This window comes from Crocuta crocuta, unplaced genomic scaffold (assembly GCF_008692635.1).
Source record: "Crocuta crocuta isolate KB4526 unplaced genomic scaffold, BGI_CrCroc_1.0 scaffold25, whole genome shotgun sequence".
NCBI classification, from domain to species: domain Eukaryota; kingdom Metazoa; phylum Chordata; class Mammalia; order Carnivora; family Hyaenidae; genus Crocuta; species Crocuta crocuta.
In genome coordinates, this window is record NW_027532015.1 from 18,966,546 (window position 1) to 19,080,969 (window position 114,424).

The 114,424-nt window shown below is 38.0% G+C and overlaps 1 protein-coding gene across 1 annotated transcript; it reads right to left on the bottom strand.

The window, feature by feature from the left end:
* Positions 1 to 27,553: 27,553 nt before the first annotated feature.
* On the bottom strand, positions 27,554 to 102,364 carry ENPP3 (ectonucleotide pyrophosphatase/phosphodiesterase 3). Its single transcript, XM_077776099.1, has 27 exons — positions 102,259 to 102,364; positions 101,305 to 101,446; positions 99,641 to 99,768; positions 96,228 to 96,303; positions 89,608 to 89,730; positions 87,488 to 87,613; positions 84,931 to 84,991; positions 83,374 to 83,471; positions 76,491 to 76,570; positions 74,892 to 75,011; positions 74,268 to 74,377; positions 72,987 to 73,052; positions 72,169 to 72,241; positions 65,338 to 65,446; positions 64,130 to 64,258; positions 63,041 to 63,072; positions 60,265 to 60,392; positions 54,801 to 54,867; positions 52,096 to 52,183; positions 50,156 to 50,334; positions 48,601 to 48,652; positions 46,890 to 47,044; positions 40,400 to 40,535; positions 37,826 to 37,903; positions 36,699 to 36,831; positions 34,951 to 35,107; positions 27,554 to 27,792 (listed from the first exon to the last, which is right to left on the bottom strand). The coding sequence occupies exons 3-27, from the start codon at positions 99,716 to 99,718 to the stop codon at positions 27,622 to 27,624; spliced, it is 2,625 nt and encodes an 874-aa protein (XP_077632225.1). The 5' UTR covers positions 99,719 to 99,768; positions 101,305 to 101,446; positions 102,259 to 102,364; the 3' UTR covers positions 27,554 to 27,621.
* Between the last annotated feature and the right edge of the window lie 12,060 nt (positions 102,365 to 114,424).

Genomic DNA, 114,424 nt, shown 5'->3' on the forward strand with positions numbered 1-114,424 from the left:
CTGAGTTCAGTACTGTGCGTCACAATTGAAATGAAAGGAAATATTGTTAAGCCAAGGACAATACAAATATGCTGAGGAGGTGCACAGATGCTATTGTATGAGGAACACTGAAAAGAAAAGAGAAAAAAAAACCCACAGGTGTTTGCCCTGAGAGAAAAGAAGATTCAAGGAATACATAATAGTGGCTTCCATCCTACAAAGGATGATGCAAGGTGGGTGGAATTGAGGAATATGGACCTCCTTGGAGTCGGACACACCTTTAAGGCATTATCACATTTAACCTTCATGTTTAGCTTTAAAGTGCCTGATCCCTGGTGGACACAGGCACCTAATGTCTCTCCTGAGGCACAGGAGGGACACTGAAAAGCATCCCTTCTGGATGGCCAGTCCCATCGTCTCAGGCTCTGAATTATTGCTTTTGTCTTATTGTTTGTAAAAGTTCCAAGCAGCTGGGGATGCCTGGGTGGCTCAATTGGTTAAGTGTCCGACTCTTGATTTTGGCTCAGGTCATGATCCCAGAGTTGTGGGATCGAGTCCCACATTGGGCTTCATGCTGGGCATGGGGGCTGCTTAGGACTCTCTCTCTCTCTCTCTCTCGCCACTCCCCCCTAAAAGAAAACCAAAAAACTTCCAAGCAGTTAAGTTCAGTGAAGATTCAGAAAAGAAAAAAGGTATTTGAATTTAGGGGAAGATGGAAGTGGAGAAACCACTCCTGGGATCATAAGTGACTATAAAATCTGGAAGGACACGAAAAACACGACATGAAACGCCACAGCAGCCCAAGCTTACAGAAAAGTATGCTGACACATGGCAGGAGCCTGTGCAGACACAGCCACAGCTGTTCACTGATTTCCTAAATGGGATGTTGGGCCTTTAGGCTGTGGTGTCCAGGGCCATCTGGGTGGCTGAGTTGGTTAATCCAACTCTTGATTTCCACTCAGGTCACGTCACAGTTTGTGAGTTAGAGCCCAGCATCAAGCTCTGTGCTGACAGTGGGGAACCTACTTGGAATTCTCCTCCTCATACTCTCTCTCTCTCTCAGAATAAAAAAGCTTAAAAATTATTTTTAAAAAATGAGATGTCCACTTTGAAAATGAGCAGAACCGGTATGCCTGGATAGCAAAGTCAGTTGGATTTCTGAATCAGGCTTCCAATGTTTCAAGAACCATCATTACCTTCAAATTCATTTTGGTTTATAGAGGCCATCGTTACCAGCTATGTTCACAAAGAAAGGAATCCTTTCAGGGAGATGACAGAAAATATATGAAAAGGGTCTTTGAAAGCTATCACATTTGAAACTGACTTTCAATGAGCTACTGCCAGCTGCAGTGATCGGTTCAAGTAGATTCAATGGTGTTTCTTTATTTTTAGTATTTAATAGTTCACTTTTTCCTCCTATTCTCCAATAATCTAAATATTTTGAACTTTCTGGAAGGAGCATTCTTTTTCCCTGGTAAATGTTCCCAGCAGATTTCTGTACTGCTGAAGTACTGTGGTTGATGGACACATATCTATAAGCATAAATTTAAGAATTATTCAGGAAAACAGACATCCAAAACATCACCTCCACAAAATGGTTGTGTTGTTTTAAATATTACGTTTGGAGGTTTAGGAGCAGAAAGAAGTAGCAGCCTAGTTGACTGCTAGGCTGGGTGAGGGTGGGTGAGGGTCATATCCCCAACATGGCAGACTCTAGTTATAAATTCCATCCAGTATGTCTTTCCACTGCCTCTCAAACCAAAATCAGGTCAATCTTTAGCTCCCCCCAAACTGTTCTGTGCTCAGGTTTACTTTTATTAAATACTTATTATATGCCAAGCATGAAGGTGTGAAAGGGGAAATAAAAGAGAGCCATCTATGTTAATGGATGTTAAAATGGAGTCAGGAGACCATTAAGAAACTGGGCCTCATGGAAGTCTTTACCAGTGGGAATCTTGAACTTTTGAACTGAGCCAAACAGCAATTACTCTGGTTGGAAATCTGCTCCAGACATATGCAATTTGCTATAGTAATGGACTTCTGCTTAGCGACAGCTGTAGCAACCAATTATGTCTAGCTAGGATTAGTTTTTTGTCGCCAACTCCAATAAAAATTACTTGTAAACAGTGGATGCAAGTATTTCCTTTTTGTCTTTAAAAACTACCCTGACTTTTGCTCCCCAATGGAACACTTTTACCCTGAATTGTGATTCTTTGATCCCAAATGAATGTTTTTTGCTTGTCACCTTCTGACAATTTTAGGCTGACAAAGAACATAACAGAATTTAATTTTCACAGTATCCTCTTGAAGTGGGCTCCATTTTTATTCCCATTTTACAAAGGCAGAGACTGAAGCTTAAAAATTCTGTTTAAACAGTTGGCTGGTAGGGTAGGTGGGGACTCAGGCTCAGATTATGTCTAAATTTAAATCGGAATGCCTAAATTTAAATATCTGCATTTAATCCGAAGTGTTCTAATGGACAAGAAAAATCCCAGGGAGGAAAGGAGTTGGTGGAATATGGACTCTCTGGCCACGAGAACCAAAAACACGCCCCTGGCAGAAATAACAGTGAACATTGGGTGTGAGATCAGTTACTCAGGCTGGTTCAGCCATAGCTGTGACCACAGCCTCAGCCTGGAAGAAGAGGTCAAGGCTGGCCATATAAGCACAGAGGAGAGAATCTAATGCTTTATTGTTCTTTTTTATTTTAACTTTTCGAGATTTGTGGGCTTTGGAAATCTGGCAGATAAGCCTGAGGAGAACTGTTGGCAGTGTCCCTGGGAGTTGTTGGCCAGAAGCTTCCAAATCTTCTCATCACCAAGACTTGTCTGTTGGGAGCAGCCCAAAGATAATCTTTCATGCAAGATAATTAGTTTAGCAAAAGGGAGTCATTGTGGTTGAGAGAGCTCACCATTGATTATAAGGTCAAGATAAGGATTGTTCTCTCCTTTTTCCCTCCTGAGATCTTAGATAGCAAAGTATTTTGACCTTGTGCAATAAAGATTCTCTTTTCCATTGAGAATTATGAAGGGGGGAAGGGGAAGGAGGTGGGAAGAAGTCAACATTCTCAGCACTCATGTTTACGCTATCAGCCTTAACCCACAGGCATGTGGCCCGTACCAGTAGAATCAGAAGAAAAACATAACATGTCTAAGACCAGCCATGGCTCTGAAGCATTCAGAACATGCCACGCCAAGGTATGTTGCTTTGGCATATTTATTATTTTAAGTGGAAGGCCCTTGAGAAACAGCAGATGCAGGAAGGGACCCCCTCTTTGTACCTAAAAACATGTCATGAAATATGCCATGAGAAAGACACCATCCCTACACCAGGAAGAGAAGATTCTTATGACCAGAGATGAGTGTACAAGCAAGTTAAATAACTTACTTTCCATTAATTTTTCCCATATATTTTCTAGTCACTGTCACACAATTAATTGTCCTAAGCCCAAACCCTTTTGTCTTATCACATCTCCAAAATTTATCATTATTTTTTAAGCACTATTGTCATTTTTTAAAAGTTTATTTATTTTTGAGAGAGAGAGAGACAGAGACAGAGACAGACAGAGAAAGAACGAGCAGGGGAGGTGCAGAGAGACAGAGAGACACAGAATCCAAAGCTGGCTCGAGGCTCTGAGCTGTCAGCACAGAGACTGATGCAGGGTTCAAACTCACAAATCGTGAAATCATGACCTGAGACAAAGTCAGATGCTTAACTGACTGAGCCACCCAAGTGCCCCGGTCATTCAATATTTTAAAAAATACATAGACTTTGGGACCTAATGGCTTCTTCTGGTCACCAGTTTCCTTTTGAAGACTCACATGTACACAATAAAAATATTAAACAAAACTTGTATGCTTTTCCCTTGTTAATCTACCTTCCGGCAGTTTACTTCTTAGGCTCAGCCACAGAACCTTCTAGGGTGGCCAGAAGTTTCCCCTCCCTGAGAGCCCTCTTGGGACTTAGGAAAATATTTTTCCAAATAACTTAATGACAAAAACTAGCCAAACTGATGAAATGCTTCTTTAAAATATTGTTTTCCTTTTTTGTTCTTACACATTCTATTCACAATCATTGATGAAAATTTAGAAACTATAAAGAAAATAATAAGTAAATTAAAACCACCCAAAATACCAGTATGCAGAGATAATAACCACGAATATTTATATGCAGATTCTCCCACGCTTTTTCTATCTAGGTATAAACATAAATTACGTCTTAAAAAAAGGGATCAAAGTCTACACAGGTTTTTGTAACTTTTTTTTTTCTTATTTTGTTGCTGGATAGATTGCAATACATGAGAACACCATCATTTAATAATCAGTTCAACATTTAGGTAGTTCCTGACTTACCACCCTTACTTTAAACAACAACGCCATCACTCATACATTTTTGAGCATTTGCCAATTATCTGAATATAAACTGGCAAAGCTGAAACCAGCACAATTGTTAAGTTTCCGAGACACTGCCCTCCAGAAATATGGTATCCAACAACAATTTCACTAACAATGTTGGAAAGTGCCATAAAGTCCTTAGCGTAGCAAGCCAACGAGTCCCTAAATGATGCCAGAAGAGGGAAGAAGAGACACATTTACTGCTTTGCCGGGAGGTCTCTCCACTGGGGCTGTTGCGCTTCACTAAGAGAATGCAAACGATTGTCATTCTGTTGCCCCCATCCCAAATTTGTCATGAGACAGCGGCAAAGTTAGACTTTCATCCCAGATCAATGAAGAGTCCTGGGGATCTTCTGAGAAGGCATTGCTGTGGTGCGCAGTGTTGTTCAGAAAACAGGCCAAGAGCCAACATTTGGTGTAGAGGCCTGTCTACAGCAGTTGATAAAAATTGATGCTTCAGAGACGCAGAATTGTTTATTTATTTTTAATTAATTAATTAATTTACTAAGCATTTCAAGCTTTTATTTAATTTCTGGTTAGTTAGCATCATATAGTGTAATATTGGTTTCGGGAGTAGAACTGAGTGATTCATTACTTCTATAAAACACCCAGTGCTCATCCAGAGCCTACCTTAGTACCCATCACCCATTTAACCCTTCCCCCCCAACCACGTCCCCTCCACCAACCCTCAATGTGTTCTTTATAGTTCAAAGTCTCTTATGGTTTGTATCCCTCTCTTTTTTTTTTCCCTTGTGTTCATCTGTTTCTTAAATTCCACATGTGAGTGAAATCATATGATATTTGCCTTTCTCTGACTTATTTCACTTAGCATAATACACTCTAGCTTTATCTACATTGTTGCAATTGGTAAGAATTCACTCTTTTTATGGCTGAGTAATATTCCATTGTGTGTGTGTGTGTGTATATATATATACATATATGTATATACATATATGTATATATATGTATGTATATACAACACATCTTCTTTATGCATTCCCCACTTTATAGCAGCATTATCAACAGTGGCCAAATTATGGAAAGAACTTGTTTATTACTCTAACACTTGTATAGCACTTATTATGTGCTAAGCACTCTACAAGCTTTATAAATCTCAAATTACTTAATTCTTATTACAATCCTGCAATAAGGCAATTAGCACCTTTATCCTCATTTTTACATGGAGGTGAAGTAAGTTGTTGGGATTAGTTCTAGAGTCTGTGTGTCTAACCACACAGCGATGTTGCCCCTCAGGGAGCATCTTTGATCAAACTGAGGCATCCCCAACCACTCCCACATATACAGGATAGTAAATACTCAATTTTCCAGTCAAGCAGAAAACACCATTTAACTGTTATTGGAAAAGTAAAAACAATGAAAATGAAAATTTGCACGCAAAAATACATAATACCTAAAATAACTAAATAAGTTTAGGTACTAACATGTTTTCTGTACCTGATTTAGCCCTGGTTTCAACTGTCATTTGTTCATTTATTTTTTTCCAAGGAAGTTTCAATTTTTTTCTTCAATAAATCATAATTGGACTACTTGAGGCCATATTTTTCCTAAGGTCCATGACATATTTCATCTTATTAAATCTCCCCAAACAACTATTTGGGAAGGTACTGAAGCTTAGAAAGGCTAAGTGATTTATTTGTGGTAACAGAGGCAGGACATGAAAATGTCTTCCAACTATTTCCACATTTCCATCATATCTCCTGGCTTCTGTAACCTTACAATGGGCATTGAAATCAAGCAAAAATGTGTGGAAGTATGCTGATATGTTAACAGATAGGTAATTAGATAGACAAATAAATATCTAGATTCATACATATGCTGTATTTCATGCATATTGAATTCAATCATCTGGTGAATTTATCTCCCAGAACTCAAGATCACCTAATCATTTTATGTACGCATGCATGCACTGATGTATATAATATGTATGTATTTGTTCACCTTTGGTCAGCTTCCTCTTGTTTACCCCACAGAACTGATCATGTTTTTTTTTTCAGTATGGTAAGTGTACTTTGTAATCCCCATCATCCATTTCACCCATTCTTCTACCCACCTTTTCCTCTGGTAACCATCAGTTTGCTCTCTATAGTTAAGGGTCTATATCTTGGTTTGTCTCTCTCTTTTTTTTTTTTTCCCTTTGCTTGTTTGCTTTATTTCTTAAATTCCACATATGAGTGAGATCATATGGTATTTGTCTTTCTCTGAGTTATTTCACTTAGCATTATACTCTCTAGCTCCAACCACATTGTTGCAAATGGCAAGATTTCATTCTTTTTATGGCTTAATAATATTCTATTATATATATATACACAATATGTGTATACATACAATATATATACATACACATACACACACACACACACACACACATACACACACACATACCATATCTTCTTTATCCATTCACCTATCAATGGGCATTTAGGCTGCTTCTATAGTTTGGTTATTGGCTATTTGTAAATGCACTAAACATTGGGATGCATATATCCCCTTGAATTAATGTCTTTATATATTTTTGGTAAATACCCAGTAGTGAGATTGCTGGATCATAGGGTGGTCCCATGTTTAAATTTTTGAGGAACCTCCATACTGTCTTCCACAGTGGCTGCACCAGTTCACATTCCCACCAACAGTGTAAAAGGTTCCTTTTCGCCCACATCCTCACCAGCACTTGCTGCTTCTTGTGTTGTTGATTTTAGACATTCTAACATGTGTGCGATGACCACAGAATTAATTCTTAAGTTTCACACCCCAAGCCCTCTGGCTTCTTTTCTCTCTGCCGTTGACAGAGAAAGTTAAGAACCATTTTTCATTCATTTATTCATATGTCACTCATATGCATGAAACTAGTCTGGAACTGTCCACACAACTTATGAAAGCATCCTCAGTGTCCTTCAGCATAAACACACACACACACACACACACACACACACACACACACACATGCGCACACCTACCTTCTGCAATCATGAATTCTCTCTGGTTTTAAAGCTTACAGATCTGATCTCGAATTCTCCTTTTAGTCATTAAACATTATATTATTTCAAACATACCCAAAGGACCATACTAATCACCTAGGTTTGACAAATGTTAACATTTTAACATTTTACCTATTTTTCTCTTTTATTACAGGAATACAACATTATAAATACCATTGGAGCTCTCATATGCCTCTCCCTGACCTCTTTTCTTTCTCTTCCTCACTGAAGATAACCACTAACATGACTGTATCATATGGAGGTTATGTCTTTTATGATTTATATATGTATTAATTAACACTATTTAATCTTTCATATTTTTAAAATTTCCTTTAAATGGAACACTGAAGTATCATTCTGAAACTTTCTCCATTCATCCACCATTGCTTTTGAAACTTATCTGCAACAATACATGTAGTCAGTTCACTGTAACTGCATTTGTAACTGCTTTAGTAGTGGGCTTCTATATGTACATGTTACCATTTGTTTATACTGCTGCCTCTTTATGAATATGTAGGTTGTTCCTAATTTTTTTTTTAAATTACAAGATCCCATCTCCTGCTTCTTTGTGGAAAATAAGCTTGCAGCACTAACACCGGTACACTCCCCAGGGTTAAGTTATCACTTTGTGTGGGGATATCTCATACTTTTTGCAAATTCAGCTACACATTAAAAGTATGTTTGTCATATTTTATTAAGTGTTACTTAGCAAGGATGTTTTCTGGTTAGTGGGTCCTTATTACTACCTGATATGGGAAAGTTATGCTTTCTTTTCTAAACTTTTCTTTTCACTGGTGTCACCCCATTCTATTGCTTTTCTCCCTTTTTGCTCCTCTTTGTATCTCTTGTCTTTTAAATATCAACATTATCATAGGATTTGTCCTGATCCTTCTCACTCTAATGAATACTTCCTGGGTGATCATTTTCTTAGACATAACTGACCATAGCATGCTGATGACTCACAAATCAGGAGCCCAGAATTCTCTGACCAGAATCTTCTTTAGTTTCAGCTCTGTATATCCAAATACCTCTTGTTTATTTTCACCTGAATGGGCCACTGGCTCTTTAAATTCAGCACTTCCAAAACTTAACTCATTCCTTTCCCTCTGCAATTTTCTCTGTCTTATATTTCTAAGAGACAATGTCATCCACCCAAGTCAGAAAACCTGAAGTCACTCTGTACTCCTCCATTTCCCTTAGATCTTGGCTTCTTGTATCCCACAGAATCAACAACTACCACATTCACTCAGGCCCGCCTTCCTTTTCCTCTACTCAGTCCTCCCCTCCACCCACCTTTTTTTTTTTTTAACCTTTCGAGGTCTTTGCCATCTCTCTTTGATCAATCACAACAGTCCCTTATCTCTGCTCTTATGCTTTTCAATGAGGGTTGCCAGATTTAGTAAATAAAAATATTGAAAGACCAGTTAAATTTGAATTTCAGGTAAACAATACTACTTTAGTGTAAATACTTCCCAAATATTGATGGGAACCTATAATTTATCTGGCAACCCTACAAACACACCTTTAACATTGCCGTCAAAGGGAGCAAAAGAATTTTACCATAATACTGCCAGCTTAAAGTCATCAAATTTCCCCATTGTCCACAAGACTGTCTTTGGACAAATCTTCACCTGGCACGCAAAGCCTTCCATGACCTGGCCACTCTATACTTCTCCAATTTTCCTCACATATCTATCCCCTCATTCACTGTGTTCCCCCCTACACACTAGCCTTTGGTCCTGGAGTGCATGGAGCTCTTCTCTGTCTTAGAATTTGCAGATCCACCTACCCAGACCACTGTTCCCCAGATCTTTGTATAGCTAACTGATTCTCATTCCTCTGAACTTAGCAAACTGTTACTTCTTCAGAGAAGACTTCTCTGAGCATACTATCTATAATAGTTCTGTAAGGCCACAAGTCTAAATGTCTAAACCAAACTGACTCCATGACAGGCTTTAAGTTTCCCCTCTAAACTAGAAGGCCTGAGTTTCGGCTTCCCCGAAACTACCAGGTAGTTACACATTACCCAAGGCAGGAGTAATCACCCTTGCAACACCCAATCAGGAAAGGCCAGCGACCACCCTCCACATTGTTAAGGGAGAGGCCTGGAGATAGAAACTATAGATGGGACCCTGTTACCTAATGTTAAAGTTAACCCGTTAGTCACCAAATAAGACTCTAGGCTCGCTATGTGATTGGTTAAATTTAAAGGTACTTTAATGTTGTAATTGGATCCCGCCAAAAGTAACAAATACTCTAGACAATGTGTATGGTCAAATCCGCTGTCAATGATGTTGTATAATTATGATTGGATCACTGTTCCCATGTCACAACTTCTGTAACTCCCCCGTCACAAACCCCATAAAAACCCTACTCTGCCCTTGTTCGGGGCTCTCAGCATGGATCCATTGCATTGGTGAGGTCTGGGAGCCCGAGTTTAAGCCCATAATAAAGCCCTTTGCCTTTGCATACATGACTCGGACTCCTTGGTGGTCTTGGGATTTTGGGGAGATCGCGATCTGGGCATAACAGTTCCTGGTGACTCTTCATCTAATTCTTGTTTCTTTTCTTGATAACATTCACATAATCTGAGAGTATCTTGCTTATTTGCTCATCACTTTGTTATCAATCTTTTCATCAAAACATAAGTCCTATGAGATCAAAGACTTAACTTGTTCACCACTGTGGTCCCCAAGATTAATATAGTAACTAAAACATAGTTGGTGTCCAATAAATATTTATAGAACAAATGAACAGGTGAATGAGTGAATGAGCAAACAAATAAACAAATGAATGAATAGTTAAGCTTATGAGTTCCCCTTGAGTCCTTGTTTCATGGACCTTATGCTTCATGGCCTATCTTAGTCAGTTTTGGCTGTCATAACACAATACGGTGGTTTAAACAATAGAAATTTATATTCTCATGGTTCTGAAGGCTAGAAGTCCAAGATCAAGGTGCTAGCGTGTTAACTTCTGATAAGGACTCTGGCTTACACATGGTTGCCTTCTTACTGAATCCTCACATAGTAGGGATAGACAGAGTGAGCAAGCTCTCTAATATCTCTTATAAATACCCAATCCATCATAAGGGCCCTACTTCATGACCTCATCTGAATCTAATTATCTCCCAAAGGTTCCATGTCTAAATAACATCACATTGGGGGTGAGGGCTACAATATCTCAGTTTGAGGGAGACATAATTCAGTCCATAACATGCCCCAAATGTATTGCTCTCTTTTCCTTCTAAATGCTCAAATATCACCATCTATACAGAGATTCCAAGTAAAATAGTCACTTCTTCCATTGAAGCTCACCAGCATTCTATGTACTTGTTGTACTTGCTGTAATTAGTTTTTTACATGACTGTCTCCCTCTCTGAGACTGTAAGTTCCTTGAGGGCTGTACCAACACCTCACTGAACCATGTCTGGTATGATGTCTGGTAATATATTCCCAAGGTTTAATATAGTCCAACAAATGTTCATTAACTGCATAGATAATTGGATGAATGAATACTAACATCTAAGAAGACAATATAAAATGACTGGGCTTTGGGTAGCCAATATTTATATTATATAGCTCAGAAAGGCTACTCCTAGAAGATATATTTCTGGACTATTTCAAAGTCTGTTTACAGTTAGCTCTCATGGTATTCATTAACTTGGTTACATGATTTTCAAATCAGCCTATATTAGTTTGCTGGGGCTGCCATACCAAAGTACCACAGACTGGATGGCTTAGACAACAGAAATTTATTCTCTCACAGCTTTGGAGATTAGAAATCCTCGGTAAGGAGTTTGGCTGAGTTGGCTACTTCTGAGGGCTGTGACAGAAGGATCTGTTTCTGACCTTCTCCTTGGCTTATAAATGGCCATCTTCTCTCTGTATCTTCATGTCATCTTCCCTCTGTAAGTGTCTGTGTTCAAATTTTCTCATCTTATAAGGACCCGAATCATATAGGATTAAGGTTTACCCTAATGACCTCATCTTAACTTGATTCCACTTGCAAAGACTCTACTTACAAGCAGAATTACATTCTGAAGTATTGGGGGTTAGAACGTTAACACATAAATTTGGAGAAGAGCACAGTTCAGTCCAGAATGCAATCTCTGTTATGTAAATGAGAAAAGTGGCAGGCAAGGCTGATCGAAGCAGCCACATAACTGCAGGGGAATAAATGAGAATCAGTCACCTGAAACCAACGGACAGAACGTGGTGGGCATGGGGTGAGGAAGGAGTTGCAGAGGGGAATACAGTGAGCAAGCACGCGTGCGCACACACACACACACACACAATGGCTGACCAAAGGGCAGAGTGAACTGCTGTTCATGATAATAAACAGAGTCTGTAGGATAATATTTGGTTATGTTCAGCATAGTCTGTTTAAAGGGACAGGAAAGGCTGGGTACATTTTATAAAGTGATCCTTCAAGTAAGGTTAAGTGGTTCTAAATATAGCTTCTTAAGGTAAACATCCAAACACATGAAAAAATTCATTATTCAGCCCTCCTGTGGCCCCAATGGTTTCGAATAACTCCCATTTGAAAGTGAATTACCATAGATCATATGGTAGAAATGAAAAAACAAAATGTCAAGTTGTTCCCCCAAATGGGTTAAAATACCAGGAATATGCATTCAGGCGAGAAACACTACGTGTAAAATAAGACACATTCTATTGTTTAATTTTTATGTTTGCCCTTACTTTCTCCTTTGCCACCCACCTCCTAGAGCATCCTGGAAGAGTGAATCACCATGTGTTAAGGAAACTCAGGAGTATTGGTTTCTTGGAAGTCTGGCAAGTGACTCATATTTCATAGATTTTGTATTAAACAATTTCATTTGGAAAAAAATCTTCATATTTCCCAAATATACAGTGTGTCTGTTAAAAAATTTAAACATAATAAAATAATTCATAGCTTGTTAAAGCTGGAAAGTGTTATATACTTTTTGTAGCATAAGATATTTTCACTTAATCATCTTCTACACTCATGATTTTAACCATAACTACAATCAATAATTGTATTGGTCGTGGTAATGCTCATTGTTTTGGTGAATACATGACCAAAATCGTGTTTCTGTTCAAACACCACCACTTTGAATATTTTGTTTTGCACAACTCAGCCATATCTTGGCAATCCCACCACCTCTATATTTAAAAATGAGCTGAGTATGAGGACACTTTCTGTTAAATTTCAATCAACAAAAAAAGAGAACTCTGTACATTGGATATTCCCAAATTCTCTCTTCTGCCGATTAGATGGTTTGGTCTTGGTCTGATTTCTTTACATTCCTGAAACGTCCTTGTGGAATTTTTTATTTTAATCAAGTGTCTGGACCGAAATAACAATGGAGCTTACCCATTTAAGGCATCATAAGCCATAAATAAATAAAAAGAGTGCCATTGGAGAACTCTCAAAGGAGTTAATTTCTACTTCTTTAAACAGCCAAGTATATCCACACAAATGAGATAGCATTTATTTTTTGGTATAAAAAGAGGTTTAATGAAATGCTTTGTATAGAGCATTTAGCACAGTACTATTGTATGTAGGAGACTGAGAATAATCAATACACAGAATATGAACTTATACAAGCAGCACTTAGAAGAATATGCATCTGGATATTAGCAGTGATTTGCTCTGCTTGGTCATATTTCAAGTGTTGTTTCTTTTTCCTATCTGTATTTCTCTGTTTATAGAAAGCATTTACAGCTTTGTAACAAGATTCATAAGTGATTAGTTTTTAAGATAATATTTTAAATTCAGTGTGTTTATTTATTCATCTCTTTTTACAGCCAAAATTCCCTTGTTAATTGGATAGTCCAAATTACACGTTTCCACAATGGGTCCCATTTCCCCATTAAGAATTTCACGTGTTTAGGGGCACCTGTTTGGCTCAGTTGGTTGAGCATCCAACTTAGGCTCAGGTCATGATCTCACAGTTTGTGAGTTAGAGCCCTACGTCGGGCTCTGTGTTAACAGCTTGGAGCCTGGAACCTGCCTCAGATTCTGTGTCTCTCTTTCTCTGCCTCTCCCTCACTCACACTCTGTTTCACTCTCAAAAATAAATAAACATTAAAAATATTTTTAAAAAGTTTCATGTGCTTAAATTGTTGTTAGTAACAAACAGATATAATTATAAGGCATAAACAAAAGGAAATACTTCTTGCCTAAAAAAGCAGTCATCCTCTTTGGCTTCCACATGCTAAATTTGGAGGAAAAGATTAACAGCAAATAACCTGATAATCATAACAGCATTTTCCATTAGGATCACTGCCTGGAAGTCTGAGGAACCAGATGTGCCCCCATTCCCCTTCTGTGCAGACTCTGAAGCCAAACTCAGCTTTTTGCCACATCCCCCAAATAAATCCAACACTACAATGTGCTCGTAAGTAATAACCAACTTTACTGTTGATTTCTCGGGGAAATGAGGAAAAGAAATTATGTCACATATCACCCAGAAAAACTTAATGAAAGTTAATCTTCACTGTTTGTCCCCACATTCTCATCCCTCATCAAAAAAAATCTTTAAATTATCTTCACATTTAAAGCCAACCTTTGGCCCGAGTTCTTCAGTTATTAAGAAGAAACCCAGGCAGGTGACCAGCAATGCTGTCCACAGACATCAGCCACCATCACCACCACAGTGAAAAAACAGATCAGTTAATATTTAATGTTAGTCATGTTTGGCCCATGGTGTTTCATGCTCCATCACAAGCAGTTTACCAAAATATTCACCCACAAAAGTAGTGTATGTGTTGGTGGCAGTAATGAAATTCTGCAGCTAAGAGAGTATTATTTTCACCAGGTAGATAAATATGTAATATTGTCATATATCCATAAACACTTATAGATAAATATACAACATGAAATTGACAAGGACTCTTTGACTTTAAGTCCCCTGTATGTCAGAGCCATCTATGTGCCCTCTCAGCACATAGCAGTGGCTTCTGAGGACACATGGAACCTCCCAGTGCAAGTAGTTTTTAAAATAACTTAAAAAAAAATTTCCCCTATACTTTTATATAGTACACTTGAGTGACCTAGATGAATTTTAATTGGAAATACCAAGCAAACCTCTACCTTGCTTCAATAGTCATGGGTCTTGTTGGTATATAAAGTAATCTATAACATAAGAATAAGAAATCTTACCTTGATAGCTGTCACAAATCCAAATTCAAGCTTTTTTCCAACTATTGACGCCATCACTCAGCAACCAGTTAGTAATTGCCTAGTTACTGTTTCCAAGTATGTGGGCTCTGGCTTGTAAAGTCGGAGTGGGAAAAGAGGAAAGCCCAGCCTACAAAGTTTCCATCAAATAAGTCTGAACTCCAGACATGTCTTGAGTCACTCTGACTCTACTTGGTTATTGAAATTATATGGAAACTTTTTCTACTCGTTGGCACCACTAAAACCTCCAGACAACTGGTTTCCAGCCGTATGGTGTGGTGTGCTGTTTTTCCCTAATTGCATCTTGAAATGTAAGACAGTCGAATTCTTCCATTCTCTTCCTTTCCATTTTGAGGTTTCAAAATTCATGCTTGCCTGTTATCTAGGTTATTCTTATTTTAAAATAAAGATGATTGCAATTTTAGATTTTAATGTTGTGCTTCTTCATTGGTATTGCTTCTCAAATCCAAAGTTACCTGGCTTGTCTACGGTGCCTACATTCCATGGTTGTCCCAGAGGTTCCTGATGAATTCAAATACATCTTTCCGGCAGAAGTCTGTGAAGGAGGAGTGTTTGTCCTGGATTTCCCCAGGTCCTCCTTCTGTGGGTCTTTCCTCATTATCAGCAGCCATCTTCCAGGTTTTACCCAGAGCTCTCAGACAACTGTCATCTCTAGAGATCCTAGAAAGAGAGAAAGAAAGAAAGAAAGAAAGAAAGAAAGAAAGAAAGAAAGAAAGAAAGAAAAAGAGAGAAAGAGGAAGAGAGAAAAGAAAGAAGGAGAGAAAGAGAGAGAAAAGAAAGAGAAAAGAAATAAAGAAAGAGAGAAAGAAAGAAAGAGCTGAATGAGTTAATCTCATAGGGATATATACAACTCAAAATAAGGCACAGAGATTTAGGATGAATTTAACAAATCTCTGGTGGGAATAATTAAAACGACAAAGGAGAGCATGTCAGGACATACCTTTCAGAGGGGGAGGGCATCACACTGGGATACGAACAGTACTCTAAATTTTCTGATGCTCACTTGCTGCACCTCTACCTACTCTCAGGATTGCGTAGAAAATGAGGTTGTGTAAATAGAAATAAATAATATTGTGTTAATGCATGTAAAAAAGTGATGAGGTCTGAATAAGGCCAATAGGTTAGTTAACAGTATTATACAATGGCATTTCCTGGTTTTGATATTTCACTATAGTCATGTAAGATGTACCACTGGGAAGCTGGGAGTAGGTTGTACTGTACTCTGTACTGTTTTTTTCAACTTCCTATGAGTCCGTAATTATTTCAAAAATATTTTTTAAAAAGATGGGAAAGGATTTTAGAGTCTTCCTAGAAAGGTACAGTGCACTAAAGAAATAATATTGAAATCTTATATCTCATTTCCAATTATCTTCTACGTCTCAAAGAGCAGTGCTATGCCCTCAATACAACTCATAAGCAAGAAACATCTCCAATTCTCAAAAAATAAACTCTGTTTTTGAAAAAGTTAATGTAATTTTTCTCTTGTGCCTATTTTGAGCACTGTTATTCATCCTGACTTGCCCAAAGGTGGATGAGGGTGAAGCAGGGAAAATTAATATGTTTTTCATTCTTCAGCAAATATCAAATGAAACGCTTGTGTTCTGATATTCAAAACTAGGACTTTGCCCAGAGACATTAACCTTTCACCACAGATTATTATTTGGGGAAATGATTATGTAAATTCCTTGGTCTCCTCTTCAACATATTCAAAAACTGACTTGACTGCCAAAACACGGAGCTTTCAGTGCAGAAGATCCAGAAGCAGAAGAGGGCAATCCAGGGCAAAGTCTGGAGGCTCAATTTTAGCCTCATTGAACTGTGGAAAGAAGGAGAAAAAAGAAAATGGCAGCAATTAGATGTGCATGTCAGGTTTTACATCCCTGGGCTACAGACCAAATGTGGTAGGTTTATGAGGAAATAACTTATGAGGATACAGGGAAGGTAGCCTTGCATTGTGGGCTTGGGGAGGAAGCTGCCTGGAAACAACATAGGGAAATAGGGCATGGTCATGGAGACATGGAGCAGATGGAGACCCATGATTCAGGCATGGATCCTGGTAGTTCATGTGTGGGAAGAAATCCCACATTAGGAGGTAGGATTGGATTTCAAGGCCAGCTGAGTAGAAAAGGTGTGGTGGGAGACTCAGAGGCTGAGATGCCTAAGCCAAATAGATGGACCTTGACTTTGGACTGGTAGGTTTCAACAATGGAGACCAATAGGGCATTTCCATGGCAAGGCAGAGAGGAATTTACCTCTCAGCATAGAAGATGCCAGCCAGAGTACTCTCATGGACAATAGCAGGCCAGGGTTCTCCCCCCATAACACTACCAGGTCACTGTTTTTTCTTTTAAACCTGGACTTCATCCGAGAGAGAAAAAAAAGAAAGAAGTTATATGAGAATGAAATATTTTCATCCTGGAGTGTCTGAACACTACCCAAAATGATTGCTTACATTATAAGCTCATAGTAGGCTGTAACTAGGATGAGACTTGGGTTCAAGTTTCTCCCTGTCAACCAGCAGATGGTGACTTCTCTGCACTTATGAATTCTAGTATAGTTATTTATGAGAGATTTTTTTTTTAGTCTGCTATGTGTCTTATAAACTACAAGTGTACCTGGGAAGCTAAAGAAAATAAAACATTAAAATTGAGCAGAATGTATACTCACATAGATTTAAATATACATCAGGACAAATCATGTTATTGCATCATCACGAGTAAAGTCTCTCTGAGCATAGTTTAGTATAGCTGAAGCTCTTAGCACTTTTCTAATGCAAGTTTAAATTTTCTTTAATGTTTTTTATTTATTTCTGAGAGAGAGAGAGAGAGAGACAACGTGAACAGGGGAGGGTCAGAGAGAGAGGGAGACACAGAATCTGAAGCAGGCTTCAGGCTCTGAGCTAGCTGTCAGCACAGAGCCTGACGCGGGGCTTGAACCCATGAACTGTGTTATCATGACCTGAGCCGAAGTCAGATGCTTAACTGACTGAGCTACCAGGTGCCCCTCTAATGCAAGCTTAAATGAGTCCAGATAGGTTTACTTAATATTTTCTGAGTTGCTTCCCAATCAGACACCCTGGTGGTTGCTGGGATGAAGATGAATGAGATAAGATTTCTACTCACAAATTGCTCACAAGCATATAAAAAAATATTGTGATATAATGAATATATGCACTAAACTTACTTTCAAGAGCAATGGTATCAACAGAAGTTCTTGGAGAAAACAAAGATCCATCAGCAAGCTTTTCACTATGACTCTATCCAGCAGTGTCACTGAATTAATAATGTGTCTAGTAATGGTACCATCCATAGTGGTTCAAAGAATTATATCTTAAAATTTGTGGATGGTTTTGTATTTTCAAAAAAAATGCATTATTTTTCAGCAATCCAATTTTTAAGGCTAGACTAAGTTTTTCCACATTGGGATCTATAATCCCAAGGTTAATTCTCAGAGCAAGTAACAGATTATAATAACAGCAATTTTCCCTTTTCGGAGCATGTTCATGTGTTAGCTCACTTAATCTTTACAACAGGTATTAATCTATCCAGCTTCACCATCAAAAGTGAACCACACAGAATTCCTGCAGTATGATACAAGAGCTCCACCTTTTAACCATTGTGTTATACTTCCGGTTCCCTGTGCTTTCCCTAAAGCACTTGGCGGACCCTTCCATGTAGTACTAGGCTTACAAATCGACTCCACTGCCCCATATTTACAAGTATATTCTTCACAACACTAATATTATATGCATAGCTTATTGGTGCCTTTTGTTTTTAGCTACAAAGCTTTTTTTTTTCTTTTTTAACTTAAAAAAGTCCTGGGAGTCTTTGATATATTAATGTGCACTGTATAGACTTTCAAAGGACATAATAGTGTTTAATGCTTCCCAAACGTATAGACTAATAGGTAATAGAGGAATCCAGGTTTGTTAAATTTCTCCAGAGAAACAAAACTGCTAAAATATTCACGCATGCGTGTGCATGCACACACACACACATCTATATTTATAATAAGATTTATTTTAATAAACTGAGTATGCAGTTATGGAATCTAGAGAATCTAAAATCTACAGGGTGTTCCAGCATAGTGGAAACCCAGCGAGGAGCCAATATGCAATTCAAATCCAAAGAGATAATGTTGCAGATGAAGTCTGAAGATAATCTTCTGGAGAATCCTCTTTTGTTTGGAGAGGTCAAGCTTTCAGCTTGATTGAATGAGGTCCACCCACATTATGGAGGGCAGCGCACTTTTCTCAAAGTCCACTTTTGTAATGCAAATTTAATCCAAAAACATTTTCTCAGAAACATCCAGAATAGATCCATCCAAGTTAACACACACAATGAGACATCATACCTGAAGATCAGGATTCCATAGATATCACCTTAGAAAACACTGCCTTAGTTGGATTGTCAGCTCCTTAAAGGCAAGACCTGAGTTTTGAGATTCTTGTATTCTTCAATATCATCATTAGTTGATAGTAATAGACTGTAATTATGGTAAAATGGAATGAGCACTGAACTTGGAGTTCAAAAACCTGAGGCCAATCCTGGCTTAGCATTCCAGTAACTTTGAGGTCTTGAATAAATAACTCAAATTTCATTCTTACCAGGTTTGTTATGTGAAATGGGAACAATAATAACTGGGTCAAAAGATTGTGGAATTGAATGAGGAGATAATGTGAAAGTGCGTGGTACATTTTATGGATGGAAAAGTTTCATAAAGCAAACAATGATAACTCCATGACCAAAGATTATGTCAAAATATGGCAATGTCAAAGTACATTTCTGAAAATCAAAATGTTTCATTTTATTTTATTTCAGTGTCACCGAAACAGGGTATAGGTTAAACCATAGGAAATTGTCAATGTTTAGCAGATTTGTAGTTACATAAATGGCAATTCATACGGCTTATCCTGATACTATAACATGAATAGAGCAAAAAATGCAGAGTTATAATTCTTGGGGTTATTGCTAACAGACTTGTTATTGCAAACCAGAACTTGATATACCTATTTGTCCACAAGGAGATTTTATTCTGGAACAGGTTGACTCAGAGTACCGATTAAAAACAACAAAAAGAAAAAAAAAACCTGATCACTTTTTTGAGTTGGTTGCCAACTTTGAAAAGTGTATCTATTTTTTTAATTTGTAAGGTGGATCTCAGGAAATGGTTAGAAGTCTGAGAAGACAAGAAATTTTTTCTAACAGTCATTCTGGCTTCTTACAGCTCCCTGAACATACCAGTCATGTGCCTTTATAGCTTCCCCCATGAATCTGCCTGGTTAATACCTCATCTTCAAGTCTGCTCATATCTCTTTAGCAAACTGCCCTCACACCCCTTTTTCCTGATGCTTTTTACCCTGTTTTTCTTTTCCTTCCTTCCTTCCTTCCTTCCTTCCTTTTATGAAAGAGAATAGCACCTATCACTTTCTAACACATATAATTTAATTTTCTTATCTGTTGTATTTATTATTTATTGTTTGTCTGACTTGCTAGAATATAAGCTTCTCAAGGGCAAGGGTCTTTGTCAAGTTTGTTCATTAATTATCCAGGGCGCCTGGAACAGTGCCTGGAACATAGGAACTCAATAAACATTGGTTGAATAAATACATTTAATGAGAAGATTTTGAATAGGCAAGATATGTTGCTGAATGACTAAGAAAAGGTAGTTGGTTCCAGATTCAAAGGGAAAGCAAGAGAAGGTGTTTAGTATCAAAATAATCCATTAAAGACATGATTCTAAATTTCTTATCTTCATTTGTAAAAAAATTTGCTTAAGTGCTTTAAGAGGCTGAAGTTGGAAACTGAAGTGATACTTCATGAAATCTCTGCAGAATAAGCTTATTTTCTGAGATGAGATTCACACAAATCTGGAAAAATCTCATGAATCTACTGCCAGTGCCAGTTGACCCGAGCCACGGTGGTCAATCTGTTTCCGGTTTCTTTTCTTTTTCTTTCCAATATCCCAGAGTAACAGGATTAAGCATGCCATGATTTCTTTTTTTCTCCCTAAATTGCTTATGCAGCCATAACTTATAAAAATATTCTTGAACCTAACTAATGGATAGGGATTGTAATAGAGGCAGGCCAAATATAAAGATCAGGGAGACCACAAACCATGATGGAGGATGCTACTAATGTGACTAACTCATCTTGGCAGGAAATATAGGAGTCAAACCTACAAATCACAGGGCAAAGACCAACCTGACACAATCCACAAATCTGAGTCACTAAGATTGTGCTAAACTCAAGTGAAGCAGTAGCAATTGCCTGGTTAGTTCAAAATGAGTGCTTTCTATATTCCTTAGGAGACTATCATAAACAAATCTCATAAGTATCACATTAAATAGACAAGACACTGTTGTAATCATTAGACAAATTTCTGAATCTCAGGAAATAGGAGAACATTTTTAGGCCTTTATCTCTTAGAGACATAGAACATTATTCCTTGATTGATAAGCCTTAAGAGAGAGACTAGCTGGCCTCTCCAGATTTCTTCTAGACCTATGAGTCTTTAACTTACACATTAATAAATATATTATCATAGGAGAATGGAAATAGTATAGTTCTAAGTACTGGTCCTGCTTTACTAGTCATCAATTAACTGTCTTGATACTGTGGATTTGGGAGTCAAAACTGCATGAATTCTCTGTCACTGGAAGATTGAGGTTTGGTCCTGTCTGGAAGTTTGTTCAAGCGCGAGTCCACTGATTGAGGGAGTGATTGTGGTCTGCCGAGGGTGCTGTGTAAAAAGGAAGTTGTTTCTTCCAACAGCCTTGTTTGTGTTTTCAAAAACTGTTTCAGTTTATGTTCTGTTTCCATTCCCATGCCCAGTCCTCCCAAAGTAAACAGATGACAAGTAGTGGTGGTGGGATAGTGGTGATGCAGGGGTGGGGATGGAGGTGGAGGAAGGAAAGAGATGTCCCCAGGGCAAGAGGATTTTCAAAGAACCCAAATGTAATTTGGAAATGAACTCAAATGCCAAACCAGATGGGATTTATACCAACAAGATCAGCCCAATGTATAAGCATAAAAACAGGCTCCTAGAAGTTCCATTTACTTATGTGAAAACGACCAAACATTGATGGACATTCTTATACTAAACTTCAGCTAAATCAGTGGCTAAAGATGAATCTTTGGCACATCAAAAGGTATACCTCTTTCTTCCATTCATCCCACCCATTCACTTCTACCTGTCCAGAAAACTCATTTATTTCTCAGAATTTCTAGAAGAATAGACTCTGAACTCTCTTAACTCCAATGATGGCACTAAAAACTCTGAAAGGTTAAAAAAAAATAGAAAAGAGTAGGAAAAAGAAACAAATGTGCTGAAAAAATAAACTTCCAGAATTTTAACTAAATCTGGAAAATAAGCCAAAATTCAGAATTTTCCTTCCTTCCAAGTTTACTCCCAAGAACTTAGCTGACCTCACTTGGATTAGAAAGTTCTTTTTCTACAAACAAAATTAATTATAATCCTTGATTCAGTAGTATTGGAATTCATAAAAATCTTCCTTTTATATGCCTGTCTACCAAAATACATAAAAACCATAAAAAGCAGTGATATTTTGTTCTTCTACTTAAAGGCAAGTAATTCTATTGTATTAAATTATAATTTATATAAAAACACTTGCCAAAATTTAGTTGATCACATATTCCTGTCAGCAGAATAAAAGAAAAGAAAATCACATCACCTGAGAAGATATTTCTATTTTCCAAAATAACTATATATATATATATATATAGTGTATGCTTTTGAAAACTGATGTATTTAAAAAGNAACTACATATATAGTATAAAAAATGTAACTATAACTATAAAACTATAGCTATATATACATAGTTTTTGTAGTGTTATAGTGAGTATGTATTACTTTTATGATTCAGAAAGTATAAAGTATTTCCACACTTGGTGAGGGAGAACTATATCTCATTAAATTCAGGTTTTGAATATACCATTTTAGAAATTAAAGTTGTATCAACATTGTACTTATAGTTTTAGAAAATAAAACTACCATATAGATTTTTGCCCACTTCTAGGAATATTCACAAGAGATATTCTTCCAACAAAATTGCATATGCGTAAGGTTATACATTGATGTATATTTGTCATTGTAAAATATTGGGAAATCTAACTGCTTTTAAACATAGAAGATTGATTTAATAAACTATGGTAGTCCACAGGTTTGATAACCTAGATGAGATAGACCAAGTCTTTGAATGACACAATCTACCACAAGAAGGAATAGATTATCTAAATAGATCTATATCTTTTTAAAAATTGACTTAATCATTAATGATCTTCTAAAACATAAAACATCAGGCCTAGATGGTTCGCTGGTAAATTCTACTTAAAGAAGAAATTATACCAATTCTCTACAGTTTTTTTCAGAAGATAGAAGCAGATAGCAAACTTCCTAACTCATTTCATGAGGCTTCCATTACCTTAATACCAAAACCAGAGAAAGACATTATAGGAAAAAAATCTAAAGACCAATATTTCACATGGACATAGATTTAAAACTCCTCAACAATATATTATCAAATTGAATTCAATAATATATCAAAATAGTTGTACTACATGACTAAGTGGGATTTATCTCAGATATGTAAGGCTAGCTAAACATTTGAAAAGCAATTAATGTAATCCATTACACCAAAAGTCTAAAAAAGGAAATATTAATAGTTATATCAATAGATAAATATAAATAGAAAAAAATTAGAATAGAATAGACCAAAAATTTAACAAAATCCAGGACCAGTTCATGATAAATAAGTCTCAGTAAATTAGGAATAGAGAACTTCCTAAACTTGATAAAAAATATCTACCCAAAAACTACCACTAACATCATACTTAATGGTGAGAGACTCAAAACTTTCCCACTAAGGTCAAGCACAAGGCAAGGCTGTTCCCTTTTACTTCTCCTTTTCAACATCATACTGGAAGTTCTAGCTAATGTCATTAGACAGGAAAAAGATATACAAGAGGTACGGATTGGGAAGGAAGAAATAAAGCTGTCTTGTTTCTCAGATGATATGACTGTCTATGTAGAACATCCAAAAGAATCAACAAAAAAACTCTTGGAACTCATAAGTCATTTTAGTAAAGGTTTAAGAAACAAGATAAATTTGTAAAAGTCAATCATTTTGCTTTATGCCTGCAATGAACAAGTGGAATTTGAAATTAAAAACTCAATACCATTTACATTAGCAGCTCCCAAAACGACATACTTAGGTATAAATCTAACAAAATATGTATGAGATCTAAATGAGGAAAACTATAAAAGTAGTAAACAAAACAATTAACTAAATAAATGGAGGTATATCCCATGTTCATGGATAGGAGGATTCACTATTGTCAGTATGTTAGTCCTTCTACTTGATCTATAGATTCAATGCAATCTCAACCAACATTCCAGCAAATTATTTTATGGATATGAACAAACTGATTCTAAATTTATAGAGAGGCAAAAGACCTAGAATAGCCAACATGACATTGAGAGAGAAGAAGAGTTGGAGGATTGACACTAGTTGACATCATGACTTACTATGAAGCTAGAATAATCAAGAGAGTAGTATTGGTGAAAGAGCAAATAGATCAATGGAATAAAATAGAGAGCACAGAAATAGACCCAAATAAATATAGTCAACTGATCTTTGACAAAGGAGCAAAGGCAATACAATGGAGCAAAGATACTCTTTTCAATAAACAGTCCTGGAGCAAGTGCATATTTCCACATGCAGAAAAATGAATGTAGACACAGATCTTACACCCTTAAAAAGGTAACTCAAAATGGATCAGACATATATGTAAAGTGCAAAACTATGAAACTCTTAGAAGATAACATAAGAGAAAATCTAGATGATCTTAAATTTGGTGATGACTTTCTAGATACAACACTGAAAGCACAATCCATAAAGAAGTAATAAGTTATATTTCATTAAAATTAATAACTTCTGCTCTGCAAAAAGACAGGAAAACAAACCACAGACTAGGAGAAAATATTTGTAAAAGATACAGCTGATAAAGGACTGTTACTCAAAGTATACAAGAATTCTTAAAACTCAATAATAAGAAAACAATCTGATCAAAAAATGGGCTGTAGATCTTAATAGACACCTCCCCAAGAACATAGCAAATAAGTATATGAAGTTTCCCCACATCATATATCATTATTTGAATTCGAAAATTTGAATTACACCTATAAATTCAATAATAGTATTGTACCAACATTAAACCTCCCACTGCAGTTGTATGAGTTAATGTCTTTGATCTTAGGAAATATACATTGAAGTTTTGGGCATAAATGTGTGTGATGACTACTATGCAGTCTCAGAAAGTTCAGGGAAAAAATAAAGATGTATATAAATTATATCGTGAGAATATGAACAATTGGTAAAGTTGGGTGAATATACTTTTGTTTAACCTTATTTATTTATTTGTTTAATGTTTATTTATTTTTGAGAGACAGAGTGCAAGTCAAAGAGGGGCAGAGAGACAGGGATACACAGAATCTGAAGCAGGTTCCAAGCTCTGTGCTGTCAGCACAGAGCCCTACCCTGGGCTTCAACTCACAAGCAGTGAGATCATGACCTGAGCCAAAGTCAGTCGCTTAACTGACCAAGCCATCCAGGTGCTCTAACCTTATTTTTGAGAGAGAGAGAGAGAGCACAGTGGAGAAGGGACAGAGAGAGGGGAACAGGATGATCAGAGGTGGGCTCTGAGCTGACAGCAGCAAGCCAAACACGAAGCTCAAACCTATGACTCTTGAGATCATGTCTTGAGCTGAAGTTGGACACTTAATTAACTGAGCCACCGAGGAGCCCCTAAAACCCAGGTGATCTTATCTAATTTTCATGCGATGGTGGGGCAGAGGAACATGACATGGAGAAATTCTGTTTAAATTCAGGGTATTGTTTTTTTTTTATTTTTTATTTTTATTTTTATTTCTTTCTAGGAGAGAGAGAGATAGACAGCGTGAGCAGGGGAGGGTCAGAAAGAGAGGGAGTCACAGACTGAAACAGGCTCCAGGCTCTGAGCTGGCAGTCAGCACAGAGCCCGACGCAGGGCTCGAACCCACGAACCACGAGATCATGACCTAAGCGAAAGTCGGAGCTTAACTGACTAAGCCACCCAGGTGCCCCAGGGTATTAATGTTTTTGCCATGTAGTTGGGGATAGTTTTTAATTCGTGTCTTACATTTTTCACTGCACAATTTTTTAAACAAAATCCTACAAGTGGAGGAAAATATGTTTACAAAACTCCAATGGCACTTAAACTATCATTTCAATTAGTTGTAGTTAGTGATCATACTTCAATTGACCTCCTACTAGAATAGTTTATTAATTTACTTATTTTTTTGAAGCTCATGTCATAGGATATTTCATCATTAGCAAAGCCTCTGTCCCCTAAATGAGCTGGTCTTTATATCTGAAAATAATATAGAACATTGCTAGTCTAGTAATCCAAAGCTCTGACCAATGGCCTTGCTTTTCAAATAAGTATGGGATCTCTTTGATTAATAACTATATTTTGAAAAATTTAAGATAAGGGCGCCTGGGTGGCTCAGTCGGTTAAGCATCCGACTTCAGCTCAGGTCATGATCTCACAGTTTCTGGGTTCGAGCCCTGCGTCAGGCTCTGTGCTGACAGCTAGCTCAGAGCCTGGAGCCTGTTTCAGATTCTGTATCTCCCTCTCTCTCTCTGACCTTCCCCTGCTCATGCTGTCTTTCTCTCTCTCAGGAATAAATAAAAGATTTTTTAAAAAAGAAAAATTAAAGATAAACATATACAGAGTGATTTTTAAAATTTTTTTTATATAATCCCAAAGGTTATAAAATAAAAATTTTATCTCCCTTTTTCTCTTTACTATTAATTCCTATCTCTCCCCACCACAGCTTTATTATGGACATCAGGGGCTGATAGTCTATATCCTATGCGTGGGTTTGTGTTTCTTTATTTTGTTTTGTTCTTGCTGTTTTTTGTTGTTGTTGTTTTTGCAAATAAAGTTTTATTGGAGCCAAATCTTGCTCTCCATGGTGTTTTTTGTTTTGTTTGTTTTTTGTAAATAAAGTTTTCTTGGAATATGGCAACCCCATTTAAAAATATATATATATTATCTATGGAGGGGCCTGGGTGGCTCAGTCAGTTGAGCATCTGACTTCAGCTCAGGTCATGATCTCGTTAATTTGTGAGTTCAAACCCCGTGTCAGGCTCTGTGCTGCCAGTGTGGAGCCTGGAGCCTGCTTCTGATTCTGTCTCCCTCTCTGCCCCTCCCCCACTCGTGCTCGCTCTCTCTCTCTCTCTCTCTCAAAAATAGATATTTAAAAAAATATATTATCTATGACTACTTCCTTGATGTAATGGCAGAGTTGAGTAGTTGTAACAGAGACTACATGGCCTAAAAATTTTATCATCTGGCCCTTTAAATAAAAAGTTTGCTGATCCTTAAAACATGATAGAATGCTAACACATGCTATTCTACCTTGTTCTTTATTTAATAAAGACATACATTCATTATATAGATCTATTTCTTTCTTCATCATATTGGAATGCATTCCACTCATACTGTTTGTTTAAACAAATTCCATAACTGTTCAACCAGTCTTTTAGGTTGTTTCCTAGTCCTTCCTACAGTAAAACACATGTTGGTACAGTTTTTACAAGTGAAATTACTGAATGAGATGATGTGGTTCTTTTAATAAATATTGTCTAATTGTCAAATGTCACATTTCTTGTATAACCTTCACCAAAGTGACGCTTAACTTGCTCTCCTTTCTCTTTAGATAATGCTGGACAGAAAATATTATATAATATTATAATCAAAGATTATAAACAAGATAACAAATATAATACGGTAGGTATACCACAGCACAATATTTGTGCAACAACAACAAAAAGGAACTTTAAAATAATACATTTGTAGACATGAAAAAGAGAGAAGGGAATGATGAAAATTATGTGACATTGCTTTTTAGAGGAGTTAAGGAAAAACAATACACTTTATTTTGTGATTATTTAATAGAAGAAAAATGATTTACATTCTGTCTAAATTCATTTATATATTAGGTTAAACAACAGTTTCAAATGTGGGTAAATATGTCTTTAGTTGCAAAATTTCAGAGACAGGCTGTGCTTTTTCCTGGTAAAAGTCCAGCCCAGTAAGAAGTTCCACATCACGGACCCGGGCAACATGGGCTTTCCATCTCTCTTCAATCCAAACAGCTTCTGGTTTATCGTTCTGTAAACGAGAAACAAAAGACTTTTTCATAGGGCATTATTTTTCAACAGAGGGATCTTTCATTATTTAGAAGTTTTCCTTTTCCTTCTGTTTTTTATTGCCTTAAATCTTAACTTGATATAGCTAATTTTTGTTGTTTACTAAAATAAAAGGAAAACAGAAGTACAAAGTATGTTGTAACAAATATAGACCACCACAAAGTCATAAAGCTTAGCTATTTTAATATATACTTTGGATAAAAAAGAAATAAGATATTACAGATGAAGTTAAAATCCCCAATGTCCTTCTACTCAGACCTACTAATTATTAAGAGTCCATGTTTCTAAACTTTTACTGCACATCAATATACAATATATACCATTGAGTTATGAGTGTTCAAATTTACATAAGTGGTATTATAAGTGGTAATCTATAATTACTTTCTCAATCAGAATTATGTGTGCAGGGGCATCTGGGTGGCTCAATTGACTGAGCCTCTGACTTCAGCTCAGGTAATGATCTCACAGTTCATGAGTTTGAGCCTCATGTCAGACTCTGTGTTGACAGATCAGAGCTTGGAGTCTGCTTCAGATCCTCTGTCTCCCTCTCTTTTCCCCTTCCCTGCTCATGTTCTGTCTCTCTCTCAAAAGAAATAAACATTAAAAATTTTTAAAAAAAGAACGTGTGCAGTCTATCCATAGTGATATATCCAGAGCTAGTTAAATGAGTTGTTTTTAGCTGTGGTTTGTGGTAGCACAGTTTATTTTCTCTTTATTGTCATATTGATAATATTATGTATAATACTGTAATGAATAACTTGGCTCATGACTCCTGTATCCAAGAATATGAGTTTCTAGGATATAAATGGAATTGCTGGATCATAGAGCACATGCAGCTTTAATTTTGTCAGGTATTAAATCTCATGCTCCTCAGATAGTTTATACTTTACACTTGCATTGACAGTGGAAGAGAATACCTACTTCCCCACATCCTTGCCAAATCACGTGTGAAATGGTGTTTTGTTGCTTTGATTTTATTACCCTGAGTGTCATTAGAGTCGAGTTCTTTTCAGATATTTCTTGACCATCTGACTTTTTCTTTCATTTTTTTAAATGTTTATTTATTTTTGAGAGAGAGAGAGACAGNGCTCCAGGCTCTGAGCTGTTAGCACAGAGCGTGACGTGGGGCTCGAACTCAAAACCCACAAGATCATGAGCTGAGCTAAAGTCGGATACTTAACTGACTGAGCCCCCCATAGGCCCCTTGACCATCTAACTTTTAATAGTTTTTTTTACTATATAAAAGTTAGTTCAATCTTTTAAAGCCATGGATTTCTATAAAATTTCTTATTCCATATATATTAATTTTCTGCTATTCATATGGTTTTGCTAATTTCCATTTAGATTTTTTTAAAAGTAAGAAAGTTCAAAGGTTTGTTTAGATGAATGTGTTTTAAAAACTCTCATTTGACTTCAGCATTGTAGTTTGTTATCTTTTTAACATTTTTTTGTTTATTAATTTTTTGAGACAGACAGAGACAGTGCGAGTGAGGGAGAGACAAGAGAGGGAGACAAAGAGAATCCTAAGCAGGCTCTGCACTGTCAGCGCAGAGCCCACATGGGGTTTGAACTCACAAAACCATGAAATCATGACCTGAGCCGAAACCAAGAGTGGGACACTTAACCTACTGAGCCACCCAGGTGCACCTAATTTACTTTTTTTTTTTAAATGTTTTATTTATTTCTAGGAGAGAGAGAGCGAGAGACAGCGTGAGCAGAGGAGGGTCAGAGAGAGAGGGAGTCACAGACTGAAACAGGCTCCCGGCTCTGAGCTGGCAGTCAGCACAGAGCCCGACGCAGGGCTCGACCCCCCAAACCGCGAGATCATGACCTAAGCGAAAGTCGGACACTTAACCGACTAAGCCACCCAGGCGCCCCTACTTTTTTTTTAAATATGCAAGCTGGAAATAGGCAGCTATCACTTGAGCCATGGGAAGTGTAAGAAGAAACTACTTCTTGTTTCTAACCACTAAAGCATTTCTGTGTGTGAGATTCACCATGTGCATTAATTTTTAAAATAAACACACAGTGTACTAATTTGAGCTCATATTTCCAATGAGAATCTAATTGATTCTCTTTTTTTCTGCCTTGAACTATTTCCCATTTCAGCAGCATTCACTATTTTTTTGTCACTTTTTTTCATAAAGTTTTCTCCCACTTGATTTATCATTCTACTCCCTCATGGCTTCTTTGGTATGCATCCAACTAAAGGCTTACTCAACACCTGACTAGGTCTACCCTCTTTTAAAACTGCAATTAAATAAACCTAAAGCAGATCACATTACTCTATGTAGGTAGGGATAATACTCAAGTTCTTTAATACCAGGTAGTTTACCTGCACCAAGCAATCTGAACAGAAGCCAGCAATAGACAACTCTTACTGCGCTAGTGCATTTCAACAGGAGAGAAGCCTTGCACACATACAGTTATTATGAGCTATATTTAAAAACAACTGACCCTTGAACACCACCAGCTTGATCTGTGGGGATTCACATATATGCAGATTTGTTTCAATAAATACAATACAGAGCTGTCATTGTATGTTCTCTTCCTTGTGGTTTTCTTAATAGTCTTTTCTTTTCTCTAGCTTAGTTTATTGTAAGAATACAGTATATAATACATATAATAAAATCTGTGTTAAATCGGTTACTGACGCTAATGTAAGGCTTCCAGTCAATAGTAGGCTAGGAGTAGTTAGATTTGGGAGTGAAAAGTTATATGTGGCTTTTCAACTGTGTGGCGGTTGGCACTCTCAACCCCCATATCGTTCAAGAGTCAACTATGTATGTGTTCGAATTGTTATATAAACAGAAGTATTATATACCCCTAAAATACAATGCTCTTTGTTAGCTTTTTCAGGCAATATCAGTTTCAGTATTTTTCTACCCTAACTACTTCCTATTTTCTCCCCTAAACCACATACAATGTGGCTAGTGCTACCACACTAATGAAACTGCTTTGGCAAAAATAACCCAACTGAATGGATTTTTTTTTTTTTTTTTTTTTACAAACAGTTTACTGTCAAGTTGGTTTCCATACAACACCCAGTGCTCATCCCCACAAGTGCCCTCCTCCATGCCCATCTCCCCTCTCCCCACCCCCCACACCCATCAGTCCTCAGTTTGTTCTCAGCATTCAAGAGTCTCTCATGGTTTGCCTCCCTCCCCCTCCCCCACTATTTCCCCCTTTCTTCTCCCCCACGGTCCTCCTGTTAATTTCCCCCTAATCCCCCTATACATGCAAACATATGGTAGCTGTCCTTCTCTGACTGACTTATTTCGCTTAGCATAACACCCTCAAGGTCCATGAGTGGATTTTTTTTTGACCTTTCACTTAGTTGATCACTATAAGCTTCTAAAATTTCCTTTTTTCTTGCATAGCTCTAAATGATCACCTGTTCAGTGAACACCCTCTGTCTCTTCAACTGATTCTAGCGATTTCCATCCTAGCAGATTGAGATTTCCCTCAATTTGACCTTTGGATCTCTTCTTTCTACTTTCTTTCCTTTGGCAACTTTATTTCACTCCCATGACTTAATAGCAGGTCTCTTTCTACAGTTCTGATTTCTCTTCCAAGTTCCATACCTGTATTTTCCAATATCTGCTAAGCAAGCTCCAATAATGATGGTCACTTGGACTTATGACAACATTCCCTTTTATCTGACAGGAATTTAACAATACAAAGTTGAGGGGAAAAAAGAAAAACTAAAAAAAGGCAGAAAATATGGAAAGAACAAGAGAAGGAAGAAAATACATAAGGCGGTATGAATCTAGTTCCCTAGACCAAGAGTGATGTGGAATCATGAACCTATCATTTCTACAAATGGTGTCAGTGGCTTCAAACCTTTTCCAGTGGTGGAGTGATTAGAGTATTTAAAAGTGCAGTATCCTTACAACTTACCCCTGAAAGCAAGACAACTATTTCATTGGGAGCTTAAAGCATTATTACCTTTTCCAATGCTAGTGTAAATATTGTTGATTTAGACATATTAGGATATAGTTTGTATATGTACTGGTACTCATTGGTTGATTTGATATGTAGAGGATTTTACTTATATATAATTTCACTTTACGTTGACTATAGAATGTAGCTCCAACATAAGATGTGATCTCTTTAAAATGGCCACTATTTGCTTTGCTTACTATTTATTTATTCTTGGAATTTTATATGAAATAACTTATCTAATGCTCACAGCAACTTTATGAGGAAAGGTGAATTTTTTTTATACAATTGAGGAGATTGACATTCAGTTATTTACCCAAAGAAGCCATATCAATAACTGAACACAAGATGTCCAACTCCAAAATCCATGCATTTAAGGTCTATTCTATATTGCTTCTCATACATCCTCTTAGATAATCAACTAGCCTCTCAATTTGAAGACTACACAGAGTGAATTCATCCTTCTCAAAACAACTGATTGTTTTATATATGTCCTAGTCAGTTATGCCTAAAGTTTCAGTTACCTTTCACCCTTTCTCATCCTGTCTCTCACCTCCTTCCTGTCTGACAGCTACATCTTGTTCACAATCTCTCTCAGAGCTTAGTTTAAGTTTGCTTTACACTCATCATATTATGTCTCATAATTGCCTTTATAAATGTCATACCCTTATTACTATATTGCAAATTCCTTAAAATCTTAGATAATGTTCAAATCATTAGTGTTGATGTCTTATTCCACAGAGATGATGTCCTATTAATTTTGAGATCATCTTTACTTTGGATCTCAGAGGTTTTATACCATTTGTTCTTTATCTTGAAGCATAGGTAGAATTTTTAGCGGATGGAAAAGAAGGGCATTCTAGGAGAGAAAAGCATGAGCAGTGATGTTGAGGTAGGGAAACCCAGCCTGTGTCAAGTAGTTTCAAGGACTTCAGTTGGCCCAGAACTTGGGTTTGCAGGTCTAACTGAAGATAAATTGTGAAGAGTCTTAAGTGCGGGCTGGGAGTTTTTTGTTTGCTTGTTTTCATCTTTTATTCTGGGTAGATAAAGTTTTGAGATGAGACAGTATGTCATAATGAAAACCTAAGGTTTAAGGTAAACTGGTAGTGGTATCCAGAGGTGGAGGGAGGACAAGAGACAATGAAGCTACTTAAGATTCATTTTCAGAAGTCCCGATAGGAGGTAATAAGAGCCTAGAACAGGGATATCCAATAGGTTCTTCTATCTAGAACCCCTTATAAAGAACTATTTAATTCTGATTCAGCAGTAGCCTGCACCATCCTGCACTAGTCACCACTGTCAGCCACTGGAAGAATGATGGCTTCCCTTTTTTTGGAAACCTTTCCCCACTCTAAGACTATGGGAGACCCACTGTTTAGCCTCTAACCTGTGCCCTCCATCTTCAGTCACTGAAAGACCATTCAAACATTCAAGTTCAAATCCTATCTTCAAGATCCGGCTAGAATGTTACCTTCCGTACTAGGAAATATTTCTCCTTTGAAATCCTAGAACGATTTTATCTGTCCTTCTTCGTGCCACTTTCCTCTTCCTTCTTCCTTCTTCTATTTTACTAGGTATCTAAGGGGTAGACTATGAGCACTTTTGATAGAATTCATGTCTACTTCATCTGTGTATCTCCCACAATATATTGTATGATGAAGGCAGTTATGTGTTGAACATCTAAAAGAATAGAGATGAGTCCCAATCTGGCCTAGAACCTAAGCTTTTTCCAGTCTCTACTAGCCTATGGGATTTTCCATGTGAAGGACACTTTCCATGTCCTTTAGGCATTCCACAAAGGACATGCCTAAACTTAGCTATCTTATCTACCTGCCAAAATAGTTCTCATTCCTAACTTCCCTCTCTGGTTTTTTCCTAATTACCTACATTTAACATCTCTGATTCATCTTTGAGTCTCCCTTTTTCTTTGGCTCTTGAATTCAACCAGCTACCAAATCTTTCCTCCATTGAAGGTTCTTCTTAATCCTCTCAATTTGTTCAAATCTGCCCATTTTCGGGGCCCAGTCCTACTCCCTCTTCATTTTAGTAACCCTTTATTGATTATTCCAGCCAAATGTGTTTCAAATTTGAAACACTAAATTCTTATAACAGTATTTAGCAATCAATCCTGACTTTGTGACATCTCTTACTTTTATATTTTTAAAATAATTTTTATATTATCTACTGACCCATCTACATGTCTGTATTTCATTTATCCTTATTTATATTTCATTTTTATGTCCTATTTATTTATTTATTTATTTTTAATGTTTTATTTATTTCTGAGAGAGAGAGAGAGAGAGAGAAAGCATGAGCAGGGGAGGGTCAGAGAGAGAGGGAGACACAGAATCTGAAGCAGGCTCCAGGCTCTGAGCTAGCTGTCAGCACAGAGCCCGACACGGGGCTCGAACCCATGAACCGTGAGATCATGACCTGAGCTGAAGTTGGACGCTTAACCAACTGAGTCACCCAGACACCCGTGTGTCCTATTTATATATCAAAGTTATAGATGAACTCTTTGAGGGAAGAGATAATGTATTTCTCCTTGGTGCATTCTAAAAAGTTTCTTTCACAGTGCTGTACACTTAATAAGTACTCAATATATTCGTTGAATGCCGAGTAAGACCAAATTACAAGAATACATATTTTTCTATAAAAATATAGGCAAATTTAAGTAACTAGTTACATACAATTTTCCTTGATCCTTAAAGATTTTAAAGTAGACTAACACACAATGTATAAAAAAAAAGAGTTACTTTAACTCATTGTGTGTATGTAGATGTAATTAATTTCAGACCTCATGTTTCAAGTTGATGGAGTTTTTTTTACATATTCCTTCAGGAAACATTAACTTAGTGCCAACTTGACACAGCACCTTAAGGTTTCTATGTTAAGAATCAAAATATTAATGAGATACCACCCCTTCCCTTCTGAGTGTGAGTAAAATGTATATGAATAAAACACATAAGATATGCATATCTAAACACAACGTAGGCATGTACATATTTAAATTGATATCTATTACAGAAAGATTGATAATCTAAAGAAAAGTTTAAAAAGAGGTAATTTTTAGTACAGCTCTACCCAGGTTGTCGTCAAAGCCACTTTTATAAAAGTCTGGAGGAGATCCGACTAATGATTTTCTCCGGTGCTGAGGACCCTCCAGGAGCATACTCACAGGGCAGCTCTCCACGTTGGTAGGTCGGTGAGGGATAATAAAGGGAAGGACATCCAACCACCCAGGACAGGCATTGGGGGTGTGGCTCTTATTTTTGCAACTGCTCAGCACCACAAAGTAGTGTGTTGGGATGGGAACACTAGTGTTCTTGATGTATCTAAAAACACAATGGAAAAGATTTGATGTTGTTATACATTTGCTTCTAAAACTTATAAATGACATTACATAAATAGTTTAAATGCCAAGGTAAAAATATAGTCCATGAGAGTACATGAATAGAAAGGACAAAAATCTTATCACATATTTTTAGACTTCCATGAACCAGAACAGAAATTTACAGAAGTCCAAACTTGGTCAGTTTAGCATAAATGGAGAATATTAGAATCTAAAGAAAAGCAGACCGTGACGTTATGCCTCCTGTGTTTCCCAGCTGTGTTGACTTTATACGTCACAGAGGCATTTTCCAGGAGAGCAAGAATTGGGACAAAGAAGCCCCAATTCCAACTCTAGCCATGCACTTCCGCTAGATGTTTGGGTGGGTGCCGATCCTCTAACATTCTATGACTTAGTAAGTTTCCTCAACTTGAACCTGGAGGTAATCCTGTGCTGCCCACTTCACCGTGTGGATTTGGGGATAAATCCATACAACTGATAGGACAGTCCTTTAGATAATGAACATGAAAGTGCTTTTAAAAGTTTTGAGAGAGGATTACAGGAAAGCTATTATTATGAGCCCGTTAAAAGAAATATGAGCTTCTATAAGTAAAGATATTACTGTGATTTTAGGATTTCTACATGAACTCAGAGCTAAACTTCGAGGTTTATATTTGGCTTTGCCCTTTACTAGCTATGGAACACAGACAAGATACCTAACCTCTCTATACCCCAGTCCTCCTCTCTAAATAGGGGCTAACAGAATCTAACCTAAGAATGTTTTGTGGACTCAATGAAGTATATATGTATAGAAAAATACTTGGCATGTAGTAAAGCACTATCAAAGGGTTTGTTAGAATCATTAAATGGTGAAATATAGGATTAATAAACACTAAGATAAGAACAAGGCAAATGAAATAGAAAAAGGCCACCCACTGAGTCATCATAAATGTTAATCAGAACCTATAGGTAGAAATTGTTGTGTTACCTAACCCAGGCTTAGACAACACAATTATTTAGTTTGTCTTTCGTACATTTTGATAATAAAGATAAAACTAAAATTCTCTATGCCTGTGTGATGCATGCAAAGGTAGTTCTTAGCAATGTATTATGACCAGGTTTAGTATGAAAATGTACAGGTTAGTAGGACTGCTTTTCTAGGGGAAGCCTATACCCTCTCCTGGAAGGTATTTTTTGAATCACTCATTATTGGGCAATATTGTGAATCATTACTATTTGACATTTTATTTCTTTATTGCTGGACTGCTTCTATATTTATTGATAGTGCAATGAGTCTTCCTTATCTCTTTAACTTTTACAAAATCACATTTTCCCTGTGTTTGTTTAGAAATTTCCAAATAAAAATTTTGCTAAACTTTTCCTGGACATTTTTTCTTTTCCCATTAGTTTAAATGTTTGCCATATAAAAGTTTTGCTATATATTTAGACTGATTGAAGATAGTCAATGATAACAACACTATGTAAATACATTGTGTATTATTTCAAATACGAAGCTTTTATTTAGAGTATTGAGGTTTCCCCTCATGATATCCTACTGCTAAATCAAAAAGTCCATTTGTTTTCAAATTACTTACTCTGTAATTTCATTTGGAGCATCAAAATGACCATCATAATTATAATCAAATATTGGCCCACTAACCACATTTACTCCATTTCTTTCCATGGCATGTTTTACAAGAAGAACACTGTGGAAGTAATCCCACATCTCTAAAAATAACAGAATAAGACGTTAAAAATATCAACCCCTTTTGAACATGGAAATATTTTCTATTATAGATAGATACATTTAAATAACATCAGAGTCTGCTTCAGTAATTGTCCGTGGTAATTAGGTAATTCTGCAAAATAGTCCATGCACCAACATTAAATAAATAGCCACATTGATGATACTTCTTGTTGCTGATGTAGTTGCTGTCATGAAATTACAGTAAAATTTGTTTCCAAATTCCTCCCTTGTGCTGAGTTGCTTTGGGGACAGTGATATTAAATAATGATCAGAACACGCAGACTGCCTTATTGATTATGATTCTAGGGACAAAGCACCAAACACTTACTTACAGTAAGTGCCAGTAAAATTTTGTTTTGGGAATACTCATTTATAGCTAAATTAGGATTAAAAACAAATTATTGAAATTCTAGTCATAAGGCACCCAAAGTTGAAGTAAGTTGAAAAAAAATTATGCCAGAGGTCTTTCCTGTTCCTAAATTTAAAATAGTAGAACATAATGACCCAATATCATGGAGAAATTGTAATAAAAGATGTGTTTAGTTGGAAGTTCACAAAGTCATTTAGGTACTTAAATTAATATAAATGTATACTTACATTTTGTTTTTATAAATAGTTTATTGTCAAATTGGTTTCCAACCACACCCAGTGCTCATCCCAAAAAGAGCCCTCCTCCATGCCCATCTCTCCCCTCTCCCCCGACACCCATCAGCTCTCAGTTTGTTCTCAGCATTCAAGAGTCTCTCATGGTTTGCCTCCCTCTCTCTCCCCCACCATTTCCTTCCTTCTTCTCCCACACATTCCTCCGTTAAGTTCCTCCTAATCCTCCTATACGTGCAAACATATGGTATCTGTTCTTCTCTGCCTGATTTATTTCGCTCAGCATAACACCCTCAAGGTCCATCCATGTTGCTACAAATGGCCAGATTTCATTCTTTCTCATTGCCATGTAGTATTCCATCTATGTATACTTACTTTTAAATGCTTCATACATAGGGACCAAATTACTTGTGATTAAAGCATCATATTGACTATCAGAAGTTCTATTGTTTGCTGCAAAACAAATGAATTTGATTAAATCAAACTAGAATAGAAAATATACCATACTCCATACTAAGCAAACTACAATTACATACTAATGAAAATTCGTTAGCAGTCAAAACATGGGGATACTAAGTATTCTCCAGCAGAGGTTACCAATAATGCAGGCAATTTTATGCATTTGATGCCTGTGGGTTGAATGGTGACCATCAGAAAGATATGTCCAAGACCTAACCCCACTGTACCTGTGAACGTGATATACAGGAAAATTGGGTCTTTACAGATATAATTGAGTTATGGGTCTCAATGAGATTATTCTGGACTTAGAAAGGACTAATATTTTTGTAAAAAGAGAGGGCACTGAGAAGAGGAGAGAGTCAGGGGAGAAGGCAGCGGGAGGATGGAGGCAAATATTAGGAGGAATGAGGCATGTATCAAATGATGCCTGGAGCCCCCCAAAGCTGGAAGAGGTAAAAAAAGAATTCCCCCCAGATTCTCTATTTCAAAGGGAGCCTGGCCCTGCTGACACCTTGATTTAGATTTCTGGTGTCTAGCTCTGCGAAAGAAAACATTTCTCTTGTATAGGTCTGTGGTAATCTGTTACAACAGCCCTAGAAAACAAACACTACACCAGCAAGAATGTATAGTTACTCAATGTGCACAAAATAATAACACTGTTATAAATAACAATTCTAAAGTAAAATTTTCTTAGGTAAGTGAGTTTTAACTCCATGAAGACCGCTAATGACACCACACATGACTGATTCTGAGGACTCATGGATGTGCTGTGTAGCACAGTGAGTGCTGGGCATAGTATGTTCTAGAACCAAACTGCCTGGGTTGGAACCCCAGCTCCATCACCTACCAGCTGAGCCACTAGAGCAAAGTGCTATGACCCTCTGCGTTTCACTTGTCTCATGGCATCTATATCATAGAACTATCCCGAGCGTTAAAAAAGCTGCAGGCCTGTAAATGTTTATTATAATTATAATGCTTTGTGTGTTTAAACATACACTTGGGTGTGTTAACTACTATTTAAATGAAAGGCTAATGAGGGAGCACCAAAGGGCAAGGAAAAACAAGTTGTTGGGTTTTTTCCTTAAAATTTCACTTGCTATTTACAGTCCTCAGAACCCCTAGAAGCCTTTTCTACTTTTTAAACTAAGCCCTGAAAATTGGGATAGCCATCAATATAGCATTATCTCCTTTTTAGAGAAAAGTAAGATTAATTTATAATGGACTTTTTAACAAACAGAATAGTGGAGACATAGCAGAGCTTCATTTCATCGTTAATATTTTTTGAGGCAAGTTATTTAGTTATTAATTTTATTTCCTCGTCAAGTCAAACATTTATATATAAACCAATGCCTTATGGCTCAACAGATACAATATTATATGACAATTTAAAAAATGTATTAATAAAATGTTGCAACTACTTAAGGTTTATCCTATGGTTTGCATGAGTCTGGGAGCTCTGTCTGCAGACATTTTAATAAGATACATCATTTATTTATTTTAATTCTATGTTAGGAATTTAAACTGACATGCTACTTGGTTTCATTAAGCCTTTCTTTCCAACTCTAAGAATCCCTAAATTATAAATCTCTAAATTGGCCTCTTAGGTCATGGTTTCCAGAAAAATGAAGCCGAAGAGCAGAAGTAAACCCATTCCCAGAAGCTGAAATTGTTGAAAATCTCACGAGTGAATTAATAAAAATGACATTTCCTGCTGAATAGGGAAGAGATTTGAGTTTAGAAAAAATGACACGGGTGGGGCATCTCAGTGGCTCAGTCAGTTGAGCATCTGACTTCTGCTCAGGTCATGATCTCACAGTTCATGAGTTTGAACCCCGCATCAGGCTCTCTGCTATCAGCATGGAGCCCTCTTGGGCTCCTCTGTCCCCCGCTCTCTCTGCCCCTCCCCCACTTGTACTCTCTCTTTCTCTTAGAAATAAAAAATAAACATTAAAAAAAAAAAAAAGAAAAAATGACACTGGCTTTTCTATGTTCCCAAGAGAGGAGATGTTTTCTAAAACAAACAAAAAACACAAAGTTCATTCAGCTATTTAATCCATGGCGTGAAACTGTTGGACATGAGCACGCCCCATATGTGACAGGCCAGAATTCCAGCCTGATTTCTTGCCACAGACACAGCTGCATGCTCGGTGCAGGCCTTAGCTGGGGTGGCAGCCAGAAAAAATATTGTTTTAGACGCTTTGCATCCATCTCCAAAGAGTCTTCCGTTTTAAAATTAAACTTAAACCTGACAAACTCTCGGAACATCTGGGCCAGATTCGAGCAGATGGGTGGGTCCCACTGCACAATTTATTAGTCTTTATTATAGCTGTCACACCGTATCAGGTCAGCCCGCAACCACTGGAAGCCTCCTGGGCAGCTGGCTTAGCCCAAGCAGGTCGTTTCCGTGGGGAGCATATGTTTAAGGCACATGCCCACATCCAGCTGATGAGGGCTTTCTAAGTTGTTGCCCTAAAAAAGAGTTATACTAACCAGGCGGATAGAGGAAGCCGTGGGTGATATTCTCGTCTGCTAAATAAAAGGAACATTTTTGGCTTTCAGAAGGAGCAACCCTAACATCAGCCCGCAGACAGTCTGGGACAGTGGGAGGAAGAGGCGATGTGTCTCCCTGTTGAAAGAGAGAAAAAGAAAAAAAAAAGTTACGCCCACAGTTGTGGCTAACCCGTCACCTTATATGGTTTGTAACTTCCCTAGAATGTTTTTCATTTAACCTTTTCCTATTTTCTTAGTGAATCAGGTCTACGCAAGCAATGGAAATGGATGTCTTCAGCAATGTTTTCTTCTGTGGTTCCCTTCTGGTTAGGGAAGGTAACTGGGAGGGTAAATCAAATACATCTTGGAAAGGAATAGTTACAGAATAAAACTCTGAGCTGGGAGTAAAAAAGGAATAATGGGAGCGACTGCTAAAAACCAGAATTCTTTTTAGGATCTCACTTTTAGGTGGTGATATATATTGTGCTTGCAAGTAAATATTGAAAATAAATTTAAAAAAACAATTCATTTTAAAAAATACACATATGAACTAAGGATATTATTCTTTAATCGGGCGACCTGAGATTAATTCAAAGAAGCTATGGCTGTCTGATCTTACTTATTTGGGGATTTATAAGAAATTGTAGCCATGCTTCATTTATCATGAAATATAGGAACAAATTTCTTATCATTGTCTTTGTAGCTCTATGTAAAGACTAATATAATAATTTATGCACTAGCAGGCATCCTATAAATATTCTGCCTAACCCAAGTATTTAAGGTAATACAGTAGTAAATCATCATCATATTTCAATTACGTTGTCATCATGAGTGAGTAAATATTTTGTTATTTAATTCTTTTCAGATTTTGATTCATATGCCCACCACTGCCCACAATGTATATATTTCTTAACAAAAACGTTTTAAATAATTTATTTTTAAAAAGGTTAAGTTAATTTAGGATATCCTTCTATTCACTGCATTATGCTAAAAGCAAAAATCAGCGATGGTGTCTAAAATGTATATGGTAATCATTTTACAATATACAAATCATGTTGTACACTTTAAGCTTATACAATGTTATGCATCAATTATATCTCAATAAAGTAGGAGAAAAAGAAATAAAACGCCTAAGTTTGATTCACAAAGAAAAAGGCAAAAAACACTGCACTACAATCATAGGCAAGAGAGTGTGATTAAGAATAGGCATAGAAGGGGCGTCTGGGTGGCTCAGTCAGTTAAGCGTCCGACTTTCGCTTAGGTCATGATCTAGCGGTTCGTGGGTTCGAGCCCCGCGTCGGGCTCTGTGCTGACTGCCCGCTCAGAGCCTGGAGCCTGTTTCAGATTCTGTGTCTCCCTCTCTCTCTGACCCTCCCCTGCTCACGCTGTCTCTCTCTCTCCTAGAAATAAATAAAAAAAACATTAAAAAAAAAAAGAATAGGCATAGAATAGGTATTGAATAGGTAGAAGATAAAGATGAGGGAAGTCTGGGGAAAGCCAACCAGAGAATGTACCCCCTAACATACTACAATGCTTTGGGTGGCAAACACTAATCCAGAAATTGAGTAGAACTTCTCAACTTGATTGAACACATTTACCTCTGTGTCTCCTCTCTCTGCCCCTCCTCTGTTCATGCTCTCTGTCTCTCTCTCTCAAAATGAATAAATGCTAAAAAAAAAAAAAAGGAAAGAAAGAAAGAAAGAAAGAAAGAAAGAGAAAAGAAAAGCAGAAAGAGTTCTTGGGATATAAAAAGTATGACAACAGAAACAAAATATTCACTAAGAGATATAAGACAAAGTTGCAAATATCTCTCAAAAAGTAGAATTTAAGACAAAAGATAGAAAAAAGATTAAAAAGTCAGTCCATGAAGTCTTATGTCTTATTAATTTGAAGAAAAATTACCTCTAAAATCTAAAGCTAACACATCAAGTAAGTGTATAGATAGACTAAGAATCTTTTAAGATATACAAAGTCTCAAAAATGTTCCTTTCCTTCTTCCTTTCTCAGGAAGTTCCTGAGTGATATAATCCACCAAACCAATAAGTAAACCAAGGAATATGAAGATTTTTATGTTAGAGGCAGTGAATTAGCTCTTACCATTTATTTCACTCTCCTGGTGGCAGACACGGGAAAGCTAAAAACATCCATTTATATTCTTTCAAAAACATACCCTAGCAAACAGTTCTGAATGACCAGATTTCTTCACTCGACATAAAGGGGCGTGTAAAGATGTTGCAGAATGGGAAAATCAACAATATTGATTATCAGCCCCGTAAACAACCAGAATATTGTGAGTTGATGTTTCCTACCACACATCCTTATCACTTTACTCTAAATCATCACATGCTTTGTAAGTTTTTCTTGAAGAAATGTGTAATACATAAATGTAGCCATGGATGCATTTTCTGTAATGTAAGCAAGATGAAATGGCTGTATTCAACAGTTAAAATTATAAACATGTTAAGGAGGGAAGTGTAATGTAATTTTTAATGATTCTTCAGCTGTAAAAGTTGTATTTAAATAATGGGCAGAAATATTTACTATCTTCTCTAAGTAGCATAGACTTTGAGTTGGGGGAGGTGGATCAGAATGGGTTCAGTCAGAAAGTACTAAAAAAAGTACTTTTGCTTATTGAAAATCTTGTTTCTTACATACCAAACTTGAACCCCAAACATAAGTGCCGCAAGACTAGGAAAGACAGGATGTGGCCTCCTGCGTGAAGGTGAGGGTTATGCAATCGGCAGCCCTTTAGAAGGATGGAGGGGAGGCATGGTAAGGTCATTTCTGTGTCCTGGGTTCCTGAGAGAAGACACAGTGGACCGTCCCCCCACCTACACATACAGAACCAGTGTCAGCCCTTCTAGCTTTTCAGAATTCCTTAGAGTTTTTTAAACCAGGGGATAGAGAGGAAAACAATAAATAGAACTCAGACACTCAGATAAAATCTGAACTCCTGAGCTCTCAAAATTCTTCAAGAGAAGATGATGAGCACAGACAGGAAAGCAAAATACTTTCATTTCTAGTCTGGCACGGGGTTACAGCAGATAAAAGTATTTTTATTGAAGTTATAGAATCTTTTTTACCTGTAGGCTGATCAAAAAAGCTAGTTATGTATTTGAATATTGGTTTGTTACCATTTGAACGTACAGAAAGAATATATACTTTTTAAATTATTTTTCTGGTCATATGGCTTTTTTCTACAGGGAAAAATATTCCTTATAGTTAAAAAATTGTTTGCAATGCATAATAATGTTCCTAGTTTTTTAAAGAATCACAAAACATGATTAAGTCATGATTTATAATATTAGGAGTAAGAAACTTTGGAAACAAAAAAAGGTTATTTAAAAAATCCAGTGAGGGGATGCCTGGGTGGCTTAGTTGGTTGAATGCCCAACTCTTGATTTTGGCTCAGGTCATGACCTCACGGTAGTGAGATTGAGCCCCTCCTCCCTGACCCCCCTCAAAAAATAAATCCAATGATAAGTGGATTTTTTAATCTATACACAAATATAGATTAAGAGAGAGAGAAATATTTTTCAAGTGTGCTAGATTTTCTTCTCTGAAAAAGTTCTTTGATTTACTTTAAATTTATAAGGGATACATTCTAAAACATAATCATAGGGGCGCCTGGTTGGCTTAGTCGGTTAAGCGGCCGACTTTCGCTTAGGTCATGATCTCGCGGTTCGTGGGTTCGAGCCCCGTGTTGGGCTCTGTGCTGACTGCCAGCTCAGAGCCTGGAGCCTATTTCAGAGTCTGTGTCTCCCTCTCTCTCTGACCCTCCCCTGCTCACGCTGTCTCTCTCTCTCCTAGAAATAAATAAAAATATTAAAAAAAAATAAAACATAATCATAGTTCTTGCTCTTAATTTCAATTTTTCACCTTGCAACAGAAAAAGCCATTCACCTGGACCTACAGAGCAGGCCCGGAAGCAAAACCCATATATATAGTCTAATAAACCTTAATGGTTTTTGAAACAGTTGTTGTTAGGACCATGATTTCAAATCACAGCTACTTCTCCAGAACTCTTCTGAGATAATAACAACAACAAAAATTAGAAAACCCACCAAAACCACAGAAAAACAAAAGCTCCATAAAACTTAAAGGCACAAGCCAATTGGGCCCATGCTCCAAAAAGTGCTTATTTAAAGTCTGATTTTTTTTTTTTCAAACACAGGGCTGATTTACAACATTTTTATGTGAATCTCAAAACATCCTTGTATGTAATTTTCTTGAACCACAACATACTAACAGAGTAATTTCTGAATTAGAAAGCAGAAAATTGCTAGAATTCCATCCTGTCACATGGAGGGAGAAATATACAAGTAGTTCTGTGGGATCAGTGAAAGGGCAGGAACTTTTCGTAACAATGAAGCTAGTTTTAAAACAATAACAAAAAAGAATTGTACTAAACTCCTGGTCGGAGCCCACTTAAAATCTCTCTGCCTCTGATTTCCGCTAAAGCTCATATAAATTCAGGAATGCGAGACAGCAGGGGAAAGTCTTAAAAACAGAAACATTCCCCTTAACTTCAGAGTCCCTGACACCTGGACTTTTCAAAATAGAAAACTGAATAGTAAGGCTGGCCTTGAATATACTGCCCTTCTCAAAAAGCAAAAACACGTAGGAATTATTTTAAGGAATAAACAACTTCATTTTGTTGTTCCACGGTATGCTGAAGAAAATCACAAACAACATGTTGTGTTTTAGGAGAGTGACTCTGCCACTAACCATACACATGAACTCAGGTAACTGTTGGTAAAATATTTGTCCACATTGGGAAACATCGCTGCTCTCCTACCACTGACCACAATTAAACCATTGTCAGCAGCAGAGCTGCTGTCCAGAACACACAAAGCTTCAATTAATAGTGGGAAAATATGCTTATTTTTCTCCAGAGATCTTGAATGGGAACAGCAGAAAAGTAAATAAACCAATCACTTCCTTCGCATAAATAGAGGTGGAATACCTGTACCCTTCCCTTCGCAAGAACAGTATAGGCTGACATTTGTCATCAGAATCTTTGTATCTAAGATATCAAGACTTTCTTTACAAATCAGCTTCTTGATTATTTATTTACCCTGCTGGTTGAAAGTACTGCATTGTCCAAAAGTCTTTAAAAATAATGGTTGGGAGTAATCTAGTCAATGCATTCATTCATGCAGTAGAGTACATTAGGCAGGACCATCCGTGCCCTGAAGGGCGGTTTTGACTGATTTTTGGCAGACTGATTTTTGCTTTCATTTACATTTCCCTGATTGCTAATGAGGTTCAATTGCTTGGCTCATAGTCTTTGTCCATTTATTAACTAAGAATTTTATCATTCTCTTGTTCTCTTGTTGATGGGAAGAAATTTATTAGCTATTCTAGATCCTGATTACCATTCTGGACACTCATCTCTTGTTTTTGTTTTGTTTTGTTTTTAATGTTTATTTATTTTTGGGACAGAGAGAGACAGAGCACTAGAGGGGAAGGGGCAGAGAGAGAGGGAGACACAGAATCCGAAGTAGGCCGCAGGCTCTGAGCTGAGAGCACAGAGCCCGACACAGGGGTTGAACCCACAAACTGTGAGATCATGACCTGAGCCAAAGTCGGACGCTTAACCGACTGAGCCACCCAGGCGCCCCACTCATCTCTTGTGTCTTATATGCAATGCAAATATACGGTCTCATCCATAACTTTGTCTTTTGTCATGCATTGATGTTAATATGGTCAAATTAATAATTTTTTTTTCTGTTCATGTGTCCTGAGAAATCCTTCTCTATCCCAAAGTTATAAGGATATATATACACAATGGAAAAATACAGATTTGCTGTTCACATCTGGGTCTATAAATCTACCAGCGATTTAGTTTTGTATATGGTGTGAGATAGAGATCCGACATTTTCTTTATTTTGGTAGCCACATGTCCCAGAGTCACTTATCCAAAAGGTGTTTTCCAGACAGTGAAAAAGGAAGAGAATTTAAACAATTGGATTCTCAACTATGACACAGCACACCTATACATATAAGTCTAGCCTGATTTATTAGAATACTGGATCCTTTAGGGAAGGATTACTTTTTATTCACATTGTGTCCCTTGTGCCTACCATAATACACAGCAGATAGTAAGGCATCTGTTAAGCAGTCAAAAAAATATAAATCCCCTTATAATCTAGTTACCATCACCTTGCAGGCACACCCACTGTGTACTTAGGCTATACAAAATAAATGCCGTGCCTCTTTACTTTCTGTTGCTTCTCTTTGAACTACTTCCTACTTGCCTTACCAGTTGGCTTGTAAGCACCTTCTAATTTCTCCAGGCAAAGCTAGTGTGTTCCTCTTCTGCACCCACAGAGCACCTATAAATACCGTTAAGCAATACTTGGGATATTGTCTTATAAGACAAACTGACTTCGGGATCTCTGCTGAAAATCAAAATTCAATTCTTAGAATATTAGAGAACTACACACTTTTTCCCAGCCCTTGGAGATCAGTGGACACAGGAACTTACTGGTTTGGGTACTGTATATGAGCTCCAAAGAGGCATCCTGAGATCTTTCCCAAATCCGCTGACATACTCCCTGTGATAGAGCAGACAGTGCTGCTTGTTCTTCTGCATGACCCTGGGCCTCCCGAATGGCAAATTGAGTTTCTCTGTGGCTGTTACTAAAATGAAAATCACATAAAATTAAAAAAGGTTGTAAAATTAGCAAATGTTTCTATGCATAAAACTATCATTCTCAGGGTGCCTGGGTGGCTTAGTCGGTTGAGTGTCTCTGACTCTTGGTTTCAGCTCAGTTCATGATCTCACTGGTTGTGTGTTTGAGCCCTGCATGGGTGCTCCACGCTGACAGCACAGAGCCTGCTGGGGATTCTCTCTCTCCCTCTCTCTCTCTACTCGTCCCCCACTTGCTCTCTCTCACTCTCTCTCAAAATAAATAAAAACTTTAAAAAGACTACCATTCTCTGGTGGCTTATTAAATGCCAGTTACTCTGATAAATGTTTTACATACTTAACTTCTTAATTCTTACAACTCTGAGGTAAGTGTAATTATTCCACTCTACTTATTACAAACCTAGGGCTTAGATAAGGTATTTAGCGAAGCTGCTAACAGCTCACAGCACATATTTTAAGAGGGACAACCTCAAAACCAAAAGGACATACTTTGTAACAAAGATGACCTATGTTAATAATTATCATTAGAAGATGTTATAATTTTATTTATAAAGAAAAGTATGTCCTAACGCATTTATTTATTCTTATTTGCCTGTTAGCATATTCTAAAAATCCATCGGGGCACCTGGGTGGTTCAGTTGGTTAAAGTGTCCAAGTTGGGCTCAGGTCAAATTGTGGTTTGTGAGTTTGAGCCCTGCGTCAGGCTCTGTGCTGATGGCTCAGAGCCTAGAGCCTGCTTCGAAATCTGTGTGTCCCTCCCTCTCTCTCTGCCTCTCCCCCTCTTCCACTCTGTCTCTCAAAAATAAATAAACATTAAAAAAATTTTTAAAATTAAAAATCAAAATAAAGATCCATCAATTATTGATACTTTAAAAACTTGCAAGGTATTCATGCCATGGAATAACACTCAATTGATTATAAAACGATTATCAACCAACCAAGACATGTACCGAACTCTTACTGTGTGCTAGGCACTATTTTAAATGCACACATAGATTAACTCATTTAACCTTCATAAAAACTCTATAAAGACGGTATTCCCATTTTATAAATGATGGAACAGGCCTAGTGAATCTAACACAAGAATACTGAAAAGATAACAGGTAATAATAATGTTGCTACAGGCCAGCTACTGTTCTAAATTCTTTCCATGGGTTAACTCTTCCAATCCTTACAACTGCATGAGGTGGGTACCATTATTATAGATGAGTAGACCAAAGCACAGAGAGGTTAAGTGATTTGGCCCAGGTTACACAGCCAAGAAGCAGTAGAGGTAGGACTTCACCCCAGGCAGTTTGGGCTGTTCACATCTAAAAGGGAACAGAGGACTGTAGACAAGGCACAACCATTTCAAGGAATTTCTTGTGTTCCTGGAACCATTATAACTACCCAGGCTTGCAACTGATCTTATTAGATCTAGTTTTGTTTTTTCCCCCTCCTATATATTGGCAATACAATCTCTATGTTCAAAAGAACCTTAAAAAAGCAATATTGTGTTTTGTTGGGGCTAAACATCAAAGACTTGACATGTTTTCTACTGACTTACTTTCATCTTGGGAGAGATGTAGCATTTGATTCACAAGTTCTAAAGCAGCATTCTGCAAAACAATGTGGGAAAGGGAGAGAGTAAGTCAAAGTGGTAACACATGTGGTAAAAGGTGATCAGGATTGTTTCCTGATCAAGACTGCAATAATCACAGGAATATTTCACTACTTAACAAAGAAGCCAACCTAACGAGTTTAAATGCCAATTCTGCCACTTACTCAGAAATACAGAGATACTATTACTCCTTAAAATACTTTGTGTGGGAGTTTGCAATGATACAATTGATGATAGGGCAAAGCATTTTGACCACAGCTAGAATGAACTACTAAATTGTTAGAACAACATCCCTGCACTTCTCAGGCTTTACTAGGAGTACAACCCACTGAGGGTCTTGTTAAAATGCAGATTCTGATTAGTAAACCTGAGCTCAGTGGGGCCTGAGATTCTGGATCTCTAACCAGCTTGCAAGTGAGACATATAGATGCTGATCCCGTGACCACACTCTGAATAGCAAAGGGCTTTCTTTACAGAGAAGAATTTGGAAGTTGACAGTCAGGTAGACCAAACATCTATGACCTGGGACAATTTACCTAACTTCTCTGACCCTTCTTTGTTCCTAAAATGTGGACTAAAACACCCACATTGTAATGTTTATTATTATTATTTATTATTATTATTTTAAATGGCAGTTCCATCAAAGTTATCTATAGGTAAGAAACCCACATCCATACTTTGATCTTGGCTGTGGATTGGACTTTTATTGGGAACCTTGACGGGACATTTACCCTTGAAAGCCTCTTTTGGTTGGCATCTATTTATATAGTTATTGATATATGTGGTGTAATGTCATTTTGAGGAGTAGAGAAAGTTAAGTCTTTGCTGACTCCAGGTTATAAGGAATCATTCTTGCGTGAGGTAGCAGGTACTTGTTTAACTCTACAACAACATTTTGAACTTGCCATCAAATGCACCTTGACATTGGTTTTCACTTGAGGGACTCCTGGTAACTGGGCTCCAATTCCATTCTGAAACCCCAACCCCCACCAACGTGCTCTAGCTCTCACAAGGAGAACTTGCATTTTGAGTGCCTGTTCTGACTCCTTGCTTTTTGGGGATGAGAGTGAGGGCTCCTAGCACTAGAATCTTGCCTTACTAAGCGTCTCCTCGGATCTGAAGTCAGGCTCCTGAACTCAGCCAAGTGTCTGATGCACTTGAAAGACCTATAAGAGGTCTTGTAGTTGTAAGAGGGATGGTTTACCAAGGAAATCAAAGAGAGCTCCAAGATTCTACTATTTTGAATGGATAAGGACACTTAGCTCACAAAGGAATTAATGATTTCCAAAGAGTGCTTTCCAATTTACAAACCATAGTCACATACTTAATTTACAATGCATCGCTCATCCCCAGACAAGGTTCAGAGAAACCACATACACTTACTTAGTAAAGAGCCTAACTAGAACATGAGCCCGGTTGTCAGCTACCCTGGCTATAACCCTGGTTATGGAAATTAGTTTGCCCCTTTATATTTTTACGGATATGTAAAGTTATTACTTACATTTTGTAGCTGAGGGCATGAACAATTGAGAGTATCTGTGGGCAGTGGAGTCGTAAAGCCACAAACAGAAAACTTCGACACTTCCTCCGCATGAGATGGCTCATAAAAAGGTACCTTCAGAAGATGGTTTAAACTACCATGGGTGCCATTATTTGGTGCTGGCTGAATGCGTAGAAGATCTGTTTTTAGAAATAAGTTTAAAGCAGTTTTAAATCAAAAGGCAACAGTATCTGTCTAGGAGATGGAAGAGAACAAATTGCCATTAATAAGTTCCATCAAAGGGTGGGGCACCTGGGTGGCTTAATCGATTGAGCCTCTGCTCAGGTCATGATCTTGCAGTTTGTGAGTTTGAGCCCCACATCAGGCTCACTGCTGTCAACCTATCAGCACAGAGCCTGCTTCAGATCCTCTGCTCCCTCTGTCTGTCCCTCCCCAGCTTGCACTCTCCCCTGCCAAAATAGTTAATAAATAGATAAATAAATAGATAAATTCTGCCATAAAACAGTCCTATATTGCATGTGCCATTGGGTTTCCTGACTCTGTGGGTTTCTACCACCTCCTCTTTCTAGAGGATGGGGACAGTTGCTGTAAAAGCTATAGGAATTTTCAGGAACTCTTTCTGCTCCTCCAGAGAAAAATATCATTGCTTAAATGGTCACTTTGTTCTTTAAGCATATCATGGGTTTCTAGCATAAAAGGGTATAGTTTTATCAAAAAACAATTTTGAAGAAGTTAAATAATTTACAATCTTATTTTTAGTATATTTACTTAGTTACACGAAACTTCTCCAAGGACAGATACCTTTAAAAAATAAACTCATAGATTTTGTTTAATATTTAGATAACTTTTCCTATTTTTTATATAACAATATACAAATATTTTATAAACATAGCCAAGTGGCTCCTGCAAAATACCACCAAACAGATCTCTTCCAGAACTGAAATCATACCTAGTTCCTCCTAAGCTTCCCCACAAAGGGCCAGCATCTCTGACCACACACTCAGCTTGGGAACCACGAGTCGAAGTTGTTAAGGCTACAACACATTATTTTTAAATGGATACTCTTTGGTTTCTAAGTCATATTCAATCACCACACACCTTTGGCAAGATTAAGAGTGACAATTGTGGGTATATTTATGTCAGGATTCTAAGGCTCAAGGTGAAATTGCAACTTACCCATTGCCTTGCCTAAATGATTTGTTAATACAATGGTTTGAAGTATGCATGTAGACAGAAAGGTAGGGGAGATCCCTTAAAGCTCTAGTTCTTTAAGGCTTTTTTAAACACTGAATATAGTAATAAGCATCCATCCAAATAGGATTTCTATCATCCTTTTATGCCAGAAGCTTTTTCTCTGTAATTACAAGAAAATACTTGTGCTTTTAGGGGTTCTTTCTCTGCTTTGAGAAGTTGGAAATGTAATTTTATTTATCTAAGTTTTATTTAGTTTTCTTTTTTTTTTTAATATTTTTATTTATTTCTAGGAGAGAGAGAGAGACAGCGTGAGCAGGGGAGGGTCAGAGAGCGAGGGAGTCACAGACTCTGAAACAGGCTCCAGGCTCTGAGCTGGCAGTCAGCACAGAGCCCGACGCGGGGCTCGAACCCACGAACCGCGAGATCATGACCTGAGCGAAAGTCGGACGCTTAACCGACTAAGCCACCCGGGTGCCCCTATTTAGTTTTCAAGTAATAACTAACTGATTGGAAAAGCTGGTCTCCTGAGATCTAATGTTTATCATTACCAGCAATCAGAAACAATAATTTCCTATTTATTATGTCAGAATAATTCTGAATGGTGTGATTTGTTCTTATCTTTTCAATTTTCTGTCTTCTTAGTGCAGAGCAGTCAACTCTGGGATTCAATTTATTACCAATGTCAAAATACATATTTTTAAAACTACATCTATGTGTTGATGTTAAGCTTATATAGATATACTCACCACACATTAGGTTATAGACTTCGATATTTTCAAATGGTTCAATTTCAGTCTTCTCTTTAAAACTGGGCCCATGTGCCAGAAAGATAGCCTACGTGATAAGAGTCCTACTGTTACTAGATGCCATCTAACCTCAACAACAGATGGTGGAACAGACACAATTTCTTTCCGTCACCACTCTCCTAGCTGTGTCTCGGGCTACTGTAAGGATTTCTTTTCAGATTTGAAAATGACTTTTATATCATTTCCGCCTGTGACTGGGATGTCACCAATCCCAATAAAATATAATCTATATTGTGTTTATTTTTTCTAAGTGTACCCACTTCCACAGCACCTTGCATGCCAACAGACCAGGAAAAAATAAGCAACAATGGACAACCAATGTCAGCACAGTTCTACAATATCTACACAGTATGAATTATAAATTCACCATCTAACATCAGGTATTCTTTTGATTATCCTTTCATATCATGGTTCAAATATGTTAATACATGACCAAAAAATGCTGAAGTTTATAACACTAAATTTTTTTCACAGCTTATACTAACCCACTGATTTCTCAAATATATCTTTGAGATATTGAGATATTTCTCAAATATCCCTTTACTTTTAGGAAGCAGAATTCTAAATATTTTTAATTTATATTTAATTAATGTTAACTGAATTGTATTATTCATAACAATATAACTCAGATTGCAAATAACTAGAAGAAAAGTGTCAAACATAATTATTTTTTGGTAACAGGACTAAATTATACATATATCCTTTGTTTTCCCAAGATAATCAGCAAATAAATAGAGACATAGGTTTTATTTCTAGTAATTAACTTAATTATGAAATAGTACTCTATTTGATAGAGAAGAATTCTGTGTCCAGAGACTTTTCAAATGTTTACAAGGAGATACATCACAACAATGTTAAAAGGCAGTATATTCATAAGGAGCCCAACGCATTTTCTTTTTTTGGGAAGGGATGTGTGTGTGTGTGTGTGTGTGTGTGTGTGCGCGCGCGTGTGCGCGTTTATTAATGGAAACAGGTAAGACAATGAGGTTGCCTGTTAGAATGGCTAAAATTAACAAACCAAGAAACAACAGATGTTGGTAAAGATTGGAGAAAGGGGAATACTTTTCCACTGCTAATGAGAATGCAAGCTGGTGCAGTCACTCTGTAGAACAGTATGGAGTTTCCTCAAAAAATTAAAAATAGAGCTACCCTAGGACCCAGCAATTTCACTACTAGGTATTTATCCAAAGAATACAAAAATGCTGAATTGAAGGGGCACGTGCGCGCCAATGTTTATAGCAGCACTATCAACAACAACCAAATTATGGAAAGAGTCCAAATGTCCATTGACTGACAAATGGATAAAGAAGATGTGGTATAATACTGCTTGGCGATGAAAACAAATGAATTCTTGCCATTTGCAACAATGTGGGTGAAACTAAAGAGTATTATGCTAAGCGAAATAAGTCAGTCAGAGAATGACAAATAACATGACTTCACTCACATGAACTTAAGAAGCATAACAGATGAACATAGGGGAAGGAAAGGAAAAATAAGATAAAAACATAGAGGGGAGAAAACCATAAGAGACTCTTAAATACAGAGAACAAACTGAGAGTTGTTAGAGGGGAGGTGGGTAGGGGCATGGGTTAAATGGGTGATGGGCATTGAGGAGGGCACTTGTGGGGTGGGATGAGCACTGGGCGTTGTATCTAAGTGATGAATCACTGGGCTCTACTCCTGAAGCCAAGGCTACACTGTATGTTAACTAACTTGAATTTAAAGAAATAAAATTTTTTAAAGATAACGAGGTTGCAAAAAATCATAAAGTTTACCTATGTGGGAATATCAACTATACTTCTCCCGCGGACCCTTCCAAAGAGTCTTTTCTCTGGGCTTCCGGACACACTCTGCTCCCAGTTTTCTTCTTTCCTCACTGACTATACTTCTAGATGTCTTTGCCAGTGATTCTTTTTCTTTCAACCTCTTCAAGTAGAATTGGTTAGAACTCAGTACTTGGTCTTCCTCTCTATGTATACTCACTTTCTAAGGATCTTATCTAGTTGCATAACTTTTTAATAATTTATATACCTAAAATTCAATTTTTTATTTCTGGGTAGACTCTCTTTAGGTGCCTATACAACATCTCTACTTACATGTCTAATAAATATTTTAAACTTAAAATGCCCAATTGAGCCTTCACTCCTTCTTCTCCAATCACCCACACAGCCTTACATCCTTCCAATAGCCAATGAAGGCTCTGCTGCCCTCAACACATCAGGCACACTCCTACCTTTGGGCCTTTGCACTGGCTTTTTCCTCTATGTGGGACACCTGTTCCCTGAATACTTGAAAGGTTGATTCTTTCACCTTCAGGTCTCTGTTCAAATGTCATCTCAATGAATCTTACCATCTCCACTTCATGTAAAGTTGCATACTGCCCCCAAGGTACTCTGAGCCATGCCCAATTTCCTCTTACTCTGCCTTATCTTTATTTTCCATGGCACTTATCCCCTAATATACCAAATGATATATTTTCGTGTTATGCCAATTGTCTATATCCCTCTGTTAGAATGAAAGCTTCATGAGGGCAGGGATCCTTATCTGTTTTGTTCACAGGTGTATTCAAAGGCCCTGAAGACTGCCTATCACAAAGTAGGTGGTGAATAAATATTTGTTAAAAAAATAATAAAGCAGTCAGTTACCTCCATGCTCTTAAACTCATTGTTATAACCATGGTTGCCTCCTCCACAGGTTGAATATGCTTTACTCCTTTAAAGAAATGATATTACATTGCAATCAATACATTAATATGAGACCTTATTGTAAACTGACTTTTAACAGATTTTTATGCAGCTTCTGCTTTTATATAAATAAATTTTCTGCCAACAACTGCATAAAAATAGTTGTTTTCATTCCAAATTCATAACCATAGACGAACAAGCATAGTGGTAGGAGAGAAGGAAGGAGAATTCCAGAACCTATAAGTAGAATTCAAAAGCCTTTGACTCTTAGACATTGACAAGATAAAAACAAAGGCATAGATTAAAAAATTTTTAATATAACTTCAGGTCAGCTATGTGTCAATAAAAATTAATTAATTGATTTAAAAATGTAAAAAATCGTCTTCAAGCTTACCTGTGTCTTTATACATTAATGTCTGTATGAGTAAGAATAGCTTAACTAATATACTACTTAAGCATTTCAGTGCTTTACAAATAAGTCTTTGAAACTGGGAAAAAATATTGATTCCTATTTTACAGTAGAGATATGTACAGAATTATTGTAGAAGTATAAAGGACATTGAGGGGAAGTTCATTGTAACACTTGGTAAGAAGCAGCCAATATATTCTTATAAATCCAGAATTTATTTTTAACTTTTGGGCTCTTTTTCCATAGACTGTTGTTCTGATATTTGAATGGCTTTTCAAATTTAATTGATTTGTCTTTTACCCATCTTAAAATAGTTTAGTATTTGAATTGAGGAGTTTTAGCAGTTTTACACATGGTTGGTTTTTATACATGAAAACGAAGCGGTGATAAATAATGTAGATTTTTTTTAAACGACAATGTCATACTGGTTCAAATTAGGTCTCTAATGAAAAAAGAGACTCTTATTCCCAAGAGTTGGCCTTAAGAGATTTGTCTCATTTGCTTTCCCACCCCCCACCTCCCACTCCTCAGGGTAAACACACACACATAATGTTTTTGTTTTTATGTTGTAGGCAGGACTTTAATTTAGTGTCCTAAAAAATGAGCTTCTAAAACATTCATTACTGACTCTCAGCTTAAATAAAAACAAATCACAAAATTAAAAATAAATCATAACACTGAGCAGGCTACCCTCAACTGTACCCAATAGAGGGAAGAAAGGAGAGGCTAAGTACTTACAAGCTGGAATAGGGGAAGAAAGGGAGTCCTATTTATAAGGGGTTTAAATTCAATTACCCTAAGGTGCCAGCTCATTACCTTAGTTAATTCCAGTAAAATGTGGGGCATAAGAGTTGTTTAAAAAATATGTGTATCCTTCTTGCATAGGTATTTGCTTCCTTCAAGATTACTGGAAACTAGGGGTGTCTGAGTGGCTCAGTCAGCTGGGTGTCCAACTTCAGCTCAGTTCTTGATCTCCCAGTTCGTGGGTTTGAGGCCCATGTCAGGCTCTGAGCTATCACAGCCTGCTTTGGATTCTGTGTCTCCCTCTCTCTCTGCCCTTCCCCTGATTGTTGTGCGCGCGCGCACACACACACACACACACACACACACACACACAATCTCTGTCAAAAATAAATGAATAAACATTAAAAAAACCCTGGAACTATTTAGGGATAATTCAGTTTTAAATTCTGTATGGGAGGCTAGAGTATTCATTAATGAAAGCACAAAAAGGTTTTTAGAACCAAGTCATTGGTAAAATTCTCTGTAATTTGGCCTTTTATATACCTATTTTCAGAAATATCTTTTTTTGGAATATTTTCAACTCTTAACCCAACTCAATCAGAAAACTTTAGTCAATATTGCAAAGCTTTATTCAGAAGTAAAAGATAAAAATTACTGTTTGAAAAAGCTCTATGTTCTATTCTTCTCAAGTGAAAATGTTACAGATTTGCTCTTCTAACTGCTCATGTTTATGCACTCCAGCCATTAATTCAGCTCTGGAAATTACATATGGAAAAATCGAAGCTGGCATTTGGAAAAGATGAGTTGATTTTATCTGTCATGATTTAGTCCAACTTCCAAGTACCATATGAAATCTTCTGGAACAAATTCTCTTTTATCTTCTCCATGTCTAATTAATAAAGTCAAGATCAAGGCCGGTTTCTCTGCCACAGTTGGGTAATGACACAGATGGGAGATGAGTAAGACTTCTTTCCTGACCACTCCCCACCCCTTACTCTGCCTGTGAAGTATCTTTCACATTTTCCCTTGCTTTCCTACTCTGCCATCATTCTAAGCTAGATCCTTATGACTTCTGGCCTGAACAAAGTTCCTAATTGGTTATCCTGACTCTGAACTTCAGAATCTTCCCATATAACACACACACACACACACGCACACACACCCCTAATCATATTGAACACTGTGAGCTCTTAGAAATGCAAATCCACATAACCACAAAGTCACCTGCAGCCATCTTGTATCTACCAATGGTCTAATTTCTTTCCAGGCAAAGTCACACTTTTTAGTCATGACAGGTAAAGTCCATCACGGGGAGAGGAGCTTCATTTACCTGGTGCTCTAGCGACACAGAACTGGTGCAATCGCCGGCATCTAGGCCTTCTGCCTGCAACCCCCGCCCCCGCCTTGTCCCCAGAGCAGCTGCTGCCCATTGCTCTGGGCAGAGTATTTAGAGAAAGAAGAAAGAAACACCTCTGAGAAGACACAACTGGGCAGTGCTGAAGGGTTGGCAAGAAGAGCATGCCTTCCAGCAAAAGAAAAGTGGTCCACCGCCTCCTGCAGACATGGCTCCCCATCAGGGCTCAGTGAGCTGAGCAAGGGTTACGTTTCCACTGCCTCTCATCTTCTTGGATGAGTGCCTCTGTACAGTGCACAGACTGCGCAACAGCTTGGGGCAGACTGCTGTGTGTGACAACATCTAGCTATCCCATCCTTAATTTTCTTTTTTCTTTTCTTTTTTTTTTTAAATATTTTTATTTATTTCTAGGAGAGAGAGAGAGAGACAGCGTGGGCAGGGGAGGGTCAGAGAGAGAGGGAGTCACAGACTGAAGCAGGCTCCGGGCTCTGAGCGCGGGGCTCGAACCCACGAACTGTGAGATCATGACCTAAGCGAAAGTTGGATGCTTAACCGACTAAGCCACCCAGGCGCCCCCATCCTTAATTTTCAAGGCCCAGAGCAGGAATCACACCTACCAGGAAGCATCCTCTGATGTTCTCTGACATCCAAGGCAAAACTCTGACATCCACACGTGGGGTGTGTAATCACTCTTATTGTTTCCTTGTACCTTGCACTTGATCCCAGTGTGCCCGTCGTTAAGCCTGATTATAATTGTTGTCTTCCTCCCTGCCTGCGCAAAGATCCTGAGGGTGAGGACTGGGTCTATCCCCATTATTAGAAACGTGCCTGGCAAACATTTGTCACTTTCCGATCATAAAATAAAAAGCTATTATTCGTGTTCTCTAAGGGGGCAATTACTTCAGCTGTAGTTTCAAATAATTGGGTTTCCTCAAATTAGCGAAATCCAACACATTTTAGGCAAAATGAGGATGGTGATGATGATGATAGATTATACTAAATGACAAAGTTTGCTATAACTCTAGGAATGGAATATAGTCTAGTTATCAAATATTGGTCATTATAACCAAAGACAACATACTTTACCTACTACCAGAAACGAGGTAGCCTCATGAGTTAAAAATTGGAGGTAGAGTGACTTAATCAGATGAGACTCCTTGGTTGCTCTGGTTAGGGCTATAATCAACATTTCTTTTGATGTTAAGTTAGTTTCCTTTAACATCAAGAGAATAATAAAACCAGGCTAATCTTGTGTTACAGATGATGAAAATGAAGCCCCAAGACATTAATTTGTTTACATTCCTCCAACCCAGGCGTGGAGGCTTGCTGATCTTTTTACATCTCACTGCTAGCTATTAAACATAAAAAGCTCATAATTTGAGACTGGGTGTTATGTAATACCCGTAAGAGCCCTGCCGGCTAGATTCTCCTTCTATAACCCGTAGGGCATGTTATACGATGGATGAGCACTTTCTCATTTTGTACCAGTGGCCTCCTAACTTCTTTGATCTCATACTCTCAACAGTAAATATTTGGAGAATTTACCCACATTTGGACATATATAGTAAAACTTAGTCTTTTTAAATCTTCTGGAGAATGCTATGGTGAGCCACACAGTGAAGCCAAGGACCTTCACAAAGGGTTATGAAATGCCTTATCCCAAGAAGAGAGGCCAGTGCCATCTAGTGGCCAGGTGTGAACATGCACACTCTCTGGCCCTAGCGGTGTATTGCTTGGGGTTCCTGGTTACCTCACAGAACAAACTCTCCCAACTCCCTCATCTTTTTTGTCTTCACTTTGTTACATATATCTTCCAGCCTCTGTAATCCCATTGTCCTTTGTACCCCCCGACATTACGTAGCATGCAAATAAGGCCAGAAAAAAATATGATCCTGATTCCATTTAAAACCACTTAGGCACATGGAAAAAAAAAAACAACAAAACACTGGCTTGAAATACCAAAAAAGGAAACATTAGTTAAACTATCAGAAAGTGTATATCTTTTGGTTTGCTGGCTTATTATCAGTCTTCTTCATTTGACAAGGAAGGCGGGAATCCTGTCTGTACCCAAGTGCCTGGAACAAAGCCTGGCCTACACAATAACAAGCCTCAGTAAAATTTTGTGAAGCCAATGAATTCATTGGTTATCTTGGGATGAAGCAATTCAGAATGGTTTTCATTTTCTCTAAATGCAATTGTAATTTGCTATGCTCAACAATCAAAATGAATTAGAACTAGAAAAAGAGAAATAAATGTTACGCCTAATTGGTTAGCTTGGCCTTAGAGCCACAAATGTGCTCTTTCCTAAAAACCACAAAGATGACAAAGATCTCAAAGACCTATCTAATCAATTACTTACTGCCAACCTGGAAGACAGCTGATATCATCTTTACATCCTGTCAACTGCCTGAAAAAGATCTGAGTGAGGGTTAAGAATGCGCTGGTACTTATGGTTTCTGGAACAGTCAATAAACAGTGCTAACTTTCTTCCTCCTGCGCATCCATATTGAGATGATTAGGACACTAAGAATGGCCCCTAATAACAGGTAGTTCAAATGCAGAAATGCTGGGTAGCATAGAGAAACATAGAGAAAGTCAAGGATTGGGCACCTGGATGGCTCAGTTGGTTGATTGTCTGAATCTTGAATTCAGCTTAGGTCACAGTCTCACAGTTCATGAGATCAAGCCCCAGTTCGGGCTCTGCGCTCTAAGTGTGGAGGCTGCTTGGGATTCTCTTTCCCCTCTCTCTCTGCCAAGTGCACCTCATGCTCGCTCTTTCTCAAGACTTAAAAAATACGTATTGATAAAAAGGAAATATCATTGTTCCAGAAAAATTGCATAAATTAAACACAGTAAAATTAAGGCAATGAAAGATGGTTGTTAAAAGTATTATGAAACAAGTAAATAGGCACACATACCTCACAGCCAGCCACTGCCGATCCACCAAAAGATGAACTTTGTCAATTCTGACATTTTTGGCAAAGTGTAGTCGTTTTGGCAAATCAGGAGTCAAATAGGGTTTGAAATGCTGATCAGGTTTTCGGCACTAAATAATAGATTATTTGTGTAAGTTATAAAATAGTAAGCTAATTCAACAATTTCATTTTCTAAGACAATCAAGCACTTTTTAAAAAGTAAGAAGATTTAAAATTGGTTAATAAAATGAGGCTATTAACCATGTTATCAGTGTGGCCAAACTCCCCAATTATGTTGCTTTTATTGTTGCAACAATACTTAAAATTACAATTAAAATATGATTTAAATTATGATTTGATGTTTGATGTTCTAAGTTTTTATTCCTGCATTTATATTTTTAGCCAGTATAAACCTCTCCTCCTTTTTTGACAGACAATAGAAAGGGTCTAGATTTCAAGTGGCAACTACAACTTTTGAATTTAAATTATGTATGTGTATTATAAACACGTTAGTAAATATCAATAAAGATTTTAAAGCTCGGCTTAATTGCACCAAAATCCTTTTACAGTTGATTCAATTTACGCTTGAAATAACCTACATTCGCTTAATTCTCAAGGCAAAAGGTTTTGAAACCTAGTACAGGCTCCTTGTTTGTGAACAATTCATGGATTTCTGACAAACTGGAGTGAAATTTTGTGTCGTTCATAATTACTGCTGTAATTAAATGGCATATTTTAAAACTGTGTCAAGATGCAACTCAGTCATCTAAAAACAGAAGTGAGGAAGTGAGAAATAGAACTACAAAGGAACTTTTTCTCCCTTGTGACCTTTTTTGAGAAACAAGAGGAAAAAAATACAGGTAAGAATATGGGAAAATAAATTTTTTTCTACTTCTTCATTTTCTTATTTATTTCAAGCTTTGATAATCTCACAAATATTTTAAGACTGTGTCACTATTATTTTGTACTCAATTTATATAAGGAAAAAGACACTATGAAATTGAAAAAAAAAATTTAAAAAGAAGTATGGGCAATAGAGCAAGGAAAGTAATAGAATGAAAAGGGGAAGAGAAATGAGTTATTGCACAGATATGTCAGCCAGTTTTTTTCCTTGCTTATTTTGGTATCTTCACTGGGCTTCTTTTTCTTTTGAATTCATAATTACTCCCTTTTGAAGCCAATATTTTTGTAACATCCAGGCAATACATTGTGGCAGTCATTGGTTATGCAGCTTCTTCAAAGATACAAGGGACTGGAATGTGCCCTTGAGGACCACAGATCATCTGACAAGCCACACTTTCCTAGCTGGTGTATAGCCAGTGTCAATCCAGAGGAAAGTGGAGGCATACTGTCAATTTCTGGAGCAGTACAGGGTTATCCTTTGCATTTGAGAATTTAGGATGAAGACCCTAGAGTTGAGAAGACTTTGGTCATTTTATCTAAGAACAAGGTTGATGCTGTTGTCTGTCATGCACCCAGAATGTTGGTGAACTTACAGAGTCACCCATTCATGTTTGATTATCTCTGTCCAATATAAGCTCAAAATAGGCCTATTGGGAATACTGTACCACCAGAATACTGTGCCACCACATGGAATATTTCCTGGGAATAATGCACTACTCATGAAATGATGGTCCATTTCTTCGGGGTTCTATAAGCTCTAGGCCCAGTCTTTATCTGCGATGCCATTAATGGTTTCCAAAGCTGGTGGTATGCAATCCTCATGCACTACAGGATCATTAGAGATTTTTCCTTCCTCAGCAACAGGGATTCTGCTATATGGCTCATGAGGTGACGGGGAAAAGGACAACATATGTGGTTTTAGAGAGTCCACCTGTTGAAAATTCTGCCCATCCAATCAGCATTACCACACTGCCTGTATGCCCTTCACCAGTAGGGGGAGACATTGCCTACCGTGTTTACTTAAGACCAAAATATCAGAAAGTGTAAGAGAAAAAAGAAGTGATTAACAATCTAAAGAACTGCTGCTCTAATGGTCATTTCTGCATCAGACTTGCAGCGGGTCCCAGGTTACAGTTAACATTCTTCACGTGCTGTTTTCTTACCTTCAATCAGTCCCATTTCATCCTAACAATTTTTACTATAATTGCACACGACCTATATACTTAAATAAACCTGGCTCCACCCCCAAGCACTGATAAACTCACGAATTCCGCATCACAGATAATATACTTGTGGATATACCTTAAATACAGAATTATTGAAACTACATGTAAGAACATTTCAGGTCTCTGTAGGAGCAGTGAATTCCACATTGAAAACCCCAGATTGCTTTAAGCTCCGTATTTGGAATTTGTCCCACTAGTTTACTCACAACCCGGGATGTGGGAACCAATCAAAAGCAGTGGGAATCAGACTTAGAGGATAAAGAGATCATTTTGTGCGCCTGTAGGAAAAGATGTGTAAGAGTTCATGATGCACTATTTTCTTACATTAAGTCACACAAAACATGTGACTGGCAATGCTGCCTGAAGCTCACTGGCATGGCCCTTTTGAATGGAACATCAGCCCACTCGGTAAAATCCAGGAGTCAGGGCCACTGTGGTCACAAACTAATCTCCTCTAGTGGTAGCGACTGCCAATGAAAACACCTAAGATAAAAGCAGCTGCTCTGCAGGTAAAGTAAAACAACAGAGGGTTTAAGAAATAAATTACGAGTGGCTTGGACTCAGAAATGCAGAATATAAATTTCTTCAAATCCAGATTTTAAGGACATTATATTAACTTAGATATATGTATTAAGACACTGTATACTTACACTGAGGTTCCTAACAATTTCTTCAGAATTAACTGTTACGAAAGATAATAAACAAATAAACCACGTTACAAATGTGAACAACTCAGATGTATTTGACACATACATTTATTAATGACTATGATCTGGTAAAATTAATAAGAATTCTTTTAGAATGTATTTATTGGTTTTGAGAGAGAGAGAGAGAGAGAGAGACAGGGGGAGAGAGAGATAGAGAGAGAGAGCATGAGCTGGGAAGGGGCAGAGAATAAGGAGAGAGAAAAATCCCAAGCTCCGGGCTCCATCTCACAAACTATGAGATCATGACCTGAGCCGAGATCAAGAGTCAGACATGTAACAGACTGAGCCACCCAGGTGCCCCTAACTAAGAAATTATCTCAAGCAAAGAATTATTTTAGAATTTAAGCTATAATTAGAATATATTTTAACCTAACAATTAAGTAGAGTATATTCATATTTTAGTCATATTAATGTTTAATTGATTGAACTTTTAATTAATATAACTAGAATGCATTAATATGGAGAGTATATTGCAGTATACATTATTTATTATGAATAGAAGTAAAATATATTTAACCTAACAAATACATGGAAAATATCAATATTTTATTAATAGTAATGTTTTACTTTATTAACATGATTAAGTAGAGTATATTTTTATCTAACAATATTTGATATTACCATAGACTTTATAGACTGATGATATTTTTTTTTTATGTTTTAGTTATTTCTAGGAGAGAGAGAGACAGTGTGAGCAGGGGAGGGTCAGAGAGAGAGGGAGTCACAGACTGAAACAGGCTCCAGGCTCTGAGCTGGCAGTCAGCACAGAGCCCGACGCGGGGCTCGAACCCACAAACCGCGAGATCATGACCTAAGCGAAAGTCGGACGCTTAACCGACTAAGCCACCCAGGCGCCCCTATAGACTGATGATATTTAAACAAGGAAGGAGATTTCTCATTTGCTTCTGTGTGGTCCTTCCCAAGAAGTCAGAAGAGGTCTTGTGGCAACCCCTATTGCCTCAGAATCAGGAAGTTATGGTTACTCACTTTCAATTTTACCCTTTCTTTTCACATGGGTGTCTTCATACTTACAAGTGTAAAAGTCTTGAGGTATATTACGGGCCCTGATACGAGGGGCAGGCCCTTCATACATGTAGAAGTTTATTTGAGAAAAATAATTAGTCATATACTCTATCTTGTCACAGTAAGTCTTATCCATTCCTGAATAAAAAAGAAAAAGAATCCACTGAATGTATACAGATGGTAACAGTTAGTTGTCTTTGATCATGTCACATCAGAGATATTTTATAGCGGCAGATCTCAAGCCAAGTTTCACTGAGAATCTATATACTTTATCCTATTATTTCACTCTAAATGGCAGAACTTGAAAATCCTGGCAGTGGAGGAGAAAGCATATGTTTACCAGAGAAGAATAAACAAGAATTATAAGCAGATCATTTGATAAACATAAATCAATTAGTTTCAAAGAAAAAATCCTCTGTAAAGCTAATTAGACCTTAGGTGTATTATTTAAGTTTATATACGTAGCATGTGCTTAAAAAAAAAAAGATTTGGTAGTTAAAACTCTTCTGTTTGAAGGTTCTTCAGACTACCCTTAAGTTTTTATTTTTATATTTATTTCTAAATTTATTTCATGTTTTATAATTTCTTTTACCAAAACGCACATTAAGATGATTCCCTTTAATTTTAAAACAATAAGTCAATGTGTTAAAAAATTTCTAAATTTTTTTTTTGATTTTAGAAATTTTTAAATAAATTACTCTGTTTCTCATTAACTTGATGTCCTAAAATATGAATAAGAGTTCTGTAGACATGGTCCTTTTCCTCCTCTCTTCTTTGCCTGGTTTCTTAACAGCCTTTGGAGCTTAGCTTGACTAATGTAGAAAGTATCAACCCATCTAGAAAAGGCCTATATCTGCTTTATGTACCTCCACACACCAAATTTAGTAAAGTACTTGACATCAAATAGACACTCAAAAAATATTTGATTGAATGACAACCCAACCATATCTTTGTTAAGTACTATGAATTCCAACTTCACAGAAAAGTAATTAATGGATGGATTTTCAGAATGAATGTTAGAATAATTAAACTAGAAATTTTAGTTTTAGTATTCTATTCTAAATCAGTCTGCCACATAACGTATTATTTACTTATTCAAGAACTTCTAGGTCAAGAAGTATAGACTTTATACTATCACTATCCTTTTTGCATGCTCCTTGAAGTGAGAAGATATAATCAATGATAAAATATGATTTCGAGGGGAAAAAAAAGCATACCATGGTCAGCTAAAAGGATTATATTGACACAATTGTCTAAGTTCCGCTGTTTTAGGCCTTCCATCAACATTCCAAAAGTCTTATCTACCAACTGTAAGGCTTGAATTACCTAAGGAAAAAAATTGGAGTTAAGATTGTCTTCATGAATTAAAATTTAATTAATGAAATCGTTATCTAAGGGAGTGAGTAAAAACTAAACACATTTCCTTCTCTGAATCAGGATTTTGAAATAGGACATTAGAACCCAGCACTGTGATACCACATTTACCAAATACTAACTCCCTAAATTTCTATAAACAAAAAAAATGAAACCAGGTTTTCTACAAAGGAATATAGACTACTGTCCAATTAGTATCTGAGAAAAATGTCAGCCTCAGCAAATATTTAGCTGCAAAGGGTTTCATGATAATACCCAATCCTGGGAGAGGAATCCACAGACAATTCTATAGAAGTCCACATGGTTACCCCCGTGCTGGGGGATCATGCTCTGCCTAACCAGAGTGTTAAAAAGCGTCTACCCTGCAACCTAACAATTCTACTTCTGGGAATTTGTCCTCATAAACACATAGTACAAATGGCGATTTATGCCTAGCATTATTCATCACTTTATTTGTTTATTCATTCATTCATTCATTCATTTATAATTTCAATATAGAATTTCAGTAAATTTCAATATAAAAATAAATATGGTACACATACTTACAAACATTTCAAAATGTATTTTAAAGAACCATGGCATGGGGAACTGCTCATTATACAATGCTAAACATAAAATATTAAAACCAAACTGTATGTACCCATAGGTATTTCATAATCCTCCTTTCATGTCTAAATATATTTAGGACTCCTTAGTAAACACACATGCACATAAAATGAAAAGGAAATGTATCAAGGGACTATTAACAGTGGTTGTCTCTAAATAGTGATTTGGAGTTCATTTTTATTTTATTGCTTATATTCTTTTATGTTTTAAAATTTTCTACATCTTATCAGTATAGTACACTGATCTGACAAGGTTTAAGTGCATAATTTTTTTTAAGTTTATTTACTTTGATGTTTATTTATTTATTTTTTAATATTTTTTATTTATTTCTAGGAGAGAGAGAGAGAGACAGCGTGAGCAGGGGAGGGTCAGAGAGCGAGGGAGTCACAGACTCTGAAACAGGCTCCAGGCTCTGAGCTGGCAGTCAGCACAGAGCCCGACGCGGGGCTCGAACCCACGAACCGCGAGATCATGACCTAAGCGAAAGTTGGACGCTTAACCGACTAAGCCACCCAGGCGCCCCGAAGTTTATTTACTTTGAGAGAGAGAGAGAGAGAGAGAACATGAGCAAGGAAGGGGCAGAGAGAGAGAGGGAGAGAAAGAATCCCAACCGGGAGCTCGATACAGGGCTGGATCTCACAAACTGTAAGAGCATGACCTGAGCCGAGATCAAGAGTCAGATACTAAACTGACTGAGCCACCCAGGTGTCTCTTAAATGAATGACTTTTAATTGACTAACTGTTCTTTCTTTTTTGGTGAATGTAAGAGCAAATGGATTGGGGGGAAATGTATAACCTTTTGTAGTACTATTATAAAAATTATTGCTTTTTTTTCTTTTTTGAGAGAGAATTTGAGGTCTTAAGGTGACCATGCACTCTGGTTTGCGAGCATGAGTCATGGTTCCCGCTCATTGTCATGGCATAATTATGTCCCTTTTCACAGTCACCCCACTCACTCCTCCGAACTACAGAACCTGGCACCTGGCACCATTGGACTGCCCACGGATTTGAAATCATCTGTGCAGATGTCTGCCTCCCCAGAAGAACGTGAGCTCCTGCAGGGAAGGAACCGTGCGACCTAACTCATCACACACTTTCCAAGCACTGAGTTTTTCACACAGTATCCACTCCAAGGATGGTCCATATCACTGAATGTGAAGTGACCAGACGCAGGCCCCTACTCCAGCCCACACAAAGGAAAGAAAAGAAATCCCCATGACAGGCAACAAGTGAGCAGGTTTTTGGGTGGTAAGATAATAAATAGGAATAGAAATGTTTGCAGCTTTGGGGTAAACCAAGTCTGGGTAGGAAACCTTGCTTCTTTCACGTGGAATTGTGAGCCTTTACTTTCACAGTGGATATTGCAGAAACAGTAAAATCAGTCCTGATATAATGAGTTAAACGGTAAGATCCTCAGTAAACAGCTGTTTGGGGGGATCCAAAAGTTCCCTTTTGTAAAATGAAATTTAAGATTGCAGAGGATCCTGCTAGTAGAAGGCTCTATGCAGCATCAACATAATGGGCTTTTCAACAGGCACGACATCCTTCTTACTACTCTACCTCCACATGCTTTCTCAAAAGTGGAGGTCCTCAGTGCTGTAGAATCATTCCACCATGTACATGAGCATTATCAGCAATTAAGTTACTCTGAACTTAATTTCAATTGTCTTTTCTAAATTGAACTTTTCTTTCCATCTAACATGTAATAGTTTGCTTTTCAATAACGAATTAACAGCTGAATCTTGTTAAAGTATTGGACCATTATTTAAGGTTATTCAGAATCCATCAGGACATTCTATGCCTAATTCAACTTCAATACTAGAGAATCATCGAAACAAAGTTGATATCAAGAAGTTTCTGGGGGGCGCCTGCGTGGCTCAGTCGGTTAAGCATCCGACTTTGGCTCAGGTCATGATCTCATAGTTCGTGGGTTCGAGCCCCGCGTCGGGCTCTGTGCTGACAGCCAGCTCAGAGCCTGGAGCCTGCTTCAGATTCTGTGTCTCCCTCTCTCTCTAACCCTCCCCTGTTCACACTGCCTCTCTCTCTCAGAAATAAATAAAACATTTAAAAAAAAAAAAAGAAGTTTCTGGGGTGCCTGGGTGGCTCAGTTGGTGAAGCATCCAACTTTGCCCAGGTCATGATCTTGCAGTTTGTGAGTTCAAGTTTTAAAGAAAACGTAGGTGTGAAAAAAAATAAACATTTTTTTCTGTTTTTGCTTAAAAAAAAATTTTTTTTTGAGAGAGAAAGCATATGTACACAGGACTGCTAGCATGTGAGTGGGGGAGGGGCAGAGGGCAAGGGATAGAGACAATCTTAAGCAGGCTCATCACCCAGCACGGAGTCCAACACAGTCTGATTTCATGACCATGAGATCATGACCTGAGCTGCAATCAATAGTCAGATGCTCAACTGACTGAGCCAAGTGCCCCTAAACACCATTTCAGCTATCAAATTTTTATTTTTATTTTTTTAAATGTTTTTTTTTTAAATTTATTTCTAGGAGAGAGAGAGAGACAGCATGAGCAGGGGAGGGTCAGAGAGAGAGGGAGTCACAGACTGAAACAGGCTCCAGGCTCTGAGCTGGCAGTCAGCACAGAGCCCGACGCGGGGCTCGAACCCACGAACCGCGAGATCATGACCTAAGCGAAAGTCGGACGCTTAACCGACTAAGCCACCCAGGCGCCCCTCAGCTATCAAATTTTTAAAGGTTTCTTAAAATAAAATCTTGTTATACATTAACTCATTATTTATTTTATTTGCCGTTTCAAAATAGTTTCTGGATAAAGGCTTCATTTTTCTTCACCCATAAGAATGCCTAGCACAACATCACACCCACCAGAAACTATTAACAGTAAATCTTAAAGGGATAGCAGAGCAAGAGCAAGAAAGTATTGATGACTGAAAAATCGAGAAGTTAATAAGCTTTCAAAAGAGTGAGTGAGCAAAGTAAAATAGTCTTTTTGCTTTCAAATTATGTCATATTAACTCTGAATTAAGGTATATGATTAAAAATAACAATAATAGTAAAAGCCATAGAGCTTTCCAGGTCCTCTATCCACTTTGCCTCTTCTTCTAGGACATGGTCTTAATCCTTCTTCTATTTTTACTTTTCATTCTCTCTTTAGAACATCTTCATTTCCATGCACCACCTACTTGCTGCCAAGCTGCCTCATCTTCATCTCCTTTGAACTTTCAATCCATATTCAATTGCCTTCTGGGCATCTTCATTGGACACCACAAGCACCTTAACCACAACATGATCTTCTCCAAATTAACTGCCCTCAGTGGCCTCACTGATGTAAATGAAAACGCCTACCAGCTAATGATAGCAATCTGGCAACTCTCCTTAATCTCGTCTCTACCACCCAACTCCACACATGCTGAGTCCATCTCCCAGATGAATCTCAAATGCATCTCCTTCCTTCCATGATGGTTGCCACTACCCTAGTTCAAGGTGCAATTATCTCTTTTCAGGGGATGCTGCAAAGCTAACCCATCTCACCCTGTTTTCCCAGGTTGCCTCAAACCCACTCCTCTTATACAGTAAAACATGCTTAAATACACCCAGATCTGATCATGTCACTTCCTTGATTAAAATGCCTCAGTGCTTCCCTTGCACATTACATGGCCAACAAGGATCTGTATGATTTGGGGCCTGTCTCCTTCTCTAGGCTTCTTTTTAGCCATTGCCCCTGGATCACAGTGCTCCAGACATGAGTGGGACATAATCCTCATGCAGAGATCCAAACAGTACCTGGCATGAAGGAGCACACAAGCGTTAACTGCCCTTACCATCCTTACCATTACCACCTTGTCTATTGTTGGAGGCCGGCTCTGGCAGCTCCAGGGGTCCCTGAAGGATGGACGGTGTCGGCGAGGGAGGGAGTGAGAGAGCCCCGAGATCCTTTCTGATCACCAGGCAGGCATCTCTGTCCTGTCAGTTTTGGTGTCTTTATTTATAAGTCAAATGTTAACATGGCATCAGAAAATGGAATTTTACAGTGGATGGTTCTCTGTGATAAGATGTTTTTGGAAAATGTACAGAAACAGGTTTTACAGAAGNGTCTATTTGTCTAACTATTGGGCCATTTGCCTGTCTGTCCCTTTGTTCATTCTGTGCATTCCTCTACCATGCTCACCTCCTCCCTCAACCAGGCTGTTTGTGACCTTGTTTTCCTTTTTATTATTCAGAGAACTTTCTAACCAGTTCCAGTCCCTGCCTCACCCCAGACTAATTAGGACCTCTTCAATCACTCCTCAGGGTACCCTGATCTTTTCCTTTGCAGCACTTTTCAACATTATACTAGAAATTTATTTGGGGGGCACCTAGGTGACTCAGTAGGTTAAGCGTCCAACCTCGGCTCAGGTCATAATCTCGTGGTTCATGGCATGGGTTCGAGCCCCACATCGGGTTCTATGCTGACAGCTCAGAGCTTGGAGCCTGTTTCAGATTCTGTCTTCCTCTCTCTCTGCCCCTCCCCCACTAGTGCTCTGTCTCTCTGTCTCAAAAATAAATAAAAAACAAGCAAAAAAATTTAAAAAAATTTATTTGGGAGCTAAACTAGAGCATTGACTAGAAGAAGAAGAGAGGGTGCCTAATACTAAGTCAGCTGCAGGGGTCAGACTAATGCAGATTACAGTGTGTCCTCTCAGACAATTAAGTGTGGATAAGAATTAAAACAGAAAAGAAGTGGTGAATGTACTTCAGATAGTTACTATGTCACTCACCCTTAAAATAGCCTGATTAAATGTTAAATTCTGGGATAGACCCAAAGCGGTGTTGGAACATGGAGGACTAATGGGTTAAAAATGGTAGGACTTGAGCAAGGCCTTGTATCAGGAATCATTTTGGTTTAATGGGAAAAAAGAAGGGTATTTCTTTTTTTAATTTTATTTATTTTTCAGAGTGAGACAGAGAATGACAGGATGTGAGCAGGGGAGAGACAGACACAGAATCTGAAACAGGCTCCAGGCTCCAAGCTGTCAGCACAGAGCCAGGCGCGAGCTTGAGCCACGAACTGTGAGATCATGACCTGAGTGGAAGTCGGACACTTAACTGACTGAGCCACCCAGGTGCCCCAGGGCATTTCTGATAAACTGCAAAGTCAGGTTACCAGAATAAATATGCTTGTCTTCCAATGGAAGACAACTGTCAAATAAGTTTCCATGAAGCAGGAAAATGCCTCCATACTCACGGTGGCCTTCCTAGCTTCACATGGTGTCCAGAACAATATAGGCTTCAGTGTACTTCAGAAGAGAGATGACTTTTTTTTTTTAAGTAATATTTAAGATCTTTATTTCTATAGTAAAAATGTAACATAATGGTTTATATAATGGCAAAACTAGTATTTAAAAGTCTACTTCAATTATAATGGAGGCCCAGGAGAGGAAGGACTCTGCTGGGGGCACTAGCATATTAAGTCCAATTATAAGGATCTTATGAATGGAACATAGTGTGTGAACAGAGAGCTGGATAGTTCACAACAGACTTGCAGGTGACTTAGTTTGGAATGAGCTATGTTAACATGTTCATTTGGCATGTAGTATCTAGCCCTGATGTCTCCACTGTATGAAATAACAGTGCTACATCTAAGTTTTCAATGAATGTTTATCAAATGAATCAAGATGTAGTTATAGGGGCGCCTGGGTGGCTTAGTCGGTTAAGCGTCCGACTTTCACTTAGGTCATGATCTCGCGGTTCGTGGGTTCGAGCCCCGCGTCGGGCTCTGTGCTGACTGCCAGCCCAGAGCCTGGAGCCTGTTTCAGAGTATGTGACTCCCTCTCTCTCTGACCCTCCCCTGCTCACACTCTCTCTTTCTCTCTCCTAGAAATAAATAAAACATTAAAAAAAAAGATGTAGTTATAAAACAGGTATATCTTTTAGACTTTTCATGTTTTGTGGTAATTTTTAAATTTTTTAATAAGGTAGATATCCTTTTAGTCTCTTCACTGTTTTAATGTCTTCATGTTCATATCAGATACATTTGTATTCAGTGGGAATTAAAGAATATTTTACTTTGTGGGTTAGGGCTAGATGATTTTACATTTGTTCAATAAAACCAACTTACTCCGGCACTGACTGGCCCACTTTTATGTCCTGCAGAATCAGGCTCTTCCACATAGATGGTATAAAAAGCAGGTCTAGGGGTAAAATTGAAACAGAGAGAGATATTGTCAACTTGGAATAAACCCACAGGTTGGATTTGGGGAATGCGTACGTTTAGAACTTGGTGGCAGTTTCTTTCTTTTTCTCTGGCCTCCTTGTCTTCATCCAGGCCCAGTCATTCCACTTGGCCCAGTGGGAGGTACTCCTAACAGGAAATAAATAAGACCTTCCTGGGTATGAGTGTTGGTCTGACTCACTTATGAAAATCTGCCTTGTTCTCTCTACCAAGACCTCTCTTGGTGCGCCTCGGCCTTCTATATTTCCCCATCTCTGACTTTCCACTCACTCTTTGTTCTGCCATTCTAATTCTTTCTTTAGATGGCTGGTTTCTGATGTACTTTTGACGTGTTGCTCTCTTTCAGGATGCTCTGACTCTGGACTATGGACAGGGCCTTGCTCTGGCACCTCTAGATCCATGAATCCAGCGTCATGATGAAGTGTCAGATCCTCTCTCCATTCTGCCTCAGGTCTATATCAGGTTCTGTGATACTTGCCTCTACTCTCTGGTACTGGCTCTATCTCTATTGCCCCATAGTGCCAATCACATTCTCAAGAGCAAAACCTCGACTCAACTGCTCTCAGGAATAATTCTTGAAAAACTTCTTAAAAAAGAAAATGCCAAGTTTCTTTCAGAAATGCCCATTTAAAATAAAGAAATAATTGCATTGTATGCCCACAAATCTCCCAGCGTGCCATCACGTTTCTGATTCTAGATAATACCTTTCAGCTTTGGGCAGGTCCAGCCACTTTAACAATGTAAAGATCCTCTGTTCATATGAGATACTTCTGAAAAGGAGAGAAAAAATAATTTTCAAAAATTACCCAAATAAAAAATAACTCCATTATATTCCTACTCAGGAAGACAGTTAATATTTTCAGATATCCATTTTGTGGTCATATGTGATCAGAATACTGAAGGAGATTTAATATTACTCAAAGGGAGTCCTGTTCTCAATACTTATACAGAGATATATTTGTGTCAGTATAAATTAAATATATATTGTTTTTGCTCTCGCTCATCCTTCTATCTTTCAATTTTTCCCCCAACTGAAATAAGGACCATTAATTATTCAATTTGTTTATTTTTATTTTATTCGTTTATACAGTTGTGTATGTTTGGCACTTATTGCCACACACTATTTGTTCATTTTAAACAAAATTTATCAGTGGGCAAACCAAAGATGATTTCCTTTCTAAAGATGACATTCTAGTGAAGACAAACAATAAACGAGAGATCTGATACATAAATAAATTCTACTGTGTATCACAAGGTGACAAATACTAGGGATAAAAGAAACACCAGAGCACAGTAAGGTGAGAAATTAGGGTGAGGAGGGGGTTGGAATTTGATACCTCCGTTTGATCCGGCTAAGACAATATTGAGAAAGTAATTTTTGAGCAACAGCCTGAAGGGGTTGAGGGAGCAGGATACACGGGAGGAGTTATCTCAGGCAGAGGGAGCAGCCCACACAAAGGCCCTAAGCAGACAATCTTCGTGTGTTAAGGCCCACCCAGGGGGTCAGCACCAGGTGCAATAATGGAAGAGGAGGTCTGAGAGGCAGCGGGGTGGCAGGGCCCTGCAGACTTTTACTGTGAGCAGAACAGGGAGCCATTGAAGTTTTTGGTGCAAAAGAACGTCATAGTTGGAACTTATTTTTTTAAGTTACCATTCTGGTTGGTAGATCGAGAATAGATGGTGGGAGATAAGAATAGAAGCAGGGAGATGGGGAAAGAGGCAAGTGCCATAATACAGGCAAAAGATGATGGTCACTCCAATCACAGCAGTAATGCTGAAAATAACAGAAGTTCTCAGATCGCATATATTTTGAATCAGAGCCACAAGCATTTACTGACAGACGAGCTGAGTGATTAAGAGAGAGGAACCAATGATGACTTCAGGATTTTTGACCCAAACAACTGGTAAAATAAAATTACTACCAAGGTTAAGACCAAAAACATCCTAATCATGCCTGCCTAGGTGCGATCATACTTCACTATTACCTGTTATAACTCATATATACAGAAGGAAAGGAGGCATTGATAGCCACGTCTGATCCAGGCCAAAAGAAACTACCAGCCTTTAAACCTTGATACATTGCTGTCAGCCAGATCTATAAAAAGATAAAATTTAAGGTAACTACAAGTCAAAAGAATAATCTGTTTGGATAATCTGGTAGAAATGGTGCTATTTTTTTACAAACTAAACAGTATTAACATTTGCAAACTTTAATTGCCTAGGGACCCACCCTGAAAATCAAGAACATAGTAAGGTAGTATGAAAGATCATTTTTTTTCAAACTGGTAAAATTGTATAGGTCCTCTTTCATTTTTAAAGAATCATTAAACAGAATGGGGGGCGGGGGAATTAACAGAAATTCCTTCTGAGAAACTTCTGGATTGTTATGTTTAGAATACTACATCCAAGTTTCAACAGAAGGCAAGTTAAGTGAACAATCATGAGTATTTACAAGATTTAAATTATAATTATAAATGCTGAAACACCTTCCCATCGCTCTGCACCCTTAGAAATTAGAAAGATAATATAAAAGTGTAGAGAGAAAAGTGATCCACTGTCACATTGAAAAGTGGAGATTATTTTGATGCCACATGTAGAATGCTACCTACTGGTTGCCCTTGCCACCAAGCTGGATCGTTTTTCTCCTTTGATGAAAGTGAAAAATTCATGTTGAGGTTTACATCATACATATTATTATCAATGATGCCATGGGATTCTGGATATAATCCCTAAAATGATGATTTCAAAAAAAGATTTAAAATAATATATCAATAAAACACATTTAAATTAAAATAGCATAATATCTATAACTCATATCTTAGAAAGATGTCATATACTTTTCAATATAAAACCTGTGGGTCTGAACCTAAATACCAAATATATATACATATATATGTATATATGTAGGTATAGGTGTAAATGTAGGTGTAGGTCTGTGTAAGGGTAGATATAGGTATAGGTATAGGTAGGTGTAAGTGTAGATATAGGTGTAGGTATAGGTAGGTCTAAGTGTAGGTATAGGTAGGTGTAAGTGTAGGTATAGGTGTAAGTGTAGGTATAGGTATGGTTCCACCATGGTCTAGAGCAGCAAATGAATGATATTAGGCAGATGGCTTGTGCTAATGACATTAATATGACTCTTACATGATTAATAACTGTTAATTAAAGTTTATTACATTATAATAATGATCAGCCACTGGTTATACTGGCAATAATAGCAAGAAATGCACTACTTAGAAGCTTTTAAGTATCAAATATCTTGGCACCTAAAGGGGTTAAAGTGTGTTATCAGCACTTTATTATTTTTTAAGTAGCATATAATTTTTATTTTTAAAATACTTAATTTATTTTTTAATAATTTACTGTCAGATTGGCTTCCATACAACACCCAGTGCTCATCCCAACAAATGCCCTCCTCAATGCCCATCACCCACTTTCCTCTCTCCCACCCCTCCCATCAACCCCCAGTTTGTTCTCTGTATTTAAGAGTCTCTTATGGTTTGCCTCCCTCACTCTCTGTAAGTATTTTCCCCTTCCCTTCCCCCATAGTCTTCTGTTAAGTTTCTCAAGTTCCACATATGAATGAAAACATGATATCTGTCTTTTTTTGACTGATTTATTTCACTTTGCATAATACCCTCCAGTTTCATCCACGTTGCTGCAAATGGCAGGATTTCATTCTTTCTCATTGCAAAGTAGTATCCCATTGTATATATAAACCATATCTTCTTTATCCTTTCATCAGTTGATGGACATTTAAGCTCTTTCCATAATTTGGCTATTGTTGAAAGAGCTGCTATGAACATTGGGGTACATGTGCTCCTATGCCTCAGCATTTCTGTATCCCTTGGGTAAATTCCTAGCAGTGCTATTGCTGGGTCATAGGGGAGTTCTATGGTTAATATTTTGAGGAAGCTCCACACTGTCTTCCAGAGGGGCTGTACAAAAGATCAGAGGAGAATGGTATTTCTCACATCCAAGAAACTATCCTGGCCTGTCACACAGGTGAATTAGCGTACTGCTGGGACATTCATTCATACGTAACACCTCAGAACACTGATGGCCTCACAATGAGATGCTACTTTCTAGCCTGAAATAAGCCATATGTGCTTCTGAAATGTTTGTGGACACTTCCTCTGTAAGCATGTCTGTCATGGTCAGTTGCCTATCTGTGGCCTCTCAGTCTTGCCACTGAGCCAAGCACTTACCGTGACAATAGTGTAATGGTTTGGGAAGGTTTTGCTTGGATAGACAGGTCTCATGTATTTTGAATGAATTCCACATGTTTCTGCAACAAAGCACAGTGAGAAATTAAAAGTTGGTTTTTCTGATAAGTTTTTTTTAAGTAAAAAACCTAAACCTAAAGTTTTTTACAGGGAAATAAGAAGCTAACTAAAGAGTGGATTGAAGACGGAAAGAGGTTGAAATTCTGATGCCTACAATTCCTCCATTTCAAGGAATGTCAGTTTTTAATAGAGAAGTGGGCCAACTCAATGCTCTACAACATTTCTCTATAAAGGCCAGATCATGTATGTTAGGCTTTATAAGTCCATATGGTCTTTGTTATAACAACTATGAAACAATAATATATAACAGCTATATAATAACAATAGCAATTCAGCTATTGAGGCCCAAAGCATCCATAGACACTATGCAAACAAATAAGCATGGCTGTCCTCCAGTAAAACTTTATTTATGGACATTGAAATTTGAATTCCACATAATTTGTACATGTCACTAAATATTCTCTTCTTTCTTTCTCAACCAGTTAAGACTGTAAAACAATTCTCACCATTCAGTAGGCTACACAAAAACAGAGTGGGCCACATTTTGTCCACGGGCCACAGCGTGTGGACCCCTCAGCTAAGCATATCCCAAATTACACACTGCCACCAGCTTTGTATGTTTGTGCTGCTCCCTTCTTTCTGACCCAGGTCATTATGATAGACTTTTTATATAATATTTTCATCTCAGCTAATAGTTCTTATATGACAGAATCCAATATAACAAAACTCAATGCAACTATCCAGGTAACTAAAAAGGGATTTGACTTGTATAAGAGCATAAGCCTATGTCACGTAGTAACATTTACAAAATGAGATAACTTTACTACTTATTGTTTTCAGTACAGTTTCCGTTTGATCAGTGAATTTTCCTGTGATCTGTTTTCCAAAAAAGTGCAGTATCAACTTTGCTTTCAAATGTTCTGCTGTTTTTGATCTGTGCAATAACCCCACTTAAGGTCAGAACCACTCCAGCATCGCTATTTCCTCTGCAACAGTGAAGGGAAAGAAATTTTCCATTTCAAAATCCTGTCAGCTCAAATTTGAAAAGAAATCTTCACCATTATTGATTCTATTTAAATTAAGACAAAAAAGCAAAAATGATTGTTTTCCAGCAAGTCACAAAGTTTACAGTTGGAAATAATGAATGTTTTCTCAAATAGGCTGGGAGTTGGTCCAATATGCCATGTTTCCAATATGACCTAGGGATTATATCCTTCAGAACTTTCTTGGGCTCTGTATCAAGTTTACTAAATAGGACTCTGGTAAGAATGAAGGAGTAAGTAGAAGATGAAGAAAAGAGAGTTGGAAAAAAAATCTACATTTATGGCAAGCCACCCAAAGTGGTTCTGATGTACCTAAGTTTGAGGCCTGCCCCAGGATTTGATTTCTAAGGATAATTAAAGATTAAAATAACCTTTTTTCCCTTTTTTTCAGTCAATACTACCATAAATCTCATACTTAATCAGAGAAAGATAACATTTATTATTGTTAAGAAGTCATATGACAAGAAAATAAAATGAGGTCCAATTCACTTATATAATTAAAAGAATTTAAGTAGGGGAAAACGCATACAATCAACAGAAATATTAAAGTCAGTTTCTGTTTTTATTTCCTTCAAACATGGATAATATAAAATTCTTAAAAGCCTAAAGGCATGAAGTATAAAATAAAACACAAGCTAAGCTACCAGTAACACATGACATTAGTTGGGATGTCCCAAACAGGACACACCTGCGGACTATCCATGACTCATTCTACCTTTTTGGATCACCTGCCTTTGAACAAGAGCTGTTGTAGAATAGCTCACAGAAAGCAAACTCTTCTACCATTGTTTCTTCCAGAACTTAATAATCTAAATTAGAAAAGAGAAATTCTGGAAGGACACACAAGAAACTAACAAGAGTAGATGCTTCTGCAGAGATAAAACTAGAAGATCCAGAAAGAGTTTTTTCGTTGGTTGGTTGGTTAATTGTTGTTATTCTACTAATGCATTTTGATATTATTTTTTTTTTTACAAATAGTTTATTGTCAAGTTGGTTTCCATATAACACCCAGTGTTCATCCCCACAAGTGCCCTCACATTTTGATATTATTTTTAAAAGTTTATCATTTGTGTATTTTACTCCTCAAAAGACATTCTCAAAAAGGAAGCACCAACCAAAAAAATCTGAAAACATAAATGGAATAAACACATATCCTTAGAAACAATAAACTCTAAGAAAGAGCAGAAAACTAAATGGGCTGTAGGTGAAACAGCTGACAGATACAGCAAAGGCAGTACTAGGATGAAAATGTATAGAAACAAACACCTACATTAAAAAAGAAATTTACATAAATAACTTTATACCTCAAAGAAGAAGAAAAGGAACAGACTAAATGCAAAGTTAGCAGAAAGAAGGAAACAATAAAGATTATAGCAGACATAAATGAAATAAAGAATAGAAACATACGTATAAAAATCAAGAAAATTAAAGTTGGTTTTTTGAAAAGATAAAATTCACAAACCTTTAGACTACAATTCAACAGAGAAAAACCCAGGATTAAAAGGCTTTACTAATGAATTCCATCAAACATTTAAAGATGAATTAATGCATTGGGTGCCTGGGTGGCTCAGTCAGTTAAGGGTCCAATTTCAGCTCAAGTCATGATCTCATGGCTCATGAGTTTGAGCCCTGGATCAGGCTCTTTGCTGTCAGCATAGAGCCCACTTGGGATCCTGTCTCCCTCTCTCTCTGCCCCTCCCCTGTGCATGCCTCTCTCTCTCTCTCTCTCTCTCTCTCTCTCTCTCTCCCTCTCCCTCTCTCTCAAAAATAAGCATTCCTATGAAAAAAAGAAGAATTAATGGCAATCATTCTTAAACTCTTCCAAAAAACTGAAGAGAAGAAAAGCATTCCAAACTCATTTTATGAAGACAGCATTTATCCTGATACCACAAGAAAAGGAAACTACAGGACAATATGATAAACATAGATGAAAAAACCTTCTACAAAATACTAGGAAACTGGATTCAACAGCACATTAAAAGAATCATACACCATGTCCAAGTGGGATTTATCCCTGGGATAAAATATGGCTCAACATAATAATCAATTAATGTGATATACCTTATTAATAAAATACAGGATAAAAATCACATGGTCATCTAAATAGATGCAGAAAAGGCATTTGATAAAATTCAATACCCTTTCATGATAAAAACTCTCTCAACATACTAGAAATGGAGAGAAATTACCTCAACACAATAAAGGTCATATATGGAAAGCCCACAGCTAACATTGTGTTCAACAATGACAACCTGAGAGCTTTTCCCATGAAATTAGGAACTAGGCAAAGATCCTTTCATACATTATAAACAATAACTAACTCAAAATGAACTGAAGACTCAAATGTCTTAGAAGTACAGAGGAGGAGGGGCGCCTGGGTGGCTTAGTCGGTTAAGCGTCCGACTTTCGCTTAGGTCATGATCTCGCGGTTCGTGGGTTCGAGCCCCGCGTCGGGCTGTGTGCTGACTGCCAGCTCAGAGCCTGGAGCCTGTTTCAGTCTGTGACTCCCTCTCTCTCTGACCCTCCCCTGCTCACGCTGTCTCTCTCTCTCTCCTAGAAATAAAAAAAAAAAAGATTAAAAAAAAAGAAGAAGTACAGAGGAGGAAAGACTTATGATACTGGTTTTAGTAATGATTTCATGAATATGATATCAAAAACTGAAGCAACAAAAGCAAAATAAACTAATGAGACTGCATCAAACTAAGAAGCTTCTGCATAGCAAAGGAAACCATCAACAGAAACAACATATGGAATGGAAGAAAATATTTACAAACCATATACCTGGTAAGGAGTTGATTTCTAAAATACATAATAGATTCTTGCAACGCAATAGAAAAAAAAAAAACTAATAACCCAGTTGAAAAATGGGCTAAGGATTAGAATAGATATTTCTCAGAAGAAGACCTACAAATGACCAATACATAAAAGATGATCAATGTCATTAAACATCAGGAAAATGCAAGTCAAAACCACAATGAGATATCACCTCATACCAGTTAGGATGGCTATTATCAGAAACACAAAACACATGTGTTAATGAGGGTGTGGAGACATTCCAACCCTTGTGCACTGACAGTGAGAATGCAAAACAGTACAGCCACTGTAGAAAACAGTATGGTGTTTCCTCAAGTAATAAAAAAATACAACTACCATATGATCCAGCAATCCTACTTCTGGATATTTACCCTAAATAATCGAGATCAAGTTCTTGAAGAGATATTAACACTCCCATGTTCAATGTAACACTATTCACAATAATCAAGATGTGTGAAAACAACCTAAATGTCCATCATCAGATAAATGGATTTTTAAGTGGTATATACATACAATGCAACTTGATTTGGTCTTAAAAACATGCAACCATATAAATGAATCTTGAGGACATTAAATGAAACAAGTCTGTCACAGAAAGACAAATACAAATCATTCCACTTACATGAGATATCTAAGAGTCAAGGTCATAGAAAGAGAATAGAATGGTGATTTCCAGGGATGGTGGGGAGGGAAAAAAATGGAGAGTTGCTAATCAATGGGTGTAAAATTTCATTTGCACAAGGTGAATAAATTCTAGACATCAGCTGTACAACATTGGGCCTATAGATAAGAGTATTTCATTATACACTTAAAAGTCTGTTAAGTGGTTGTATCTCTTGTTTAAGTGTTTTTACCACAATAAAATTAAAAAGAAAAAGAAAGCGGAGGAGGAGGCGGAGGAGGCAGACAGCAAATGGCATTTGCCTTGGAGAATTTAAGAATTCTATTGTTTGTGAATGTAAACCTTGCTAACTAACTCTAACCTTCAAAAATCTACAAATTTTACCTGTCCTATACACCTGTTATGACTACTTTTAATCTATCCCCAGTTTCCTACCTAACTTTCCAGGCAGCCTGACCTGTAGTGCAAGTCAAATCACTTCTATCTCACCTGACAGTTTCCTGTTCTTGGGCATGACACTTTTTTTTTCTGTCCCCACCTACACTAAGACAGGAAATGACCTTGTCCTCTCACTAGACTTCAGTCTGAGTCCTTTTAAGTCACCAATGTGACTCACTGTGCTGCGGTATTAGTTCATGCTCATTTTCCATGACTGTGGTCACCCAACCCAGGCAACATGTTGGGATTCTGGAGATGGGGTTCTAGACTTCCTTAAAATGATGTCTGTTGTCACACACCTCACCTCAAGCCTACTTTTCCTGGGAAGCCCTAAGCCTAAGTCTCATCACATCTGTTCTTAATCAGGCCTCCTGAAAACTAACAGCTCATTTTCCCTGAGTAGACCTAGTTAGTGATGTCTACACAATTAAAGAATCAAATGTTGTCTGCATTGCTTAAAAAATACATAGTAGACTTTAAAAAGGGAACATTCTCAAAGGCCCAATATTTTATTGGTGTTATTTCCAACCCTGAGTGGGATAAGCAAATCAAAAAATTCCATTTCAAAAGGGGTTCAGTTCAGCCTGGCTAGCTAAATTCCCTTTTGGACACAGAATTTGATATCTGGATTGCCAAGGAAGATCCAGACAAGGAAATAGAAACTGGGAAGTGTTCATTAACTTTTCAAGCCAAAGCAACTCAGCAGTTAAATGACAAGTCCTGAATTTGAAGTCAATTGTGTCTGAGGCCCAAACTCTCAATGTCTTTGCAATAGGTCTGCCTTGGAGAGTAAGAAAAAAGCTAAATTGACAAAGTACCTTGTGTTGTAAGGGGAAGCAGTTCATCTTTCTATAGTCATGGAATTTTAGAGCTGGAATTAACAGTAGAATTCCTTAGAGCTAATCCTCTCATTTTACAAATGAGGAAACTAACACCCAGATGAGGTAATTGACTTACTCAAGCTTAAACAACCCTTTTTTAATAATTTGGAGAAAAATAAAAACAGGACACCAGTAAAATTGTGATAAACTTTGAGAGCCTTAGAGGCAAAAGAAGGTCTAGTAGAAAGGGGAAGAAAGAAAGGAATTGCCAGGCAGTGAAGAATATAGACTCTGGAACCAACCCTCTGGTTCTAACCATGTTCTGATACTTCTTGGCTCCGTGTCCGTAGGTACTTAGATTCTCTTTATTAATGACTTTGTAAAATTGTGTGAAAGCCAAGTGTCCTAAAAAGAAGTGTGACATCCTGATAAAGATGATAATAGAAACAATAGTTATAGTCATAGCTTAAAACCATTCACTGTGCACTACTTTTATATTCTCACAGTATTCGTGTCAGGTAGGAAGTGACCATTTTACAACTGGAGAGAATGAGCACCAAGAGGTGAGATAAGTTTGCCCGTGCTCTCCCAGCTAATTAGGGGTGGAGCCAGGTTTCAGGCAGCTTCGTTCCAGAACCAGACAGAGATATTAGACTTTTTGCCTTCTGGAACGTCGGTATGTGCGGGCTCTGTTCTGCCACTCAGGCTCCTTCAGGATGGTGTCCTTGCTGGTCATCTTCTTGTTGCTAAGGCCCAGAACCCCAGTGTGACAAACACCACTTCTGAGACAGTATATGTGAACAGATTTCCATAGCATGGAAGTTATATTCAAATACAAAACAAATCACAATAAACAAACAAAAAGATGAGCATGCTACAAAAAAGAGTAGGAGCCAACAGTATAAAACAAGGTATCATGAGTGGTAAAGTCTTCAGGATCTCCAGAGGACCTGGGAGAAGACAAACTACTAACAGGCAAGGTCAGGAAGAAAGGTACACATCTACGGGTTGGCTAACTAGGGTAAAGGTCCTCATCATTTGTGTGCCTGTGGTTGTGGAGGACTTACTCAGTTTATGAATATTAGGTAGGAGAGTATCCCAGGTCTGCAAATATTCAGCTCTAAATCCATCCATGGAAAACAAAATAACTGGAGGCAATTCAAATCTGAAAATGGAAAACAGAATTAGTCCACTTTTTTTATTGTAAAAAAAACAAAGCCTCTGTACTACTTATAATTCTCTAAATTAGAAAATGCTTAGAAAGTACATTAAGAAAATAATCCTGTTTTTTTCTTTCTCTTCAAAGCTTTATTTTTTAATGTTTATTTATTCTGAGAAAGAGAGTGAGCATGAGTGGGGGAGGGGCAGAGAGCGAGGGAAAGAGAGAGAATCCTAAGCAGGATCTGCATTGATGATGATGTTGACTTAATTCCCACATGAAATCTTCTGAACTTGGCATTATTATTGTTATTGTTATTATTATTATTACTACTATTTTAATTTTTTTTTTAATGTTTGGTTTTTTTTTTTTAGAGAGACAAAGAGGGAGACAGAGCCCAAGCAGGGGAGGACAGAGAGAGAGGGAGAAAGAATCCAAAGCAGGATCCAGGCTCTGAGCTGTCAGCACAGAGCCTGATGCGGGGCTTGAACACATGAACTGTGAGATCATGACCCGAGCTGCGGTTGGACGCTTAACCAGCTGAGCCACCCAGGTGCCCCTCTACTATAATTTTATAGATGAAGTTCAGAGAAGCGACTAGTGCAAAGTCTCAGGGGCAAGACCAGGACTTAAACTCAAGTATCCTTTTTACTCTAAATTGTTGGCTTTTCTACCCAGGAGCTGCTGAACAGGGCAACTGGATCTGAGGACTGGGGTAAACCAAAGTGGCACGGCACAAAAACAGACATTATCCACACACATTTTTTAAATAAAATAAAGCTATACAAAAATGATTCCCCTAGTTCTTCCTATAGCCAGGTATTCCTTTTTTTTCCACCTCATCATCTTCCTCCCACTGCTCAGGCCAGAAGAATGAAGGAGGTGAAGGGCAAAAGGGGCCACTGAAGAGGAAATCTACCTTGACTGGGATGGGATACATTTCCAGGGCTGGAAAAGTCCAGGAGCAGCCATCACAAATGTGTGGGGGAGACACATAGGAGGGGTGAGGGAGGGGTTTTACCTCACATGTTCATCACTCATGTACAAATTACGAAGTCCTCCTCATCCTTCAAAGCCTGCCTTTCCTTGTGAGGTCTTCCATGGGCAAACTTCTTTCTCTTTCCTCAGTAAGTATAAATTCTATGTTCCAGGATGTCAATAGAAAAGAGTTCTGCCTGGAGTAATTCAGATCTAAATTCCAGCCCTGACCATAGGACCTTGGGAATGTTAGTATGTAATACCTCAACAAGTCTTTTTAATTCATTGTTGTAAGACATGAATATAAAAAATTAATTTAAATATGCTTTGTAAACAAAAATCTGAGTTTGAAGTCACAAGAATCATCATTGTTTCTTAACTTTATTGTTTTAAAATATAAATATAGAAGAGGAAATTCCACCCTGCATCTCAACTATATTCTATGTGCCATCTGTTAAAGGAGAATAAAAACTCCCCCTATTCTCACCCTTCTGGACACTGAGACTGCTGGGCTGCGCTGCACTCTTCTTTCACCCACGGGGTTTGTCCTAAAAAGACGTAAGACAAAAATCTTTAGACAACACCATAACAAAGAGAAAGGAATTTCCAATGACCTTGATCTTTCCAAACTACTTAGTTCATGTTTTTCCAATGACTCAACGCTTCCAGAATAAGTTTGTCCAGATATTTGCACAGATCGAATACCAAGAAATTCATCATTACCAAGAAAAACAAAGGCAATCCATTAAACCGGAAAGGGACAATTAGAAAAAATGAGTTTAATAAATACAGATATACCAGATATACCATCTTAAGAAAGGAGAAAAGAAATCATGGTAGGGGGTGGGCAGAAGCAGCCAATGAGAATAATTGATATCAATTGGGAAAAACTGAACAAAGACCTTAACTAAAAATATTTGCCATCATAAATGTTTCTGTTTATAGAACATTCCAGTGAATTAATGAAGTAGAAATGATAGCATAAATGTCATCATGCACCCTTGCTGGATATAGGCAATGATCATCAATGGCTAACATCCCAGGAAAGGCAAGAAGCAGTCAAAATGTGCCTCTTGGAAGTAATACCACAGACTATGGAGTATACTTGCAAAATAAGTAAATAAGTAAGTAAGTAAGTAAGTAAGTAAAGAAATAACTTAGGAATAAATTGCACCTGAAATCTGAACAATTATCTGAGTCTGGTTTTAACTACCAATTTTCAGAAAATGAGATGACAAACTGCGTAAGTCACAGGGGATGCAGCCTACAAAGCTCAGACTAGAAAACTCTGTAGAACAAATGGCCTCTTTACTGCAACAGGAAAATTGCAAGGGGAAAAAAAGAAACAGAAGCTACTTTTAAAGGACTTGAAATATATCAGACACTTGCAATGGACAGAATCTATTTGGATCCTACTTCAGACAATCTTTTTAAAAAATGTTATGAAACAAGAAGAAAAATCAGAACGTATTTGGATATTTGAGGACAATAAACAACAATTGGTATTTTTAGATCTATTAATGGTATTATAATTTTGTTAAATACTTACATTTTTAGTTATATTATTCTTTGACATGTTCACATTATATTTATCACATTATATTTATGTGCTTTTATCTTTTTGAAACTTATACTTGGTCAAGATGAACAAGATTGGCCATGAGTTGATAATTGTTGAAGCTAGGTGCTGGACATATGGGGAAATCACTATACTATTATCTTCTGTATATATGCTGGAAATTTACCATAAAATCTTTAAAATTCTAAATTTAAAATTTAAGAGTAACTGGCTACTTTCTTCCAAAATTATTCAGATGTCTTCAAACTACTGCCTAAAGATTTAATTTTGGCAAAAATCATGCAACCTCCTTAAATACAGTGTTGAATCCTTACAGTAAGAACACATTTACATTTATTTTGAAAAATAAACTGAAATGATAAAATTAACTCTATCCAATACCCAATTAGTGGTGGCGGTAAACTTCAACACTGCTTGAAGAAGTATTTTTGTTTCTATTAAATTTGAACAACATTTTGCAAGGAATTCAGCAGGATATTTTACTATATGACCTGAGGATCAGTCTTGAGATAAAAAGTTAAGAGTTATATATTTGGGGTAGAAGGTGGGAAAATATAGAGGTCAGAGGCAGTGTGGTTAGTCAGCTTGTAGAAATTAGAAAGCAAGAAATTATGCTTGGCTTCATGAATGTAGCAGAATTCTTAATGATACAATATTAAATGTCATACAATAATCATTCGGAAAAGAAGTTACCATTTCAGGCTTTTATTTTTCCTTTTTGATAGCTCTTTTTAGTTGATTTTCAATTACATTTTGTAATTTTTGTAATTACCTTTTGTAATAAAAACTGATTCATCCATTAGTGTGAAACTTGTTTTCTAAGAGATTATAATTAATGTTTCTACTATAACATCTTCCTCCTATTCCTATGAAAACAGGGTTGATCGCTCGAAGCAATTCTGTTGCTGTGTGTTTATGTGCATTTTTATAAATTTCATTAGGTGTTCAGAGGGATTGGGAATTAAAAACAAATCTACAGTATCTCACTTATAGCTGGAATCAGAAGTTGAACCTGTATCCTAATCTTGGCTCTGCATTAAATTCTGACAGTCCTTAATCAGTAATTTAACCGCTCAGGACACCGTCGTTTCAACAGTAACATTGGCTTAACAGACTGAAATACAAGCCAGATAATCTCTTTCCTCATGTTTTAACTTCAGGATCTGGCATCTGGTGTCTCAAACCACAGGTATTTCTATCATACTTATCGGACTAGAGAAGACCTTGCCTTAGCGAGGAATATGTAACTTTCATCATTCTTTTCTTTTCTGTAGTGTCTATGTTATGATCTCCCTCTCTCTATAGCACACAAGCCACATTTCTTGCCACAGTAAACGCACTGATCATTTCTTCTACATGGAGTAGCTGAAGATTCCCTGACTTGTTTTAATTTATGCAGCCTAGACCAGTCAGCTGTGGGGTCACTGAAGCCACAGAAGCAAAGAGTTCAATCCCCTCTGCTTACCTTGACAGACACTGCTATAGTCAGCACAGCAGTCTTTCCTCTGCAGACAATCATCTGCACAAGAGCAGAGGCTGGACTCTAGTCTCGTCTCCCCACAACGAAATCTATTGCATGTCCATATTCGAGCTGCAAAATTACACAGTTCAGTTGCCAGCATTTAACTTCTGGTAAGTAACCAATATCAAACATCAATTCCATGCACTTATCCCTGTATTGCTGGATAGTCAAATTCTTGGCTTATCTGCATTAATAAATGAGAATATGTAACACAAACAAGGGGCAACCCAACCCCTTTACTTCATTCAGCACAGATGCAGTCCTTCAGGCGGCAGCTCTGGTCTACCTAGCAGGTACGCCTCTGCGTTTGGAGAAACTCTGAACACTGGCTCTATCCTGGCCCAAAAGTAGGAGCTCCCAACAGTGATGAACTGCTACCCCTGACTGATTGTTGCCACGCAAGAGCAGTTCTGTTTAAGGACAGGCAGCAAGGAAGAGGCAGTGACAACAGAAAGTAACAGGAACACAGTCAGGTGTGTAAGAATGTAGGCAGGTCAGGGCGCCTCCCAGCCGAGGGTGACAGAAGTGATGAATGGGCCTCCACCGTGCCTCTGCTATTCTCCGAGGCTATGTGCTCAGTATGACATCGGTGTAAATAAACACCTGTGTTAGAAATGGCAAGAGGCAGGGGCACCTGGGTGGCTTAGTCAGTTAAGCGTCCGACTTTCACTTAGGTCATGGTCTCGCGGTTCGTGGGTTCGAGCCCCGCGTCGGGCTGTGTGCTGACTGCCAGCTCAGAGCCTGGAGCCTGTTTCAGTCTGTGTCTCCCTCTCTCTCTGACCCTCCCCTGCTCATGCTGTCTCTCTCTCTCTCTCCTAGAAATAAATAAAACTATTTTTAAAAAATTTAAAAAAAAAAGAAATGGCAAGAGGCAGTCCTGGGGTTGTTTCCTAATGCCACCTTCTAGGAACCAGTGTCTAAAATCAACATCAGCCCTGGGCTTAGACAAATGCATTAAACAGGTGACTGCTGTGTTCTTCCATTGTGCACAGAGTTCTTCATTGTCTGTTATTAATGATTTACTTAAAAAAGATTTAGAGAGATTAAGTCAAGGGAATACACATCTTATCTACAGTACGTGATCCTTTCCCCTTGCCCTTTTCAGAAAGCATAATGTAAGGAGTTCTGTTCTTATTCTCCTTGAGCCCTAGCCACCCCCATACACACAGGCCTTCACTGATTGCTTAAAAAGGAAATGTTGCGAACTGTCTCTTCTCCCCAAACAGTAGTGTTTTTCAAGTTGTGTTTCGTGGAGAACTGGAATCAGAATCACCAAGAATCACCAGATTTCCAAGTAAGTCTTGTGCAACCTGAAATCTGAGAGCCACTGCCAATGAAACTAAATAAGATGACTAACATGAATCACAGAGAAACTCCATTGTGATATGTGTGCTCCGTGCAGCGATTATAGCATCTTGTCTGCTAGAGACTAGTACTCCTCACCCTCAGTCACATCAAGAGTGGACTCTGCATTTAGTACTGTAAAGGGAGGGGGGGATGATAAGCATAGATCCTGTACACAAGCTGTTCTGGGTTGAATACTGTTCCCACAAAGTGTTCGAGTCCTAGCCCCCAATGCCAGGAATGCGACCTTGCTTAGAAAAAGATCTCTCTAGACACTCAAGTTAAAATGAAGTCCTTAGAGCGGGCCCTATGCAGTGTGGCTGGTATTCTTATAAAATGCAAAATGGGGAAAGCGAACTCACACACAGGGAAGACTGTGAAGACACGAGAGAACTCTCCGTGAAGATAGAGGCAGAGTTTGGCGTTCTGCGACCACAAGCTAACAACTGCCAGTGACTGCCAGCAATCCACCAGCTAGGACAGGGGCAAGGAGCACATGCTCCCCCACAGCCCTTAGAAGGAGCCAACCGTCATAGCACCTATATATAGAGGCTTTGTAGCCTGTAGAACTGTGAGAAAATGAATGTATGTGGGTTAGGCTTCCCCCCCACTCCCAGTTTCTGTGTTATGGCAGCCCTAGCAAACTAATATGCATCTGGACATGCATTAGTGATAGCGCAACGAGCATGTCACAATGAACTTATCCGCAGAGTCCATACTTGATGCCACACAGGTGTCTTCAAAATCCCAGCAACAGTCGCCCCGGTGTTTACATTCCATATCGCACCGGCAGCTCTCCAAGCCTCTGAACGAAGAATCAAAGCATTTCTTCCTGCAGCTGCCTGCGGAGTAGAGGAAATGAGAAGACCAGTGCTTAGAAGTTAGCCAATATCTCAGGGCTAAATGGTAGGAGCACACAGAAGAGATACCTAGCGCAGACCAGGACAGACAAACAGGCATTTTGTTATTGTGTGGAATGATTCATCAGTGCAAAGTGATAAATAATAAGTGATTCTCCCCCAGGACTCCAGAAAGGTTCCAGACTCAGAAATACCAGGCACCATTAGGTGAAGGTAGGAGGGACAGGCAGAGGCTAAATATAGTGGAATTGGTTGAAAGTCTGGAGATGGAACAGCAACTATCCACCCCACTTCTGTCTTCAGATTGAAGACATAATCTGGAGAAATTTAGGGAAAGTAGCTTTCATCACAGAGGCAGACACAGAGGACAGCTATGAGAAGAAAGGAGGAACAAGCCACACTCACAAACATGAACAGACGGTTACCAGACATTTGAGGACAGCAAGATAATATCCAACATTAAAAAACACAGACCAAAAGAAAGAAGAAGAAAAAAAAAGGAAAAGAAAAAGAAAAACTTGATTGAAAAGGAAACAATGCAAGGAACAGAAGAGTTAAACACAAACGCACACTCACACAGCTAATGGTGAGATCCTCTGAAGAGACAACATTGTATTCATGAAATAAGAAAGCTATGAGACACCTGGGTGGCTCAGTTGGTTAAGTGTCTGACTTCAGCTCAGGTCAGGATCTTACAGTATGTGAGTTCGAGCCCTGCATCTGGCTCTGTGCTGACCGCTGGGATCCTGCTTTGGATTCTGTGTCTCCCTCTCTCTCTGCCCCTCCCCTACTTGTGCTCTGACTCTGTCTGTCTCTCAAAAATAAATACATGTAAAAAATTTTAAAAAAAGAAAGCCATATTTTTTTTTTTAAAAAAAGAAGGAACATTCTGGGAACAAAAAGATGAGAAATAAAAACAGAAGAGCAGTGATGAAAAATTCAATAGAGGGGTGTGGTAGGCAGAATTACAGTTCCCAGGACAATTCCTTCCCCAAGACTGAATATATTACACTGTTTTACATGGAAAAGAGACATTGCAGATGTAATTAAGGCTACTACTTAGTTGACTACTTAGGAGGGTGGTACCTAGAAGTGAAAACAAAGAAAGTGGAGATGATATTACTAAAGAATTCACACTATAAAATTTCCCAGAACCAAAAAGCTTAAATTATTACATCAATGTAATTATTACATTAAATTACTACATTTCCAAGGCAAAACTCACATCAAGAAGTCAACAGAAATAAAGAGATCTTGAAAGCTCACAGAGAAGAATCATAAACAATCTATAAAAGATTACAAGTCAGAATGTATCACATTTCTTAAAAGTACACTGAAACCTAGAAGATAGGATAGTAATGTTTTTCATATTTTTAAAGGAAAATTATGTTCCTCTCAGAATTCAATATCTAGCCAAACCATCAAGTGTTAAGGTAGGACGGTGAAGATATCTTTAGATAGGTAAGAACTCAAGTTACATTCCTTATGCATCCTATTTTAGGAAGCTACTAAAGATATTCTTTAGCCAAATGAGGAAGTAAGACAAAGAGATTCAAAGAATATGAGATCCCACACAGTGGATAGAATAGGGAAATACTAACCATATGCCAAACAAAGAGAGCAACCAACACACAGAGCAGCAGGACAGAGGAATAAAGGATAAACTAAAATAAAGGATATCACTCTATACCTAATTTTATACTGTCAAAAATGAGAGAGCCAGATAATGCCAAGGGTTGGTGGGGATACATGGTAAAGACAGAGTACGCTGTAGCAGCCATTCTAGGAAGCAATCTGGGACTACTCACCAGAGTAAGAAGACAAACCCTAATGACGAGGGAGCTTGGGGCAAGCTGAGGGCAAAATATAGGTTGGTACACACATACAACCAAGTGGAATATGTGGGATATTCCTCGGACACTCTTGGCTTCTCAACGACAAAAGAAAGAGGTTTAAGGGCTTGCCATGGTGATATGGGAAACTCAGGCAAATGAAAAAGTAAATTCCCTTATTGCCTACAGCCCATTAACAAGTCCCGGAGACCAGCAGAGTGATCTCCCTCTAGGAGCTCAGCTGCCTCAAGGATGACACATTGCTGGGGTCAAAAGGGAATCTCGGACTAACATTATCTCAACCTCGAGGATCCTGTAAGTCTACTTCCTTTATCCCAACTGCCTAAGATATATGCTGACAATCATACTCCAAGCTTATGGCCCCTTGATATGCATCTAAAGGGTCTCATGACTGAAGTTTTTTTTTAATTTTTAAAAATGCTTTATTTATTTCTGAAAGAAAGAGAGAGGGAGAGAAAGGCAGCGTGAGCAGGGGAGGGTCAGAGAGAGAGGGAGACACAGAATCCAAAGCAGGCTCCAGGCTCTGAGCTGGCTGTCAGCACAGAGCCCAACATGGGGCTCAAACCCACGAACTATGGGATCATGACCTGAGCCGAAGTCAGACGCTTAACCGACTGAGCCACCCAGGCGCCCCCTGAAGTTTTTAAAAATGGCATTTCCCTAGCAAGAGCTAGCCCCTCAAAGTCCTGGAAATCTTGCTCCCAAAATTTCTTAGAGACTTACTCTATCCTTGAACCCCTCCCAACCTCAGGGTATATAATAAATGAGTTACCCAATAGGACCTCAGTATAGATCTTCCTGTCCAGGGGTCCTGTCCCCATGCTTCCATAAAATCACCTTTTTGCACCAAAGACATCTTCATGAATTCTTTCTTGGCCATCAGCTCTGAACCCCATGAACCCCCGCTTGCCCAAAAACTTCATCACTAAGACGCAGGAATTCTATTCCTGTTAGATAACGAAGCAATCTCATACAAGTCCATAAGAGAACCTAAAGCACATATGTGGTGTGAAGGAGCTGAAGTCAATCAGGCACTGGGGGAGGGCATAGGTTAAATAGTATATTAGATACATGCTAAAGGGTACTAGGTAGTAAGTAGATAGATGCATAAGAATAGATGCATGCATAACAATGTAGATAGATCTTAAGAAACATCCAATGAAAAAGTAACACAAAAAGTGTTTATACCATTTATATAAGGCCTTTATAAATAAGGCCTTATACCATTTACATAAAAGGCATTATGTATTTACTAGCCTACTTTGAAACATTTTCTGCACATGGCTTTTAGGAAACAACAATCACCTGACTTTCTTTCCACATTCCTGACAAATTCTTCCTAAGCTTCATCTGTGGGTTTTCCCCCACCTCATACATCTAATTTATTTTTCCCCACAGCGGCTCTCTCTTTCTCTCTCTCTCTTTTTGTTTTTATAGTTTATTGTCAAGCTGGTTTCCATATAACACCCAGTGCTCGTCCCAACAAGTGCCCTCCTCCATGCCCATCACCCACTTTCCCCATTCCCCCACCCCCCATCAATCCTCAGTTTGTTCTCAGTATTTAAGAGTCTCTTATGGTTTGCCTCCCTCCTTCTCCCTAACTATTTTTTCCCCTTCCCCTCTCCCATGGTCTTCTGTTAACTTTCTCCTGTTCCACATATGAGTGAAAACATATGGTATCTGTCCTTCTCTGCCTGACTTACTTCGTTTAGCATAACACCCTGGAGTTCTATCTATATTGCTACAAATGGCCAGATTTCATTCTTTCTCATTGCTATGTAGTATTCCATTGTATATATAAACCACATCTTCTTAATCCATTCGTCAATTGATGGACATTTAGGCTCCTTCCATGATTTGGCTCATGTATCCAATTTTTTAAGGTTAGTGTGTTCCAGTCACATTGCTTTAAATCCCACATATGATGCTGATAACTGCCTCATTCCATGTCTATTTAGAACTTCCCTTCAAAAGACAGCCTCGTATATCCAACTGCCTTCTTGGCTTTTCCACTCGGACATCTAGTAGATATTTCAAATTTAACATGTCCAAAAATGAGTTCCTGATTACTCTCCCCAAAGCAGCTTCTTCTACAGAGTTTCCCAACTCAGTTATGGAAATTCTGTATTTCCAGATGTTCATATCAAAAATCTTGAGGTCATTCTTCTCTCTTTCTCCATATGTATCCTGTCGATAAAATCTATCTACCACATCAAAAGATATCCAGCATCTAAACATGTCTCACCAGTTACAAAATCACTGCCATAGTTCAAGACATAAAACTTGTATGATCATGGCAATAATTTCCTAATTGGTGTCCCCACATCTCCTGGTTTCAATCTGCCATTTATTCATAACACAGTAGCCTGAATGAGTGTATTGAAAGCAAACCACAGCATGTCATTTCTCTGCTCAAAACCTCCCATCACTTCCCATCACTTTCAGAATGAAAGCCTGTGGCCATATTTGATCTACCAACCTCACTGATTCGGCTTCTCTTCAGTCCTTTGGTCCATCTCATTTTATGACCACCCTCCTTGTCTTCTCAGTTCTAGCTCGCTGATCTTGTTACTCTTTAAATGAGCTTGCCAGGCAAGCTCCTGCCTTAGGCCTTTGCACTTGTTTTTTTCCTCTTGCTTGGAATGTTTCTCCAGCAAATATCCCTGTTCCTCCCTTACTTATTTACAAAAGTTATTTCACATACACCCCCCCACCCCAGCTCCAACTCAATATTGTATAATCCCCTTTTCAGTTTTACTTACTCCTTAGGACTTTCCTTATCATATATATATTTGACTTATTTATTTTTTAATTGTCTGCCTTCCATGCTAGAATGTAAACTCTTTGAAGTTTCCCAGTAATTAGAGTAGTACCTAGCATACAGTTAGTGCTCAATTATTGAAGAATAAGTAAAACGTATGGACACATGAAAGAATACATTTGTAAGAATATATACAAACTAAAACTAGAAGAGCTACTTTTAAAATTCACACTAGAAAAAAAGTACTTTGCCTATGAAAAGACAGTTAATTGGAATGGAGAATGGTGAAAATGGTCCAGGGTTGGGGATTAGGAATTACTGGTAGAATGAGGAGGTGATTATTTTAAGGCAGCTGGCAAAGGAAGGGCTGGAGTTCAGTGCCAATGTCCTGGGTGGGAGGGGGAGGGGTGGTGCCACATCAGGGCTGACAGACTGAGATAAAAAGACAAGAATAAGGAACAATGACACTGGGAAGCCAGCCAGTAGGTGCAGTAAAATAAAGAAGAGAAAGAGCTAAAACAATCAGAGATTTTGTTCAGATTTTAGTATGTGCCTCTTGCAATTAATTTACGTGATTTGAGGATAAGAGAACCAAGAAGTGATATACAGCTGTGCACGCTAACATCGGAACACGACTATGAAAGTGGCCTGCCAACACTTGTTAGATCTAGGACTAGAATTCTGTAGTTCAGAACCATAACCTGTAGCTCTGTAGTGTAGTACAGAAACAGCCAAGTGACTCAAAAAAAGACAGTAATTTTCCAGGTAAGGTCCATCTTTTCAGTTCTGCCATGTTCCCATGCTATACTGGGGGTACTGAGCATTTAATTCTTAAGTGAAAACGTAACTGGAAAATTGTTTATCAATCTCACCAAGAGCCTCCCTAATGAAGAAACAATAAGACCTTCTCCAAGGGAGAAGTTAACTAAAAGTTAATTGGCCAAGTTAAAAAGGAATGTACATGATCTAATATTCGACCTCCTACTTCCCCTTAATAAAAGTACCAAAACAATACATAACCAGACTTAGAAAATGCTTGTATAAATGGTTTATTTACTGTTCATGTTGGCCAGATATTGCAAAAGAGACGTGTTTTGATATTTTGCAGCATCTTTGTCCTATTTTTTCTTTGCCTCTTAGAAGGAAAAATAAATAAATAAACACAGGGGCACCTGGGTGGCTCCGTTGGTTGAGCGTGAGACTTCGGCTCTGGTCATGATCTCACGGTTCGAGGGCTCGAGCCCTGTGTCAGGCTCTGTGCTGACAGCCCGGAGCCTGGAACCTGCTTCGGATTCTGTGTCTCCCTCTCTCTCTGCCCCTCCCCACCTCAAGCTCTGTCTCCCTCTGTCTCAGAAATAAATAAACATTAAAAAAAAAATGAAGCTTTTAGTCTGCACTACATTTCAAGAATGTGGCATTGCCTAGCCAAGAAATACTGAGATTTCAAGAAGAAAGTGATACTCACATAGCAGGAGGTCCTGGGAGGGGAGCAACTAAGACTTTTGAGGCCAAGTTTATCAGCGGATAGGAATGACTAGAGTAGGTACTAAGACAGAAGGAGTCTTTGATCCAGTTATTAAATCCTCTATGAAGGTGGGGACAAATCAGGGGGAAAATACAGGAATGATATGAACCTCAAAGGAGCAAGGCGTGAGGGCAAAAAAGTAAAGCCCAGAAATGACATTGGATAATGCTAACCACAGACGTGGGCTCCTGATAAGTATGGTGTGGGAGAAGGAAAAGCCTTCGAAAAGTGTGCTGCATGCAGGAGAGAGGGGGCTCCAGAGAGGGGACAAGTTTCAGAGTTGAAGGTGAGGAGAAAGGAGAAATCAGGAAATGTGTTGAGAAAATACTGAGGGGTATACCTTGTTCTTCTTGTCGCCTGAGTCCAAGCCCCAGGCCCAGTCCAAGTGACACAATCACCAACAACGCAAGAAGAACCTATTATTTAAAAAAGGAAAAGTGACCTTTACAATTTTTTAAAAATGTACAAAGGTACAAAGATACCCCCCTCCGTCAGTGAATCTTAAAGGCACACAGCATGCTAGTTATTCATATTACCAGATCAACAGTGACAGAGGAAATTATATTTTTAAATGCCTGAAATTAAGAAAGCTTTGGGAACGAGTTTAAAATGCTATTTATTACAGATCTTTAAATTCAAATGTATCAGTCCTGGTTAGCTTACTCTCAGATTGAGTTAAAATATGAATGAAACCCGCCACTGGAGTCATTTACCTTTGCCCATTTCTCACTCTTAACTAGGTACCTGTTTGGAGATCATTTACCTAAGAGCATTCCTGAATTGTGAAATCGGTAACTACCTCATTCCTAGGGAGCAGGGGATTCCCTCCTCCCCAGCTCTGTCCTGTGGAGGGGAATGAGAATATTTAATACATGTAAAAAATAAAATATTCAAATAATTAACTGGCAAATGATCTGCTTTGATCTACAGCTCAGACAAATGATGTAGAGGTTCTGTGACCAAAGATTGTGTATGTTACTCATCATCACTACTGCTGGCAAGGCTCTTCAGTGTAGTGGACTTTATTCAATGACTAGAATTAAACTGTGATATAACTACAGAGAATCCTTCCCACTGACCTTGTCCTCCACCCAGTAAGTCCAATGATAAGCATGCTGGATGACAGAGCTTGAAAAATATATACTGCCATGAAATATACACACACAACAGACACATGAATTATTTAGGAATGTATTTTTTAACACCAATACCCTTTGTAATAAAGCTTTTTTTTTAAAAATCACTTTCAAAAAAAACACAGTATTAAAATTTGCTTCAATAATAACATAAACCACTGATTTTGTTTTCATTCTGAAAATCAACTGGAAAATTAACATACCTAACTTTTACAACAGACGTGGTTTCAGTGACTGAGAAAATATGTTAAAATATTATGAAAACAAATCTTTTTAAAATGTTTTATTTTTAAGTAATCTCTATACCCAACATGGGGCTCAAACTCACAACTCCGAGATCGAGAGTCACATGCTTTATAGGCTGAGCCAGCCAGGCACTTCCTATGAAAACAATTCTTAAATAAAGTCTGAAACTTAGCTCCCAGTTTCAGTGACCTTTCAGCATTCAGTGGAAAGAATGGAGAGGGAAAGTGAACATAAAGAGCTATTAAATAGCATCACTAGCACTTAGTCCCTTATTACGATGCTCAAAAGCCACACATGACCAGGATTAAGAATACAAAGCAGGGAAACACTGGGAAGTAGTCCTATGGTAAACCTTCTGCATTATCGATTTACAAATTGGTTTATACCTTCTCATTAATCCTTTTACCATTCAAATTTGATGGAAAAATAAACAACATTTGGCTATCCGTAGAATCCTCTAGAGCTTTCTCCTGTTAAATCTTAGTGTCTATTTCTTCATGACTCTACTTGCTCGTGTATTTTTGGCTTGCTCTCTGCATTATTCTGTAAGTTCCCTGAGAAGAAGCTTCATTTATTTAAAAATTTTATTTATTTTGGGGAGAGTGCAAGCAGGTAGGGGCCGAGAAAGGGGGACAGAGGATCTGACAGGCTGTCAGCACAGAGCTGGATGAGGGGCTCAAACTCACAAACCATGAGATGATGACCAGAGCCGAAGCTGGACACTCATCCGACTGAGCCACCCAGGTGCCTCAAAGAAGTTTCATGTTTAATCTCATATAATTACTTCCTCTAAATGAGTAATTATGAATTAGCTTCTTGATATTGAGGTGCATATGCATCTTTAACTATTTATGCTAGCTACAAAATGGGGAGAGAACTCCAGACTCCAAAATCACCACGAAGCCAACATTTGGCTTTAGATAGCTGAATAAAGAATGCCAGCAACACAGTGGATACAGCTGAAGTTTCTTAAATGAAACCTATGTTAAAATTTAGAAACAGGGTATTTCAGAAACTATGATTTTAAAATACTGAGCTTCTATTACACATACTAGTAAACCACTATAAGGATACAAGAAAGAAAATAAGTGATGTACAAAATTTTGCTTTCAAGGAGTTTAGAATTTCGTGAATTTATAGATGGAATAAATCTAATAAATGGCATAAGAGCTAAAAGAGCATTCTAAAGTTCCCAGAAGGGTAATGACTAAATAGAATATATTGACAGTTTACATTGTTATACTTCCTCGGCTCAATGTTTACATACATTGTTTCATTTACTTCTAGAAACAATGCTTAAGTGACCGAACGGTGGTGACATTAATTAAGGCAGGGAACGTAGGAGAAAACTGCAGCACGATATATTGGTGTGAGAAATTATGCAGTTGTTTTTGGCTGGAGTTACTGGATGAAGAGCCAGCAAGCAGGCATTTGAAGTCTTGTGACAGAAACTCAGCAAGAAGTCAGATCTACCGGCCTACTTGAAATTCTTGGTTGAAAATATGACTTTTACAATCATAAAAAGATAAGGTTGCCTAAAGAAAAGATATTTAGACAAGGTTTGGTGGAATGCTATGTGCAATGTGCAAGAAAGAAGAAAGATAAATCCGCCAAGAATGCAGATAAAGAGAAAAGTCATAAAAATGGGAATATCGATGCCACCATGGAGCAAGGGCAGAGAATAATTCAAGACAAGAACATAACAATACGCATATATTATTGTTAAGGAGACAGATCAGGGGGACAGAGGAGAAGGAAAGACTTCCAAGGAGATGACTTCAGGTGAGTAAAATCAAGCAAGGGAACAGGGAATGGATGGGTGGTGGGAAAACGGGGGCAGTGGATGCAGCTCCCCTTCCCCAAACATTTGAGAGAGTAATACAATCAAGGAAAGCTTTTTTTTTTTTTTTTTTTTCCAGGACAGGGAAGATCTTAACATATTAAAAAAAAAAAAAAAAAACAGAGAAAATAGGCTAAAGGGACTATCTTTAGGAGTAAAGAAAACTAGGATAAAAGCAACAGTCCAACAAAGACTATGACATAGAGTGATTTTTAATTTTGTAAATTAAATATTCATGCAATAAAATGGTGCTGTATGTTGTGATTATAATCATGCTAAAATCAATGTTGCAAAGTGTTTGGTCACAAGATTCCAACTTTTTAGAACTGATCAAATGCTAATTTGTTATTCAAATTTCTCAGGCAACATAGGATTAAAAATATTAACTTGGTATCAGAGCTGTCAGAAGGCATAAAACTGAATGCAATCACTTAAAACTTTACACTTAAATAGCAACACAAAGGCAAATGGGGAGTTATACACTTAACGTTTATCATAAAGCTACAAAGATTAAAATTAAAAACTACTTACAATACAAATTATTTTATATTTCCTAACAGTGTTCTTCTGGACAGGTTCTTCCATTGATAAGATCTGAGTAGAGTCCATTAGCCATATAAACCTGTTTTGCTAGATGACAGTAGCACTCCTTCCTTTTCCTAGTCCAGCAAAGAGAAACTGAATGAGTTAAGTCACTGTGAGTAACTTTTATATGTTTGGGAAGGGCGCAGCTCTTCAGTGATTGGACAATCAAAAGAGAGGGAAAAAGGTGTAATAACAATAACATCAAGAGATGAAAGTCCTTTTCCAGGACATTGTAGACAAATACTAAATACTAATCAAAATATATGGAACAGGAATAACATAATAATCAAATTTTGATACATTTTGATCATTTGTTTTCCTCAAAAATAACCCAAAATAAAAGCCTTTGTTATTAAAATCCAGGGAGTTTCTGCATTTGTATAAACTTCATTTCACAGTTGAAAATCAGCATATTAAAAATGTGCTTTAGCTATATAGGATCCCAAAACTCTGTTGAATTTATATAAAGTACTTAATTATATAAGAATATGTCTTTTATTTTACAGGTTCACAGTTTGAAATGTTTTCATACATTTTATCTCATGTCAAACTTAACATCCATTACAAACATTTTATTCCTATTTTGTAGTTGTGTCAAATAAAGGTCTGATTATTCGAATTCAGTTCTGTGACTTACTTGCCCCAAGTCACATATTTACTAGATTCCAGAGGTAGAAATGAAACCCAAGTCATCTTCTAACTCCCCAAATTCAAGTCAACTTTCATTAAGCAATTAACTCCCTCTTTTCTTAGTTATAGAGACCAGTGCGTCCTGGTACATGCACTTCATGCTGAGAAGGGGTACAAGTTTATGATGAAAGAAATAAATTAATAAGCAATGTAGCCAGATTCCCGGGAACCTGAGTCCTATGATAACCTCCTTGGTCACAAAAAGCTTGGGAACTCTTTTCTAATGTAACGATTATTAAAAAAAAAAAAAAAAGCCTGTAGGTTGCAGTATATTCCTTGGAAACCACTAATCTAAACTATTACAATCTTAAAAGCAGTGGAAAGAAATAGGAAAACAATCTATCCTAACATACAATGACTTATAAATATGAACATTATTTCTGAAAGTCATGTCAAAATCCCTTTTTCTATTATGGGAGCCCATGTGCTTAAGGAAAAGCCCTGCAGAGTAAGAGTCACGTTCCCTTTTAAGGGTTTGTGCTGTTCTTTCTCACTCCAGGAGACCCCTCAACCTTACCTTCAGGCCTAACCAGTGGAAGTACCTGCATGAGTTGCTGACACAGAAGAAATGAGTTTTAGAGGAAGACGCCATAGAGATAACCTAAATCAAGGTCCAAAGACTTCTTTACGTGGACAACAAAGAAGTAAACAAAACTCTGTTTGGATACCTTGGCAAACAGTTCTCTGCAGTGGATAAACTTAGAAACACCCCAAGTAGTCTTTTAAAATTTTAATTTTAATTTTTCAAAATCTGAAGCCCAGTCCACTTTCAACTGAATTAGAATCTTCTGGATTTGGGGTTAAAATATCCCTCCAAGCCATTTTATATTGTAGCCGCATTCAGTGTAAACACATTGCTTTGAGCAGTACGTACACTTTTGAATTCTCTTTTGCAAACATTTACTATGGGGTCTACTTACACTTTAGGTTTAAGATAAGACAAGAGGACCTCTAGAGCTTGACTACTTGCCCAAGATCACCATGGTTGCTGCTATTTCAGAAGTAAGATTCTGCCTGGTCTTGACGCTGCCACTTCAGGGAGTACTGTTGTCATGATTGCTGCTGTGGCAAAGAGATTGTAAGAAAGAAAAATCAAGTCTACACCACAATTTGTTTCAAAATTAGGAGATTCCTAGGCATTGTGGCTTCTATCTAGTCATCTGACATAGAGCTTCAATTCTTCTACTTGCACTTATGACAATCTCTCTAGTCTGCCTTGACTCTCATTAACGGTGCTCTTACTTTTACCTTCCTCTCTGTGACGGTAGTTTTGTGTGTCAGTTTGGCGAAGCTGTGGTACTCAAGTTATTTAATCAAAAGCTAATCTAGGATATTGCCATGATTTTTTTCGTAAATGTGTTAGTATCTACAATCAATTAATTTTTAACAAAAAAAGATTACCCTTAAGAATATTGTGGCTTTCCACCCACCTCAGTTTGAGGCAAAAAGAACAAGAAATTTTGCCTCAAAATTACAACATGAGCCCAAGTTTCCAGCCTGTTAGCTCACCCTGACATATAAGTTTCAGGGTAAGTATAAGTTTCAGACTTGTTAGCCTCCACAATCGAGTCAATTCCTTTCCCTCTTCTCTCTCACTCTCTCTCTCTGTCCTCTCTGTTTTGTCTGTCTGTCTCCCTCTCCCCCCACCCCCACCTCCACCTCCACCTTCTTCTGTTTCTCTGGAGAATCTTGACTGATACATCCTTTGAACATCTCACATTTTTAGTTCTTTATAAGACTTCGCCTCATTTCAACCTCTCCTCCTTATTTGGCCCTCCAGAATCTACTATCTTGGTTTCTGTCTTCTTGATTCTCAACTCTTTGTCCTGATATTTTCTATAATAATTTGTATACCTTGACTCCAGAATGCTTACCTGGTACTGATACCCCAGCTGCACTCAGATCCTGCTTGCTGGTATTCTCCATGATGTCACTTGATTCTATACCAGCTTTGTTCACCAGAATACCACTGACTCTGGCTCTGTTTTTTTGTGATATAATTCTTATCACTCCCCTCTGCCCAAGCTTCCTTCCTCTCTGCTGTACCTCATCTTCCATCTTTTTTCAACCCTGAGAACACAAAAACACTAGATAAGGAAGTCAAGTGACCTCTGATAACATCTTGCATCGCTCACTTATTGGCTAATCCCTGACATCAAATTCTTCTCATCAAGGTGATATTGAATTATCTAAAAGTTACTAAGTTAATGGAAAAATATCTTAGTCCTTCAGGTCCTGAGGCTAGTAAACCTCAGGAAATTTACCTGAGGTATTTACACAGAGGTGTAGTAGAGATGTTAGATTGTCCAGTCTCTGGTCTTAATTCCCCTAAACCCCAACCTCTTTTGAGTGTCTCAAGTCTTAAAACTTATTCCCAACAGGGGCACCTGGGTTGCTCGGTTGGGTAAGCATCTGATTTTGGCTCAGGTCATAATCTTACCATTCATGAGTTCGAGCCCCGTGTAGGGCTCTGTGCTGACAACTCAGAGCCTGGAGCCTGCTTCAGATTCTGTGTCTCTCTCTCTTCCTGCCCCTCCCCAACTTGTTCTCTCTCTCTTTCTCTCACTCTCTGTCTCTCAAAAGTAAATAAACATTTTAAAAAATACCTTATTCCCAATAGTTCACCTGAGCAGGGGACTCTGGCCAAATCCACATCTTCCATGCGAATAGGCTTTGGAATATACCATCTAGTCACCTAGATTTTGTCCTGTTACTCTCTAAATTACTTGAAATTTGTAAGCCTCTATATTCTTTCCCCCCGTAAAACTTAGAACAATCTGCACCTTCTAGGTTCTGAAAGCTTCACTCTGCAGAATGTAATACTTAACGGCCTAGAACATTTGTGCTCTGAAAGGCGGCTATCATTACATCTCTCACCAGTCATAAATATTTCTCACACTCTACAAGGTCCTTGTGCCCACAGAATTCTGAGACCTTTTCTAAAATCAAAGAAAAGACAGTAAGTATGCTGTTGTCTCGGGAAAGACCCAGGGGCATGCCAATATCACCTTCCTTAAGTCTCATTAACCTGTCCTTCCTGGTTCCAGCACTAGTACTTTGGTGGCAGTTGGACAAGCCAGACTGGGAAGGCCCAGGGAAACTAGATACACTGGGGGGGGTGGGGGGTGACTGCTGAGGCCCAGCAGCAGGAGGAGTCTGTCTGTCAAGGTTGAAAGACCTCAAATAACACAATAACAGGGAGGCCGGTGGCCAACTTTGAGGAGGGCCTGCTATAAGGAAAAGGCAAAAAATACCTACAGAGAGATTGATGAACATAACTAGGAAGCAAAAAGCTGCCGTGATAGGCTGTTAGTACAGGAATGCCAGGCTTTGGCAAGTGACGATCCCGTATTGGAGCCGATTCTAGGACTGGCCGTCCAGGTGGGACTGGCGTTAGCAATACTGAACCAGGGCTGGGAGGCAACATTTTACCGGAAGGTCAAGGCAAAAGCTCAGCATGGGCTTTAGGACCCAGGGTTTTGAAACTGATACATAAGTTAAGTGGCTGGGTTACTGGACGTCCAAAGGATGACTATGATAAAGTAAAATCAATGCCTATAGCTTGAGATGGATATGTCACAGTGCTATGTGTGTGAAAAGACATTTCCTGAGATAAAACACTTAAAATCTCATTGCTAATAAATACAGTTGAACATTTATAATCAACTTGGAGGTAGGGAACAGTCATTTTGAACCTTAGTTAAATAAAACATTTTCTGTTATTATTATATTTTGAATTTTATCAATGTGCAAAAATTTATTTAACGTATTATATAAATATGCACACATCTCTGATTTTATATACATAAGTACATAATATCTTTAATTTTCCTTCTTGGCTCACAAAGTCTAAAATGTTTACTAACTGGACCTTTGCAGTATTGCTAATCTCTAATCTACCCCTAAATTCTTCCAAGCTTCAAAGTCTGGCACTAATGTGCTTAACCAGAGAAACTTGCACCAGCCTGACATTTGAACCACCAATTACCACCTCTTGTGATTCAGAAGTCAGGAACCTGGTCTGATGCCTCATATGGCATTGCAATTATTTTCTACTGAACAGTCAACATTTCCAAGGTTGTCTCTAGGTCCTGGAGCACTATTTCTCCTCCTTTGTCTCAAGTGCAGAAATATGCCCCAGTAATATTAGAATTCTAAGACTCTTACTCACTTCAAAACTCAGAAATAATCTTACTTCCAAAAATTTTCCAAGCTTTAATAGGCTCTTCTTGTTCTCAGTGTTCTCAACTGGACCTCATTTGTGAAATTCTAGAGACATCTCCAGAAAAGACATCCTAAAAAACTAAAGGGTTATATCATACTACCTGAGTTCTCCAAGGCTCTCCAAGGTCCATGAACATATAGGCTATGGGTCCATTCTACTTCTCTGAAGCCTGGCAGGAACTGGATTGTTTCCCAAAACTGTGGAATTTCTCTGGCATGTCAGCTTCATGCAAGCAGAAACAAGGTCAGTTTTGGCTTGCCATTTGGTTCATTATCTATTACAATGGCCAGCACCTAGAAGACATTCAATAGACACTTGTTGAATAAATCATTAATGGTTTCAGAAATAACCTGGGAGGTCTAAGCCCACCGTCATAAATGTCTAATGAACCAAATTATAATAAATTATAATAACTTTACTAGATATAACTTTGTATGTGATCCAAATCTTTTCCTACATCTATAGCATTTCAGAAATAGCTATCACTTAAAAGGTAAGACTTGCCCATGAAATAAAAGCCCTTTGGATGCTTTCATTCAGTTCAGAGTAACAAATAACAACTGAGCACCATCAAGCCATAGATTTTATGCCAGGTGATGCAAGAATGTTAAGCATCTACTCTAAAGAGCTTCAGTCTGGTACAAGAGACATTTTAAACTATAATACAGTGTGATATGTGCTATCTTAGTCATATTAATGAAATGCTATAGGAATGGAGGGGGAAATAATTAAAATTTTCTCAGAGATGGGGCACCTGGGTGACTCAGCCAGTTAAGCATCAGACTTCAGCTCAGGTCATGATCTCAAAGTTCATGAGTTCAAGCCCTGTGTCGGGCTCTGTGCTGACAGCTCAGAGCCTGGATGGAGTCTGCTTCAGATTCTGTCTCCATCTCTCCCTGCCCCTCCCTTGCTTGCACTCTTTTATTTATTTATCAAAAATAAATAAAAATATTGACAGTTTTAAAAATTTTCTCAGAGCATTCAGAAAGGAACCAACATTTGTTTCCTAGGGCTGCCATGACAAACTACCCCAGACTGGGTGGCTTAAATTACAGAATTTTATTGTTCTCACAAGTCTGGAAGCTAGAAGTCCAAGATCAAGGTGATGCAGGGCTGGCTTCTCCTAAGGCCCTTCTCCTTGGCTTAGAGATGACTACCCTCTCCCCATGACTCTGCATGTCTGGCTCTCTGTGCATGCACCTGTCTGATGTCTCTGTCTGCATCCCAATCTTCTCGTCTTAAAAGGACACTAGCCATATTGATTACAGCCTATCCTAATGACCTCATTTTAACTTAATTACTTTTTTAAAGACTCTGTTTCCAAATACAGCCATATTCTACAGTACTAGGACCTCAACGTATGAATTTTAGGGAAACAATCCATAACTTAAGAGGTAACGTTTCTAATAAATATGTGACTTAAAAAGTCACTCAAGCACTATTGCTGAGGAGCAGCATCATAAGTCCCATAACCCATGCCACTTACGTTTAGAGGACAGTCTTTGCCTGGGTTTTGTGTATCTGCAGGTAGAGGCTTCAAGGGAAGGTCTGTGAGCCACTTGAAATTATGTACAAACTTGAATTTGTGAATATGTTTATGTATATGCATATGAATATGTATGTATTTGCCTTCTCTATAGCTTACATCAGGCAAAGGGCTTAAACCTTCTAGAAAACAACACTTTAAAGGAGATAAATATGGCATGAGAAATGAGACAAAACCCAATTGAATGACATTCTGAAAAACAATTTACCTGGAATGTTAAAAAAAAAATGTCAGTTTTATAAAGTGGGGACTGTAATTTGAAAGGAGGCTACAGAAACCTAACAACTAAATGTAATACAAGGTCCCTAATTGGATCCTGGAAGAATAAAATGGGAAAAAAGAGAGAGAGAAAGAGAGAGAGAGAGATCATTGAAGGATAGCACTGACACAATGGAGGAAATATGAGTATGGATGCATTCCAGATAACAGTATTATATTGATATGTAATTTCCTGAGTGTAGTGAGTATATTGTGGCTAGGAAATTCAGGTCCTACATGCATGACTTTCAGAAGGCACATGGTGAAATACTTCAGGTTGAAGTTATGAGGTCTGTAAACAATTCTCAACTAGTTCACAGGGGGATAATTAGATTGGTGGAGAGAAGGCCAAGGGCCTAGAAAAGAGAGAGAGGAAGAGACAGATAAATAGTAAATGTGGTAAAGTGTTTAAAATATATGTGTTGATTGAAAAAGTCTTCAATTTTTCTCCAGGTTTTAAATTTTTCAAAGTAAAAGTTCTGGGGAAAAGAAATAGTTTCCTGAGGAAGCTATGGAAGATGTGCTCTCCTCCATCTTCCAAGAGAGGCAGTAAACTGAGGAAGAGAAAGTCATGAAGCTAAGCACACAGAGGATATTACATAGGAGAGGGCAAGAGAGAATAACCAGGATGCTACCCCCTTCCCCCCCCGCCACACACACATATGGGGTAGCTGTGTGGCAGGTATAGACAACAGCCAATCCAGACAGGCAGGGGAATCAGGAGGACATCTCTAACCGGAAGATGAAGTTGGTAAATACCTTATGTGTCTAGTTGCTGGGAGGAGATTTACATCACAGGCAGAGGTTTCTGGATGAATTAGCAATAGGCACACCCAAAACTAAGCAAAGAAACAAAAGCCCACAAGGCAATGATCAACTCCAAAGACAAAAAAATTGTAAAGAAAAGGAAAATGTAATCACAATGCACTGTGTTGCTAAATTGTAAATAATAGCTACAGAGTCAGAATCGTATTATCTACACAACAAATTCTGATATATGAGTAGGTTGGAGAATGAGGAAACGTGAGGCGTATCCAGGAACACTAAATATTTGTCTGTTATGGTGAGAAGTTGAAATATAATATCTAAAACTGAAACAGCAAGAAATAGTTGCATAAAGCATAATATTTAGTAAAAGAATTGCAAGTGGCTAACTTCTAAAAATTCTTTTTGATGTTTTTACTTATTTTTGAGAGAGAGAGAGACAGTGTGAGCAGGGGAGGGTCAGAGAGAGAGGGAGACACAGAATCCGAAGACAGGCTCCAGGCTCTGAGCTGTCAGTACAAAGCCCAACATGGGGCTTGAACCCACAAACAGTGAGATCATGACCTGAGCCGAAGCTGGATGCTCAATCGACTGAGCCATCCAGGTGCCCCACAAGTGGCAAACTTCTGAGAAAGGGGAGTTACATGTGAGCAGGAGTTATTTTTTTAACTTACTTTAAAACTTATGATTTTAGTACAAACTTTGGAGAATTATTCATTGTTTAATATATATAGTATCTTGAAAAATAATACCAGCAAAAAGGAGTTAAGAATTATATTAACAGTATCATCAATTGATTTCACACGGTTTAACCAGAAAATTAAAGTTTTTAATTCTGGACAACACAGTGAACACAACTCATATGAGTTAGAGTACTGTTTGAATCAAATTATCTCTATACAAATAAAATGATCCAGGAAAAGTGAGGCTTTTACATGGCAAAAATAAATCATAAAAATCAAAATCCTTTAGGCTGTGAAATCTATGTGGTATGATTTAGAAATAATACATTTGGAGTTAAAAAGCCATTCTTTCAAAAGAAAGTAAAAAGAAGTGAAGTAGCTGGGAGTGAAGACATTTAAACTGTGAGTCTGTGGGAAGGGAAAAGCCAAAGAAGATCGAAAACCACAAAGTTACATGTGGAAGATGTGCTCTCAGAATATTTACCTGGTTCTGAAGAATGGACTGAACCAGAGTGGGGAGAGATGAAGATAGAGAGGCCAGGTAGGTGTGGCTGTCGCAGTCCTAGAGCGAGGTGACAAGCTAAATGAAGCCAGTGGAAACAGGGAAGTGTCACATTTGAGAAGTATGACAGCAGCACCTCTGAACTTAGAGACCGATTGTAAACTAGTAGGAGAAGAGGGGAGCCCTTAGCAGAAATCGGCACCAAGAGAAGAGGCTATTGTTCTAGAAAGATGACAAGTTAGATTTTGGACCTAGTACAGTTGAATTTTTTAGGAAACATACGTGTTGAAATCATCAGCATCAAAAGTGAAGAGACCATCTTCTAGGAAAGAAGACTCTACTCTATTTTTTTCTTTTTTTAATATTTTTATTTATTTCTAGGAGAGAGAGAGAGAGAGCATGAGCAGGGGAGGGTCAGAGAGAGAGGGAGTCACAGACTGAAACAGGCTCCAGGCTCTGAGCTGGCAGTCAGCACAGAGCCCGACGCGGGGCTCGAACCCACGAACTGCGAGATCATGACCTAAGCGAAAGTCGGATGCTTAACCGACTAAGCCACCCAGGCGCCCCGCTACTCTATTTTTTTAAGTATCACTTTAAAATAAATACCTATCTCTCTTAGGTAGCCAATATTGATACTTAGGTATTTAGAATTATTTTCTGTGGCTGCTGTAGCAAATTGCCACAAATTTAGTGGCTTAGTACAACACAGATTTATTTTACAGTTCTGTTTGTTACAAGTGTGATCCAGGTTTCACTGGGATAAAATCAAGGCATCAGTAGACCTGGGTTCCCTTCCAGATGCTCTAGGGGGAGGACTGGGTTCATTAGCTTTTCTAGTTTCTGGAAGCCACTCACAGTCGTTGGCTAATAGTTCCCTTTCTCCCATCTTCTAAGCCAGAAATCTTACATCTGATGGGTTCTTCCTTAGTAACATCTTCTGATTCTCCAACTCCCTCTTCTACTTTTCAGGGTCCTTTTGATTACATTCAATCTATTCAGATAATCCAGGGTAATCCCCCTTGTTTACAACCAGCTGATTAGCAGTCTTAATTCCACAGGCAACTTTAATTCCCCTGTGCCAAAAATCTAACATCTTTTCAGGCTCTGGGGATTGGGATATGGACATCCTTGCGGGACAATTATTTTGCTCATCGGAAGCAAAAATACTTCCATACTTTGCCCTGATATGTGCAAACACATACCTATACAGATAGATAGTGGTTGACGTTTTCTTTCTTCTCCTCCTCCCTCCTTCCCTTCTTCCCTCTTCCCCTCTCAGGATTTCTCCCTTCTCTCTTCCCTTCTCTCCTTTCCAAAAAAAGTGGAATTGTGGTACTTGTAGTTAAAAAGAGCAGTCATCAAGATTAGCCTCACCTTTGACACCCATTCGAAGTTTGGGAATCCCTAAGACAGCACTTAGGTTTGATAATTTTCTAGAAAGACTAGTGTTATACCAATGGGTAAGATTTATTATAACGAAAAGATACAGATAGAAATCAGCCAAGGGGGAAAGGCACACAACACAGAGTCCAGGGAAGTTCCAGTTGTTCTCCCCCCTTGAAGTTGGTGGACAGAGTTACTTTCCTGGCATCAATACATGACAACATACATGAAACACTGGTGACCAGTAAAGTTCGCTTGAGTCCAGTGTCCAGAGGTTATTGGGGATACAACATGCAGGTATGGCTGATACCCATGTAGCTGAATTCAATCTCCAGCCCCTCTAGAGGTTGACGTCATAAGCCAACCTTCCTCACCCCAAATCACACTGTCAGACTGTGTGGGGCAACCCAAGGGCTCTAGGAAAACCGAAACACTTCTATCAGGCATGACATTCAAAGGGTTTAAACATTATCCTTCAGAAGTCAAGGGCAAAGGTCAGACCTCTTTTTGGTCAAAGTTAAATTCTTTTACTATAGAGGATCATACAACACTCATTATTGCACAATGTCTCCTGTCCCCACTCCTGCATTACATCACATATACCTACACTGAGATGATTAGATGATGTTCCTTTATAGGATTTCCCAAAACAGCTCCCCAGTGATATCCTTCCCAGTCTTACAACAACAGGATACTTTCCTCTTTAACTATCTGTGTATTAAGCAATGTCTCCACCAAAGGTCTTACCCATGAGATAAGGATTTGTTCTCATCTTTTTTTTTTTAAGCAATCTTTTTTTTTTTTTTGAGTTTAAATAAACTTATTTTGAGAGTGACAGAGACAGCGTGTGTGTTGGAGGTGCAGAGAGAGAAGGAGACAGAGAATCCCAAGCAGAGTCTCTGCACCAACAGTGTGGAGCCAGACATGGGCTCCAACCCACAAAACCATGAGATCATGTCCTTAGCTGAAAGCAAGAGCCGGACACTTAACTGACTGAGTCACCCAGGCACCTCTCCCATATTTTAAACTTATATTACAATTTTCCTATACAACTTGAACTCTGTTAATGGTCCCAGCCATCTTGGAGTGAAAGGGTTCTAAAAAGTACATAAATTAGCAAGAACTATTGATCTTAGATAGCTTACTGTATGCCAGATGCTAGACTGAACACATTCGCTTTTCTTACCCACAGGACTTAGCTGTTTTGCAGAAAGTAAAATGGAGGTTCCAAGAAATTACAGGGTTTGGCACATGTTTACTTAAGTGGGTGTGTCAGGCTGTAAACCTAGGCTATCTAACACCAGAGTCCATTTGTCTGAGTGAGTGAGTATGTGTGTAACTACGACTATATGTGTAGACTCAGGTCACTCAGAAAGATTGATACAGGAGCTTAACAGACTCTTCCAGTATTCATGTCATCTCCATTCCAGGTGAAAACCCCATCTCTAGCTTTTGCAGTGTGGAGATTGTTCTCATGAGAGTTAACTTTACTTCTCACTCTAGAATCTAGAAAAATAGGCTTCTAGCATTCTTGGTCTCATGTGAGTTAACTTTACTTCTCACTCTAGAATCTAGAAAAATAGGCTTCTAGCATTCTTGGTCTCATGTGAGTTAACTTTACTTCTCACTCTAGAATCTAGAAAAATAGGCTTCTAGCATTCTTGGTCTCATGTGAGTTAACTTTACTTCTCACTCTAGAATCTAGAAAAATAGGCTTCTAGCATTCTTGGTCTGTACTGAAGTGGAAACACTAGCATCTTCTACCCCTTGCTTGTCATGCATGTGCATTGGTTCATTCTCCAGAACTTGGTCAAAGTTGCCCTCCTCAAAAACCACTGACCCCTGATTCCTCAACAATGGGATTTTTATGGTTAAGCTAATGGGATTCTCATTTCACTGATGACTCCATTTAGATAATTTATCTGATTGGAACCTGGAACCCAGACTACTCTCCACACCGTCCTTTATGATCTCAGTATTCTTTTATTCATCACTTATTCTTTCATTCATTTTTATGACATTATACTATAATTTGGAATAGAAAACATGAAGGTACAGATGATATCCTTATGGTGTTCACATGCTGATGGGGTGTTCCTCCTCTCTACTCCCATCCTCTAAATGCCCTAAACTACTTCATCTCTACCCTAGACATGTAGGGTTTCCAACTTCCGGTTACATTTGCTGTCTCCATTCCTTAGGGAGGTAGGTTACCCCCAAGACCCTCAAATCTAGCCCAGTATTTCTTCTAAACCATATGCTTTTTTTTTTTTTTTCATTTTTTTGGTCTTTCTTATAATTTACAAACCCAAAGCAGTCATCTCATTAGCTGCTGACTCACACTACTCACTGTGGCTTTCAGGGCCCTCCAATTCTGAAAGGTGTCTACCCTGGCCTCACCATCCAGGCTGATCCAACTGTTTATCTTGGGTCCAGCACTAGCAATGATCTGAATGTACCAGGATTTTTTCAGAGACATCCCAGGTATTCTCAGTCTGTTTTAGTCTTGCTGGCCACCGCTATTTCCATTTCTGCCTTTCCTTGTTTCTTGAATTTCTGACTTAGTTCCCATTCCCAGCACCAAGCCTTCACCTTGAACCAATCTAGTTGCACTGATTTGACAATGAGCACATTTCCTTAGGTGCAGTTTTACGTTCACACTTTTGCTCAGTCCGTTTTGAGCTGATCTAGGTGATTTTCTTCCTCCTGAAGGCTTGGTCATCTTTGAGAAAAACTAAGACAGTTGATACATTATTCATTCATGCATATTGCCAACCAGTCCTTTCCTTGTATGCTCTCCCCGCCACCCCCTTCCCTCCTTCTAGTGAACGCGTAGTGATTTGACATTTTCTAGTAAGGAAATTATATGCCATTTTATAGAAATTGCAAGCTAAGGATTTAGAGCAATATTTTAACTAAATGGATTGACTCTTGGCTTTGACATACAGAATTAACAAAACCACACTGTCGTTGAGGACTGCTATGATTAAATAAAAGATCTAAATAAATGGAGAGATCAACTGTGTTTGTGGACTAAAAGACTCATATTGTTTAGGTATCAATTATCTCCAAATTATTCTACAGATTCAATTTAATCCCAATAAAAATCTTAGTATTTTTTGGTGAAATTGAGAAGCTTACTTAAAAATTTATATGAAAATGCAAAGACATGGGGCGGCTGGGAGGCTTAGTTGGTTAAGCAACCAACTCTTGTTTTCTGCTCAGATCATGATTCCAGGGTCCTGAAATAGAGCCTTGCTTTGGGTGTGCTGGGCATGGAGCCTATTCTCTCTCCCTCCCTCTGTCCTTCCCCCACTCACATGTATGTGTTCTCTCTCATGCTCTCTCTCTCAAAAATAAATAATAATTTTTTTAAAAATTCAGAATGAGAAATGAATGATATATTTAGGGCTCCTGGGTGGCTCAGTCCATTGAGCCTCCAACTCTTGATTTAGGTTCAGGTCATGATCCAAGGGTCCTGGGTCCCAGCCCTGCCTTGGGCTCCTCGCTGAGCATGGAACCTGCTTAAGATTCTCTCTCTCTGGGAACTTGACAGAGGAACAAGGGGGAGAAGAAGGGGGGAAATGGTGGGGGAAAGGGAGAGAGGCAAACCATGAGAGACTCTTGAATGCTGACAAAAACTGAGGGCTGATGGATGTGCGGGGGGAGGAGGGATGGGCATGGAGGAGGGCACTTGTGGGGATGAGCACTGAGTGTTATGTGGAAACTAATTTGACAATAAACTATTTGTAAAAAAAAAAGAAAAAAGAAAAAAAAAAATAAAGCAAGTTTTTGATCTAAAAAAAAAAGATTCTCTCTCTGTCTCTCTGTCTCTGTCCCTCTCTCTCTCCCCACCACCCCACCCATTCTCCCCCACTCTCTTTCTGTATGTCTATAAACAAAAAAATTAAAAAAGAGAAATGAGCAAAGGACCTAGAATAACCAAAATAAGCTTGAAAAGAATAATAAAACTGGAAAACTTAGGCTACCCCATTTTGAGACTTGCTAATGACCTACAGCAATTGAGACAATAGGATATTGGCATAACAGTTGGAACCCTCACACATTTGGAGTATTAAAATATAAAAATGGTAAAAACCAGCTTGGGGGATTGCTTGGCAATTTATTATAAAGTTAAACATATATGTCCTGTATGATCCCAAAATTTCATTCCTAGGCATTCACCCAACAGAAAAGATAACATACATCTCTGTGAAGACTTGTTCAAGACTGTTCATAGCAATTTTATTCACATTATTCAAAAACAGGGAATAATTTGAATGCCTCCCAACAGGTGTGTACTACAAATTGACATACATGGATGGACCTCAAAATATAAAGTTGTGTGAAAGAAGCCAGACACAAAAGAACACATACTGTGTGATTCCAATTATATAAACTTCAAGAACATGCAAATTACTTCATGGTTACATAAGTTGAAAAGTGTTTGCCTTTAGAAGGGGGTCTGGCTGCAGAGGAACACCAAGAACTTCCTGGTGCGATAAGCAGACTCCATCTCTCTTCAATGAAGGGTCAGTTAAACCCGTGTAAATATTTGTCAAGACTCACTGATCTGTACGTGTAAAATTTATGTATTCCATTGTTTATAGATTACACATCAATTGAAAAAGTTGATATTGGGGGAATACATTAAGGTCTAGGAACAGATGGTCAATTT

Bases quoted from the DNA above. Each gene is read 5' to 3' on its own strand.
- ENPP3 (XM_077776099.1), bottom strand. From the start codon at position 99,718: ATGGACTCTACTCAGATCTTATCAATGGAAGAACCTGTCCAGAAGAAC. The intron at 83,472-84,930 runs GTGAGAATAGGG...TTCCATTTTCAG, and splicing joins CAGTCTCAGTGTCCAGAAGG to ATTTGAATTGCCTCCAGTTA. The intron at 63,073-64,129 runs GTAAGTATGAAG...CTTTCGTAACAG, and splicing joins ACCTCAAGACTTTTACACTT to TTAATTCTGAAGAAATTGTT.